The sequence below is a fragment of the Podarcis cretensis genome (assembly GCF_951804945.1).
Source record: "Podarcis cretensis genome assembly, chromosome: 8".
Lineage (NCBI taxonomy): Eukaryota > Metazoa > Chordata > Lepidosauria > Squamata > Lacertidae > Podarcis > Podarcis cretensis.
The window spans coordinates 18,481,580-18,623,472 of NC_137177.1; the positions used below are offsets into that span (position 1 = coordinate 18,481,580).

General features: G+C 43.9%; 8 protein-coding genes and 1 long non-coding RNA gene across 12 annotated transcripts in view; all 9 read right to left on the bottom strand.

The window, feature by feature from the left end:
* Window positions 1-10,469: 10,469 nt before the first annotated feature.
* LOC307223320 lies at window positions 10,470-10,791 on the bottom strand. The gene is made up of 2 exons (XR_013842074.1): window positions 10,686-10,791; window positions 10,470-10,650 (listed from the first exon to the last, which is right to left on the bottom strand). It is a non-coding gene; the product is annotated as an uncharacterized lncRNA (long non-coding RNA).
* Window positions 10,792-15,527: 4,736 nt separating this feature from the next.
* Window positions 15,528-21,251, bottom strand: LOC307221724 (protein NKG7-like). The gene is made up of 4 exons (XM_079986508.1): window positions 20,905-21,251; window positions 19,682-19,828; window positions 17,074-17,187; window positions 15,528-15,759 (listed from the first exon to the last, which is right to left on the bottom strand). The coding sequence occupies exons 1-4, from the start codon at window positions 21,068-21,070 to the stop codon at window positions 15,719-15,721; spliced, it is 468 nt and encodes a 155-aa protein (XP_079842634.1). The 5' UTR covers window positions 21,071-21,251; the 3' UTR covers window positions 15,528-15,718.
* A 4,166-nt stretch (window positions 21,252-25,417) lies between these two features.
* On the bottom strand, window positions 25,418-34,847 carry LOC307221718 (peripheral myelin protein 22-like). The gene is made up of 4 exons (XM_079986496.1): window positions 34,641-34,847; window positions 28,188-28,334; window positions 25,839-25,964; window positions 25,418-25,521 (listed from the first exon to the last, which is right to left on the bottom strand). Exons 1-4 carry the CDS (start codon window positions 34,819-34,821, stop codon window positions 25,475-25,477), a joined length of 501 nt encoding a protein of 166 aa, XP_079842622.1. The 5' UTR covers window positions 34,822-34,847; the 3' UTR covers window positions 25,418-25,474.
* Window positions 34,848-49,988: 15,141 nt separating this feature from the next.
* Window positions 49,989-70,822, bottom strand: LOC307221716 (protein NKG7-like). Of its 3 annotated transcripts, none has more exons than XM_079986493.1 (6): window positions 70,727-70,822; window positions 54,769-54,818; window positions 53,464-53,694; window positions 51,978-52,124; window positions 51,479-51,607; window positions 49,989-51,149 (listed from the first exon to the last, which is right to left on the bottom strand). In XM_079986493.1, exons 3-6 carry the CDS (start codon window positions 53,642-53,644, stop codon window positions 51,103-51,105), a joined length of 504 nt encoding a protein of 167 aa, XP_079842619.1. In that variant the 5' UTR covers window positions 53,645-53,694; window positions 54,769-54,818; window positions 70,727-70,822; the 3' UTR covers window positions 49,989-51,102. The 3 variants fall into 3 exon arrangements, with proteins under 3 accessions (XP_079842619.1, XP_079842620.1, XP_079842618.1); XM_079986494.1 differs by lacking the exon at window positions 70,727-70,822 and adding an exon at window positions 55,841-55,910; XM_079986492.1 differs by lacking the exon at window positions 70,727-70,822 and having other exon boundaries at window positions 54,769-54,845.
* A 3,997-nt stretch (window positions 70,823-74,819) lies between these two features.
* On the bottom strand, window positions 74,820-87,678 carry LOC307221725 (protein NKG7-like). Its single transcript, XM_079986509.1, has 5 exons — window positions 87,613-87,678; window positions 83,518-83,736; window positions 79,754-79,900; window positions 77,956-78,069; window positions 74,820-76,535 (listed from the first exon to the last, which is right to left on the bottom strand). The coding sequence occupies exons 2-5, from the start codon at window positions 83,684-83,686 to the stop codon at window positions 76,501-76,503; spliced, it is 465 nt and encodes a 154-aa protein (XP_079842635.1). The 5' UTR covers window positions 83,687-83,736; window positions 87,613-87,678; the 3' UTR covers window positions 74,820-76,500.
* Window positions 87,679-98,261: 10,583 nt separating this feature from the next.
* LOC307221723 (lens fiber membrane intrinsic protein-like) lies at window positions 98,262-104,401 on the bottom strand. The gene is made up of 5 exons (XM_079986507.1): window positions 104,356-104,401; window positions 101,256-101,483; window positions 100,855-101,001; window positions 99,571-99,684; window positions 98,262-98,310 (listed from the first exon to the last, which is right to left on the bottom strand). The coding sequence occupies exons 2-5, from the start codon at window positions 101,431-101,433 to the stop codon at window positions 98,270-98,272; spliced, it is 480 nt and encodes a 159-aa protein (XP_079842633.1). The 5' UTR covers window positions 101,434-101,483; window positions 104,356-104,401; the 3' UTR covers window positions 98,262-98,269.
* A 2,387-nt stretch (window positions 104,402-106,788) lies between these two features.
* On the bottom strand, window positions 106,789-130,331 carry LOC307221722 (lens fiber membrane intrinsic protein-like). Of its 2 annotated transcripts, none has more exons than XM_079986505.1 (5): window positions 130,247-130,331; window positions 110,618-110,845; window positions 110,219-110,365; window positions 109,218-109,331; window positions 106,789-108,043 (listed from the first exon to the last, which is right to left on the bottom strand). In XM_079986505.1, exons 2-5 carry the CDS (start codon window positions 110,793-110,795, stop codon window positions 108,003-108,005), a joined length of 480 nt encoding a protein of 159 aa, XP_079842631.1. In that variant the 5' UTR covers window positions 110,796-110,845; window positions 130,247-130,331; the 3' UTR covers window positions 106,789-108,002. The 2 variants fall into 2 exon arrangements, with proteins under 2 accessions (XP_079842631.1, XP_079842632.1); XM_079986506.1 differs by lacking the exon at window positions 130,247-130,331 and adding an exon at window positions 115,264-115,519.
* Window positions 121,304-128,909, bottom strand: LOC307221863 (lens fiber membrane intrinsic protein-like). Its single transcript, XM_079986578.1, has 4 exons — window positions 128,642-128,909; window positions 126,212-126,358; window positions 125,964-126,077; window positions 121,304-122,082 (listed from the first exon to the last, which is right to left on the bottom strand). The coding sequence occupies exons 1-4, from the start codon at window positions 128,817-128,819 to the stop codon at window positions 122,009-122,011; spliced, it is 513 nt and encodes a 170-aa protein (XP_079842704.1). The 5' UTR covers window positions 128,820-128,909; the 3' UTR covers window positions 121,304-122,008.
* Window positions 130,332-132,410: 2,079 nt separating the features above from the next.
* The window catches only part of LOC307221710 (lens fiber membrane intrinsic protein-like), an 11,515-nt gene continuing 2,032 nt past the window's right edge, over window positions 132,411-141,893 (bottom strand). The window contains exons 2-5 of the mRNA XM_079986485.1: window positions 141,315-141,542; window positions 136,884-137,030; window positions 135,452-135,565; window positions 132,411-133,021 (exon numbers count right to left, since the gene is read on the bottom strand). Of these exons, the coding sequence (XP_079842611.1) occupies window positions 132,981-133,021; window positions 135,452-135,565; window positions 136,884-137,030; window positions 141,315-141,513 (501 nt within the window). The 5' untranslated portion in view covers window positions 141,514-141,542 and the 3' untranslated portion in view covers window positions 132,411-132,980. The remainder of the gene's footprint in view (window positions 133,022-135,451; window positions 135,566-136,883; window positions 137,031-141,314; window positions 141,543-141,893) is intronic.

The window sequence follows — 141,893 nt, forward strand, 5'->3', positions numbered from 1 at the left end:
TCACGATTGCTGTGGGAGAGAAAGAGAGGACAAATGAACGAAGAGAAGCAGAATCCGAGGGAGATTGGACACTGTCCCCAAACATAGGAAAGCATTTACACCAGAGATGGGAGACCCCCAAGCCACTGGCTAAATAATAATAATAATAATAATAATAATAATAATAATAATAATTTATTACATGTACCCAGCCCATCTGACTTGGTTGCCCCAGCCACTCTGGGAGGCTTCTAACAGAATATGACAGAACACAGCAAAACATCGGACAAACTTCCTTATACAGGGCTGCCTTCAGATGTCTATGGAAAGCTGTATAATTGTTTCTCTCTTTAATGTCTGATGGGAGGGTGTTCCACAGGACAAGGAGCCACTACTGAGAAGGCCCCTTTAATTCCCCCCCTCAATATTTTTTTATACTTCTGTCAAAGTTACCCCCCGCCCCCAAAAATGTGTTTTGGCTACATAAGCAACAGCATTTGCACCTCAAAATTATATAAAGGGAATGCGGTAGTTGATTATGTTCAGTAAACGTCAAAGTAAGGAACTTTCTCAAGCTTTTTGTTTGCAATTTGAACTTTATACATCCATCTGACCTTAGTCCATTCACTGTGTGTGGGTCCCAGCTTGGTTTGTGGGACTACTGTCCCCAAACCTTGCCTACTTCCCCATACATAGCATCGCAGGAGAGGTCAGTTGTGGAACAGGTAGAAGAATGGCTGGATCGGTCCCTGCAGGAAGCAAGTATGAAACCACCACCCCTCCACCGGCTGTGAAGTCACCCCCTCACCACAGGGGAGTCAATCCCACAGCCAATCCTTGCAGACATCAGGTTTCCAGTCACCACCCATTGGCTGGTAGGTGGTGACTTCAAGCTTGTGGATCTCCATTCATGAAAGAACCGTGAAGGCCCCACCCATCTGTCCATTTTTTATTGCAAGGGGTTGGGGATTTCTAACCCACAACTCCAAAGTCAACAGAGGTCCAAACTCTACACAGTTCATCCTAAATTCACAAGCATCCACCCCCTTTGGTTTAAACTCACCAGCACTGAGGAAGAGTGGAAAGCTAGCCCAGGCAAAGTAGAAGGACAAACCACGGAACTCTAGAGGAACATCGCTAGTATATTTCCCTGTATACACAGACATTGCGATCATCGTAGTGAGTGCTAGGAAGAAGCATATGAAGAAGAATTAATGCCCCTTTGTTGCAGTGTGTGACTCTCCTTCTGCTCCAACCCAGCCAAGGTTCGTTCGTTCGTTCATTCATTCGTTCGTTCATTCATTAGGTTCACATCCTGCCCTTCCTTCCAAAGGAGACCAGGGTGGCAAACACTTTTGCGATTTAAAAAATACAGTTAAAATGAAATAAAACCCTATTTAAAATGTCTAAAAGCAATAAAACACAACCGAACATCGAAAACAGACAGATAATAAAGCCTTGAAAAGACCCGTGGGAGTCTTGCCTGTTTGCTCTTGAGCAACCACACCGGCACACATAACACCACCCTAAAAGTTGGAGGCAAGCTGTGTCCGAGATACCTGGAGTGAGTATTTTTTTTCTTAAACACTTATGTAGCCATTTGCTTTTTGTGCAGATGAAGAGGAGCATAAAACTTGCAGCGCAGAGGAACCCGAACATCGCCCCCACCACCAGGAATCCTACGACAAAGGTGTTGAAAACTGCAGAAGGGGAAGAAAAAGGAGATTGACAGAATCACAACGGGTTGGAAGAACCCTATCACCTGAAGTTCACCTGAAGGGGACACAGCCTCCTGTGAAACAGCACGAGGCCCTGCCTCTTCTGTACCGGCACAGCGCGTGTTCGTTGGCCGCCGCTCTCTCCTCACCATGGCACAGTGCTCATCTGCCCGCCCGCCCTCCCACCTGCTGCTGCCATTATGGGAGCTGGATCCGGCCTCCACCGTGGCCGCGCGGGGCTTCACTCAGCTTGTGGGCACCATGAAGAGTGTGCTGTGGCGAGGTGGTGCATGGCTTCAGCCGGGTCTCCAAGGAGCTGGGCATCCCCACAGGTAAGGGCGGCAGAGGCCAAGGCGGCCGCTCGCAGCCTTTTCCTGGAGGGAGCTGGGCCGGGCCTCCCTCCCTCCGGGTGGTGGGTTTCAGTTTCGTTCTGCCCACCAAAAGCCTCGCCTTGGGCTGCTGCTGCTGCTGCTGCGACGGCAGAGGCAGCAGAGGGGTGCGCGCTCTGCCCCTGGTGGTGCTTGGCAGGTGGCCAAACTCTATAATTTAACAGCAGAAGTTGGGGGTCGTCTTATACGCCCAGTCACCTAATACGCGGGAACATACAGTATTTTTCAGTGTCCAAGAAGATGTTTTTCACTTAATATTTTTAGTCCAAAATTGGGGGCCATCTTATACACAGATGTTCAATGCTTGGGGGTCACAAAACAACAGCAACACTCTAGTTACCTTCCCGTGGTTGGTGATTCAATCTCCCCCCAAAAAGCTCCACACCCTTGGTGTTGAGGCAGAGACCAAAGGGGACGCTTAGTCTGTCTGTCGGCTTGCCCGCCTGCTCACTCACTTGCTCTGGGAGGCTGGGTAAGAAGACCCCAGGTGAGCACTGGGAGAGATAGAAAGAGTCCCACCTCTCACAGGTGGTTTGTTTCCAGGCCATTGGAATCTGTCACCCTCCCTAAATTTCATTAATGAGTTTTCCAGCAGTACAAAACTGGAAATCTTTTTGACTGAAAGATTGAGTGATTATTTGATTTCTCAATGTTTTGGTTCAAAAAAATAGGTGTTGTCTTATACATGGGAAAATACAGTAGATGCTAGGCCCCAATTCATGAGAAAGAATAGAGCCAGAGATAAGGTTGTCAACTGGCAAGGAAGAAACTGACCAGGCCAACTCCTGTGCCTTTGAAAGAGTAGGAATTAGTAATACATTTTTAACAATATTTCTCATGACTGTAGACCATGCTGCTGTTTAAGACAGAAGAGCAGAAGCTGACAATTTAAAAAACATTTGGCAATCCTAGCGAAGAGTGGCAATGCACCGGGTGTTTGGATTGCTGCCGCAAAAAGAGCCACTTACCCCATCCTCGGGGCAGGAATCTGCATCCCCATGGTGCACAGACGTCCCACAGGCTTTCGTTGGAAGGGCCCAACAAAGTGGGTCTCGTGACCCAGTGATTGGTACAGATCGCAGAGATTGTCAGTGAGGAGCTGAGCAGAAAGAGAGCCATGCTGGTGAGCTTGAGGACAACAGACTGCCACGATGACAGAGGTCTTGGGCTGCAACTTAGGTACTGCTTGCACGTGGGAATGCAGAGGAAGGGGAAAAGAGGAACAGAAGGAAACCTAAATATTAATCCCCACAGTATCTGAGGAATGTGATCAATCAGCAGGAGAAGCTGCAGAGAACAAGGGCTTTAAGATTTTGGAAGGGGCGACTCTTATGGCATGGTTCCCAAAAGCGTGGCAGCTTGCTTTACATGAAAAACTTAAGACACAAGTTAAAAATAGCAAGGGGAGAAAAGAAAAAAGGCACAGTTCAATTGTACTGTTTTATTACACCTATGAACAAGATGGACAACAGGGGGCTCCACACAGTTAATAATGGTTTTTTATTATTATTATTTCTGATAGGGTGTTATTTTTCTTTTATTGTATTGGATAAGCTGCATCCACTCTTTTCTTTGGTGTGTTACATAACATGGCTATATTCTGTGCCACATCATAGTTCCTAAGTGAGGGTTTGTGTTTGTTCTTTCATTATTTATGGGTTGTCATTAAACCTCTAAGAAGAAAAACAATAAACTTTTTTTAAAAAATGGAGAGAAGACACAACTAGATTTGACCGATAGCATTGAGACAATGGACAGGAAAAATATAATGCACTATTTATTAAAAGTGCAATGGAAAATCCAAAGTGCAATGCAGGGGAAATGCACACTTTTCAATGTATTTCCAATGCACTCATCTGTAAAATATGCATTTTTGCATGCAGTTTTTATAAAATAAGCACTTTCCAAATGTTTCCCTATGCATTCATCTCTAAAATATGCTTGTTTTATTAATCTCTTTAGTTGGGGGGAAAAACCTGGAAATTTCAGAATCTGATGACATGGAGGTGGGAAAATATTCTAAGCAATTTTTTAAAAAGAGTTTGAGAATCATGTCGTCATCCGTCTGTCTTGAGAGACAATGGAGTGTGCCTCCGGGAGTGAAGTCAAACTGCTTGCGCCAGCAGCACCAAAGTGACCTCTGCAGGGCGCAAACCTGGGCAGTGCGTATGGTGGTCCTGTGCTGCCCAGATGACAAGACCACCATCCCTTTTGGCCTCGCTGATGTGGTCCAAAGGAAAGCAGAGCAATAATAATAATAATAATTTATTATTTGTACCCCACCCATCTGGCTGGGCTTCCCCAGCCACTCTGGGCAGCTTTCAACAAAGATTAAAAATACATTAAAATGTCACACATTAAAAACTTCCCTGAACAGGGATGTCTTCTAAATGTCAGGTAGTTGTTTATTTCCTTGACATCTGATGGGAGGGCGTTCCACAGGGCGGGTGCCACTACTGAGAAGGCCCTCTGCCTGGTTCCCTGTAGCTTTGCTTCTCACAGTGAGGGAACCGCCAGAAGGCCCTCGGCGCTGGACCTCATTGTCCGGGCAGAACAATGGGAGTGGAGATGCTCCTTCAGGTATACTGGGCCAAGGCCATTTAGAGCTTTAAAGGTCAACACCAACACTTTGAATTGTGCTTGGAAACGAACTGGGAGCTAATGTAGGTCTTTCAGGACCAGTGTTACGTCGTCTCGGCGGCCGCTCCCAGTCACCAGTCTTGCTGCCATATTCTGGATTAGTTGTAGTTTCCGGGTCACCTTCAAAGGTAGCCCCACGTAGAGCGCATTGCAGTAGTCCAAGCGGGAGATTACCAGAGCATGCACCACTCTGGCGAGACAGTCCATGGGCAGGTAGGGTCTCAGCCTGCGTACCAGGTGGAGTTGGTAGACAGCTGCCCTGGATACAGAATACACCTGGCACCAGCTTGGCTACAGGAGTTGCTGGAAGGAGGTGTACAAGACGCCATCCAATGTCTTAGGGACTCCACTCTGGATTTGTATAGGGTTTACTCCTTAGCCTCTCCTTCTCCCATAAGGTAGCAGAGGTTTAGGATCAGAGTTATCCTTCTCCTAAATGGGCTACCTTCCCAAGTTGACCACCCCCATCTGAATCTAACTTCCTTCTACAGTATGCGCAGAAGCCACCTTCTTGACTGTTGGACCCACATTGGTCTCAATCCACCAGGGCCTGTTTTCACATGCAGATGTCCCTGACTCACCAAGGGTTTGAGACCCATTAGCTCCACCCTACCTGCTTGAGCCGTTCCCGGAATGTGGCCACTGTCACATGCTGACAGCTTCAAGGAGCCACAGGCGAGAGCTGAGTGCAGGGAGCGGTGGGAGAAGACCAAATTTGGACAAACTACCCCAGAAATAGCACAACGTGTCCCTCGGCAGAGGTACAACCCATCCCCTAACAACCTGTACATCCCAGAGCTATGGCTTTTAAAGAAAATAATACATTGCCATCTAGTGTCCAGAATTAAAATAAAACCAAACAGAAGAAAAAAATATTTAAGCCCTACCCTGTGTACATGGGCGATTCCCCCATTTCCCATGAAAAACTTATCCCAAATGTGCACCATTTAAATGAAGACTTTTCACATGCTCTTTCCAAAAATCTGCACAAAGCGAGAGAGAATTGACCTATATAACTGAGCATCAAGCATAACTGTGAGGCCATGGAAGGCTATCACATTAATCCATTATACCATAGTATTTTGTATCACATGGCTCAAGGTAATCTCAATTAGAATATCTAGCATTTCTTTCCATAAATTTAACGACTCTTTCCCTTACCATTTCGTTGATGGGGTCTAATACACTGTCCTCCCTATTTTACTGTGTTGTTCTTTAGGATCCGTTGCTTAGCCAGTCCAGTGCTAAGCTGCAGGAAAATCAATTGCTTCAAGACTTTGAATAATCTGTAGTATTTGATTTTTGTGCAACCTTGACCAATACTAGCAGACTGTGAGGTGTGTGTGTGTGTGTATGAAAGAGTTCTCTCACTGGCCATGGTCATCTGACAGGGGAACTCCTTGTTTATATCTAATGTAAAGACTGATATCTCCTGAATACACTGCTGCCATTTCCAATTTCAATGATTTCCTGTTTGTCAAAGTTCCCATTCTCAGTTCCTGGAAAATCAAGATACGATGCCCTTCATATTTTAAGTGTTTTTTTTTTTTTTTTAATAATATTTATTAAAAATTTTCCAGAATAAAAAGGAAAGATAGCAAGAAAAAAAGAAAAAACAAATATGATTTACACTTGGTTTCAGTGGCATCTTTCCCGGACTTCCCCCCCCTCCCCCTCTTGTATTCCATTTCCCTTAAATTGATTCCACAGATTCTTACCCCAAATTTTAAAACCTTATTTGTAATTTTAAATAACCCATTTATTCCAAATTAATTTATCTTATTTATCTTAATGAACCATTTCTCCTTATATTTTATATAATTCCCTAAGATCGACCCCATTTCCCTTCCACGAATTCCCCTATTTTCAAACAACAAACATGAAAAAAGAAAAGAAAGAAATAATATATAATTTTACAGCCTTTGGATTCCAAATCTCCCCCCCCCCCCATTCCCCGGTTCCAATCCCCAAAGTTCATCCATTGTCTACTGCCAGCCTGGTGTATCCACGTCTATATCTCAACTCCACTTTGCCGTCTTTTGATAGCTTTTAATTTCAGAAAGTCCAATCTCGAAAAAACTCTCAGAAAAAGTCATTGTTCTTCCATCCAGACCTCTATGTTTAAGAGTCTAACTTAAATTCTATTTCTTGGTCCTTTTAAAGTCTGGATGTTCCAAATACTCCGGCTTCAAATTTGGTCCAGCTCTTATTCCTCAGGTTGCTTTTTCCTGTTCTGCTGCAGAAACCTTCTAATTCAGAAACTTCTTGTTCTCCACAGAGGCTTTTGTTATTCAGGAACATAACTTGCGTCAAGTCCCTTCCTTTCTTCAATAGATAAATCCATTGTCTCCTTTAGTATAGAAACCTCTGTAGACAAAATAATGCTTCGTTTTTGCAGCTTTCCCAAGAGATAACAGATCCTGCTCAAATTCATAGTATTTTTCCACTTGCTGCTACTGTTGCAATGTCCCAGCCTCCCTCTAGAGGGAATATGGTAACTTAATTTCTTTCAAAATCAGACCCAAAAGTCTAATAATTTTAAGTCATATTTTAAGTGTTTAATAACTCTGTTGTTTGTTTTTCGTTTACGCAAAAGACTTTTGTTGTCTTGTTGGGGGATGGCATTTTAGGCTACCTGTTTAGGCATATTTCCCCCCAAAACTACTTGGATTAAGGGGTGGTCATGAGTTGTATATTACATAGGACCGCTCTCAATTTGAAGATATTCTCAAATTCTGTATCACTTGTGGACAGAATCTGTGGACACCCTCAGACACACATCAAGGTTCCCCAGACCTCCATTTTTAAGTTGTTGGTTTTTGTTTTGTTTTTTAAAAAGAGTTGGTTTGGTGTGTGTGTTTTTTACTTTTAGAGGTTTTTTGTGGGATTGCCTGCTTTTGGGATGTTCTCTGCTTTTTCTGCTTTGTGTTTCATTTGTTTTTGCATTTGTTTTTGCTTGCATGTAGGTGTTTCACCTGTTGTTTTGGGAGAGGGATTCTGAGCACTGCCAGTTTCGTGTCTGTGAGATGGGCATTTTGTCATGATGGCAACAGCCACTTAAGAGTTCCAGATGAGCTCCTGAGCCCAGAAAGGCAGGGGACTCTTTGCTCTGTTTGAAGGGCTGTACAGCCTTAACTTCAGTTCTCAGGTATAATACCCTAAGGAGGTGAGATGTATCTATTTAAACTGTAGTCGCCGTTTCTAAATTAGCACCCATGTATATAAGCTGCCTTATACAGAGTCAGACTACTGACCCATCTACCTCACTATTGTGTGAACTCACTGGCAGTGACTGCAGAATTTCTGGCAGTCTTATCTGGAGATTCCAGAAATTGAAACCAGGATAGCACCATATTGGCTATTCTTTATTCTTGATCTATGTCCAATTTTTAGCAGCACCTTCTCCTCCTCCTCCTCCTCCTCCTCCTCCTCCTCCTCCTCCTCCTCCTTCTTCTTCTTCTTCTTCTTCTTCTTCTTCTTCTTCTTCTTCTTCTTCTTCTTCTTCTTTGTCATCCAATCATTCTGACTTAAGAGGAAAGCCCCACCTGCTGAGGGTTTAATTGTTGAAAGTATTTGTTTAGGGAACTTATCAGAACCTGAGGCATACATGCGTCAGAATAAAATAAAGCTTCTGAATCAAAGGGAAAGTCAACAGTAATGGTGTTATGTAAGTCTGGGAAACTCGATCAGCGGAAATACATGTTTGGGCTAATTCTGGTATTTTATGCTGAAACAGTCCTGAGATGCAGCCATTAGTTCTACAAAGGTTTTAAGCCCATTTCACAGACTTCAGATATAGTACATATCCATGATGCTTTAATGATACACAAAGTGTGAATGCAACTGTTGCATGTTCAGACCCAGAGACCTCCCCCCTAAATAAAGTCACACTTAACTCAAATTTTAATTTTGGTTTTTGGCAGAATTTAGGCCACAACTTTACTGATTACAGAAGGTGAGTGTAGCGGCAGGCTCCGCAAGCAGGAGCACTCAGGGCCAAACCCCAATTTTTACATCAAATAAAGAAAGAAGGCAGATAATGAAGACAAACATATTTAGCAGCTATGTGCAGAAATGATAGACATTTATGGAATCTTGGAGAAATAAACCACCCTCATCAGCCGATATGAGATAGGCTTTGTTCTAAGGTTTGCAATGGAATCTGATAGCATGATAAATTTTTATTATCTTTGCTTCTGACTGCAGGGTTGCACATCTGGCGTTTTCTTTATTTATTTCTCATGTAACGATATTTTACTCTTCAACAGGCTCATCACAGCTATCTGCCAATCACCCATTCCCACCACCCTTCTGAGTAATACCCCTCCCCACCTTCTCACTATATAGAAGGGTCTGGAAACTTCTGTTTCAGTGTATCTGAAGAAGTGTGCATGCACACGAAAGCTCATACCAAGAACTGACTTAGTTGGTCTTTAAGGTGCTACTGGAAGGAATTTTTTTGTTTTAATTAAAAAGCCAGTTACCACATTTTTTAAAAAAAATGATCAAAAGATGATTAAAAATCAACAATAGCGAAGAAGAGATAAAATGTATGCAACTGCTAAATGTACTGTACATCTAGCAAATATTTGACATAAATGTGTGAGTCATCTGCAATATAAAGGGTGAAACTTTTTACAACATAGAGATAAGTAAGTACAAAAACCTACCAACATCTGAAGTTCAGCCTGCTGTGAGAGTCATACAGGGCATCAATAAAACCTTGATGAGGAAGTTACATTGAAATGAAGGCGATTTAAGTACAGTACCATGTTACTTCACTCTGACCCTTTATTATTAATTTTACTTTGACTTATAAAGGCCCACTTAGCTAGGCTTCTAGATTAAGCCACATTGCACTCTACGACCTACCAAAGGGCAAGCCTAGATGAGACTCTTTTTGCAGAGTTAGCAACTGCGTGGATGCTTTTTGAAAAGCGCGAGGGAGAAGGAATCTGGAAAAGGACTAGGGATGTCAGAGAGTTCACTCAGAGATGGAAACAGCAGCAAATATTGATGCAATCTGACTACTCGCCGGAGATCAGGAATGGAAATATTGCGAGAGAAGACAAGCAATGCTCGCTATCATCGTTTTCTGGGTTTGCAGTGGTTACTTAAGTAATTACATTGTTTCATGCATTGTTTTAGATGTTCTATTCCATTGAAATTGATTACATAACTAATTACATTAATCCATTATGATTCTACAATTAACCACGTCAGTTCTGGCGACAAGATAGCAAGGCGGACAGCGGAGGTTTTCTCTGAAGCCAAACTGTAGAAACAGCCCTGGTGGCAACAAACACAGAAGAGGAGGGGAAATGATTGTGGCTGAGTGGGGATTCGAACCCTGGTCTCCTAGCTCCTGGTCCGACACTCCAACCACTATGCCACACTGGCTCTCCCTTTGCTCCCCTATTTATATATTTTATGAAATCGAACTAGACTGGATAAAAAGCGTCTTTTATTGTCCTTGCCATTTCACATGAAGAAGGTTGTCAGTGGCTGCTAGTCACAATGGCCATGCACTATGATGGCAGCAGGAGCGTAGAAAAAACAGTACTGAATACTTCTAGAGATGGAAACAGAAGAACTTTTTGATGAGAAACCTTCTGCGTTGCCTCAAAATGTATTCGGAGTATTGCTGAGGCTGTAAAGAGAGATTTGCATTTATTTATTTTAACATAAACAACTAATCTAGTTTATTTTTAAACTGCAAGAATAAGCGTATGGTTTCTGTTTATTTCTCTTGACAGTTTCTTAAATCTTAGTTCCTAACAACTTCAACCTGAATTATTCCCAACTATCTATCTGACTCCACCTATCATTTCCTCTCACACTCTCACAATACAACTCTACCAACCCACACCTAAGCCTCCCTCTTCCTTCTCCAACACCCAAGCCTCAACTCCCAACTGACAAAACTCAACTCCCAAACCTCAACTGTCAACCCCCAGACCTCAACTGATTTTCAAAACCTCCCACTCTATCTTTTACTCCCCCCTTGCATTCTCACTGGCCAATCACATCACACCCATTTTAACCCTTTCATTGACACATCCTAGGGGCAAAGCCACATTCCTCCCCCCTTAAGAAGATTGACTCAGGAGGGATAACTTAACCTAGTTATTCTCCTGATCAATCAGCAGTACATCTTTATGGCCAATAAACATTTCTTAACCTGTCATTTCACCCTTCACATCACATCTAACATTTGCACATCAAATACTGTGTTCTGGTAAAATATACATATATACAAAAACCTGTTACATGTTAGGTATTCAGTTAACTTTCAACTGCAGGTCTTCTGGACGAGGCATCTGCGACGGTATTCAGGGTCCCTTTCACATTTTAATCGTAAAATTAAAGTCTTGCAGTGATAGGGCCCACCTCAACAACTTACTGTTGGTCTTCATTGACCTCAGCCACAACAAGGGTGAATGGTCAGTACATAACGTAAAAGTTCGCCCCCAGATGTACGGCTTCAGCTTCTGTAATGCCCATACGATGGCAAGGCATTCCTTCTCGATGGTCGAATAATGTCTTTCCCTTGGTAGTAGTTTCTTGCTTATGAAGGTGATGGGATGCAGGTCGTCCTTCTCTCCTTGTTGGCACAGCACGGCCCCGATCCCGGCATTAGATGCATCGGTGAAGACGGTGAACTCACAATCATAATCAGGAGCAACAAGGACTGGATTTGATGTCAAGTCGCTTTTTAAGGCATCAAACGCCTGCTGACATGCTGCTGTCCAGTTAACCTTATCTGGCTCCTTCTTCAAGCCAAAGGGCATTACTTTAAACTCAAACATCCCTAAAGGACTTCTGAATGCAGTTTTCTCCTGGTCCCTAGGGTCCTTTTCTACTTGATAGTACCCCTTTGTTAAGTCTAGTCAGGTGATGTAATGACACTGGCCTATAGCTTCGATCAGGTCATCTAAACGCGGCATTGGATATGCGTCCGCTTTAGTGACATGGTTCAACTTCCTATAATCCTGGCAAAATCTAATAGATCTATCAGGTTTATCTAATAACACTATGGGTGCTGCCCAGAGGCTTTCCGAAGGGGTTGTAATCCCTGCCTTCAGCATTGCCCTTATCTCATTGCTAACTTTCCCCACATACTCTCCAGTTATTCTATAGGGGTTGATAGCAATAGGCTTAGCATCTCCCGTGTCGATATGATGTACAATTCCCTTAGCTCTACCTGGAGTGTTACTGAAAATTTCCTTGTAATCTTGTAGGATCTGCTTAACCTCCACCTGCTGATTAAGGGTTAGTGTAGGAGCTATCTTTACTTCTTGTAGATTGCACAATTGCTCCCCTCTCCCTTCCCAGCATGTTATCTTGGCTTCGTCTGGATCTTCACATATGGCATACAGTGTCCAGCCTTCGGGTCTAAGATAAGGCTTTAACATGCTCACATGAACCACCTTATGCCCGGTACCTTGTCTTTGGCAAATTTCACATGCCTGGCAATATAGCTTGATTTGTTTCCCCATGCCTGGCCAGTAAAAGTTCTGCGCAAACCTTCGTTTAGTGCGTGTTATTCCCATGTGTGCACCAAAAATGCTATTATGGGCTTGTTGTAAAATCTTTTCTCCATAGGTATGAGGGATTACTAACTGTCTTTTCACTTCTTCCCCCCCCCCCCCCCTGTATGGTGGGTCAAGGACTTCTCGATATAAAAGGTCCTTGCTCAAACAAAACCGTTCTGGGCACTCAGGAGTTAACAGCCTCTCCGACTTGGCTGCCTCAAAGTACATTTGTAACTCTGTATCTTCTTTTTGCTTTTTGGCAAAACTTGAGGTTTGACTTTTAGTCAAAGGAAATAAAAAGGTGTCTTTTCTTTCCTCACACTGATCATTCCCTTGCTATCCTTCAGCATTGTCTGACTCTGCTACTGTGTCCACCCCCTCAGGTTCAGGTGACTGTGGGCTCCCTTTTACTCTGGTAACTATGAAAGCACGCTGCACATGTTCTAAAATGTCCCAACCAATGAGCACAAGGGCGGGAATTTCTTCCGAAAGGGCTACCTGCCACTTCCCTGCCCAGTTTTTGAATCTGACATCTATTTCTGCCACCTTTAGGATCTCTGCTTGTTTCGAAATTCCTTTTATTTTCATTACTTTTCCTGGAATTATGGCTGAGAGATTTGCATTTTGGTTCCCTGGAAGAGAATCTGGAAAATCAAGTCCCACCTTCACATACTGCCTGCATCTGTAATATGCTTGAGAAATAAAGATACCATTTGGATTGTCAGAATTCTATATATGCATAGGTTTCATTTTACTGCGGATTAGAACAAACAGGTCAGACACTCTGAAGTACGGATATACTTTCTGATTCTGATGTTATGAACCGTACAGGGAGGGAAAAATGGTTGTAAAGGCAGGCTTAATTTAATGGCACAACCTGGACTGCTGTGCCTACATTAAGTAGGTTTCATTTCATTTCTGGACTGCCCCGGGTGCCCTCACTGAGGGGGTGATATTCAGTGCACCGCCCACCCATGACTCCCAAGCCTACCCTGAGCCTTCGGGGTAAGGGGAGGAGCTGTGCCTCCTTCATTTTGACAGCTTGGGAGAGGCTTGGGTGTCGCTGGCAGGTGGCGCACCAAATGTCCGCCATGGGCTTGCTCTGCCCCTGTGGGAGGCTTACTCCGCCCCCGGCTGCAGGGCACATGTACCACTCTGGGCACCTGAGTGGCTATACCACGCCTAGGAGGGCACTCTCCATGCCACACCCCCCCTCAGGAGCATGCCCGCCCTGGTCAGTGCAGGCATATCCACCGCTGGATGGCTGTGCCCCAGAATACCAGTTGCAAGTGGGAGCAGTGCTATTTCCTGCTTGCTTTTAACGCTTCCAAGAGGCAATCCTGTTACAAAAAGGCGTGAGTTTTTTATTGCCTCCCTTTTCATCCCACGACCTATGAGGCTCACCAACTTTTTTACAAGGGCTCTCTTGTAACTGTCGCAGAAGCGTGATCTGCAAACATTAGCAGCTGCTGCTGCTGCTGCTGCTGCTTATCTCCACACTGTAAAAAGCCAGAGCCACTGTTTGCAGCTCAGCTGAAGTCACAGGAGAAAGCCAAGCTTCCCGCCTCTCTGTTTTTCACTTTTGCAGATCACAATATTGTTCTTCCAAAGCATGTGTAGGTAGCAATGGGGGAGAGATTCAGTTCAGTTCACCTTTAGTTCAATGTCTTTGTAAACGGCTTGGACGAAGGAACTGAGGGGATGCTCATCAAATTTGGAGATGGCACCAAACCAGAAGGGGTAGCCAATGACAGAATTTGGATTCAAGATGACCTTAACAGATTGGAGAACTGGGCTAAAACTTAGAAAGTGATATTCAACAGGGGCAAATGTAAGGTTCGGTACTTAGGCAACAAACAAACAAGGTTCGGTACTGATCGCCGAAGAATTGATGCTTTTAAATTATGGTCCTGGAGGAGACTCTTGAGAGTCCCATGGACTGCAAGAAGATCAAACCTTTCCATTCTTAAGGAAATCAGCCCTGAGTGCTCACTGGAAGGACAGATTGTGCAGCTGAGGCTCCAATACTTTGGCCACCTCATGAGAAGAGAAGACTCCCTGGAAAAGACCCTGATGCTGGGAAAGATTGAATGCACAAGGAGAAGGGGACGACAGAGGACGAGATGGTTGGACAGTGTTCTCGAAGCTACCAACATGAGTTTGACCAAACTGCAGGAGGCAGTGGAAGACAGGAGCTCCTGGCGTGCTCCGGTCCATGGGGTCATGAAGAGTCGGACACGACTAAATGACAAAACAACAACAACAACACTTTGCAGTTGTTGCTTGCCTCTCATTCTTCCAACCCAAGATCTCAAACCTTATAGCCTCGGCAGTGGCGAAGCTTCAAGTTCTGGGGGGGGGGGAGCAGAGAGCGGGTGGGGGCATGGCTGCCATGCATCCTGGGGGCATGGCACGCCACCCGCACCCCTGTTCCTCTGCCAGCGAGCTTCGGTTAGCTCCAGGAGGCCCAACCTGGGGTGAACCAGGGCTGCCTTAACCTGACTTCTTTGAAGCCCAGTTCTGTCCAAATTAGCCCAATTCTCTTCGAGATTCGTAGTTTAGTCAAGTCCAGTGCACAACCCTATTAGGTATTTCTTCCAAATCTGATTAAAATGACTGCAGCCTACTATCTGTATTCAAACTGGAATGCAATGGTATCCAAATATAGACCATAATCTCCTTCTTGGTCTCAGGAACAACCACACAAAATTGGGCCCTGATATCTTGAGAGGTGCCCAAGTCAGGGCAGTTTGAAACACTTTGGTCAAAAATAACATCTAACAGTATCCAAACATAAACCAAAACCCATTCTTCCATCTTAGGAACTGCCATATGAAATTGGGCGATGATATCTCCAGAGGTAAGTTTAGGGAAGTTTTTACTGTTTAATGCTATATTGTGTTTTTAATATTCAGTTGGGAGCCGCCCAGAGTGGCTGGGGAAACCCAGCCAGATGGGTGGGGTATAAATAATAAATTATTATTATAAATTATATAACCAGTGCAGTTGGGAGCATTTCAGCCTGCCATCTTGAATTAAAAATGGCAGGCGGCAGTTTCCAAACATTGACCCAAAGCAGCGCCTCATTCTTGGAAATCACTGTGGCACATCTGGCAACATCACCTTCGGTTTGGACCATTGTGTTCTACTATCTGGATTGAAAATGGTGCCCAGCGGTATCCTGACAGACAAAAGCTGGCTCCTGCTTTTTGGTAACAATATCATTAGAAGCGTTCGAACTCACAGAGGACAAAGGGACAAACCACTTTCCAAAATATATAGCAATAATATTATAATGGGGGGGGGGCAAATAATGCATTAATTCTGCCACTAAGGAAAAAATACAGCTTCTTCTTCCAGGTCCAGCTCGCTCCCAGTGCAGGCTATCTCTGCACCACACCTTATCAATGTAGCTTCAAACATCATCGGAAATGGCAGAACAGTCACATCCTCCTGCTCAGTCTAACATCGCAGTATCTAATACCAAAGCAGTCCCACCTGTCAGAAGGGAAAAGAGATTGGTTGAGGCAATAGGTGGAGCAGAATGATACACCGTCTGAGACATGTGCCTCCTTCACAAGAGGTCTGGAGGGTGGCAACAAGAGAACGGGCCTTTTCTGTGGTGGCTCTTTGATTGCGGAATGCTCTCTCCATAGAGGCTCGCCTGGCACCCTCATTACATGTCTTTAGGTGCCAGGCAAAAACATTCCTCTTTGCTTAGGCCTATGGCCATTAAATAATCTATGAAAGTGTCAGGGAGAGGCCTGTTCATATGATGGCGGGGCTGGAGGAGGGAAGCAGGGTCTTGAAGGCGGCAGAGCAGGAGGAAGCACACCTTGCTGCCCCTTCTTTGTTCTGGAGGTGCTTCTCTCTCTCCCCCCCACCCTGCAGTTGTGGGCGGGGGCTGGGCCAAGCCAGGGGGAGCAGCAAGCAGCCTGCCAGGCATGGGGCTGACTCAGCGCTGCCTGCGCAATGCTAGCCGTGGGTGCACGGCACTGGCAGTGGGGCGAGCGCTACTCCAGACTGGCTGCTCTGCAGCTGCACCTCAGGCTCGCCAAGTTGCAGCTCCTCTGGCCGCCCTCTGTGACCTGCTCCTGCTCAAGGGGGTCCCCGCTTGCTCCTGCCCCTCCCGCAACGCCGGCACCTCAGCGCGGAAGAAGGGCCTCAGCTGCGGACGGGTGCTTCTGGGAAGCACCTCCTCACAAGCCAGCGGGAGGGCCAAGGTCCCCTGGGTGCAGCCATGTGGCCACAGCCGGGCTACCGCCATCAGCGCACACCCCTCCCTGGCCCCGTCATGCCTTCACACAAGATGCCTCAAATTAATTCATAACAGGTAGACAGTTAAGAGCTTCAACGGCTTCAGCAGCGGGCACCTGGCACCCCCAGAATTTTACACTGCGGTACCGCGCACCCCTTGCACCCCTGGGTAAAAACAGCCCTGACCCTTGTGGTTCCTTCCAGCTCTACAATTCTGTTATGTACTGAGTTGAATAGGCTCCAAAATGCAGCAGTCTGATTGGTCCTAGAACAATAGGATTCAGAATGCAGCAGTCTGAATGGTCTGCAGGAACCACCCAATCCAACTCCAGGTGGAAGTGAATCTGCAACCTGATTGGCCTACAGGAGAATCCCAGAATTAGCCAATCACGTGGGCCCATTGTGTAAATAATGTATATAAAGCAGACATTTCGGGGAAACTTCCATTCCTCACTACTATGAGCTGAATAAAGAGCATGAAATCCACACTCGACTCCGAGTATATTTCAGATTCTGTGAATACATATCAGTATGTCCCATGGCACGCATACTCACCAGTTACAAGGCACAGAGGAATCGAGGCCCAGGCCACGTACAGGGACCACCCCGAATTATCAGTTGGTCGCATATGGCTGGTGAAGACGCATACAGAAATCAGAACAAATAAGCCTAGGAGCAAATAAAACTCCTTAGAGCCTCATATAGCCCAGGCTCCCCTTTCCCCCAGTGTCGATCTGATTCCTCTGAGAAACACATAAGCAGAAGCGCAGTTGATGTGTAAAGCAGAGCAACTGGTTCAATCCTGAGCTCATCCTAGCTGGAAATGTTTTCTGCCTGAATCCCTGGAGAACTGCTACCTGTCAGTGTAGACAGTACTCATACCCTCCAACAGTCCTCAGATGAAAATGGGGACACTCACAAACCCAACTGACCATCCTCAACCTCCCCATTTTTTGTTTCCCCACCCCCACTACACCACCAGGCCACAACCCTGTCAGGCTTCGAGGAAGCGGCTTCCTCTCTCCGTTTGGCCGTGGATAAGCAGAACAAAGTGAATATAGTCTCTTATCAGTTAAAGAGAATTTAAGGTTCACAATGAAAGAACAAAGACTCCATTCTCGGAAGAAAGGTGCTCCCAATTAAAGTTTCCACCCACTCCCCCCCCCCAAGCCACCCCCATCACTTCCTCATCTGGCAACCTGATCTCGCAACCATTTGACTTTCTGTGTAGCTACCTTATCTGCTTTCCTCGACCTTGGACTGAGCACTTGGACACTTTGCAACGAAAGGGAGTCTGTTAATTCTCTCTCCCCCTGTTCTTCTTCTCCTAGCTGTTCCCCACTGAGTTGTGCCCAGCTGATGTCTTCCAAACTAGTTCCCTCTGCAAGCCACTGCTCCAAATATATAATGCTCCACTGCTCCTGGGCATCTGCATCCTGGGCACCGTTCCTCATCAGAGTAGTTCTCCTCAGCCTGGTCTCTGACACACCCTCTGCTGTCCTGAGAAAACTCCTTAATCCCAAGTTTACTGTATTCTTTGGCACATACCAGTACATAACTTTTAGAAAGGGGCAAGATTAGATGTGGATGCACGAGGCATTTATAAAAACAAATTCTAGGCTCTTTGCATTCCACTCTTCCCCCTCTTTCTTCCTGCCCAGGGCAGCCCTACCCTCTGCCTGCGCCTCAGAGCTGGTGCATTAGCTGGGCCTCAGTGGCAGCAGCCTCTCCTCTTTGCCCTCTCTCCAACAGCTGCTAAGAGCTGTCAAAGGGAGGAGGTTGGTAGCCACTTTAGAGGGGAATGGGGTGCTCCCTTGCAGGTGCCACTGCAGCCGCCACTGCTGTTCAGGGCAAGCACCAGCTCATCCTCCTCCCCAAACTCAGAGGCAGCAGCACTAGGTGAGGAAATAGAGACATTCCCGGATCAAATCAGAAGTTGGGATAGCTTTCATTATTCTGGCACCGTCCCTGGGAAATAGGGACACTTGGAGGGTATGAGTTCTGGGCTGATTCAGTATAAGGCTTCCTATGTTGAGCTCAGTAATAGTGCTGGGGGTTCAAACCACAGAGCCTAGGGCTTGCTGATCAGAAGGTTGGTGGTTCGAATCCCCGCAACGGGGTGAGCTCCCGTTGCTCGGTCCCAGCTCCTGCCAACCTAGCAGTTCAAAAGCACATCTAAGTGCAAGTAGATAAATAGGTACCGCTCCGGCGGGAAGGTAAACGGCGTTTCCGTGCGCTGCTCTGGTTCGCCAGAAGCGGCTTAGTCATGCTGGCCACATGACCTGGAAGCTGTACGCCGGCTCCCTTGGCCAATAAAGCGAGATGAGCGCTGCAACCCCAGAGTCATCCACGACTGGACCTAATGGTCAGGGGTCCCTTTACCTTTACCTTTATGCTTGCTTGACAGCCAGTATGACATAGTTGTTGGAATGTTAGACTAGGACCCAGGAAGCCAGGTTTCAGATTCCCCTCCACCATGAAGCTCACTGGGTGACCTTGATCCAGTCAAAGTCTCTCAGCCCGCAGGGTTGTTGTGAGGGTGAGCCACATTGGAGAAAGAAGTTGGATAGCATAAATAAATTTCCTCTTCTTCTTTTTCCAGTCCCAATCTCGGAGGCTGCTAAACCTGTTGCAACCCTCTGATAGCCTTATTGTCCATGAATTTGCAGGATTCCCCTTTCAAGCCACCTTAGGGGTTGTAATCCTGTGCACATCTTTAAGGCCATCTAAGATTTATTTTTGGTGGATTTCGGGTGGTATCAGCCCTAATCAGAGGGGACGCCTTGTATTCAATGGACTTAAGTTTGCCATGTGTATTGATTTCAGCTTTCCATTTCAGCTCAAGCCTTCTTGGCATAGGATCTGGGGAGTGGGGGGTTATTTTGTTTTATTTTTCCAAGTCAAGGGTTGGCTTTGAGTTAGTTACCAAACATGAAGGAACGTAGAAAGCTGCCTTATGCTGAGTCCGAACCATTGGCCTATCTCACCCAGTACTGCCTAAAGTGGCAGACAGCAGCTCTGGGGGATTGGGGCCAGGGGTCTCTTCTTCATGGAGATGCTGAGGACCAAAGCTGAGACCTTCTCCCTGCAGAGCAGATGCTCTAGCCCTGAGCTACAGCTTGGCTGTCTGTGGAAGCAGATGCTTATGACACCCCCACCATACCTGCGATGGTGCTGAATATTGTTGAGATCCTTGGTTTGGAGATGCAGCCCAAGGGGCACTGGAAGAAGATGGAAGTAATGCTAAACAAAGAGAAGCTTCCAGCTAACAACGCCAACAACATCAAGGTTCGGGTAGCCTGCATGTAAGCTAGACAGAGGGAAGAGAGAACAGGAGTTAAATGTATCAATGGGACTAGACGATAGCGCAGCCGACTTCCCATGCAATATTTCTCTCCAGGGACAAAGAGGTCAGTTTTTATCTGCTCCCTCAATGTTATCCCACTAGAGCGCACTGGATAAATTATGATTCCTCCTGATTTCAGCTGCCCAGGGCCTTCACTGGGTTTAATCTGGCACTGTGTGTGTGTCTGTGTAGCATTATCCCTAGTCACTCTGAACTATCAGCAGACTGAAGGACCAAACTGCAGGAAGCATTCACAATGAAGAGGACTGAGGAAAGAAGGAACTGTCACCACCCAGCTCCCACAGAAGTATCTAAAGGACCATCTTGCTCTGAGGGGAAGGAAGAAGGAGCAGCTTTTTGCAAGCAAACAAGTTGTCTTAGCCACACTGTTGTAACATTAATATTTTGTAAAGTGATGCTTCTTGTAATAAACTTATGAAAAGCGCTTTGTAAGGACTGTCTGAAGAGCAGCACATACATAGCCTAAGTCAGGGCTTTTTTCCAGCCAGAACTCAATTCCGGCACCTCTCAGGTGGGCACCATTGACATCATAAGAGACCAAGGCAGGCATTCGTGGGGAGCTGTGGCACCTCCTCTTCTGGAAAAATAGCACTGGGGTAATAAATAATAAGGGGACGTGGGTGGCGCTGTGGGTTAAGCCACAGAGCCTAGGACTTGCCGATCAGAAGGTCGGCGGTTCGAATCCCCACGACGGGGTGAGCTCCCGTTGCTCAGTCCCAGCTCCTGCCCACCTAGCAGTTTGAAAGCACGTCAAAGTGCAAGTAGATAAATAGGTAGGAAGGTAAACGGCATTTCCATGCACTGCTCTGGTTCTCCAGAAGCGGCTTAGTCATGCTGGCCACATGACCCGGAAGCTGTACGCTGGCTCCCTCGGCCAATAAAGCGAGATGAGCGCCACAACCCCAGAGTCGGCCACGACTGGACCTAACGGTCAGGGGTCCCTTTACCTTTACTAATAAATAATAAGAACAGCTCTAAGCCGCTCCATTACTCATAGCCCAAGGCAAAGACGAACTTACGTGGAACTTGTATCCCAAACAACACACACTGTGTTCCATGGCAACCTGCCCACAGCCCCATGTGTGCATTGACGTTTGTTAGCCAGTGCTCTGAGGACAGAGCAGCGATGTGAAGAAGAAAGCAGATGAAAGCAAAAATCTCTGTGATAACCTCCAGGCTGCACATTGATGGAAACGTCGGGTCTGCGACTGCAAAGCGGATTCGGGATGATGAGCCCAGGGAAGGGAGATGTTCACGTTACTTCAGGCGTGCTGCTGACTAAGCATGGGTGTGCGCTGCCCTGCTGAAGTGCCGCTTGCCCAGCCAATGGCCAACTGCCACTGCTCCGAAGTCGCACGTGCGACGTGATGCCTTCTGAACATTGTGCTGTCACAAACAGATGATGTCATCAGGCAGTGCGCTCTGTGCTAGGCCCAGGCGCTAGACCTTCCGCTTTCCAGATGTCGTTGAACTACAGCCAGGGGCACCAACATCGAGGGGGTCCAGCGTTGTGTGACATCATACACACAACATCATGCACCAGGTGGAGGGTGCCAGGGGTCTGTTGCCTCGGGTATGCAGTGTGTGTGGGGGGGGACTCAGGCTCCCCCCCTTGCAGAAATCCCCACTGCGCCCTGACAGTGGCAGGGGCTGCAAAGCACAGAAAGTAAAGATCACCCTACATGCATCCTGCTCCTGTCTGGCGTGCCAGAACTTACCTGCCAGTGGCAGGGGACGGGGAGCGCAGAGGGTGCAGGCAAGCGGCTAATTTGTTTGGAGCCCCCTCAATACTGGGAGGGCCTCACCCCCTGCCCTCAAATATTGAAGGGGCTTCAGCCCTCAATAGTTGGCGCCCCTGACTACAGCACAGTCTCAGTGAGAGATCGTGGGAGGTGTAATTCAGATCTCAGCCTAAATGTATTTATTATTATGGTCACTTCTTCTTCTTCTTCTTGTTTGTTGTTGCTTAAAAAATTCATCCAATATTCATATACAGTCGTACCTTGGAAGTCAAATGAAATCCATTCCAGAAGTCCGTTAGACTTCCAAAACGTTTGAAAACCAAAGCGTGGCATCTGATTGGCTGCTGGAAACTCCCGCAGCCAATCCGAAGCCACGGAAGCCCTGTCGGACGTTCAGCTTCCAAAAATAGTTCACAAAACAGTCACTTCTGGGTTTGCGGCATTAACTTTGGGAGCCAAAATGTTTGGGAACTGAGTGTTTGACAACCAAGGTACAACTCTACTCTGGGTTCTCTGGATGGTTTGCAAGTGATGTACATCAAGTCAGCTGGTATGATTAATAATAATAGAATCATGGAATTGCAGAGTTGGAAGGGATCCCGAGGGTCATCTAGATCCAACCCCCTGCAATGTAGCATCCAACCTCTGCTTAAAAACCTCCAAGGAAGGAGACTCCACAACCTCCTGCGAGAGACCCTTCCATTGTCAAACAACTCTTACTGTCAGAAAGAGTTTCTGACAGTTCAGTCAGAATCTCCTTTCATGTAACCATTGGTTCGAGGCCTGCCCTCCAGAGCAGGAGAAAACAAGCTTGCTCCATCTTCCATGTGACAGCCTTTGAGATATTAGAAGATGGCTATCATATCTCCTCTCAGTCTCCTCTTTTCCAGGGGCCACACAACATTTCTCCTGTCAGAGAAATGACTGTGACAGCAGGGACCCATTTTCACTTTAGTTATGTACGGTACTAAGCATTTGTAAAAAGGCAGTTCTTAAATTTTCATGGTATCTGTGCAAGAGAGGAAGATGGGGAGATAAGCAGAACAGCTTGACCATGCCCCCACTGCCATCAAGCTCAGTATTGTCTACTAGCAGCAGTCTTCCAGAATTTGTGGCATGGGTCTTTCCCATCCCTACCTGGAGATACCTGGGACTGAACCTGAGTCCTTCTGCATGCAGAGTCGTGGTTCTGCCTCCGAGCTACAGCCCTTACCTGAATACAGTGGTACCTCGGGTTAAGAACTTAATTCATTCTAGAGGTCTGTTCTTCACCTGAAACTGTTCTTAACCTCAAGCACCACTTTAGCTAATGGGACCTCCTGCTGCTGCCACGCCGCCGGAGCACGATTTCTGTTCTCATCCTGAAGCAAAGTTCTTAATCCAAGGTACTATTTCTGGGTTAGCGGAGTCTGTAACCTGAAGCGTCTGTAACCTGAAGCATCTGTAACCCGAGGTACCACTGTATGTTGAGTAACAAGTGAGAAATGAGCTCCATGCATGTGTGATTCTAGCAGTATAGAAACCTCTGCCTTTTGCATGGGTGGAATGTGGTCTGTTCTATGAAAGTAAGAGCGACACGCCCCCCCAAAAAGGTTGCCAAAGAGGAGACTGTGGCCATGGGACTGAAGAAGCCCCAGCCCCCACCCCATTTTGGTCTACAACAGTGTTTCCCCATTCTCTTTGTATTAGGTTGGTTTCTGGTGTAACATCTAATTGATTGTCTAGTCCAATGTTTACCAAACTTGGGTCTCCAGCTGTTGCTGGACTACAATTCCCATCACCCCTGACCACTGGGTCTGCTACTTAGGGATGATGGGAGTTGTAGTCCAACAACAGCTGTAGACCAAAGTTTAGGAAACCCTGGTCTAGAGACGGATCACAATCCTGTCTCTCCACTTATCTATAATTCAGAGACTGTAAGCTTCACGGTGCCAACCCTGTGTTAAATGAAGAGTAGAATCTGCCAAACACAGGTTTCCCACCCTCATTTGAGAGCAAGTCATGAAACTCTGGGGATGCGGGTGGCGCTGTGGGTTAAACAACAGAGCCTAGGACTTGCCGATCAGAAGGTCGGCGGTTCGAATCCCCACGACGGGGTGAGCTCTGTCCCAGCTCCTGCCAACCTAGCAGTTCAAAAGTACATCAAAGTGCATGTAGATAAATAGGTACCGCTCTGGCGGGAAGGCAAACGGCATTTCCGTGCACTGCTCTGGTTTGCCAGAAGCAGCTTAGTCATGCTGGCCACATGACCCAGAAGCTGTACGCCGCCTCCCTTGGCCAGTAAAGTGAGATGAGCACCGCAACCCCGGAGTCGGTCACCACTGGACCTAATGGTCAGGGGTCCCTTTACCTTTACCATGAAACACTGAGAGTATGATGTTGTTTTTATTTCATTTATTTTTAAAACCATTTTGCACACAGCAGTCACTGAGAGAAAAAATAAGCATTTTTAAAAAACTCTATATAAAATTGGTAGCGTCAATATGCATGGTCGATATTTGTTTTTCCAAATACTTCCATCTGAGGTAAATTTAGAAAGCTTACTCAAGCTGCCTCCAGACAGTGTACCCTAAATTTGGGGTTGCACATAAATAATGTGGGTTAAAGCCATCTATTACCCTGGAACAACAAATCCATTTTTAAAAAAATATATAAAGGAATCAGGGTTATAGCCAATGTCAACCTACTAACATAGGCTCATTAATTTCGATGAATCTACTCTGAATGGAATTCAGTGGGGTACAACCCAGACTTTGTGTGATTGGGGAGGAGTGCTGGGAAATGCATTGACAAGTGAGAAATGAGTGAATTATTACTGAGAAAACATATAAACACCTGACAAACAAATCAGGGCGAAGGCAGGATGAATGCTTGTTGTAATATGACTCCCCAAGAAAGATCAGGATGGATGCTGAATGATCTAACCTCCACATAACCTTCCTGCTAGTATATTGGGAGAAATAAATAGGCTGTGTGTGGGAACCTTCTGTTAAAAAGAAAGTCACATCCAAGAAGACTGAATCAAATGCCAGAAGAACTGCTTTTCTCCCAAAACTTGCATGGGAGAGCGAAAGAGCCACATATCAAGGGATAGAGAAGAGAGAGGTTCCATTGCTTCCTATGGCTTTGCAGGGAAGTCTGCTGGGAGCAAAATTAGACCTCTTGATTCTAAATCCAAACCCAAACTTCCAGCCTTATAACCAGGCTGTCTTTTAGGCTTCAGAATCTGTGTCCTTTTATATATGGAATTTTATTTCTATATTGTATATTGATATGTTATTGTAAAATTTTAATTGAAAAAACCAAATAAATAAATTTACAAAATAATAATAACAATAATAATAATGTTCATTATCATTCTTAACTGGTAATAGCAGCATACATTAAGCTAATACAATACTTTAATCATCCTTCCCCCACCAATTGGAGAGGTTCTGTTCTACAGCATTCAGTAAATAACTTCCAGTTTCTTAACCACCTTGCTGGACTTGTTATAAAATGCCAGATTTGTCATTAAAGTTGCCATACATCCGGGATATCCCGGACATAGCGGGTATTCGGGCCATATCGGAAGTATAGATCTTGGCAAATTTCATTGAAGATGAAACCCTTAGAGATTTTGCAAAGGAAGCTCAACAACTTTGGGCAAAACTAAAAAAAACCTCAACAACCTTGACAAAAGCTCAACAACTTTTGTGTCCGGATGTTCATGTTTTCAAATATGGCAGCCCTACATTATATTCAATTCCCCCAGCTCCATCTCGCCCCGGTGCAGACTGTTTATTTGTGCCCCCACTGTATCAACTTGACTCCAGGTGTCATCTGAAGTGGAAGCACAGCTTTTTCTTCATGCTCCTGTTGACACAGCCCTATCCAAGGCGAAAGCCAGCCCACCTGTCAGGAGAGAAAAGGGACTGGTTAGGGCAACAGGGGGAGCAGAATAAAACTCCATCCAAGATATCTGGACTGCTGACCTCGCTTCCTCATCCGTGATGTCACAAACTTGCCGTTCTAGAGGGCAAAAATATATTCTCTTCCACAGAACTACAAGGTGCAATTTGAATCTTCTACCGGGAACACATACCTGCTTTCATCTGGACACACTGTAGAGCAGCCCCAGACTTAAATAATGCAGCTGACAATGCTGCACAAAGGCAAACTTTTCAATAAAGATGTGCATTTTCAGCATTTCCGATTTCACACATACTCACCAGTAATAAGGAAGAGAGGAAAGGTGGCCCAGCCCAAACCAAAAGACCATCCGTAAGACCATTCAGAACTGCTCTGTGGTGTCAAACACTCTGTGAAGGTGGCCATGGCAATCAGGACGCAACCAGCTAGGAAGAAAATATAAATCAGGTTATCAAGTTACTTGTAAATTAAATCCTTGATGCTGAGCTGGAAGCTGCAGCTAGTGCAAAATGGAGAGGATCAACTATTCACTTGGGGTGGAATATAACCAACATATTTACTACGGCTGACAGAAATGCATTGGCTGCCAATCAAACCCTGCGCTAGGTTCAAAATTAGTACAAAGCCCTATATTGCTATGGACCTGTGAGCCCTAAAACATCATCTCACTCCCTACATCCCAAACTGACTAACTGTGCGCTGCAAGAGATGGCATCCTGCAGGTCCCAGGCTATGAGGAGGTCCGCTCCACATGATGTCATGATGTCAAAATCGGGTCTTTGATGTAGTGGCACCTACACTTTGGCACTCCCTCTCAATATATATCAGTCAGGCACCTCCATTATTGTCTCTCTGGTGCATGCTAAAGATGTTCCGCATTCAACAAACCTGCTAAAGTCTTTATCCCAGCTAGTACCTGTCCTGGATTTGAAATGATTGTGCATTATGTGATGCTGTTCTAAACAGTTTTTCGTATTTATGGTTGTTATTTTTCAAATCGTTTTCATATTAAATTGTTTAACTGTTTTTATATACGTATCAGTTACATATAATAAAAAAATGTGTCATCACTCTGCAGTTCACTTGAACACAGACAGGTGGCGATGTAAAATATGGTGGTGAATGGGTGGCCCAGGTGAGATGTAGAGGGATAATGTTATGGCTTGGTCTCTCCCACAAATGTGAGACGACTCTGGCTGTTAATTATTTCAGATTTATTGCTAAAATAACAAACCAGGATGGATGTTGCCCGGACTGAGCTCCTTCCCCTTCCTCAACACTGAACCCCCCCACCTTTTTTCTGGTATCTTCCGCGCGTCTCGGCCACTTTTGTGATTCGATGAGATTTGGGAGAGAATACTTCCTGCATTCCAAGATCAGACTCACTATTTGAGCTCTCACGCAGCAGCCTTTCACTCTGGCCCTGTCTTTCTTCTCCCCTGTGTTAAGAGCTCAAATTACAGCTGCTCTCCCCCTCCTCTCTGCCTTCCACTTTTAACTGTTCTCTCTCTATGCCTGCCTCAGCTTCTCGTCAGCACTGGGGCTTCGCTGACAGATACCCAGAATGAGTGGTAGCCACTGCCCTGCTCTGCTGGCTCCTCTGCCTGCCACCTTAGTGGTTCATGCTCTCAGGATCCAGAAGCACAGATCTGCCAGCTTCTACTGGCTACTTCCCAGTGTTGCTCCTCCTGCCAGGCAAATTCTTCATCCTGCTTGGTTGTGGCAGCATGAGGTGAAAGGGAGAAGGTTTTAGAAGCAAGCCATACTCAAGGACCGCCTCTCCTGGTATGCCCCACGGAGGACCTTAAGGTCCACAAATAATAACACTTTGGAGGTCCCGAGCTGCAAGGAGGTTAGATAGGTCTCAACTAAGGCCAGGGCCTTTTCAGTACTGGCCCCGACTTGGTGGAACGCTCTGTCACAAGGGACCAGGGCCCTGTGGGATTTGACATCTTTCCACAGGGCCTGCAAGACAGAGCTGTTCTGCCTGGCCTTTGGTTTGGACTCAGTCTGACCCTTATGTTTCCTTCCCCTTATGGTTTTGATTTTTGGGCTACTACTAAAATGAGGCTGCATTTTAAATTGTATTCTAACCTATATTTTAACCCGTATTTTAATTAACAGGTGTCTTTTTTTCTATTACGTTTTATTGTAATTTTATTTGTGTTAGCAGCCCTGAGCCCGGTTCTGGCCAGGGAGGGTGGGGTATAAATAAAAATTTGTTATTATTATTATTAAGAAGGGGGATGTGGTTTTCATTCAATGGAAGCCACTGCTCCCCACAGTGTGGCTTTTGAAGGCACCCCACATGGCTGCTTTCTAACTCCAACATAGCAGGTGGAAAACAGCCTCCCTGGAAAGGCTATGAAAGCCCTTTGCATCTTCCCCCTCATCTTTTGTAACTCTGAAACTGGAGGTGGAAAGGGGGAAGGGCATTTTTCACCCTTATTCATATCCATCCATTTCAGTGGGTCTATTCTGAGTATAACTTAGTTCTGCCAATAGTGTTCTGTGAAATGAATATGTTCGATTTGAGCTCAAGTCTTCTTGGCACGGAATCTGTTTAAACACAGTCTGCAACTCTGATTTCTGGGGTTCCAGGGGCTTGGGCTTAGTGTGGACATAGATGCTCAGAACCCCCATGGTACCTGCAATGAGGCTGGCTATAGCTGAGCTCTTAGTCTTGGAGATGGAGCCAAGTTGGAAGGGAAAGAAAGTGCAACAAAGACCAATGCAAGAGATGGCTCCAGCAATCATCCCGAAGAACAAGAAGGCTCGGGTAGCATGGTACGAATCTTTCAGGAAGGAAGGAAGAGAAAGAAAAAAGGTTAAATGCATCTGTGGGATTTGGCAATAGCCTGCAGACGTCCCATGGAATATTTCCCCCCAGGGATGGATCAATCAGTTTTTATCTGACACATATCAGTTTTGCATTCACTCTGTCCTGTTTCAGAATTAATCTGTATACAGTGGTACCTCTGGATACGAATGGGATCCATTCCGGAGCCCCGTTCACATCCTGAAGTAAACGTAAGAGGCGTCTGCACATGCGTGGGTCGCATTTCACCGCTTTCCGCGCATGCGTGTGAAGTCATTTGGAGCGTCTGCGTATGCGCAGGCGGCAAAACCCGTACCTTCCGGGTCGCCACGGAGCGCAACCCGAAAATATTCATCCCGAAGCTACTTCAACCTGAGGTATGACTGTATATATAAAAATAGTTTTTATTCAGTTTTACATTCTTATATTCAACACAATCATCGTTATCACAGGGGGGAAAGGGGGGACACATATAGAAATCCCAGTCTCCACCCCCACCCCCAACTTCCCTCAACTTCCTCTTATTTGTTTCTTCTGCTTGTTTTATTCTACCTTAATTTGTAGTTTAGTATTATTACCTTTATATCATTTTTATACCATGTTTTCCAAAGAACGTCTTCCACTTTATTATTTTCCCAATTATTGCCTCCTAACCTTTATACTTGATTTCTTAAGTGTAAGTGCTTAATCAAACCCTGCAAGTGAGTCTGCTTCTTTACATTGTTTCTTTAGGTACATCATATACGGTTCCCAGTCTTTTTAAAAGTCTCTCTTGTCTTTATCTCTAAGTTTTCTGGTGAGCTGCACCATTTTAGCATATTCCATCAGTTTTACTTGCCATTCTTCTTTCGCTGGTACATTGTCATCTTTCCATTTTTGGGCTACTAATATATTAGCCACTGTTGTAGCATACATAAACAGTTTCTTCCACTCCTTTGGCAAGTCTTGACCTGTAATGCCTAGCAAAAAAGCTTCTGATCTTTTAACAAAAGTTATCTTAAACTTTTTTTTTTTTTCATTTCATTGTAAATAATTTCCCAATAGCTTTGGTTACTTTACAATTCCACCACATGTGATAAAACATGTCTTCTTTCTCTTTAAACTTTCAACACTTATTGGAGTTTGTTCTATACATTCTTCCCATTTTTACAGGAATAATATACCATCAATACATCATTTTCATCTAATTCTCTTTGAAAGCTATACAATCAGTGAATTTTAAATTCACTTTCCATAGCTTTTCCCAGTCTTCCATTTGTATGTTATGTCCTAAATCTTGAGCCCATTTAATCATCACACATTTAACCTTTTCATCTTTAGTTTCCCACTTATGTATAGCAATACACTATACATCTTCAGTGTTTTTTGTGTTATCATGTATAATTTCTCTTTGAAATCTGGATAAAGTATAGCTAAACCCTTTCTTACTATCTTCTTTAAATACCTCATTTAATTGATAATACTTTTTCATATTCTCAATGTCTTCAAGCTCTTTCAATTATAATTTCCCTTCTGTTTCTATTAAAATATCTCTGTATGTAGGCCATTTTTCTTTCCTGTTTACCTTTCTTCTTGATGTTGCTTCCAATAGGTCTTTATATCTTTCTCAAACTTTTAAAAGTGATCTCCTAATTATATGGTTATAAAATCCTTTATGTACTTTCCCTTTATCATAACACAAATACGCATGCCATCCAAATCTGTTATCTTGTCCTTCAAGATCTAACATATCCATATTGTCTAGTTTAATCCAGTCTCGGATCTAAGCAATACCAGCAGCTTCATAGTATAATTAAATTCTAGAAGAGCGAAGCCTCCTCTGTCTCTAATGTCTGTAAGTAATTTATATTTTATTCTTGGCTTCTTCCCCTTCCAAATGAATTTTGAAATATCTTTTTGCCATTTCTTGAAGCAAGCTATGTTACTTATTACTATCAAATCAAATCAAATCAAATCAAATGTTTATTCGGCTTTACGCCCATCATGAAACACAACACAACAAAACAAATCAAATAAAACAGCGGACTCGTACAAGCCACAAGTAGTATAACTGGCAATGACTTTAACAAAAACATTTTTGGCAATGCATTCATTTTAATCGCTGCAATTCTCCCTAATAATGATAATCTCATTCTATCCCATATTTCTAGATTCTTTTTTTATTTCATTCCAAATCTTTTCATAATTATCCTTAAAGATACAGTGGTACCTTGGGTTACAAACACCTCGGTTACAAACACTTTGGGTTACAGACTCCGCTAACCCAGAAGTAGTACCTCGTGTTAAGAACTTTACCTCAGGATGAGAACTGAAATTTCATGGCAGCAGCCCTGTGGAAGCGGGAGGCCCCATTAGCTAAAGTGCTACCTCAGGTTAATAACAGTTTCAGGTTAAGAACGAACCTCCAGAACGAATTAAGTTTGTAACCAGTGATACCACTGTATTTATATTCTTGCTTGTGAGCCAAATTCCTAAATATTTAACTTTTTTATGAATCTCATTTTCTACACTCTGATACTTTGTTATCCTTTTCTAATAGGTTTTTTACTAACTGTTTTGTCTTATTTTTATTTAATTTGAAGCCTGCCACCTGCCCAAATGAATAATAACGGTGTTAAAGGATATCCCTGTCTTGTTCCCTTCTGTATCTTACATTCATCTGTTACTATCTGATTTACAATTAATTTTGCTTTTTGGTCCAAATATATTGCTTGAATCCCTCTCCCAAAATTTTCTCCAAAGTCCAAATTCTTCTTCAAGATTTTTTTTCATGAATTCCCAACAGACAAGAGTCAAAGGCTTTTTCAGCATCTATAAACATCAATGCTGCCTGTTCTTCATTTCTTACTCCCAGGTATTCTATTACATCTATAATGTTTCTTATATTATCCTTCATTTGTCTCCCTGGAAGAAAACCTGCCTGATCATGATGAATGTATTCTGTAAGCTCCTTTTTTTTCCTTTTTTCTTTTTTGCAATTCATGTTTTTCACTTTTCACCATAATCTTTGTTTTTCACAATGCAAGAATCCAATATTTTATTAAACACATAGCCAAAGTAGTACAATATAAGTATAAATGTAAGTGACTTATATAGCATTGAACATGACATTATATAGCATTGAACATGACATGTATAGCATTGAAAATGACATGTATATCTATGTACAGTTGGAGGTATGCAAAAAAATGTATTCCCTTGGGATACACAGTATACTGGGGAACAATTTTTTTTTCCATTTTCTGTTGCATGAGATTTTTCAACTGTTCTTATATGGTCTTTCAATGCTGATTTCAAATCTGAAATCGATTTTCGTGTACGTGCTATGGTTATTTTTCAATTTCTGACTTTTGCCAATATGTCATATTTACACTGGGGATAAGTGGACACTGACACCACATGGTAATTATTGTTTTGCAAACTTAATTTATCATTATTTTTATAGTTTTGTAACCTAAATATTTGTATTTTTCAGATTGGACCATGGCTTCTTCAAGTAGACAAAAATGTGTATAGCATGTATTCCTGAGTATCCTTAGAAGCTTATCATTTTGAAGGAAATAAAAATAGATATAAAACTAAGAAATGTAATGAAGTACTTGGGAATAAATATAACAAGAAATTTAGAAGATTTAGATCAAGAGAACCTTAACAAATTAAAGAAGGAGATTAAAGAAAAGCTGGAGGAATATAAGAAAATTAAGCTTTCATGGTTTGGAAGACTAGTGATAATTAAAATGAAAATTTTTCTAGAGTAAATTTTTTATTTAGAATGTTACCAATTAAGATAATGGAGACAGGGATAAAGGTTTGGCAAAGTATGATTAATAAATTTTGTAATGGGGATAAAAAAAACCTAGAATTAATAAAAGAAGATGATATGATTAAGATATATCATGGATGGTATAACAAAACAAGGAGCGATAGAATGGTTAGAGAGTGGTACACAGGAAATGAGGGAGAAGTTAGTGAATATGTTTTTTATCAAACCAAATAGACAATGGTGGCAGAATATTGAAAATCCCTTATTAAGAAATATCATTGAGATATGGGAGAAATATAAAGGAAAATTGATACTAGCAAATTCCCCACTAACCCCAGTGATGATGACAGAAGACTTCCCAGTAAATTGAAAAGCGAAAGAGAAGAAAATACTTAAAATAAAGGATTGAGTGGAGAAAATGAGAAGCAAAGAACAAATAAGAGAAGCTCTAAAAGGAAGTAAAATAACTTGGTTTAATGGTATACAACTGGAGCAATGGACAAAGAAGTGGTCAAGGGAAAACAAGAACTACAAAGAATATACAAAATTTGGAAAAAAAATATATAAAAAGGAGAGATAAAGGAAAAAATACAGTTATAAAAAGGGAAATCAGTGAAATTTATAAAATATTAATAGAAATGGAGGATCAAGGAGATCAATTAAAAGAGGTGTGGGAAAAGAAAACAACAGTGCAGTTACATAGTAACAGCTGGGGGAATTATGGGAGAAACGTATGTTGAAAATGCTGTCTATAGAATAAAAGAAAATTATTATAAATTAATTAGGAGATGGCATTTAACACCAGTCAGATCAAATCAAATAAACAAGAAATATTCAGTGTTATGTTGGAGGGGATGCCAGGAAACCTGGAATTATGTTCACCTGTGGAGGTGCAAATATGTACAATTTTTTATTTTTGCAAAAGGTGTTTAAGGAGATAACAGATATCACTGGGTTAAAGCTGACCAAAAGTCCAGAGGTAGCATTATTATCAATTTATGATGGGGTGGAAGGTTCACAGGCTATAAAGGACTTGCTCACTAATTGATTGACAGCTGCACGAATTATGATAGCTAGGAAGTGGAAGGGGCAAGCAGAATATAAAATGGAAGAATGGTATAAAGAGGTGTGGGATATAGCTATTAACATTAAATTAACATGTGCCATTAGGGACGCAGGTGGCGCTGTGGGTTAAACCACGAAGCCTAGGACTTGCTGATCAGAAGGTCAGCGGTTCGAATCCCTGCGATGGGGTGAGCTCCCGTTGCTTGGTCCCAGTTCCTGCCAACCTAGCAGTTCGAAAGCATGTCAAAGTGCAAGTAGATAAATAGGTACTGCTCCGGTGGGAAGGTAAACGGTGTTTCCATGCCCTGCTCTGGTTTGCCAGAAGCGGCTTAGTCATGCTGGCCACATGACCCGGAAGCTGTACGCCGGCTCCCTCAGCCAATAAAGCGAGATGAGCGCCACAACCCCAGAGTCGGTCACGACTGGACCTAATGGTCAGGTTTCCCTTTACCTTTACTAACATGTGCCATTAATGTAAGAGGGGGAATATGCAGGAGAAATGATTTTGGGGAGAAATGGAGGGTGTTTGTGGAGTTTGTACTGTTGAAACAAAGGAGTCGGACCACCACAAGAGGTGTTGAAATTTCGGGAGGTTGGATAATTACAATGGAATGGTCTCGGTGCTGGGATGCACATGTTTATTCTTATTTAAAGAAGAAGGAGAAGAATCTTATCATAGGTTTGCCAACTTGAAGACTAGTTGTGGTAGGGAAACATCTCTTCAGAGAAACTTGCCCAACACCACCGATCTTCTTCTGCAATGCACAGCTTCGCAGAACTGAAGAAAAATAAACCCTACTCACATCGAGTGACATTGGGGCACAGCAAACCTTCCAAGAGCACAGAGCAAATGGAGTGTGCAGTCCAAAGCACTCCCAGGATCCTTTGCAGCATGTAAGGTTGTATATGGTAGGGGCTCCTTTGCATACAAAAATGGCTTCCAGACAGCATATATTAAAAATTAAAGGCAAGGGGTTTTTTGTGGAAAGTGGGGACTCATCTACACTGGTCAATTATAACGTTAAAAATGTGTTCTAAAAATGTGACACGAGAGGGCACAGTAGAGCAGTGATCCATCATCAATGGTAAATGGCATTGGGAGCTATATTTTTATAGTGTTTTTATAGCATTTTCCATATCTGTGTAGATCCAGCCTCAGTGGTAAGAACTACCATCTCCTTTTATTTTTTTTTTGCTGCCCACAGCAGCCATTTTGTGCTGGCACCCAGGACACGTTTATCAAGATATGAGTCCCAGCACCTACTATTTTACCCCCCCCCCAAAAAAGGACAGGGTAAATGTGTTATCTCTAGTCACACTGGACTTTCAGGGGTTTGAAGAAGGATCAACTGCCCCCCCCCCCACTGCTGCATGCCTTAGAAAGGAAAATCAGTTCAATCTGCTTTAGAATTCCGTACCTTAAGTAGTCCAAGCACAAGACAGAGAAGATCTCACCTGGTTCTAGATCCATCGAATATGTAAAACAAATATAGCTCGAAGCAGAAGGACGACAAAATTTCCACAGGCCACGGTTCAAATTGCCAATTAGCACCCAGTGGTCTGAGCCCAGGGCAATGAGAGTGAGAAGAAGGCTGATGAAAGCACTAACCACAGCACTGATCTGCAGTATATGCATTGTGAGAACGTTCAGATCTGTGACTGAGGCTAGATGGACCTTTGACTTGACCCAGAAGGGCAACAGTAGAGGAGGAGGAGCAGGAGGAGGAACAATCAGGCAAGATTGAATCCAGAGACTGGGCATGGGTCTCTAGTCTGGCCCTCTGTGACTGCCTAGTGACGCCAACTCTGATTAACAAGTTGGTGACTCATTAACCTGTATGATTTCTCCTAATGGGTCTCCTCTGCCTTTTGATGCTGCTTCCCTGCCATAGAGCAATAACCAAAGAAATACATTTGTGAATCAAATGCTTCTCATGAGTTGTTGATGCACTTTTATAACTTTGCATGCAGATGAAAATATGTGAGCAGCAATAGGGGCTTTTGTCAGTTATGCCTCATTCCCATAATCATTCACAAATATTTTAAGAAAAGAATTATATGCCTGCAGTGTCAAGCGCACACACACATACACACACACACACACACCTACACACAACCTGCTCTCCTTCCCTCTTTCCTCCTTCATTGCACACCCCTATTGTCTCAAACTACAATCGCCTAGTCTAACCCAGCCATGCCCCACTTTGTTGGCTGATGGAATCAAAACAGAAGAGCAAGCAAGGGGAAGAGGGAAAACACGAAGGGAACCAAATAAATTGCTATATGTTCATTCAGGAGTCATTTCTGTCCATGGTACTTGGCTCATGGCGAATAACAAAAGTGACCAACATTCACTCAGTTTTCCAGTTATTCCTGAAACAAAGGCACACATCTAGTCTGACCTAAATATTTCCTCCACTACAATCTTTTGTCTGCATAGTCACCATCTATCTTCCCCCATTTTTTTCTGCATATCATAGGAAGCTGTCTTATACGTCTCATCATTGATTCATCTAGCACAGTATTGCCTTACTCTGACTGCCAGCAAATCCCCAAGGGCTCAGACTTTTCCACTGGGATCTGCTACCTCTTCCTTCTTTTAACTAAAGATGTCATAGACTTAACTTTCAACATTCTGCATATCAAATATGTTCTTTACCTCTATTTTTTCAGTCCCATCTTTTTGCCTTTTATGGTTTCCCTGTTGCCCTGTTACTGAAAGGGCACAGGTTAGTGGCAGGCTCTAGTTTATGTGGCCACCTCCTTCTGTGTTCTGTAACTTCGTCTTTGTCTCCAGACATCAGTCAGCAATTGTGTCCTCTATGCTGAAGCTTCATCTGTTGATTTCTGAACACAGAAGCAGCATTCATGACTACTCCAGAGCTTAGGATGAGGAAACATGCTGGGAGACAATTTTAACACAAGTGGAGGAAAGACCCAAACACTGGTAAGGGCTCATTACTGAGCCTACCTAGAGGCAGTGAAGGCAGCAAAGAAGGCACACTTTGCTGCCTCCATTGCATCCTCATTATGTCGTCAGGCAGAGCTTTTCTGGGGTGTATCCTGGCCCAAAGGAAGTGATAGAACCAACGGTAGCTCTTTGTGACTTGTTTGTGAAGCATTTTGAGAAGAAAATTGCTTGTATCCACCAAAACCTTGACTCTGCTGTTATAGCTGATGAATATCATTATGAGTAGCATCTACATCTGCAGAATATGTGCAAATTGAAATCTACACTTGCTGGTTTCTGCAGATTGAACCACAGGAGGAAGCCAGGGCATTAATTCTTATCTCCCCCTGGCCAGCTGGCACTATTATAAATAGAGCTAACTGCTAGGAGCAGGGTAAGGAGTGGAGGCAGTGGATCTGATGTCTGGCCCATCAGGTTGAGGTTCCCAAACCTGCTCAGATGCTTTCCTCATTGTAGCTTCTTTATTTTAGAGTCATAGAATTGTAGAGTCATCTAGCCGCAAGGGTCATCTAGTCTAACCCTCTGTAATCTTTGGTCCAAATGGGACTCGAAAATAAGACCTTGAGATTAAGATTTTCATGCTCTACCGACTGTTCATCTGAGTCAAGATTAATCCCCATTGGCTTTGGTGGGGGGGGGGGGAGATTTTCATTAAAACTTGGGGACACAGAAAAAGCAACATACAACAGTTTCCATCAAATACAATGCATTTTTTTAAACATAACAACTAAAAGAAAGGAAATAAAGAAGGAACAGGAAAAGAAAGGGGGTGGGAAAACTTCTGGTGCTCTATCAGCTTTACAGACTTATGCAAAACCCTTCCTCCACAATAACACCCAACTCTTCTATTTTCTGTAGAACTGGGCCTGCTAGTTAGGGATTATGGGAGTTATAGCCCAACAACAGCTGGAGACCAAAGTTTAGCAAACCCTGGTCTAGAGACCCTCATTTGAGAGCAACTCATGAAACTCTGAGAGTATTTGGATGTTGTTTTTATTTCATTTATTTTTGAAATCATTTTGCACACAGCAGTCACTGAAAGAAAATAATAAGCATTTTTTTAAAAACTGTATTTATACAAAATTGGTAGCGCCAATATGTGTGGTGGATATTTGTTTTTCCAAATTTAGAAAGCTTACTCAAGGTGCCTCCAGACTGTGTACCCTAAATTTGGACATAAATTTGCACATAAATAATATGGGTTAAAGCCATCTATTACCCTAGGGCAACAAATCCATTTTTTTAAAAAATATAAAGGGTTATAGCCAATGTTAACCTACTAACATAGGCTCATTAATTTTGATGAATCTACTCTGAATCGAATTCAGTGGGGTACAACCCAGACTTTGTGTGATTGGGGAGGAGGGCCAGGAAATGCATTGACAAGTGAGAAATGAGTGAATTATTACTGGGAACACATATAAACACCTGACAAACAAATCAGGGCAAAGGCAGGATGAATGCTTATTGTAATATGACTCCCCAAGAAAGATCAGGATGGATGCTGAATGAAGACCGGATATGGTCTAACCTCTGCATAAGATTTCTGCAAGTATATCTGGAGGAATAAATAAGCTGTGTGTGGGAACCTTCTGTTAAAGAGAAAGTCACATCTAAGAAGAACTGCTTTTCTCCCAAAACTTGCATGGGGGAGATAAAGAGCCACATATCAAGGGATGGAGAAGAGAGAGGTTCCGTTACTTCCTATGACTTCCTTTGCAGGGAAGTCTGCTGGGAGCAAAATTAGACCTCTTGATTCTAAATCCAAACCCACACTTCCACCTTTATAACCAGGCTGTCTTCTAGGCTTCAGAATCTGTGTGCTTATATTCTTGCTGCCAGAAGGTAAGCAAGATAAACAGAAGAATCACAAAAGTGATTTGCTCATACAAACTATACGGAAGATAGAGACATATCATTTAATTCACAGACCTTCCTTTCAGCTTAATGAATAGAAGATGCCTAGCTTACTCATTCCTTATCTTTAACCCAGCCACTGAAGGAATAATAATATTGTTCATCATTGTGGCAGATCAAGCTGATGGACTATGCCAAAATGGCGAAAATGACTCGAAGAATCAGAAATCAGGAAGACCAAAATTGTAATAAGGAATGGGGAAAAGGTATCTTAAAAACCATTGTAAACAGCTAAAAAAATTTAGTGGGATTGGAATAACAGTTGTAGTTTAATGGTGAACTTTGGACACAATGGAGATGTAAAAAGGTTTGGATTGTTGTAGAATATGCAAGAGGAAAGGACTAACAATAGGACCCACAAATGGGAGGAGGGATGTCCAGGAAGTCCAGGAGATTCTGTGGAATCTTATTTCTATATTGTATGTTGATACGTTATTGTAAAATTTTAATTTGAAAAAACCAAATAAATAAATTTACAAAATAATAATAATAATAATGTTCATCATGATCTTAATGGGTAATAGCAGCATACATTAAGCTAATGTGATACTTTAATCATCCTTGCCCCACCAATTTGAGAAGTTCTGTTCTACAGCATTCAGTAAATAACTTCCAGTTTCTTAACCACCTTGCTGGACCTATAAAAAATGTCAGTTTTGTCATTAGAGTAGGGTTGCCATACATCCGGAATTTTCCTAGACATAGCAGGCACTTGGTTCATGTCAGAAGTGTAGATTTTGGCAAATATCTTTAAAGAACGCTCAAAAACCCTTAGAGATTTTGCAAAGAAAACTCAACACCTTTGGGCAAAACTAAAAAATAATAATGAAGAAAAGCTCAACAACTTTGGCCAAAAAAACAAACAAACAAAAAAATCTCAACTACCTTGACAAAAACTCAACAAATTTTGTGTCCTGATTTTCACTTTTTGAAATGTGGCAGCCCTACATTATATTCAATTCCCCCCAGCTCCAACTCGCCCCAATGCAGGCTGCATCTCTGTGCCCCACTGCATCAATTTGGCTCCAGGTGTCATCTGAAGTGGAAGCACAGCCTTTTCTTCATGCTGCTGTTGACACAGCCCTATCCAAGGCGAAAGCCAGCCCACCTGTCAGGAGAGAAAAGGGACTGGTTAGGGCAACAAGGGGAGCAGAATAAAACACCACCCAAGATATCTGGGGCTTTGACCCCAGTGTTACCTCTCTTGCTCATCCTCCAAGACCTGCTGTTCTCGTGGACCAAAATATATTCCCTCTCTTCCACAGAACCACACTGACTGCGCATTTTGAGACTTCTCCAAGGGACTAGTCATGGGCAGAACTGGAAGTGTCTAGGACTGGATGGATAAGCCGATCTCCCATCCGTGTCATTAATGCATAAACCTGTTCCAACCCATTTTCACATCACCCTGGCTTCAGCTCTGCCAAGGGGCAGAAACTGCACTGGTTGTGCCTCCAAATTACCTTTGACTAGGGTTGGGTATTGGGGCTGTGACGCTGTTGGTTCTTCTGGACATCTCAGTGGCATTTCATAGGAGTCCGCTTACCTTTCGGTCGCACTGTGGGTAGGCAATACCTCCTGGCACCCTCATCCGACAGGGGCCCTGGTGCTGGGGACTCCCTGATTGGCAAAGGTGGCTTCAAGCTCACCTCACCAGCTGGCATTTCGGATTCAAGCCTGCCTGCAAATTGGCCAGTGGCAGGCAGGCTTGGAGATAGGGCCTTCCCAGGGAGTGGGCTTGATGAGGCAGGTTGGCCCTAGTCCCAGCAACGAGTTTTTTGTTGGATCCCCCAGCCAGCCAGCCCTTTTTCATACTGTTTTCAGACCTAGCTGTGGCATTGGTGGTCACCATATTCGGTGCAGGAATTCGTCCATCAAGGAAATCAGCACCTGCCTGTTGGTTTTTTCCTACCTCATAGCAATTGTCACAACTTTGGCGGTCTAGGTATTGGATGCTCCTCAGTCTTGGTTGGGCAGGGGAAAGGTTGTAGTCTTGGCCTACCCCTCCCCAAATGTAGGGTATCCCATTAAAGGGGTCCAGGAGGAGTTGCTTCTGGCTGTATGCCCAGGCATGGGCTTGGACCTCAGCACTCCTGAAGGTGGTGACCCCCATGGGAGTCCCCCTATTTGACATAAGCCATAGGAACCCCTGCTGCTGTGTTAACCCTTGGTGTCACTTCCAGCAGGCAGGTTGGAAGTAAATGGTTGACCGATGCCTATGCCAAACCTCTTGCCTCTGATGTCAATAAAGTTGTGGCCTGGTTTGATCCCATTCAAACTGTGCCATGTCCTTCATACTGTTATTCGGAGAGTTTGGGGGGAGTGCAGAGCCTGGTCACGCAAGTCAGGCATTATGGAGTCCTTCTGGCATAGTGGGGAAGAGATATGTACCTTATCTTTCACACTATTCAACACCTACATATATACTAACCCCATAGGTAGCACACAAAAAAACCTGTATGGGCCTATGGCCGTAAATAAAATTACTTACTTACACAAAAAAATCAATTTTCTTAATCCACAATCGTTCATGCTCATCCTCAACCTGCTGCTTTCAATCTTAAAAAAAATTCTAGATCCTGGCATCCCACTAGGGTGGGTGTGGTGTCATAAAACCTTTCACCTAATTAGGGTATCCATATTTTTGCTTCCCTGCCCACGCCTCAGATAATTGAAGAAGGAAGCGCTCTTGGCATATACCAACCCACAACGTCATTGGGCAGGTATGGATGTGCGCACACACACCTGCTTCCATCTGTGTTCAAATGGACACACTGTAGAGCAGCCCCAGACTTAAATAATGCAGCTGACAATGCTACGCGAAGGCAAACTTTTTAATAAAGACGTGCATTTTCAGCATTTCCCATTTGACACATACTCACCAGTTATAAGGAAGAGAGGAAAGGAGGCCCAACCCAAGCCAAAAGACCATCCATAATAGGCATTTCCTCCTATCTGTCCTGTGAAGATGGCCATAGCAATCAGGACGCAACCAGCTAGGAAGAAAAAATACATCAGGATACCAAGTTACTTGTAAATTAAATCCTTGATGCTGAGCTGGAAGCTGCTCTATACAGTTCTTTTCCATCTCCAATATTGCAGTAGGAAAAGAACCATTTCTGGGGAGGCTTTGAAGATCCTTTGTGATCCTCTTCTTCTTCTTTGCACCATAATATTGGAGGTGCAAAGAGGAAGGGGGAAGCTCATGAAGGGTTTTCTGAACTGGCTCTTCTCCTTTGCACCTCTGACATTGGTGGAAATGGAAGCGGAAAGAAGTATTTAGGGAGATCACTAAGCCCTTTTCTAGTAAAGGTAAAGGATCCCTGACAGTTAAGTCTAGTCGCGGACGACTCTGGGGTTGCGGTGCTCATCTTGCTTTACAGGCCGAGGGAGCCGGTGTTTGTCCGCAGACAGTTTTTCCAGGTCATGTGGCCAGCAGGACTAAGCCGCTTCTGGCATAACGGAACACTGAAACCAGAGCAGCACAGGGAAACATTGTTTACCTTCCTGCCACAGCAGTACCTTTTAATCTACTTTTAATCTACTTTTTGGCATGCTTTCAAACTTCTAGGATGGCAGGAGCTGGGACTGAATAATGGGAGCTCATCCCGTTGTGGGGGTTCGAACAGCCGACCTTCTGATCAGCAAGCCCAAGAGGCTCAGTGATTTAGACCACAGCCCTTTTCTAGACTCCTACTTTCAACTTCTGATGTGGCAGGTGTTGCAGAAAGAAGCATCAGAAGTTCACCCTCCTGAGAGGCCTACAGCAGATTCACACCTAGCACTTCGACACACCACAACACATTATTCCAATACCTAACCTACCCACCAATACCACCAAAAAGTTGTGACGATTGCTACGAGGTAGGCAAAAAAACCAAAAAGCCTAATGCCAAATGGAAAAACTCCTACCAGCCCCCCCGGGCAACCGGGGCGACCAACCTAAGGTCCATAGCAAGGCCAATGACCTAAGCCCTAACTCAAAGGGAGTGGAGGGTGGGTGACTCACCCAGGATGACAAAGAGAAATGAGGCCGGGGGGGGGGGAGGCTGGCACTGCAGCATAAAGGCTGCTGGACACGCCCCCCATTGCACCTGGTTGGACGGCCACCGGGGGGGGGGGCGTGAGTGCCAGCCAGGTGAGCTGGAGGCAGGGGGCAACGCCCCCTGCTAGGAGCGGTGCTTGGGCTCCCGTCCACAACCACTCCCCTCTCTTTCAGGGAGGAGAGTCCTTGGAGTCCACCAATAGGATTCCGTGTGGACTTTTCCTTTCAGCTCAAGTTTTGTTGGCGTAGGATCTGTGGGATTTGTTCAGGCACAGTCTGCAGCTTTGAGTTTAGGGGCTTGAGGGGACTGTGGAATCAGATGCATATGACCCCAAGGATACCTGCAACAAAGCTGGCTATAGCTGAGGTCCTGGCCCGGGAGAGGAAGCCACACTGGAAGTCAAAAAATGTTCCACAAAGAATAATGCAAGAGACAGCTCCAGCGATCATCCCGAGGAACATGAACGCTCGGGTGGCATGGAAGAAATCTTGAAGGAAGGAAGAGAAAGGAAGAAGGGGGTTAAATGCCCATAACAGTCAGGGAGACCAACAGTAGGCACTGCCAGAGGCCATGTCAGGCACATCCAACCCCTGGCAGGTGGGGGTTGGCAGTGCCCCATTTACTCTAATGGACCAGGCTCCTAAAATAAATAAATAAATAAATAAATAAATAAATAAATAATAATAATAATAATAATAATAATAATAATAATAATAACAATTTATTTATACTCCGCCCATCTGGCTGAGTTTCCCCAGCCATTATGGGCAGCTTCCAATCGAATGTTAAAAATAATACAGCGTTAAATATTAAAATCTTCCCTAAATAGGGCTGCCTTCAGATGTCTTTTAAAGATAAGACACCTTCTTATTTCCTTCACATCTGAAGGGAGGGCATTCCACAGGGCAGGTGCCACTACTGAGAAGGCCCTCTGTCTGGTTCCCTGTAACCTCACTTCCCACAATGAGGGAACCACCAGAAGGCCCTCAGCGCTGGATCTCAGTGTCCGGGCTGAATGATGGGGGTGGAGATGCTCCTTCAGGTATACGGGACCGAGGCCGTTTAGGGCTTTACAGGTCAGCACTTTGAATTGTGCTCAGAAACGTACTGGGAACCAATGCAAATCTCTCAGGACCGGTGTTATGTGGTCCCGGCGGCCACTCCCAGTCACCAGTCTAGCTGCCACATTCTGGATTAATTGCAGTTTCCAGGTCACCTTCAAAGGTAGCCCCACGTAGAGCGCATTGCAGTAGTCCAAGCAGGAGATAACTAGAGCATGCACCACTCTGGCGAGACAGTCCATGGGCAGGTAGGGTCTCAGCCTGCGTACCAGGTGGAGCTGATAGACAGCTGCCCTGGACACAGAATTGACCTGTGCCTCCATGGACAGCTGTGAGTCCAAAATGACTCCCAGGCTGCGCACCTGGTCCTTCAGGGGCACAGTTACCCCATTCAGGGCCAGGGAGTCCCCCACACCCACCCACCCCCTGTCCCCCCAAAACAGTACTTCTGTTTTGTCAGGATTCAACCCCAATCTGTTGGCCGCCATCCATCCTCCAACCGCCTCCAGGCACTCACACAGGACCTTCACTGCCTTCACTGGTTCTGATTTAAAAGAGAGGTAGAGCTGGGTGTCATCTGCATACTGATGAACACCCAGCCCAAACCCCCTATTACTCAGCACCACAATTATTTTATTTATTTAGGAATATCCCTACCCCACCTACTAACCAAAGTTCTTGAGGCAGGTTACAATAAGTTCAAAACACTATTTTAAAAAGGCAGCGGTGCAATCATCAAAACAGCTCAGAGTCTCCCCTAACCCCTGTTCTCCAGCGTTCCAAGAAATGCCAGCCTGCAGCTGCATCGTCAATATGTCCTCACTGGGTGGCTGCTGTTGTCTCTCACAGCCCCAGCCCTCCTGGCAGATGCAGGAGTTGCTGGTTCATGTACTTGACATTTCAAGCACTGCAGCAGTTCATTTGACGGATCCATGTGCAAGGAAGGAATTTTTGACTTGAAGGAGCGGAGCAGTGTCTTTTGGCTGAATCCCAGGCAACCCCTTGGGCAGTATTCGCTCAGATGTTATACTCTAAGTCAGGGAAGGAAAACACTTCCTGGCAGAGAAACAGCTGTGTTCCAAAGGAGATGTGGGAACTCACATCCTCACGCCCTCACCAGCTCCTTGTTTACACTCCAGACATGGCCAGAAGCTCATTGCGACTGCGCCAAGTCTACCCATAACCCTCCCCATAGCAGTGAAGGCATCCTGTTGTTGGTGATGTTTCAGGTGTGACACAGCAATGCTGGTGTACTTGCAGGTGGTAGCTGCCGCAAGCAGGAAGCTACAGAAGAAGAAGCACTTTCTGTTTTGCCTCAAGTGCCGAAACCTCTCAGTCCAGCCCTACATAAATTATACAGTACCATAGTAAAGGCAGAGATGGGACTCACTGCTGCAGATTACTGTTGCCTATTTCTTTGCTTCCCGCAGCAGCCATTTTGTGCTGGCTTCCAGGGCATATTTATCAAAATATGATTCCCAGTGCCTAAGACAGAGTACATATGTTATCCCTAGTCACACTGGACTTTCAGGGAGTTGAAGAATGATCAAGTGCCCCACATACTGCTGCATGCCTTAGAAATGAAGATCAGTTAAATCATCTTTGGAATACCGCACCTTAAGTACTCCTAGCACAAGACAGAGAAGATCTTACCTGCCACAACCATCCCGATAGGTTTGCAATTAGGAGTACACATATTCCAGAGGCCACTGTTCCAGAGGCCAATGTGCAGCCAGTAGTCTGAGCCCAGGGCAATGAGGAGGAGGAGAAGGCTGATGAAAGCACAAATCACAGCACTGATCTGCAGTATATGCATTGTGAGAACGGTCAGATCTGAGACTGAGGAGCACAATAGGGATGGTGAACCTGGGGAAAGGAGACATCCACATTATTCCACATCAGTTGCAGTTTGTGTTCAGGTGTGCTTTAAAGATGCACATGTGCTCAGAGGCCTGCCGCAGATTGTGCTGTCCTGGACAGAAGAGGTTTTCAGGCTGCTCAGACTACAACAGGCCTTTGGATTTTATATGTTCTGGGTTCTGAGGGCAGTTTGCAAATGTAAAAAAACCCTGGGACCTCCTTCTCCACCCTGTTCTCATAAAGGGTATATATTATACACAATGTGTATTGCTTAGTGCAATAAACTTTATGTATAATATGTAAAGTACACATCCTTCTTGCCCGCTTTCCAGAAACAGCTACAAGCTGCTGAAGGGTAGAGGCAGGCAGCGGCAGATACCAGGAGGCAACGGGGTGCTCCCTCACCGCTGCCGCGATCACTCAGGACAAGCACCAGCTCATACTCCTTCCTGAGCTCAGTGGTGGCAGCACTGGCAGGGGAAATAGGGACATTGTGGGATCAAATCAGAAGCCAGGCAAGGCAAGAAGCCACAAATTAAATATAAATTATTAACAGATATAAAGGAAAGAGGGGGCTTCGCCTTGCCGGATCTGAAACTCTATTATGAAGCCTCATTTTTATGTTGACTAAAAGAATGGTTGACATTGAAAAACACAGATATATTGGACATAGAAGGATGAGACAACAGATACGGATGGCATGTTGGATGGCACACATATCTAGGTTACGATAAAGTACATAGGGGTTTTTTAAACCATATACCGTATTTTTCGCTCTATAAGACGCACTTTTCCCCCTCCAAAAATTAAGTGGAAATGTGTGTGCCTCTTATGGAGCGCATACAGGCTCCATGGTTTCAGTGAAAGCAATGCGAAACCTTCGGAGCGCAGCAGGAGCACTCCCGCTGCGCTCCGGAGGCTTCTGGCGGCTATCCCTCAAGCCAGGAGAGCAAGAAGGGTCATGCGCACCAACCCCTCTTGCTCTCCTGGCTTCGCTTCACTGGAGAGGTGCTGTGCAGCTTTCCCTCTCTGCGCAGCGCCCCTTCAGCGAAGCAGGAGGAGAAATGGAAGGTGCTCCGTTTCTCCTGCCGCTATGCTGAAGGGGCGCTGTGCAGAGAGGCAGAGATTTTTTTTTTTCTTGTTCTCCTCCTCTAAAACTAGGTGCGTCTTATGGTCGGGTGCGTCGTATAGAGCGAAAAATACGGTAATTCCAAAATATCTACACGTAGTATGGGTCAGATATAAAGACTTTGCATATATAAAGACACCATGGTGGCTTTCACCGATGGAGGCCTTTATGGTAAAGAGGAAAAATATGGAACCAAATTGGGCAACATATAGAAAAACTCTAAAAGAAGAACAAAGCCAATTTTAAAAAAAATTGAAACAATTAGACATTATTGTACAGATTGGTTACAATAACATCAATTAAATGATGTGTTTAAATTAGATAAGAAAACTGGATTTGAAAACGAGAGGTATCAAAATTAGAAAAGGAATTATCACAGAACAAAAAGAAAATATCATCAAAAACATATAGATTATTGCTGGATTGGGAGGTAGAGGACGAGGTAATCAAAAAAGTGATGATCAAATGGACAAAAGATTTTGGATATCCTATCCAGATGGAGGTTTGGGAAAGATTGTGGTAAAAAGACTAAAAATTCACAGCCTGCTATACAATAAAGGAAAATTTCATGAAAATGCTGTATAGGTGTTCAGGGAAGTTTTTAATCTGTGATATTTTAGTGTATTTTTGGTTTTTATGGAAGCCGCCCAGAGTGGCTGGGGAAACCCAGCCAGATGGGCGGGGTACAAATAATAAATTATTATTATTATTATTATTATTATTATTATTATTATTATTAGGTGGTACATGACCGCCAGAAAATTGGCTAAAATATATAAATCAAAATCAAATGTTTGCTGGATGTGTAATCAAGGGGAAGGAACAATGTACCACATGTACATGCTTGGGATAAAATATTTTGGAATACTGTCTATGATGAATTTTTAAAAATGTTTAGACAAACATTTTTTTTGGGGGGGTGTCCCTGAAGCCTTTCTCCTAGCGATTATGCGAATCAATATCCCAAAGCATAAGAAAAAGGTGTTCTTGTATGCTACAACCGCAGCAAGAATGTTAATGGCAAAGAATTGGAAAGGGGAGACTACACCAACAAAGGGAGAATAGCAAAATAAACTGTGTGAATATTTGGAATTGGCAAAAATTAAAGCGGCAATAGGGTATCAAACCTACCAAAATCTTTAAAAGGAATGGGAATGTGTAAATAGCTATTTGGGAAAACATTGTTCCCAACACAACACAATTTCACCACTGAAACTATATTAGCATTTCAGCTTTCCCCAAGGTCTGGGGGTAGGGGGAAACTGAAATTCTTTAATCTGGATTCCACCCTGCCAGGTTCCTATCCAGGAACTGTGCTGGAAATGCATAATTTCAAAGTTTTAAGTTTTAGGTCTCCTTCCAGATCAAGACAAAGCATTTAGTAGATCGCTGAAACAAGGGAAAAGAAAAGAAAGTCTAAATGAAGTACCTAAATGAAATAATGTGTCGCCTAACAACTTTGTGCTGCTACCGCCAGGGGTGAACGAAGGCTAACCGACACCCAGGGTGGAGAAACCACCGGGTGCACACGCATTGCGCCGCTACGTGAAAAGCATGTGTGGCGTCGCTATGTAGGGTGCATGTGTGGTGCCACTGTGTACAGCGCATGTGTGCAACACCGTGCATGCATTGTACGTAGCAGTTTGCTGCTGGCGCCGCTCAAACGCCAAATGGGTGGTGGCGGGATCCTCTGCTCGTGCCTGCAGCTGTGAATGGAGAATCTTCCACATGCGGCGATATGGCTGCTCGCACTGCTGAGCCCAGGGGAGGCAGGGTGAGCAGCCCAACGGGTACCTTCTTGTCACCCTCCCCCAGACATGGCACCTGCCCCCCTTGTGATGCCACTGGCTACCACCACCTCCCACCCCCACCCCGTCTGTAGGTTTGTTCAGCCTGATGGTACACCAACGTTTGCTGGTGCACAGATCCAGAGGTTGGGAATGGGTCTCTAGATGTGGCACTCTGTTACTGCCTAGTGACGCCAACTCTGGTTGACGAGCTGGTGAATGATTTCTCCAAATGGGTCTCCTTTGCCTTTTGATGCTGTTTGGCTTCCATAGAGCAATAATAGAGGTCCAATCTGCGTACAAATCCAGGACTGCTTCACTTTAAAAAGTGGATCGAACAAATGCATCAGCAAAGTAGGCATTGTCGAAATTAGAACAAAGAAGTTTATATGTAAAGGTAAAGGTAAAGGTACCCCTGCCCGTACGGGCCAGTCTTGCCAGACTCTGGGGTTGTGCGCCCATCTCACTTAAGAGGCCAGGGGCCAGCGCTGTCCGGAGACACTTCCGGGTCACGTGGCCAGCGTGACATCGCTGCTCTGGCGAGCCAGAGCCGCACACGGAAACGCCGTTTACCTTCCCGCTGGTAAGCGGTCCCTATTTATCTACTTGCACCCGGAGGTGCTTTCGAACTGCTAGGTTGGCAGGCGCTGGGACCGAGCAGCGGGAGCGCACCCCGCCGCAGGGATTCGAACCGCCGACCTTTCGATCGGCAAGCCCTAGGCACTGAGGCTTTAACCCACAGCGCCACCTGCGTCCTTGTCGAAATTAGAACAAAGAAGTTTATATGTAGTCCAGTGCAAAAAATAAATAAATCGCTTTTAGTCCCTGTCATTTGTTCCCTGTATCAAAATTCAGCTACTGAAAAATTTCCATTTCCCTCCCGCATAAATCTAGAGAAGTTTAATCCCACCTGGCTCAGAATGCCTTCCTCTTTTCTTCAGGTGAAGTCTTCACTCTGGAACAAGGGCTAGGCATGCTCTGACTCCACCACCCATGGGAGTGCACTTTTTCCCTCTGCAGAGGCAGGGGAAACCTATTCGGAAGGTCCGCCCCCAGAGGCTGATGGATCCAGTGGGATTCCAAACGGTTCTGGGAGGTTTTCTGGCTGATATGACTGGCGCCCCTATCAAAGCTCTGGCTGACCTCTGGAACACCTGAATGGCTTGGGCTATTGATATGATCACTCTGAAAGCCCTCTCCCACTTTGTGGAGCCGGAAACTGATTTACATCACAATTTTATTTCTTATTTATTTAAGACGTTCCTACACCGCTTAATCATTTACCTTTTCAAGCAGTGGGCATTTTTAAAAAACCAACTTACGGGATACAGGAACATCAAACAATAAAGATGTATCATAAAACCAGCCACTACCTTAAAATGCACAATGAAACAGTACTCCAGAGCTTAGGACGAGGAAACAAGCTGTGAAATGGCTTGAACAAGTGGAGGAAAGATCCATATGAATGCAACCAAACACTGGTAAGGTGTCCTCTATGCTGAAGCTTCATCTGTTGATTTCTGAACACAGAGGCAGCATTCATGACTACTCCAGAGCTTAAGATGAGGAAACAAGCTGGGAGACAGTGTGAGCACAAGCGGAGGAAAGGCCCAAACACTGGTAAGGGCTCATGATCGAGCCGACCTAGAGGCAGTGAAGGCAGCAAAGAAGGCACACTTTGCTGCCTCCACTGCATCCTCATTATGTCACCAGGCAGAGCTTTTCTGGGGTGTATCCTGGCTCCAAGGAGGTGATAGAACCAACGGTAGCTCTTTGTGACTTGTTTGTGAAGCATTTTGAGAATAAAATCACTTGCATCCACCCAAATCTTGGCTCTGCTGTTATTGCAGATGAATCTCATTGTGAATGGCATATACATCTGCAGACATGTCCAGAGCGAAATCTACACTTGCTGGTTTCTGCAGATCAAACCACAGCTAAAGACACAGGAGGAAGCCAGGGCATTAATTCTTATCTCCCCCTGGCCAGCTGGCACTACTATAATTAGATCTAACTGCTAGGAGCAGGGTAAGGAGTGGAGGCAGTGGACCAGATGTCTGGCCCATCAGCTTGAGGTTCCCAAACTGCTCAGATGCTTTCCTCATTGTAGCTTCTTTATTATAAAATCATAGAATTGTAGAGTCATCTAGCCGCAAGGGTCATCTAGTCCAGCCCCTGTAATCTTTGGCCCAAATGGGACTCGAACCCAAGACCTTGAGATTAAGAATCTCATGCTCTACCAACTCTTCCGCTGAGTCAACATCAATACCCATTGGCTTGGGGGGGGGAGAGAGATTTTCATTAAAGCTTCGGGGGGGGGACATAGAAAAAGCAATATACAACAGTTTCCATCAAATAGGTTTTTTGCAAAAATATTTGGAGGAATAAATAGGCTGTGTGTAGGAACCTTCTGTTAAAGAGAAAGTCACATCCAAGAAGACTGATTCAAATGCCAGAAGTACTGTGAATTTCGGACACAATGGAGATGAAAAGATTTGGATTATTATAGAATACACAGGAGGAAAGGACTAACAATACGATCCAGAAATGGGAGGAGGGAAGTCCAGGAGATTCTGTGGAATCTTATTTCTATATTGTATATTGATATGTTATTGTAAAATTTTAATTTGAAAAAACCAAATAAATAAATTTACAGTATAATTATAATAATGTTCATCATCATTCTTAACTGGTAATAGCAGCATACATTAAGCAAATCATATTTTCCCTGCCAATTGGAGAAGTTCTGTTCTACAGCGATCAGTAAATAACTTCCATTTTCTTAACCACTTTGCTGGACTTATAAAAATGTCAGTTTTGTCATTAAAGTGGCCATACACCCGGAATTTCCCAGACATAACAGGTATTCGGTTCATGTCAGAAGTGTAGATCTCGGCAAATTTCAGTAAAGATAGCTCATTAACCCTTAGGGGTTTGCAAAGAAAGATCAACAACTTTGGCTAAAAAGACAAACAAAAAGCCTCAACAACTTTGACAGAAGTTCAACAACTTTTGTGTCCGGATTTTCACTTTTTGAAATATGGCAGCCCTACATTATATTCAAATCCCCCAGCTCCGACTCGCCCCAGTGCAGGCTGGGTCTGTGTGCCCCAGGTGTCATCTGAAGTGGAAGCACAGCCTTTTCTTCATGCTGCTGTTGACACAGCCCTATCCAAGGCGAAAGCCAGCCCACCTGTCAGAAGAGAAAAGGGGCTGGTTAAGGCATCAGGGGGAGCAGAATAAAACACCACCCAAGATATCTGGACTGCTGACCTCGCTTCCTCATCAGTGAGGTCACAAACTTGTTGTTCTAGAGGGCAAAAATATATTCTCTTCCACAGAACTACAAGGTGCATTTTGAATCTTCTACAGGGAACACACACCTGCATTCATCTGTGTTCAAATGGACACACTGTAGAGCAGCCCCAAACTGTTCTAAGCTAAATAACGCAGCAGACTACTCTACACAAAGGTAAACCTTTAAATAAAGATGTACATTTCCAGCATTCGACAAATACTCACCAGTTATGAGGAAGAGAGGAAATGTCGCCCAGCCCAAGCCAAAAGACCATCCATAATACGAGGTAGAACTGCTGATTGCTGCCGCTGTACGCCCTGTGAAGATGGCCATGGCAATCAGGACACAACCAGCTAGGAAGAAAAAATACGTCAGGATATCAAGTTACTTGTTAATTAAATCCTTGATGCTGAGCTGGAAGCTACAGTTAGTGCAAAATGGAGAGGATCAACTACTCACTGGGGTGGAATATGACCAACATATATACTGCAGCTGAAAGAAATGCACTGGCTGCCAATCAGCCCCTGTACAAGGTTCAAAATTAGTGTACAAAGCCCTATACAGTCGTACCTTGGTTGTCAAAGGGAATCTGTTCAACTTCCAAAAACATTGGACAACCAAGACACGGCTTCCGATTGGCTGCAGGTTTCTACAGCTCTGATTTCTGGGGTTTCAGGGGCTTGGGCTTAGTGTGGACGCAGATGCTCAGAACCCCCATGATACCTGCAACGAGGCTGGCTTTGGCAGAGTTCTTGGTCTTGGAGATGAAGCCAAGTTGGAAGGAAAAGTAGTTGCAACAAAGGCCAATGCAAGATATGGCTCCAGCAATCATCCCGAAGAACATGAAGGCTCGGGTAGCATGGTAGAAACCTTTTGGGAAGGAAGGAAGAGAAAGAAAAAAGGTTAAATGCATCTGTGGGATTTGACAATAGCCCTGTAGACATCCCATGTAATACTTTCCACCAGGGATGGGTAGATCAGTTTTTATCTGACACATACCAGTTTTGCATGCTCTCTGTCCTGTTTCTGAATTAATCTGTATTTTTTTAATAGAAAAGTCAAAATAAATATTCACATTTAAAGGAATCTACAACAACAAAAAAGTATTTAAATGCCTTGAGGGCACGATTTCCTGGTGGTGCTTCTACTCCTACCTGCTTGGTGAGTCCTGAAAGGGGGGCTGTCACCAGTGGTGGCTGATGCATAGGAGTACTGGTAGGGCAGATGGCAGGAAGACCAAAAGTAAGTGGAGCAAGAGGGAATGTCAGACACAGCCAACCCGTGGTAGGTGGGTGTTGGCTGAAAGCAGACGGACGTTGATGGGCCAATACTCTATTTCCCCTAATGGGCCGGCCTCCTATTATTCAGTACCATGGTTACAGGATTGTTGCATAACCCACTGCACTCCACAGGGGTTCATTCTTTCCCCCATGCTGGTTTATATCTCTATTAAGCTGCTGAGAGACGCCATCAGGAGAGGCAACTGGTTTAGTCTGTATTTTTCTAAGTATCCTTTGAAGTTTATCATAGATTTGCCAACTTGAAGACTACTTGCAAAGGGGAAGCATCTCTTCTGTGCAAGTTTTCCAAAGCCACCCATCTTCTCCTGCAACGCACAGCTTCACAGAACTGAAAAAAGACACACCCAATTCACACCGAATGACATCGGGGCACAGCAAACCTGCCAAGAGCACAGTGCAAATGGAGTGTGCAGTCCAAAGCACTCCCAGGATCCTTTGCAACATGCAAGGTTGTATATAAGGTAGGGGCTTCTTGACAGACAAAAAAAATGGCTTCCTGACAACATATATTAAAAATCAGAGGCAAGAGGGGGCTTTTTGTGGAAAGGGGGGCTCATCCACACTGGTCAATTATAACGTTAAAAATGTGTTCTTAAAATGTGACACGAGAGGGCACTGTAGAGCAGTGATCCATCGTCAATGGTAAACAGCATTGGGAGCTATATTCTTATAGCATTTTTATAGCATTTTTCATATCTCTGTAGATCCAGCCTCAATGGTAAGAACTACCATCGCCTTTTAATTTTTTTGCTGCCCACCCACAGCAGCCATTTTGTGCTGGCACCCAGGGTTGAGGAAGGATCAACTGGGCCCCCCACTGCTGCATACCTTAGAAATGAACATCAGTTCAATCTACTTTGGAATACTGCACCTTAAGTACTCCTAGCACAAGACAGAGAAGATCTTACCTTGTACGGTATTAATCGAAGGTGAATAACAAGTATAGATCGAAAAAACAGGGCCGCAAGCTACCCAGAGGCCACTGTTCGCATTGTCACTTTGCAGCCAGTAGTCTGAGCCCAGGGCGATGAGGAGGAGGAGAAGGCTGATGAAAGCACAAACCACAGCGCTGATCTGCAGTATAGGCATTGTGAGAACGGTCAGATCTGAGACTGAGGAGCACAATAGGGATGGTGAACCTGGGGAAAGGAGACATCCACGTTATTCCACATCAGTTGCAGTTTGTGTTCAGGTGTGCTTTAAAGATGCACATGTGCTCAGAGGCCTGCAGCAGATTGTGCTGTCCTGGACAGAAGAGGTTTTCAGGAACCAAATTGGGCAACATATGAAGAAGAACAAAGCCAATTAAAACTATTAGAACTATTGAAGCTATTAGACATTATTGTACGGATTGATTACAATATCATCAATTAAATGAGGTGTTTAAATTAGAGGAAAAAAGGATTTGAAAATTAGATATATCAAAATTAGAAAAGGAATTATTACAGAACAAAAGGAAAATATCATCAAAACATATAGATTATTGCTGGATTGGGAAGTAGAAGAGATCAAAGAAGTGATGATCAAATGGGCAAAAGATTTTGGATATCATTTTTGAAATATGGCAGCCCATATTTGGAGGATTGAGAAAGATTGTAGCAAAAAGACTAAAAATTCACAGCCTACTATAGATTAAAGGAAAATTTCATGAAAATGCTGTATAGGTGGTACATTACCCCCAGAAAATTGGCTAAAATATATAAATCAAAATCAAACGTTTGGTGAATGTGTAATCAGGGGGAAGGAACAATGTACCACATATGGTGGGGTTGTGATAAAATCAAAATATTTTGGAATACTGTACTGTCTATGACAAATTTTTAAAAATGTTTAGACAAACATTTGGGAAATCAAACAAACCCTGAACCCTTTCTCCTAGGCATTATGTGAATCAATATCCCAAAGGATAAGAAAAGGGTGTTCTTGTATGCTACAACGGAAGCAAGAATGTTAATTGCAAAGAATTGGAAAGGGGAGACTACAAAGGGAGAAGAGGGAGAAAGGGAGAAGAGCAAAATAAACTGTGTGAATATTTCCAACTGGCAAAAATGACAGCAGCAATAAAGTATCAACTCTACCAAAAACTATAAAAAGAATGGGAATGTGTAAATTGCTATTATGTGTTGAATAAATTTCACAAAGTCACAATTTAGATAGATATGTTATATATTTTGTGAACTTTCAACCATATGCATACCAAACATGTTCTTTACCTCTATTTTTTCAGTCCCCTCTTTTTGCCTTTTATGGTTTCCCTTTTGCCCTGTTATTGAAAGGACACAGATTAGTGGCAGGCTCTAGCTTATATGGCCACATCTTTCTGTGTTCTGTAACTTTGTCTTTGTCTCCAGACATCAGTGAGCAATTGTGTCCTCAATGCTGAAGCTTCATCTGTTGATTTCTGAACACAGAGGCAGCATTCATGAGTATTAGGCACTGACGGTTACAACATACATGGACTTGTGTCTGGTTCCTCTCTAAAAGCTTTATATCCTCTTCCCATGCATCTTACTGAGCAAAATATGCCTTAGGTCTGATCCAGATGGCCGTTTCTTTCCCTGTTCCTTTTCCAGGGAAAACTTGCTCTTTTGCTTTAAATCTGAGCAAAACCAAATTGCTGTTTGCTCTGTTTGAAAGCTAAAGAGTTGTTTTTCCCAGGTGAAAGCAGGAGGACAAGAGGAAGTGTGGATAAACCCTCAGTTTTGCTGGATTGAACCCCTTGATATGTAAGCTCTCTATCAACTTATCTATCTGGGAATGGTGGCTTTGCCTATTTCCAATGCATGGCAGCTTCATGGGCACTTAAGAGATCCATTCTGTTCCATTTTCTGTAGTTAACAAAAAGCAGCAACATTTCACATCTAAATTGTATGCCCTTTCCCCTAAAGTACACATTTTGTACTCATCCATCCCACCCAACCAAATACACATTCTGTATGCTCTGAAATGCATGTCTGCCATAAAATGCACATTTTTGTACTGCAACCGAGCCACAAAATTCAAAGACGTGTCTAATCCAATGGATAGCTGTGCTCCAATCCGCATACAAATCCAGGACTGCTTCACTTTAAAAAGTGGATTGAAGAAATGTATCAGCAAAGTTGGCATCTTCAAAATTAGAACAAAGAAGTTTATATGTAGCCCAGTGCAAAAAAAAAAATAAAAAAAAATAAAAAATCGCCTTTAGTCCCTCTCATTTGTTCCCTGTATCAAAATTCACCAACCTTCAGCTACTGAAAAATTTCACTTTCCCTCCCGCTTAAATCTAGAGAAGTTTAATCCCACCTGGCTCAGAATGTCTTCCTCTTTTCTTCAGGTGAAGTCTTCACTCTGGAACAAGGGCCAGGCATGCTCTGACTTCACCACCCATGGGAGTGCACTTTTCCCTCTACAGAGGCGGGGGAACCTATTCGGAAGGTCCGCCCCCAGAGGCTGATGGATCCAGTGGGATTCCAAACGGTTCTGGGAGGTTTTCTGGCTGATATGACTGGCGCCCCTATCAAAGCTCTGGGTGACCTCTGGATCGTCCAAATGGCTTGGGCTATTGACACAATCGCTCTGAGAGCCCTCTCCCACTTTGTGAAGCCCGTTTGGCCCCCTGGTATACTCCAGAGGTCAGGAGGAGGAAACAAGCTGGGAAATGGCTTGAACGCAAGTGGAGGAAAGATCCATATGAATGCAACCAAACACTGGTAAGATGTCCTCTATGCGGAAGCTTCATCTGTTGATTTCTGAACACAGAGGCAGCATTCATGACTACTCCAGAGCTTAAGATGAGGAAACAAGCTGGGAGACAGTGTGAGCACAAGTGGAGGAAAGACCCAAACACTGGTAAGGGCTCATTATCGAGCCGACCTAGAGGCAGCGAAGGCAGCAAAGAAGGCACACATTGCTCCCTCCACTGCATCCTCATTATGTCACCAGGCAGAGCTTTTCTGGGGTGTACGGGGCCTTTTACATCCTGGCCCAAAGGAGGTGATAGAACCAACAGTAGCTCTTTGTGACTTCTTTGTGAAGCATTTTGAGAATAAAATCGCTTGCATCCACCCAAATCTTGGCTCTGCTGTTATTGCAGATGAATCTCATTGTGAATGGCATATACATCTGCAGACATGTCCAGAGCGAAATCTACACTTGCTGGTTTCTGCAGATCAAACCACAGCTAAAGACACAGGAGGAAGCCAGGGCATTAATTCTTATCTCCCCCTGGCCAGCTGGCACTACTATAATTAGATCTAACTGCTAGGAGCAGGGTAAGGAGTGGAGGCAGTGGACCAGATGTCTGGCCCATCAGCTTGAGGTTCCCAAACCTGCTCAGATGCTTTCCTCATTGTAGCTTCTTTATTATAAAATCATAGAATTGTAGAGTCATCTAGCCGCAAGGGTCATCTAGTCCAGCCCCTGTAATCTTTGGCCCAAATGGGACTCGAACCCAAGACCTTGAGATTAAGAATCTCATGCTCTACCGACTCTTCCACTGAGTCAACATCAATACCCATTGGCTTTTGCGGGGGGGGGGGAGGGAGATTTTCATTAAGCATGTGTGGTGGATATTTGTTTTTCCCAAATACTTCCATTTGAGGTAAATTTAGAAAGCTTACTCAAGGTGCCTCCAGACAGTGTACCCTAAATTTGAGGTTGCATATAAATAATGTGGGTTAAAGCCATCTATTACCCTGGGACAACAAATCCATTTTTTAAAAATATATAAAGGAATCAGGGTTATAGCCAATGTCAACCTACTAACATAGGCTCATTAATTCCAATGAATCTACTCTGAATGGAATTCAGTGGGGTACAACCCAGACTTTGTGTGATTGGGGAGGAGTGCTGGGAAATGTGCATTGACAAGTGAGAAATGAGTGAGTTATTACTGGGAACACATATAAACACTTGACAAACAAATCAGGGCGAAGGCAGGATGAATGCTTATTGTAATATGACTCCCCAAGAAAGATCAGGATAGATGCTGAATGATCTAACCTTCACATAAGTTTTCTGCAAGTATATTGGGAGGAATAAATAGGCTGTGTGTGGGAACCTTCTGCTAAAGAGAAAGTCACATCCAAGAAGACTGATTCAAATGCCAGAAGAACTGCTTTTCTCGCAAAACTTGCATGGGAAAGAGAAAGAGCCGCATATCAAGGGATGGAGAAGAGAGAGGTTCCATTGCTTCCTATGATTTGCAGGGAAGTCTGCTGGGAGCAAAATTAGACCTCTTGATTCTAAATCCAAACCCATGCTTCCACCCTCATAACCAGGCTATACGAAACATAGAGGCATATCATTTAATTCATAGACCTTCTTTTCAGCTTGATGAATAGAAGATGCCTGGCTTAGGTAAAGGTAAAGGTACCCCTGCCCGTACGGGCCAGTCTTGACAGACTCTGGGGTTGTGCGCCCATCTCACTTAAGAGGCCAGGGGCCAGCGCTGTCCGGAGACACTTCCGGGTCACGTGGCCAGCGTGACATCGCTGCTCTGGCCAGAGCCAGAGCCGCACATGGAAACGCCGTTTACCTTCCCGCTGGTAAGCGGTCCCTATTTATCTACTTGCACCTGGAGGTGCTTTCGAACTGCTAGGTTGGCAGGCGCTGGGACCGAGCAGCGGGAGCGCACCCCGCCGCAGGGATTCGAACCGCCGACCTTTCGATCGGCAAGTCCTAGGCGCTGAGGCTTTAACCCACAGCGCCACCTGCGTCCCAATTCCTTATCTTTAACCCAGCTACTGAAGGAATAATAATATTGTTCATCATTATGGCAGATCAAGTTGATGGACTATGCCAAAATGGCAAAAATTACAGGAAGGATCAGAAATCAGGAAGACCAAAATTGTAATAAGGAATGGGGAAAATTTATAATCTATATTGGATTGATTGGATTGATCTTTATTACGGCCATTGGCCCGTTAGACGACAGTTTCCCATACCAACATGTTATACTTAGACCTCCAGATTTAAAATCGCCTAAACTTACAAAAGACAAACAGGAAGCGAAGCAAAACAAAAACAAGGACGACCATCATACATTACAATAAATTTGTAACCTATACATTGCCCTCTGCTCATAAATTAATCACGGATATCAATGGTGATATCGCTTAAAACATAGATCATGGTTTAAAACAATGGTGATATCACCTAAAACATAGATCATGGTTTAAAAGGATTATCCGAGCCACCCAGGAGACCATTTCTCTTCTTTAGGGATAGGACGCTGATCAAGAATCTGGCAACCATGAGTGATCTTAGGGGGTCATCGTCAATTAGTAGATATCTCAGTTTGGCTTCAATCGTATCATCGGCAATTCCCTTAAGATATTGAGCAAGAAACTTGCTGCCGGTAAGTGAAGAGCACAGTCAAAAATTATGTGATGTAATGATTCCAGTGCCCCACAATTACAATCACATAAGAGCGATATCTATCCATTGGAGAATCGATTTCTCAGCACGTTCGATGGGAAAGTGTTGAATCTTGCCTTTACAAAGGCATATCTATGAGCTGAGGAAGTTAAGGAATTCAAATAGTTTGGGAGCCTTAAGAGGGGTAATAAACCAAGATTTAGAGGTGAGCAGGTACCATTGCCCAAGACCATTTTCTGCTGTAAGTCCATCTCCTCTAGCTTACAGGTTACTGATCTTTTAGCTGGGACCATGTCCTGCTCTAGTAATTTGGATGGGGAGATTCCCATCCAATTTTTTACCCATGGGCTCTGGAAATCATCTCTCCACATACATTGTATCAAGTACAAGTTTGGGAGATTGTGCCATAGAGATAACCAGTGACAAAGTATGTGCTTCTACAGAGCATTTTCCAGGGATACAATATTAAGTTCCATGCGTAACGCTGTATTACTTACACAGTTGGGCAGTTTCAATATCCCTCTTAAAAACTGATTTTGAATGATCTCCAGGTGAGATAGGTTGACAAAAGTCCCCCAAATAGAGATGGCATAAGCAATTGTCGGGATCACCTTGGCCTTGAAGACTTTCAGCGCCGATGGGATATGAAGGGCCCCATCAGTGAAGAAGAATCGCAAGATCGCCAAGGAGATAGCTTTGGCTCTATTTGTAACATAGGCTACATGGGCCTTCCATCTGAGGTTATGTTGTGACCAAACTCCCAAATATTGGAATCTGTAGACTTGTTCAATGACTCTCCCATCAATTCTCCAATTATGGAGTTTCCGGCTCTTTGAGAAAATCAGGATCTTAGATTTTCCATAAGTAATTGTAAGGGAATTTGCGTTACAGTATGATCCAAAAATTTTTAAGGCCCTCCTGAGACCTACTCTAGAAAAAGAAAGAATGACTGTGTCATCCGCATATAGTAACAAGGGGCAGCGATAAAGTGCTAGGCGGGGTGCATGAATCCTTTCTTGGGCCTCTATTAGGGGAGTCCTCATGTCGCTTATGAACAAATTGAACAGGAGTGGAGCCAATATACAACCCTGTCGGACACCTCTGTTACTGGGAATTGAATTGGTGAGATCACCCTCGGGGGTGAATCTCACTCTAGCCACTGAGTTCTCATGGAGTTTGATTATTAGCCAGAGAAGCCTTCTGTCAATGCCCCAGCGGGTGAGTTTTTCCCAGAGGATGCTCCTGGGGATACTATTGAATGCTGCCTTTAGGTCAATGAATGCCGCACAGAGTTGGCCACCCTTTGGGGTGGAATATTTCCAGGCAAGATGTTGTAAAATTAGAATATGATTGATTGTTGACTGTTTTGGGCGGAATCCAGCTTGTTCGGGCCCAATTAATTTTTTCTCTTCGGCCCATTGGATAAGTCAGTTCAACAGGCAGCGGGCATACAGTTTCCCCACTATTGAGAGCAGACTGATGTTTCTGTAATTCCCCGGGTCATCTGGTGAGCCCTTTTTGTGGATTGGAACGATAACAGCGTCCTTCCATACTTCCGGGATCATTCCAGAGTTGTTAACTGCATCAAAGATGGTCGCCAGGACCTTGGCCCACCAGTCCGTGTGGTATTTTATAGCTTCTGCCAGGATCAGGTCTGGCCCAGGCGCTTTCCCTGTTTTGAGTTTGACGATCAAGTCATGGATGTCTTCCGGATCGGTGGGGGGCCAGAGGGGAAGCTGATCTTGAAATCCGTCTCTTGTGTTAACGATACAGTCAGTTGTGGCAAAGTAATTTTTTAAATAAGATTCCCAAACCGGGGCAGGAATAATAGTTAAAGGGTATCTTTTAGTTCTTTTATTTACCAGGAGCCAAAATTATCTGGAGTTCCGTGATGATGAGGCTTCTATAATTGCCTGCCATTGATTCACTTGCCATTCCAGTCTGGCACATCTATATTAAAAACCATTGTAAACAGCTAAAAATAATAATTAGTGGGATTGGAATAACAGTTGTAGTTTAATGCTGAATTGTGGACACAAGGAAGATGCAAAACATTTGGATTATTATAGAATACGCAGGAGGAAAGGACTAACAATAGGACCCACAAATGGGTGGAGGGAACTCCAGGAGATTCTGTGGAATCTTATTTCTATATTGTATATTTATATGTTACTGTAAATTTTTAATTTGAAAAAAACAAAATAAATAAATTTACATAATAATTATAATAATGTTCATCATCATTCTTAACTGGTAATAGCAGCATACATTAATCTAATATGATACTTTAATCATCCTTCCCCCACCAATTGGAGTTTCTTAACCACCTTGCCAGACTTATAACAATATCAGTTTTGTCATTAAAGTTGCCATACATCTGGAATTTCCCAGACATAGCAGGTATTTGGTTCATGTCAGAAGTGTAGATCTCAGCAAATTTCAGTAAAGATAGCTCAAATTTCAGTAAAGATAGCTCAAAAACCCTTAGGGATTTTGCAAAGAAAGATCAACAACTTTGGCCAAAAAAGACAAAACATAGGTTCAACAACTTTTGTGTCCGGATGTTCACTTTTTGAAATATGGCAGCCCTACATTATATTCAAATCCCCCAGCTCCGACTCGCCCCAGTGCAGGCTGGGTCTGTGTGCCCCAGGTGTCATCTGAAGTGGAAGCACAGCCTTTTCTTCATGCTGCTGTTGACACAGCCCTATCCAAGGCGAAAGCCAGCCCACCTGTCAGGAGAGAAAAGGGACTGGTTAGGGCAACAGGGGGAGCAGAATAAAACACCACCCAAGATATCTGGACTGCTGACCTCGCTTCCTCATCAGTGAGGTCACAAACTTGTTGTTCTAGAGGGCAAAAATATATTCTCTTACACAGAACTACAAGGTGCATTTTGAATCTTCTACAGGGAACACACACCTGCATTCATCTGTGTTCAAATGGACACACTGTAGAGCAGCCCCAAACTGTTCTGAGCTAAATAACGCAGCAGACTACTCTACACAAAGGTAAACCTTTAAATAAAGATGTACATTTCCAGCATTCGACAAATACTCACCAGTCATGAGGAAGAGAGGAAAGGAGGCCCAGCCCAAGCCAAAAGCCCACCCATAAGGGGAAATTCCTCCTGTCTGCCCTGTGAAGATGGCCATGCCAATCATGACACAAAGAGCTAGGAAGAAAAAATACATCAGGATATCAAGTTACTTGTTAGTTAAATCCTTGATGCTGAGCTGGAAGCTACAGTTAGTGCAAAATGAAGAAGATCAACTGCTCATTGGAGTGGAATATGACTGACTTATATACTGCGGCTGAAAGAAATGCACTGGCTGCCAATCAGCCCCTGTGCAAGGTTCAAAATTAGTGTACAAAGCCCTATGCAGTTGTTTGGCTATCCTTTTACAGTATGTGTAACATATAATAAAAAGGTAGATGTGCCATCACTCTGCAGTTCACTTGAACAGAGACAAGTGGCGATCTAATATAGAGTGTGATGAGAGGTGGTAGATGGGTGGTCTAGGTGAAATGTAGAGGGACAGCTGGAACAGGTGGCAGCCACTGCCCTGCTCTGCTGGCTCCTCTGCCAACCACCTGAGTGGCTCATACTCCCAGGATCCAGAGGCACAGATCTACCAGCAGTCCAACTGGACATCTCCCAGTGTTGTTATTCCTGCCAGTCAATTTCCTCAGCCCACTTGGCTGAGGCAGCATAAGATGAAAGGGGGAAGGTTTTAGAAGCATGCCATACTCAAGAAGGGGTGTGTGGTTTTCATTCAATGGAAGCCACTGCTTCCCACAGTGTGGCTTTTGAAGCAACCCCACACGGCTGCTTTCTAACTCCAACATAGCAAGCGAAAAGCAGCTGCCCTGGAAGGGCTATGAAAACCCTTGCATCCCCCTCCCTATCTTTTGTAACTCTGAAACTGGAGGTGTGGAGTGGGGAGGGCATTGCTATGCACCATATCCATTGATTTCAGTGGGTCTATTCTGAGTATAACTTAGTTCTGCCAATAGTGTTTTGTGAAATCGCGTTCTCCTCCCAGAGAGCATGTGTTGCAGTGAAGTCACCACAACTGACTCTGTTTCTGGGCTGGCTATGTTTGGATTGCCACAGCTACCCAACTGGTCCCTCGGAAGCATGGGACCTGTTCCGGCCAATGGGGTTGCAGAAATTGCTTCCAAGGGATAGATATATACCACTGCACATTGCGTTTTGAGATTCTTCTGTTTCGTTTCGTCCACCGGACCAAACGCCCACCCTCCCAATACAGTGGTACCTCGGGTTAAGTACTTAATTCGTTCCAGAGGTCCATACTTAACCTGAAACTGTTCTTAACCTGAAGCATCACTTTAGCTAATGGGGCCTCCTGCTGCCACCGCGCCGCCACCACACGATTTCTGTTCTTATTCTGAAGCAAAGTTCTTAACCCGGGGTACTATTTCTGGGTTAGCTGATTTCTGGGGTTTCAGGGGCTTGGGCTTAGTGTGGACGCAGATGTTCAGAACCCCCATGATACCTGCAACGAGGCTGGCTATAGCTGAGCTCTTGGTCTTGGAGATGGAGCGAAGTTGGAAGGAAAAGAAGTTGCCACAAAGGCAAATGCAAGAGATGACTCCAGCGATCACCGCGAAAAACATGAAGGTTCGGGTAGCATCGATGAAAGCTTTCAGGAAAGAAGGAAGAGAAAGAAACAAGGTTAAATGCATCTGTGGGATTTGACAAGACATCCCATGTAATACTTTCCACCAGGGATGGGTAGATCCGTTTTTATCTGACACATATCAGTTTTGCATGCTCTCTGTCCTGTTTCAGAATTAATCTGTATTTTTTAATAGAAAAGTCCAAATAAATATTCACATTTAAAGGAATCTTGAACAACAAAAAAGTAATTAAAAACATTGAGGGCACGATTTCCTGGTGGTGCTTCTACTCCTACCTGCTTGGTCAGTCCTGAAAGGGGGGGGGGGTGTCATCAGTGGTGGCTGATGCATAGGAGTACTGGTAGGGCAGATGGCAGGAAGACCAAAAGTAAGTGGAACAAGAAGGAATGTGAGACACAGCCAACCTGTGGTAGGTGGGCGTTCGCTGAAAGCAGACGGACGTTGGTGGACCAGTGCTCCATTTCCCCTAATGGGCCGGCCTCCTATTACTCAGCGCCATGGTTAGTGGCCTGTTGCATAACCCACTGCACTCCACAGGGGTTCATTCTTTCCCCCATGCTGGTTTATATCTCTATTAAGCTGCTGAGAGACGCCATCAGGAGAGGCAACTGGTTTAGTCTGTATTCTTCTAAATATCCTTTGAAGCTTATCATAGGTTTGCCAACTTGAAGACTGGTTGTGGCGAAGAAGCATCTCTTCTGTGCAACTTGCCCAAAGCCACCCATCTTCTCCTGCAATGTACAGCTTCACAGAACTGAAGAAAGACATACCCAACTCACACCGAGTGACTTCGGGGCACAGTAAACCTGCCAAGAGCACAGTGCAAATGGAGTGTGCATGTGCTGGTCCCGTGGGTTACCCGAGAGGCATGGTCCAAGTCCGGTCCGTGCTCAAAGGTGCAACATGGAGGCAGTCTGTAGTAGCTGAAGCTGGGTGTAGGGCAGTGAGTCAAGTGAAGTCAGGAACAGGCATACAAGCAGGGAACCAGAGTGGGTCAGGAGCTCAGGCAGGACAGCAGGACAGGATTCAGGCAGGAACTAGCAACCAACAATGTTGCTCCCACAACTTGGGACTGGGGCTGGCTGGCTTTTATCTGCAGCTCAGGAGAGGCTGGAGGTTTACCGGACCCAGAGGCAACCTCAGCTTCCTCTGACAGGGCTGAGAGTGGAGCACCTGCAGACAATGGGTCCTCCATCACCTCAGGAGCCAGAGCAAACTCAGCTGATGCCTGCAGCTGAGGATCCAGCACAGGTGAGGACCCTTCAGGCTCATGCCCCAGCCCTTGCTCAGCTGGTTCTGGAGGCGGGGAATCCTGTGCAGTCTGGGATCCCTCAGGTTCAGCATCCGATTCCGAATCCCAGGCCATCACAGTGCAATCCAAAGCACTCCCAGGATCCTTTGCAACATGCAAGGTTGTATATAAGGTAGGGGCTTCTTGGCAGACGAAAAAAAATGGCTTCCTGACAAGATATATTAAAAATCAGAGGCAAGTGGGGTTTTTTTGTGGAAAGGGGGGCTCATCTACACTGGTCAATTATAACGTTAAAAATGTGTTCTTTAAATGTGCCACGAGAGGGCACAGTAGAGCAGTGTTCCGTCATCAATGGTAAACATCATTGGGAGCTATATTTTTTATAGTGTTTTTATAGCATTTTTCATATCTGTGTAGATCCAGCCTCAGTGGTAAGAACTACCATCTCCTTTTAATTTTTTTGCTGCCCACCCACAGCAGCCATTTTGTGCTGGCACCCAGGGTTGAGGAAGGATCAACTGGGCCACCCACTGCTGCATACCTTAGAAATGAACATCAGTTCAATCTACTTTGGAATACTGCACCTTAAGTACTCCTAGCACAAGACAGAGAAGAACTTACCTGGTACTCCAAGAAAAAAATATGGAACACAAATATTCTTAATACTGCAAACTGCCCAGAGGCCACTGTTCTCATTGACACTTTGCAGCCAGTAGTCTGAGCCTACGGCGATGAGGAGGAGGAGAAGGCTGATGAAAGCACAAATCACAGCGCTGATCTGCAGTATAAGCATTGTGAGAACGGTCAGATCGGAGACTGAGGAGCACAATAGGGATGGTGAACCTGGGCAAAGGAGAAATTCACATTATTCCACATCAGTTGCAGTTTGTGTTCAGGTGTGCTTTAAAGATGCACATGTGCTCAGAGGCTTGCTGCAGAATGTGCTGTCCTGGACAGAAGAGGTTTTCAGGCTGCATGGACTATGACAGGTGTTTAGAATATATATGTTCTGGGTTCTGAGGGCAGTTTGCAAATTAAAATAAACCTGGGACCTCCTTCCCCAGCCTGTTCCCCACCCTGCAGCGGCAGACACAGAGAGGCAACAGGGTGCTCCCTGACCGCTGCCGCTATCACTCGGAACAAGTGCCAGCTCATTCTCCTTCCTGAGATCAGTGGTGGCAGCACTGGCAGGGGAAATAGGGAACAATGTGGGATCAAATCAGTAGCCAGGCAAGGGAAGAAACCATGAATTAAATATAAATTATTAACAGATATAAAGGAAAGAGGGGGCTTCGCCTTGCCAGATCTGAAACTCTATTATGAAGCCTCATGTTTATGTTGACTAAAAGAATGTATGGCATTGAAAAATACAGATATATTGGATATAGAAGGATGGGACAACAGATACAGATGGCTTGTTGGATGGCACGCATATCTAGGTTACGATAAAGCAAAAGTACATAGGGGGATCTTAAACCATGTAATTCGAAAATCTCTGTACACAATATGGGTCAGATATAACGACTTTGTATATATAAAGACACCTTGGTGGCTTTCACCAATGGAGGTCTTTTCAGTAAAGAGAAAAAATATGGAACCAATTTGGGCAACATATAAAGAAGAACAATGGCAATTAAAACTGAAAAAAAATTGAAGCAATTAGACATTATTGTACGGATTGGTTACAATAGCATGAATTAAATGATGTGTTTAAATTAAATAAGAAAATTGTATTTGAAAAGCAAATATCAAAATTAGAAAAGGAATTATTACAAAAATTTTTTTATCAAAAACATATAGATTATTGCTGGATTGGGAGGTAGAGGACGAGGAGATCAAAGAAGTGATGATCAAATGGGGAAAAGATTTTGGATATCCTATCCAGATGGAGAATTGGGAAAGATTGTGGCAAAAAGACTAAAAATTCACGGCCTGCTATACAATAAAGGAAAATTTCATGAAAATGCTGTATAGGTGGTACATGACCCCCCAGCAAATTGGCTAAAATATATAAATCATAATCAAATGTTTGCTGGATGTGTAATCAGGGGGAAGGAACAATGTACCACATGTGGTGGAGTTGTGATAAAATAAAAAATATTTTGGAATACTTTCTATGACGAATTTTAAAAAATGTTTAGACAAACATTTGGGGGGAAGACCCTGAAGCCTTTCTCCTAGCCATTATGCAAATCAATATCCCAAAGGAGAAGAAAAAGGTGTTCTTGTATGCTACAGCCGCAGCAAGAATGTTAATTGCCAAGAAAAGGAAAGGGTAGACTACACCAACAATGAGAGAATAGCAAAAAAAACCTGTGTGAATATTTGGAATTGGCAAGAATGACAGTGGCAATAAGGTATCAACCCTGCCAAAAACTTTAAAAAGAATGGGAATATGTAAATTGCTATTTGGGAAAGCATTGTTCTCAAATCAAACCTTTGATATGTGTTGAATAAATTTCACAAAGTCACAATTTAGATAGATAAGTTATATATTTTGTAACATAAAGATAATAAAGATAAACAACACAATTGAAAAGAAAAAGAAGATAGAAGATGCTGTAATGAGGTGGCGGGAAGTCACTGGGGAAGAATTATGAAAAAGATCTGGTTTATAAATATGTATAGTATATGTTAAAAATAAGAATTTGACTATGTATATGACTAACAATGGAAAAATCTAATAAAAAGCATTTTAAAAACAAAAGAAACAAATCAGTAGCCATGATTCCAGGATTCATGATTCCAGGATTGTCCCTGGACAATTGGGGCACTTGGGGCACATGGAAGGTATGGTGGTTCTAGAAAAGAGCCGGGAAAACCTTTGCCCATCAGTGTAGACCAGGGGTAGTCAACCTTTTTATACCTACCAGCCACTAATGCATCTTTCTTGATGGTAAAATTTTCTTACCGCCCACTAGTGCTCGATGGAAGGAGGATTCAGCTTGTGTCATAGAACCCCCTACCTCCCACCTAGAATCCTGAAATGCCCACTAGTGGCACCGCTTGAATGCCACATGGGTGGTGGCGGGGTCCTCTGCTCGCATCTGCAGTTGTGAACGGAAGATCCTCCACATGCGGTGGCAGCACGATGTCTGCTTGCACCGCCGAACTCGGGGGTGGCGGGGCAAGCTCCCCACCGGGTGCCTTCTTGTCACCCCCCCCCCAGACATGGCACCCAGGGTGCTCCATCCCCCCGCCCCCATGCGACGCCACTGGCTACCACCACCTCCCTCCCTTCCGCACCCCCTCTGTAGGTTTGTTCTGCCTGATGGCACACCAACGTTTGCTGGTGCACGGATCCAGAGGTTGGGCATGGGTCTCTAGGTGTGGCCCTCTGTTACTGCCTAGTAACTCCAGCTCTGGTTGACAAGCTGGTGACTAATTAACCTATACGATTTCTCCAAATGGGTCTCCTTCGCTTTTTGATGCTGCTTGCCTGCCATAGAGCAATAACCGAAGAAATACATTTGTGAGTTTTTGAAGCACTTTTATAACTTTGCATGCAGCTGAATGAGCAATGATAGGGGCTGTTGGCGGTTTTGTATGCCTCGTTCCCATAATCATTCACAGATATTTTAAGAAAAGAATTCTATGTCTGTATGCAACAACGGCAGCAAGGATACTTATCGCTAAGAATTGGAAAACTCAAGATCTACCCACACTGGAAGAGTGGCAGATGATGGACTATATGCAACTGGCCGAGATGACTGGTAGAATCCGTGACCTGGGAGAGGAGAGGGTTGAGGAGGACTGGAGGAAATTCAAGATTTATTTACAGAAATATTGTAATCTGGTTGAATGTTAAGAAGGATGCTAGATCATAAATAACTGCCCACCACTGAATTAGATCTGAATTTGACGATAAGTGAGATTAAGGAAAATATAAACTTTTTGGAAAATTGCTAGATTTTACTTAAATGAACAGAGATAAGATTGTAAACAAGTGGGTAATTTGCTTGGAAAAATTTTTTTTTGTAACGATGTAAGTGGGAGCGGGAGATGTGAGGGAGTCCAAAGAAGTGACGAAATTATGTTATGTAATAAGTAATGTTGTTTATTATTTTATGCATTTGTATTCAAAAAAGTTTAATAAATATGTATTAAAAAAAAAAGAATTATATGTCTGGTTTGGTCTGGGGAGTTGCAGTGTCAATCTCTCTCACACTCACCCTCACACCCACCCACCCACCTACACACCCTGCTCTCCTTCCCTCTTTCCTCCTTCATTGCACACCCCTATTGCCTCAAACTACAATTGCCTAGCCTAACCTAGCCATGCCCCACTTTGTTGGCTGATGGAATCAAAACAGAAGAGCAAGCAAGGGGAAGAGGGAAAACATGAAGGGAACCAAATAAATTGTTGTCTGTTCATTCAGGAGTCATTTCTGTCCATGGTGCTTGGCTCATGGCGAATAATAAAAGTGACCAACATTCACTCAGTTTTCCAGTTCTTCCTGAAACAAAGGCACACATCTAGTCTGGCCTAAATATTTCCTCCACTACAATCTTTTGTCTGCATAGTCACCATCTATCTTCCCCCATTTTTTTCTGCGTAACATAGGAAGCAGTCTTATACGTCTCACCATTGCTTCATCTGGCACAGTATTGCCTTACTCTGACTGCCAGCAAATCTCCAAGGGCTCAGACTTTTCCACGGGAATATGCTACCTCTTCCGTCTTTGTCTCCAGATGTCAGAGACTGAACTTTCAACCTTCTGCATACCAAACAAGTTCTTTACCTCTATTTTTTCAGTCCCCTCTTTTTGCCTTTTATGGTTTCCCTTTTGCCATGTTATTGAAAGGGCACAGCTTAGTGGCAGGCTCTAGCTTATATGGCCGCCTCCTCCTGTGTTCTGTAACTTTGTCTTTGTCTCCAGACATAAGTGAGCAATTGTGTTCTCCATGCTGAAGCTTCATCTGTTGATTTCTGAACACAGAGGCAGCATTCATGAGTATTAGGCGCTGACGGTTACAAACTCCACAGACTTGTGTCTGGTTCCTCTCTAAAAGCTTTATATCCTCTGCCCATTACTGCATCTTAGTGAGCGAAATATGCCTTAAGTCTGATCCAGATGGCCGTTTCTATGAAGTCACCAAGACTTTTTCTTGTCCCATGCATAGAAGGCACAGGTCTGAGCCCTTTCCCCCATTTTCTGCTCCTTTTCCAGGGAAAACTTGCTCTTTTGCTTTAAATCTGAGCAAATGGCAAAACGGCAATCCAAAGAAAACCCAAATTGCTGTTTGCTCTGTTTGAAGGCTAAAGAGTTGTTTTTCCCAGGTGAAAGCAGGAGGACAAGAGGAAGTGTGGATAAACCCTCAGTTTTGCTGGATTGAACCCCTTGGTATGTAAGCTCTCTATCAACCTATCCATCTGGGAATGGTGGCTTTGCCTATTTCCAATGCATGGCAGCTTCATGGGCACTTAAGAGATCCATTCTGTCCCATTTTCTGTAGATAACAAAAAGCAGCAAGATTTCACATCTAAATTGTATGCCCTTTCTCCTAAAGTACACATTTTGTACCCATCCATCCCACCCAACCAAATATACATTCTGTATGCTCAGAAATGCATGTCTGCCATAAAATGCACATTTTTGTACAGGAACCGAGCCACAAAATTCAAAGACATGTCTAATCCAATGGCTAGCTGTGCTCCAATCTGCATACAAATCCAGAACTGCTTCACTTTCAAAAGTGGATCGAAGAAATGTATCAGCAAAGTTGGCATCGTCGAAATTAGAACAAAAAAGTTTATATGTAGTCCAGTGCAAAAATAAAATAAATTGTTTTTAGTCTCTCTCATTTGTTCCCTGTTTCAAAATTCACCAACCTTCAGCTACTGAAAAATTTCCCTTTCCCTCCCGCTTAAATCTAGAGATGTTTAATCCCACCTGGCTCAGAATGCCTTCCTCTTTTCTTCAGGTGAAGTCTTCACTCTGGAACAAGGGCCAGGCATGCTCTGACTCCACCACCCATGGGAGTGCACTTTTCCCTCTACAGAGGCGGGGGAACCTATTCGGAAGGTCCGCCCCCAGAGGCTGATGGATCCAGTGGGATTCCAAATGGTTCTGGGAGGTTTTCTGGCTGATATGACTGGCACCCATGTCGAAGCTCTGGGTGACCTCTGGAACACCTGAATGGCTAAGGCTATTGACACAATCGCTCTGAGAGCCCTCTCCCACTTTGTGAAGCCCGTTTGGCCCCCTGGTATACTCCAGAGGTCAGGATGAGGAAACAAGCTGGGAAATGGCTTGAACGCAAGTGGAGGAAAGATCCATATGAATGCAACCAAACACTGGGACGCGGGTGGCACTGTGGGTTAAACCACAGAGCCTAGGACTTGCTGATCAAAAGGTTGGCGGTTTGAATCCCCGCAACAGGGTGAGCTCCCGTTACTTGGTCCCTGCTTCTGCCAACCTAGCAGTTTGAAAGCACATCAAAGTGCAAGTAAATAAATAGGTACCGCTCTGGCGGGAAGGTAATCGCCATTTCCGTGCACTGCTCTGGTCACCAGAAGCGGCTTAGTCATGCTGGCCACATGACCCGGAAGCTGTATGCCAGCTCCCTCGGCCAATAAAGCCAGATGAGCACCGCAACCCCAGAGTCAGTCACAACTGGACCTAATGGTCAGGGGTCCCTTTACCTTTACCTTAGAGGCAGTGAAGGCAGCAAAGAAGGCATACTTTGCTGCCTCCATTGCATCCTCATTATGTCATCCAGCAGAGCTTTTCTGGGGTGTACGGGGCCTTTTACATCCTGGCCCAAAGGAGGTGATAGAACCAACAGTAGCTCTTTGTGACTTGTTTGTGAAGCATTTTGAGAATAAAATCGCTTGCATCCACCCAAATCTTGGCTCTGCTGTTATAGCAGATGAATCTCATTGTGAGCGGCATCTGCATCTGCAGACATGTCCAGAGCGAAATCTACACTTGCTGTTTTCTGCAAATCAAACCACAGCTAAAGACACAGGAGGAAGCCAGGGCATTAATTCTTATCTCCCCCTGGCCAGCTGGCACTACTATAATTAGATCTAACTGCTAGGAGCAGGGTAAGGAGTGGAGGCAGTGGACCAGATGTCTGGCCCATCAGCTTGAGGTTCCCAAAGCTGCTCAGATGCTTTCCTCATTGTAGCTTCTTTATTATAAAATCATAGAATTGTAGAGTCATCTAGCCGCAAGGGTCATCTAGTCCAGCCCCTGTAATCTTTGGCCCAAATGGGACTCGAACCCAAGACCTTGAGATTAAGATTCTCATGCTCTACCGGCTGTTCAGCTGAGTCAAGATTAATCCCTTTTCTTTTTTTGAAAGGTTTTCATTAAAGCTTGCGGGGGGGGGCATGGAAAAAGTAATATAAAACAGTTTCCATCAAATATGAAGCATCTTTTTTAAACATAACAATGAAAAGAAAGATAAGATAGAAGAAACAAGAAAAGAAAGGGGTGGGAAGACTTTTGGTGCTCAGTCTATCAGCTTTACAGGCTTATGCAAAACTCTTGCTCCACAACAACGCTCAACTCTTCTACTTTCCGTACTTTTTAGTCGTCAAATCCAGATATCACAAGTTCATTTTCCTTTTCATGCAAAAAGTCCATAAGGGTTTTCCAATCATGAGATTATTCCCCCTTGCTGAGGAACAAGTAAGCCACCCCAACCTCTGCCACCTCCAATTGCTAAATATTGTTGTTACTGTTTGTCAGAATAATTAGGCTCTGCTAATTGTATCCTTTTAAGAAATGGAAAACAGCACACTTGAACATGACTAATGAGTGAGTCATCGAGGCTTGATCCATAGCTGTAATGGAAAAAAACTGACAAAAGAAGGCAGAAAGAATGAAAAAACAAATTCTAGTGACTCATTCCATGAACACTGGAAAAGAAACCCAGCCAGATGGGCGGGGTAGAAATTAAATTAAATTAAATTAAATTAAGTTGAATTGAATTGAATTGAATTAAAACTTATTTCATATTCATCTCAGAAAGGACGTAACTAGAGCCCACTCTCAACACTCAGAACATTACAGAGGGATCTCCTGGGATAAATGTTATACCATGTTTATTGCCGTATGGACCTGTACGAAACTGATTTACATCACAATTTTATTTCTTATTTAAGACGTTTCTACCCCGCTTAATTATCTACCTTTTCAAGCAGTGGGCATTTAAAAAAAACAACTTACGGGATACAGGTATATCAAACAATAAAAGATGTATCATAAAACCAGCCACTACCTTAAAATGCCTAACAAAACAATAAAGTTCAAGGAAGTGCCTGCATATGTAATCTTGGCTGGGGGGAGAGCTTCACTTCCCTGGGCCCACTACAATGAATGTGCCGCTTATAGAAGCTGTGCTGACACTCCATTTTACAAATCTGCACTCTAATGAAACAAAACAGGGAGTGAGAGGGGTCACTCTTTTATAGGGGTCCTGTGCCTTTGCTCCCATGTCATTCACAAGTATTTTGAGATATTTCAGATTGATGGACATTTTGGCTGGGTGGGGGGTGGAGGACACACATTCCTGAGTATGGGGACTTGCACCCAACTGCTCTCTTCCCTTCCCTCCCTTCCCTCCTTCTCTCATTGTACATCTGCGTTGTCTTGAGCTGCAACTATCCTACACCCAACTTTGGTTTGCCTAGGAATTGCAACCTAACCTGATCGTGTCCCCCTTTGCTGGCATATGGAATCAAAACAGAAAGGCAGGATAATAGGAGAGGAAGATATTTTTTAAAACCCTGTAAACAGTGACAGATTTATGTATAAGCTGAACAAGCTATAGCTTAGGGCTCCACACTTTTGGAGGCCCCCCAAAAAATTCAAAGGAAAAAAACCTGGATGTACATTTCCAAAATATAAGATAAAAAACAAATAAAATAAAACCTACATACAGCAACAGTGCTTTGTGTTGTGTAGGCTCCTATGATGTAAGTAATGGGCCCCGCCTGCTAGCCTGCTCCCTAAAATATCACTGGTTTGCTCATTTCTATATATAGGGTGCCTACATTCTGCAGGGGCTGTTATGTGCAAATGGCTTTACATACCTCTTAGGTCCATAAATTACCATATAGCATATATTCAACACAAAAAACAGTGACACTGTGTTGTTGACGAAGGACAGCTGGACATATAAAGGGCCCCATTACCTTCAGTTGCTAAGGGCCTCATCAAACCTAAATCTGGCCCTGCCTGTAAAAGAACCTGCTGTTCTCTCTTTCAGGAATTGTTTCTCTCAATGATGTTCAGCTCCTGTCATAGGAAGTTGACTTAAATCAAATCAGACCATTGTTCCACGTTGCTCTGCATTTTCTACACTGAGTGCCTGATCTGCCTCTTTAAACACCATCAGCCTGCATCATACATTTGTATAACGGCACTATAATACCTGCAGTTTTATTTTCAATTCTTTTCATAATGGTCCCTAGCATAGAATTTGCATTTTTCACAGCTGCCGCATACCAGGCTGACATTTTCGTTGAGCTATCCACTACCAACCCAAGGTCTCATTCCTGGTGCATCCCTGCCACTTCAGTGAACCTCATGAGCATATGTGTGAAATTAAGGTTTTCTTCCCCCGACATACATCGCTTTACATAAGTATATATTGAATGGCACTTGCCATTTTATCGCCTTTTCACTCAGTTTTGAGGAGTCCATAAATGGATGTTCATTTTATTGCGGGGAAGGGGAGATTTTGCACACAGCAGTTACTAAGAGAAAAATAAAGCATTTCATTTCATTTTATTTTAGAATCTCTTTTTGTGAGATTGGTGATGTCAACATGGTTCAGGGTCACATATTTCTTTTTCCGAATAATTTCACTGGAGGTAAATTTAACAATGCTCAGTTGGGATGCCTCCAGATTGTCACTGTTTCGTGGGAAGGAGTAAAGTACAGGATGCAAATTTAAGTCTGCGCAAATGAAGTGGAAGAAAGGGCTTGATAGCCCTGACACTACAAATTCACTTTAAAAACAGTAGATAAACATAGTAAAGAAATGAAAGATTAACAATAATAAAAACAAACAAAAAAGAAAAGAAAAAGAGAAAAAAAGATACATACAACATATTACCACTTAATTATTAAAATTAAGTACCATCCATTTTCATAAACATAGTATTTGACTTCCTCAAATCTCTTCCATTCGAATTTCTTAGTAATTATATGTAGCAGTTTCCAATAGCAGTGTTTCAAAAGACCATATCACAGTCCTATTCATGTTACATAGCTTTCCTTATCGTACATTTTCTTATTTATAAATTTAATTCCATTTTAATCCTAGGCCTAATTGTTTCTTTCACCGGGAGAATCTGCGACCAGAAAGAAGAGGAACATCAAGAAGACTGGAAGAAATTTAAAGACTATTTGAATAAATATTGTAATATTAAAGATATGTAACCACTTGACAGAAACAGAGAGTTCTAGTCAATGCTACTCCTTTAGTGTAGATCCACTGAAATTAATGGCTGTGACTAACCTAGGTCATGGGTCTACTCTGATTAGAAATTAGTTGGCTACAACCCTTAGGTTGATGAGGGGGGATGCATGGACAAGTGGTGTGTTTGTGTGTGTGGAGAAGTGATTAACGGGAAGACATATAAACATCCAACAGTGATGAAGGCAGGATGACTGCTGATTGTTGCATGACTGCCCCATAAGCAAATCAGAATGGATGCTCAAGAAAGATCAGACACAGTCTAATCTTTGCCTAACCCATTTTCTGCAAGCACACCTGGATGAATGCTCAACAAGTAGGTTGTCTAGGGGAACATTCTGTTAAAGAAAAAGTCACATTCAGGTCTAATTAAAATGCCCCGAAGGAGCTTGGCAAGAAGAACCATTTTTCTCAAAGAACTTGCATGTTTGAGGGACAGAGGAAGGCCTATTAAGAGATGGAGAAGAGAGGTTTGATTGCTTCTAATGACTTTGCAGGGCTGTCTTCTGGCTGCAGAACCTGACCTGATTCTGAATCGAACACCATGTTTCTGTTGTCATATGGAGGCTGCCTTTTAGGCATGGGAATCTTTGGGTCCATTTTTAAATATATTATTCATCATTAAAACCACAAGATATAGGAGAAAAACAGGTGAATCACAAAGGTCATGTGCTCATACAAAATGTGAAGGCAATACCACAAAGCATATAATTTACTGCATAGCCATAGGCTATTCCTTTCTGCTGGATGCATAGAAGATGTCTGGTCTATTCATTCCTTATTCATTCCACTGACTACTGTTCATCACTATTCTTCATTAATAATAGTTGCATATGCTAAGCAAACAATATCTTGGATATACTCTTTAATCTCTTTTTTAAAAAAAACAATGTCACCATTTGAGCAAGGAATGATTTCCTTCTAATCCAAAGTTAGCCTGTCTTTTGCTTTCCTAAGTCAGAAAGGCCAGTGGTATGAGATGCTGGGAGTTGTGTCTTTTGTTGGTAGTTCTGTTCCACAGTACTGAGTTAATAGATTGCAATTTGTGGTGAAGGGACTGCGTTGCTGTTTCTTAACCCTATTGTTATTATATAATGCATCAGTTTCGTCATGAAAGTATAGTTATTTCCTCCAGGTCCAGCTTGTCTTGGTGGAGGCTGTGTTTGCATCCCACGTGATCAACATAGCTCCAGGTGTCATCTGAAATGGTAGCAGAGTCTTTCCCTCATGTTCATGCTGACCCATCCAAGAGGAAAGCCAGTGCACCTGTCAGGAGAGAGAAGGAGCTGAATCGGGCAATTGGCAGAGGAGAATAAAACATCACACAAGATATCCTGATCATTGACCCCAAGATTACTTCTCTTGCTCAAAGATGGGCTGGACTAGATGACCCTTGGGGTCTTTTCCAATTCTAAGATTCTACGATTTCATGTGACATATCAGCCAGAAGTCCACTTGAGTATCCCAATTCAGTTTCTGCTCTCCCACACTACGGAAGGAAAGGATGGCAAAGCCATTAGTAAAGATGTCCACCCTGAACACACATGATCCTGGAAATACTCAGACAGTGTTGACTTTGATCATAAGAAGCTGCCTAATGCAGATATTTTCCTTGGTCCATATATAAGTCATTGGGCAGAAGTAGATGCTCCTCCCCACCCCACCTACACTTGTTTTTATAAGTTTTCAAAGGGTTGCACTGTGGGGTAAGGCAAAATCAATTTGCAATGAGCTGCTATTTTTGGAATGAAAACAGTTTATCAAGGAGCGGTTTACTGGGTCAAAAAAATAGATCTAGATTGCCTGTGGACTTCTTAGGGGGTGGGGAAAGTACTCGGTATCTAGAAGAAGAAGAAGAAGAAGAAGAAGAAGAAGAAGAAGAAGAAGAAGAAGAAGAAGAGTTTGGATTTAATATCCCGCCTTTCACTCCCCTTCAGGAGTCTCAAAGCGGTTAACAATCTCCTTTCCCTTCCTCCCCCACAACAAACACTCTGTGAGGTGAGTGGGGCTGAGAGACTTCAGAGAAGTGTGACTAGCCCAGCAGCTGCATGTGGAGGAGCGGAGACGCGAACCCGGTTCCCCAGATTACATGACTACCGCTCTTAACCACTACACCACACTGGGTCTCTAGAATAATGAATATACAGCTAAAGTCTCTGGAGGAGTTTGTAAGGAATAAGGCCAATGAATTCCAAATTGCTGAAGTTTTATACAAATGCACTTCTGTAGTCTGGAAATCCTGTCTACCTACTCAGGTCAAACTTGATTCAGATGGTTTTTCCTGCCCTTCAAGCTGAATCTGGGGGAACCTGATTCCTTCAGAGGGTAGGTAAGAAGGTAGAATGACATTTCTGAATTGTTTTCAATGTAAAACATACAGAAGTAATCCATGCTTTCAGAAAAGCAGCACACCCAGGGGATTGGTCCACATTCCACCCTCTTCCTCTTTCACTGAGAGTGGAATCAAGTGTATGGCATGTCACACCCGGAAACTGTCCAATATGTGAACCTCTACCCACAGCCCATGTGGCACGCTGCCAGGGGCACGACTACATGGTGATGCTAAATGTGTAGATCAGCCCCAGATTGTTCTGTAATGAAAGAATGCAGCTGGGAACTCTGTGTGAAGGTAAACCTTGAAATGAAGAAGCACATTTTCAGCATTTCCCATTCGACAAATACTCACCAGTCATAAGGAAGAGAGGAAAGGAGGCCCAGCCCAAGCCAAAAGACCATCCGTAAGAGCCTTTTCCTTCTGTCTGCCCTGTGAAGGTGGCCATGGCAATCATGACGCAAAGAGCTATTAAGGGGGGGAAATGCATTAGGATATTAGATTATTTATAAATCAAATCCTGGAAGATGACCAGGAAAATTCAGCTTGTACAAAATGGAGAGACTCAGTTGCTCACCAAAGCCAAACATCACCATCAAATTACGCTGCTGCTGAAAGATGTGCGCTGGCTGCCAATTAGCTGCCAGGGTAGGCTCAGGGTGCGGTTATTGGTGTACAAAGTCCTAAGCAGTTAGGAACCAGCATGTTTAAAGGATTAACTCACCCCCTACATCGCAAGCTGACCACTGTGTTCTGCAGGAGACGGCATCCAGCCGGCCCCAACCTATAAGGAGGTTCGTTCCACATTATGTCAAAATTGGGCCTTTGGTGTGGTGACCCTTGGAAATGCCTCCCACTACATATCCTCAAGCACCTTCTCTCTTGTCTTTTTAGTGCATGGTAAAGATGTTCCTCTTTCAACAAGCCTACTAAAATCTTTATCTCAGCTGGTATCTGTACTGGATCTGAATGGATCGATATGCAGATGCTGTTGTTTTAAACAGATTTTTATATTTACGGTTGTTATTTTTCAAATTGTTTTCATATGCCGTTGTTTAACTGTCTTTATATGTGTAACATGCAATAAAAAGATAAGTGTGCCATCACTCTGCAGTTCACTTGAACACAGACAGGTGGCGATGTAATGTACAGTGTGATGAGAAGTGGTGGGTGGGTGGCCCAGGTGAGATGTAGAGGGACAGCTGGAACAGGTGGCAGCCACTGCCCTGCTCTGCTGCCCTCCTCTGCCTACCAGCCCAGTGGTTTATTCTCCCAGGACCCAGAGAACCAGGCTGGTCAGCACAGCTAGTGGCCACCTTCCTGTGCTGTTCCTCTTCCCAAGCAAATTCTTCATCCCGCTTGGTTGTGGCAGCATGAGGTTAAAAGGGGAAAGTCTTAGAAGCATGCTATACTCAAGAAGGGGGATGTGGTTTTCATTCAATGGAAGCCACTTCTCCTTGCAGTGTGCCTTTTGAAGCCAACCCACATGGCTGATTTCCAACTCCAACATAGCAAGTGGAAAGCAGTTGCTCTGGGGAGGCTTTGAAAGCCCTTTGCACTCCCACTTCTCCTTTGTAACTCCGAAACCAGGGATGGAAAGGGCTGGGGTTGCATTGCACCTTTTAACCAGATCCATCAATTTGAGTGGGTCTACTCTGAGCATTTGCCTGTTGTCTTTGTCCATGGAGGAGACTCTTGAGAGTCCCATGGACTGCAAGAAGATCTTTCCATTCTTAAGGAAATCAGCCCTGAGTGCTCACTGGAAGGACAGATCCTGAAGCTGAGGCTCCAATACTTTGGCCACCTCATGAGAAGAGAAGTCTCCCTGGAAAAGACCCTGATGTTGGGAAAGATGGAGGGCACAAGGAAAAGGAGACGACAGAGGACGAGATAGCTGGACAGTATTCTCGAAGCTACCAGCATGAGTTTGACCAAACTGCGGGAGGCAGTGGAAGACAGAAGTGCCTGGCGTGCTCTGGTCCACGGGGTCACGAAGAGTCGGACACGACTAAACGACTAAACAACAACAGAAACAACTCTGAGTATAATTTAGTTCCGCTAATAATAGTTTGTCAGGTATATACATCCGAGTTCTGGGGTTTGAGGAGCTTGAACTGACTGTGGAATCAGATGGTTATGATGCCCAGGTTACCTGCAACAAGGCTGGCTACAGCTGCGGTCTTGGTCTTGGAGAGGGAGCCAAATTGAAAGTCAAAAAATTTGCCAATAAGCGTAAGGCAAGAGACGGCTCCAGCAATCATCCCGAAGAACATGAAGGCTCGGGTAGCATGGTAGTAATCTTTCAGGAAGGAAGGAAGAGGAAAGAAAGAAAGAAAAGGATTAAATATATCTATGGGATTGAACAATAGGACTCATTCATGTATTAAAAATAGTAAAGACAGTACAGAATACTGTCAACTGTTCTTTTTGTTGTTGCCCATGGCATCCATTTTATGGCGGTACCGACATAAACTTTACCAAGATATGCGTACCAGCATACACACCCACACCCACAAACACACAGAGTAAAGGTCTTAACTCTAGTCACACTGGGCTCTCAGGCAGTTGAAGAACCATGAACTGCCTCACACACTGCTGTGTACCTTAGAAATGAAAGTCTCTTCCTGTTTTGAATACCATACATTGAGTCCTCCTAGCATGGGGTGTTGTGGGAGGACTAGAACCTCTGGTGGCAGACACACTGTGCTCTTTTTGGGATAGTCTGTCCACTTTTAATAATAAATAAGAATAATAATAAGACAGCCAAGCTCTCCTTGGTGCCCCACACTAGGCCAACACATTCAATGCCGGAGATTGATGGTGATGGCAGATCCCTGAAAGAGCAACCCTCCCAGATTAACAATGCTACAAACAGTCCGCGATTGGTGGAGGATGGAGAAACCTGGAGGTGTCATCTCATGCAAGGTGACTACTTCGCCTTCGCGCACCCAGGTCTCCGTCACACAAACCAGGTCAACCCTCTTCAAGATAAAGAAGTCTCGCAAGGTGGTGGTTTTATTGCCTAAGGACCTGGCATTGCACAGCACCAATGATGGAGGTGGGTAATCCCTGCTCACCCTACCCATGTCCCTTGGGATGGGGCGTAGATTGGAAGGGGTTCAAGCATCACCGCATCTCAAAACCCTTCACCGATAATATCTACCCCCACCACCGTTCCTCCCTTGTCCTTCGATGGTGGCAATCCCAGACCCCACACTAGCCTCCCCTATAAAGGAATGATATACCCTCACTAACATAACATCCCTGGGCCAAGTCTCCCGAATTGAAAAGGTATAATATTGAGATGAAAAATCAGCAGGACAAACATCTCCTGTAGGTAAAACCTATCCAGCCACACCCCAGGTAGCGAGGGGAGCCCAACACTGGTCCGCTGTCAATCCCTCTCTCCCTCATAAGGTAGCCAGGGGGGGTATTAACTCTTTCTGTGCCTTTGGGAGTATTAAAGAGGCATGTGCTGTAAAATGGGGGTCACTAGCCAGCAGAGAGCCAGTTTCATGTTCAGAGACTCTGTCCGTCCTATCTCGCCAAAGATGCAGTAGGGAAAGTCAGTCGTTCTCGTAAGTTTTAGGAGTATTAGGCAAAGGCCCTGGTATAGCCTGGGTGCTTGGTTCAGCAATCTATCCATGGCATGAAGTTCTTTAGAAGTTGTTGCCATGAGAGTGTCAGGGTTGCTGGGGTTAATCTTCTCCATCGCTTGGGAAAATATCAGGAAATTGCACAGGTGTCTTTCTTCAAGATGAAGAGCTATTGGGCATATTTCGATATTGTGTTCCGGGCTCTAATGTCCTTATGTTTTGAATTGAAATCTCTGTCTTTATACTCAATAATCTCCTCTTCAGTTCTTCTAATTTTGAACTCACGGGTTTATCTTCCTCCATGCAGGTAGTGTTTCCATTGTTTAATTTAGCTTCCCTTATCGGCATTTGCTTTGGTTCTCTGCCAGGGACCAGCTGCCTCATTGTCTCATCCTTGAAAACCCTTATCGGGTGAAGAAGGTGAGACCACCATAAGATGTTTTTCATCTTCATAAGTTGAGATGGAAGAGCTGGAGTTCTAAAAGTCATAAACAGGCGTGTGATATTTCTTATGCTGGGCAGGAAATGTAATTTTTTCAGATCGACTTTTTGGTAATGGCAGTTCAAAAGCTGAGATAAGGACGCCGTAATTAACCTACGAATCATCCACCTGTACTCATTTCGATGAATCTCAAGCATTATCTGGTTTGCTTAGAGGACTTGGCAAGGCCTTATTTTATCTGTGACTCGTATTGACAGGTCACTGGCATAGTTGTATCTAATCCTCCTTTTAGCCCTTTGGGCATTTATAGAGGGAGGACAATTATCCAAGTATTCCTCTATATTAGCTATTTTGGTGAAAATTTCATTCAGTCTTTGAAGAACTAAGACCACAGTTTCTGCCGACATCATGCAAATCTCTTGGTAAGGGTATAAATCTGGAATCTTCTGGAAACAAGTTCCTCTATTGTCTTGTTCTAAAGACATGGGTGGGTCAACATTTGGGATAGGGGGAATCCCTCCTACTCCTGTTTTCTGGGTCAGATCATCTCCTTCCCTCCTTGAAAGGGGGGGGGGGTCGGATCATCTCCTTCCTTCTTAGAATGGGGGAGGGTTCCCTCAGCACAGTTTGCTCTGTTTCTGAGCTAGGAATGAAGGTGTTTGCTTTCCGCCTCTTCTCTGCGTTGGCGGAATTGTGAGTCCCAATTATGCTGTTTTGGCTCTTAATGCCTCGTTTTTTCCTTCTAGCAGGCATTCCAGATAATTAGAAGCATTCTATCAGGTCAAGGCCAGGTCTTATGTTCAATGGATGAAAACTGTGCGTTAGTCGCAAAGGCTGCAATCTATCTTCTTTAGTGTTCCTTGTTACGCTAAATCGAGTTGAGCCATAAAACAATAGGTAATAAAACAATAAAACAATAAACCAGTAGGCTAAAAGCAAAGAAAACAAAATGACAACTCAAAATATAAACATAGGGTCTGAAAATGGCTAAAACCTAATTAAAAGCTTATTTGGGGGCAGGAGGTTCTGGCTAGGCTGCTACCTCCGTTGCCATTTTGGCTGTATACCCACCCTGCAATCAGCTCTCACCTGTGGCTCCTAGTCAGCATGTGGCAATGGCCACTTCCCAGGAATGACTTTGACTGGCTGGCGTGAAGGCAGCCAATGGGTCTCAGACCCTCGGTGAGCTAGGGACTTCCCCTGTGTGCAAAGAGAGGCTCTGGTGGATTGTGCAGATGAGATCAATAGTGGGTCCAATGATCAAGAGGGTGGTTTCTGCACATGCTGAAGATGGAAGGGAGGGGCAGATAGGGCTCATCAACCTGGGAAGACATCTGTAGCATAGGTGGCAACTTCCTGGGTGCTCAAGCACCCTCAAAATTCCCCATGGAGGGGCCGGGCACCCACAAATTTTGGTGCCAGGGCCATGCATGCTGCATGGCACCCTCAGCCCCAGGCACCCTCAGTTGCAGGGCCAAGTTGGCACTCCTGATCTGTAGGACATCTAGGAGAAGGAAGGAAACCTCTGCTGCTTTGTGGAATATCTACAGGAGAAGAAAAGGCTAGGGAGTAAACCCTACACAAATCCAGAGTGGAGTCCCTAAAACGGTTGGATGACACCTTATACGTCTCCTTCCAGCAACTTCTGCAGCTAAGCTGGTACTCTGCTTTCCTTTGGACCACACCAGCAAGGCCAAGAGCACAGTCTTCTCACCTGAGCACCCCAGGACCTCCATAAACACTGCTCAGGCTTGCACCCTGGGGAGGTCACTTCAATGCTGCTAACGCAGTGGTTTGACTTCGCTCCCGGAGGCACACTCAATTCTCACACTCACACTCAACAACAATACTCAGAGCTGAAGACAGAGAAGTTCTTACCTGGCACATCCATCCCATATGAATGACAATCACCTTGGGAAGAACAACCTACCCACAGGCCAGTGTTGGAAACATTGTTTTGCAACCAGTAATCTGAGCCCAGGGCAATGAGGAGGAACAGGAGGCTGATGAAAGCGCAAGCCACAGTGCTAAACTGTAGGACATTCATTGCAAGAATGCTCAGCTATGTAACAGAGGCGAGAAATAGGGATGATGAACCTGGGGAAAGGAGATATTCATGTTATTATTTATCAGTTGCATTCCCTCCAACCTTCCTCAGATGAAAATAGGGACATCTCTCTGTCTAATTTTTATTAAATTTTACAATTTAAAGTACTGATGTTTACATCCTTAAGATATCAATGACTTCCCTTCTTCTCTTCCCATGGTTCATTTTACATATCATCGATCCCTGCATATTTTACAGAGACTATACCATTCAGTATTCCATTATTACATCCATCATAACTTATTTACACTGCTGAATTTATCTTAATGCTGCCAGCGTTTTCAGCTGTACACAGTTATTTCCTATATATTCAATAAACATTTTCCAATCTTCTCTAAACATATGCTCTTCTTGTTCTCTTATTCTATATGGAAAAGAAGAACATTTGTCACTAACCTCAACTGACCCTCCTTGACCCTCCATTTGTTGTCCATCTCCCGAGCATTTTCTATCAGAAGAGGGGCAAGTGTAGGGCTGACACATTTAAAAAAGTGAAAATCCAGTTCTTTTTTTTTTTTTTTTGCAAAGTTGCTGAACTTTTTAGGCAAAATCTCAAAAATAAATATTTTTTTGAGCTATTCACATGGGAAATCGCCAAAATCCTGACGTCCGACATTGGTTGCCATACGACAGGATTTTCCCGGACATTTCCTGCCAAGACGCTGCTTCCGACTACTGTAGTATTCCAGCTATGTTTTTATTATTATTATTATTATTATTATTATTATTATTATTATTATTATTATTAGTGTCCGGGAAATTCCTGACGTATGGCAATCCTAGGCAAATGCCACCTCCATCACAACCAACAGGACATAGAGCACATGCCCTCCACTGCCCTGAGAAAAATCCCTTAATCCCATTTTTTATCCTGTTTTATTCGTTGGTAGATTTACAAAAAGAAGGAGGAGGAGGAGGAGGAGAGTTTGGACTTGATATCCCGTCTTTAACTCACTTTAAGGAGTCTCAAAGCAGCTAACATTCTCCTTTCCCTTCCTCCCCTACAACAAACACTCTGTGAGGTGAGTGGGGCTGAGAGACTTCAGAGAAGTGTGACTGGCCCAAGGTCACCCAGCAGCTACATGTGGAGGAGCGGGGAAGCGAACCTAGTTCACCAGATTATGAGTCCACCGCTATTAACCACTATACCTCTTTCTCCCTGCCCATCGTGGCCCTGTCCTCTGCCTGCCCCTCAGAGCTGGTGGGTCACATGGGGGAGGGCCTTGGTGGTGGCAGCCTCTCATCCTTCTCGGCCGCTCTCCAGCAGCCGCTAGGAACTTCCCAAAGGGAAGAGGCCAGCAGTCATGGCCATGGAAAGGCAACAGGGTACTTTCCTTGCAGCTGCTATAGCCACAGCCACTGCTCAGGACAAGCACTGGCTCACCTTGCAGCAGCAGCAGCAGCAGCAGTAGTAGTAGTAGTAGTAGTAGTAGTAGTAGTAATAATAATAATAATAATAATAATAATAATAATAATAATAATATATTATTTATACCCCGCCCATCTGGCTGGGTTTCCCCAGCTACTCTGGGCAGCTCCCAACAGATTAAAAACACAGAATAAAACATCAGTCATTTAAAACTTCCCTAAACAGGGCTGTCTTCAGATGTCTTCTAACAGTCAGATGGTTGTTTATTTCCTTGACATCTGACGGGAGGGCGTTGCACACTACCGAGAAGGGCCTCTGCCTGGTTCCCTGTAACCTCACTTCTCACAGGGAAGGAACAGCCAGAAGGCTCTCGGAGTTGGACCTCAGTGCTCGGGCTGAACGATGGGGGTGGAAACTGTACTGGCAGGGGAAATAGGGACATTCCAGGATGAAATCAGAAGCAAGGGTGGCTTTTGTAATTCCGAGACTGTCCCTGGAAAATCAGGGCACTTAGAGGGTATGCAGTTGCAGACTATGTTTAGATTTTTCTTTAAAAAGGTCTACAGCAGATTGTGCTGTTGTGAACAGAAGATTTCCTCAAACTCAGCAGACTGTGACAGGCATTTAGCATTTCTATACTGCAGGTCCTCAGGGTGCTTTGCAAGTAAAAAACTGTTCCCTCCTTCCCCGTTCTGCTCTCACAAGGAATATCTTATGCAAGAGGGGTAGTGTTTACTGTAGTGGCCCCCAAGTTTTACTTTCCCTGAACCACCTGAAAATCACTGAGAATCTCAGACCCTCCAAGTGTCCCTATTTTCCAGGGATGTCCCTGATTTAGAGAAGCCATCCTGGCTTTTTATTTGATCCTAGAATATCCAGCTTTTCCATAGAAAGCCCCTGTTTTCAATGGAGAAACGTTGGAGGGTATGGAGTTATCCAACCCCCGAGTTGTCTGAAGGCAATCCTGTATAGGGAGGTTTTTAAAAATGTTTTATTATGTTTTTATATATGTTGGAGGCTGCCCAGAGTCCTGGGGCAACCCAATAAGATGTGTATTACTATTAATAGTTAAATTATCATTATGGGATGGGATGCCCCTATTTTCATTGGAGAAATGTTGGAGGGTGTAGAACAGGCATCCCCAACCTGCGAACCTCCAGATGTTTTGCCTACAACTCCCATGATCCCTAGCTAACAGGACCAGTGGTCAGGGATGATGGGAATTGTAGTCCAAGACATCTGGAGGGCCGAAGGTTGGGGATGCCTGGTGTAGAATCTTGGTGGCACTTGGTGGAACCTAATGATTTCTCTGCCTGTTTAGCAATTGCAATGTGCTCTGCTTGTGGTTGTGGCTGATGTTTATCTTTCCAAAAAATATGGAATTCCAATTTTGATACAATAAAATATAACCCTTCACAGAGCTATAACCCCAGAGTACTAAACTGTCAATCGCTCTTCCCATGGAATTCTGGGAATCGTAGCTCTGTCAGGGAAAGGGAGTTGCCAGAAAGCTCTCAGCACCCTTTACAATTCCTGGGATTCTTTGGGTGAGTTCATGACTGTTTAAAGTAGTATAATAGTGATTTTAATGTATGGTGCTCATGTGCCTAGGTCTACCAGATCAAATAATCAGATTGGCAGATTAAAGCAGCCTGGGTTGAATTTAAAAGGTGTCCTCAATTAACTAAGCAACAGGGTTGTTGTTGTTTTTTTAAAAAAATAAAGCTCGCTTTAACACAACTTCCCACAACTGTTGGAGGTGGCATATGCCCATTTAAAAGCATCATTCATAATATAGGATATGCCTCTTCAAAGCAATTACTATTACTATATGTGAAATGAAGAATCTAGAAATAAAATATGCTTTCCTTCAGAGCTACTGCTAATTGATATGCAGATTGATTGATGTGCATATAACCAACCAACCATTCAATTATATTAACCATAAAGCTATATATATATATATATATATATATATATATATATATATAGCAAACTAATACCCTATTTCCACTGCATTCCAGTTTCACATGCACTTAGAGATCCATTCTTCCCTGTTTAGTGTTGTAACAAAAAAGCAACAAAATTCCGCATCAAAATTGTATGCACTTTGCCCTAAAGTACACATTTCTATATCCGTCCTCTCCCATAACCAAATATACATTTTGTATGCTTTTCAGCACATTTGAGACATGCCTATCTGAACTGGAATTGCTCCACAAAATTCAAGGATGGTTCTAATCCACTTGATACCTGTGTTCCAATCTTCCAATCTTTAAAATGTGGACCGAACATACTTCTCAACAAAATAAGCATCATAGAAATTAGAACTAAGAACTTGACTGTGTGTGTGTCTGTTTAGTACTTCACTGCATGACACTAGTGCAAAGCAACAGATTTTAGTCCCTCTCACTAGTATCCAAATTAGCTAACCAGCTTGGGGGGGGGGGAGGATTCCCTTTCCCTCCAGCATAAATCTAGAGATGTTTCATCTCACCTGGCTCAGAATCGGTTCCTCTTTTCTTCAGGTGAAGTCAGCACTCTGCAACAAGTACCAGGCATGCTCTGACTCCACCACCCATGGGATTTGTATTTTAACAGGGACGGGCAGGATCAGCTCCTCCTCTTCGAGGGCACAGCCCTTCTGTGAAAGGCCCCCATCTCATTTGCTTCCTTCTTGTATCTAATTTTTATTAATTTTTGCATTTTACAATTTAAAATACTCATTAAAATATCAGTGGCTTCCCTCCCTCTCTTTCCATGATCCATTTTACACATCACAAATCATTGTATCTTTTACAAAAACTATACCATTCAGTGTTCCACTATTGCATCCATCAAAACTTATTTACACTGTTGAATTTATCTTAATGCTGCCAGCGTTTTCAGCTGTACACAGTTATTTCCCATATATTCGACAAACATTTTCCAGTCCTCTCTAAACATATGTTCTTCTTGTTCTCTTATTCTATCTGTTAAGTCTGCAAGCTGCGCATATTCTGTCAGCTTGAGTTGCCACTCTTCTTTGGTTGGGACCTCTTTCCTTTTCCCATTTTTGGCAAACAAAACCCAGGCTGCGGTAGTAGCATACATAAATAACCTTTTTTGACACCTGGGAATTTCAGTCTGAATCATCCCCAACAGAAAGGACTCTGATTTTGGGGGGAAAGTACTTTTAAACATTTTTTTCAGTTCATTATGGATCATTTCCCAATACTCTTTTACCCTTTTAAAAGTCCATGTCGATTCACTTCGTTTCTTCTCTGAATGGTTGAGCTGGCTTGTACAGTGGATCAGTACACTTTTTGCTCAGGTGTGAGGATCATTTCAGACTCCCCACCTGTTCTATGGACACATCCTCCCATAGCTTTAATAGCAGCTGCTACATCTGCAGACATCTGCAGCTGCAGCCGGGGGTACCAACTTGAGTAAAATATTGAGGGGGGGGGAGCAGGTAAGCTCCACCCCACATAATCAATCACTTGATGCAGTGCACAGACACCATTTGAATGGCAATGGCCATCAAATTTGGGGGCTCCCAAACACCTCAAATAATTTACTGGGGGCCCAAAGACCCCACAGCCCCTAGGAGTTGGCTTCCAGGGCTGCAGCTGAAGATCAAACCACTACGAAATACACAAGAGGAAGACAGGGTATTAATGATTCTCCCCTGTCCTCCACCAGTCAGGTGGCACTACTAAAGTTACAGTAGGTTGTTTCCAGGTATAATTGCACACAGAGGGCCAAGAAGTGGAAGCAGTGGACCAGATGTGGATGCCTCATGGTCCATGTTTGGCCCACAAGTTTGAGGCTCCGCAGCCTGCTCAGGTGTGTTCCTCATTGTAGCCTCTTTTCTATGTTCAGCTGAGTCGGGATGAATCCCCATTGCTGATGATCAGAGAAGCCTCTCACACCTCTGCCACCACCTGATTGCAAAATTAAGGAGGCTCTTCACTGCAGATGGTGACAGCAGTCATGAAATTAAAAGACGCCTGCTTCTTGGGAGAAAAGCAATGACAAACCTAGACAGCAATGACAAACCTAAAAAGCAGAGACATTCCCTTGCCAACAAAGGTCTGTATAGTTAAAGCTGTGGTTTTCCCAGTAGTGATGTATGGAAGTGAGAGTTGGACCATAAAGAAGGCTGATGGCCAAAGAATCGATGCTTTTGAATTATGGTGCTGGAGGAGACTCTTGAGAGTCCCATGGACTGCAAGAAGATCAAACCTCTCCATTCTGAAGGAAATCAGCTCACTGGAAGGACAGATCGTGAAGCTGAGGCTCCAATACTTTGGCCACCTCATGAGAAGAGAAGACTCCCTGGAAAAGACCCTGATGTTGGGAATGATGGAGGGCACAAGGAGAAGGGGACAACAAAGGACGAGATGGTTGGACAGTGTTCTCGAAGCTACCAGCATGAGTTTGACCAAACTGTGGGAGGCAGTGGAAGACAGGAGTGCCTGGCATGCTCTGGTCCGTGGGGTCACGAAGAGTTGGACACAACTAAACAACAACAACAATGAGGCTCTGCTTATGGCGTCCCCTCCAAGTGCCCCTCAGTCTCGTAACATTAGGGAAGGGAGTCCTGGGACAAATTTTATACTATGTTTATAGGAACCTGTACTGAAGTTATTTATATCACAATGTTATTTTATTTTTATTAAGGCATTTTTTAGGACTTAATCATGCACGTTTGTAAGCCGTGTGCATTAAGAAAACCAAAAACCTACAGGAAACAGGAAAATCAAACAATACAATATACATCATACACGAACCACTACCTTGAAATGCCTGCTGGAACAAGAAAGCTTTAGTCATGCATCTCAAGTGCAGGGAGGAGGTTGCTTTTGTAATCTTGGTTTGGAGGGAGTTCCACTAGGTTAGTCCCACTACAATGAATGCACGGCTTATAGAAGTTATGCTGAGCGTGAGTTATGGTGACACTCCCTTTGACAAATCTGCATTCACAGTTACCACACAATGGGTCAACATCTTCAGAGAGCTGTCCTGGTCCATCAATGCCACTTCAGACTTCATGAGAATACGTGAAATTTAAATATATAGTCATAATCCGTTCCGGAAGTCCATTTGACTTCCAGTATGTTTGGAAACCAAAGTGTGGCTTCTGATCAAAAGCTGCGGAAGCCACATCGGACGTCCAGCTTCCAAAAATTGTTCGCAAACTGGAACACTCACTTCCAGGTTTGCGGTGTTCAGGAGTCAAAACATTCAAGAACTAAGCTGTTCAAAAACCAAGGTATGACTGTATATGTATTTGTCCCCGACATGCATGCTTCGTGTCTGTAAATGTTGAGTAAGAGCAGCCATTTTATTGCCAATTCACTCAGTTATGCGATGTCCCTTCAATAGGATCTCATCAAACTCTGAAAGTATCTTTGCACACAGGGAGATACAGCATTTCATTAAAAAAACAACACACCTCTCCATACAAAATTGTTAATGTCAATGTGGCCTGTTTGTTTTTCCAGATAGCTTTATGTTTCACTGGTGTTAAATTTAGAAAGCTCACTCAGGATGCCTCCAGATTGTCAGTTTAGCAGGAGAGGTTAAAGGACATGCTGTAACTTTATGTTTGCACAAATAAAGTAGATTAAAGTGCTCTGTCACCCTGGCACAACAAATCCACTTTTCAGAATGAAACAGAACGTGCCATTCAATTCTAGTCCTATTCATTAGTTTCAATGGGTCTACTCTGAGCAGGATTTAGTTGGCTAGAATTTAGACTATTTGTGGTTAGAGAGGTGATGGGGGTGGATTGACAAGTAGTTTGTATGTGTATTTGTGAAGAAATAATGAGAAGTCAAGTAAACACCTGACAAGCAGATCAGGATGAAGACAGGATGAGTGATATTTGTATAACTGCTCCACAAGCAAATCAGAATGGCTGCTCAATAAAGACTGGACATAGTCTAAACTCCTCCTAACCTTTTTATTTTTTGCAAACATAACAGGATGAATAAACAGGTTGTCTGTCACATTCAGTCACATTCAGGTCTGATTAAAATGCCAGAAATGAATTCAGGAAGAACTTGCATGTGAGATGATAGATAGAACAGTTGTGTTGCACCAGTTGAGTTTTCAAGGATGTCTGCTGGGTACAGAACTTGATCTCCTGATTCTACAGGCAATTCCCCACCTATGCAGGGGTGATGTTCTGAGGCACCATGCGCTGAAGTGAAATCAGGTATATTGGGAACACCATTGGAAAAGCCTGCAAACACTCTCTAAACCTCTGGAAAGCCTTGAAAGACCCTTTAAAGTCCACCACAATCGCACTCTCCAAACATCCTTTCTCAAACTCAAATTCTCTGCAGGCCTCAAGGCTCAGTGCAAAGGCTCCTGGGATTGGGAGACACCGTTTTTGAACAATTTTTGTCATTTCCATGCTCTTTTAGGGCCACCCCCCTTTTCCATGCCACTTCTGGGTTCGCGATGATGCGTGCATGCACAGTCGTGTATGCCTTGAACATGCGTAAATGGAAGGTTGCCTGTAAATCCAAAGGCATATTTCTGTCTTTGTAATGAGGTTGCCTTTTTTGGCTTGGGAATCTGTGTACTTGTGTTAAAAATATTCTTTATTAAAACCACAAGCTGTGAGACAAACAGAAGAATAACAATAGTTATTTGCACTATACAGAAACTGAAGGCCAAAACTCAAAACAAACAATGTAATCCATAGATAATTTCATTCTGTTTGATTCATACAAGATACCTGTCTTTCTCGTTCCTTACATTAACTGAAAGAATAATATTGCTTAGCATCATTCTTAACTCGTAATAGTAGCATGTGTTAGGCCAATACTATACTGTAAATATTGTGTAACTTCTAAAATGAAATGTTTTAAAATGGTCACAGTTTAGGGGAATGAAAAAGGTTTCTTTCAGAACGGGGAGTAGCCTATCTGTTGCTCTCCAGATGTTGGTGAACTCCAGCTCCATTCTGCCCCAGCTAGCCTGGTCAATGGCCCTATGGAAGACGATGAAGAGAGTTGTAACTAGGGTTGACATACGTTTAGTTTTTCCAGGACATATCTGGTATTTAAAGGGTGAAAACATCATCTGGTGGGATTTTTTTTTAATTGCCAAAATGTCCAGGGTTTTTTGGTTTTAGACAAAGTACACGTGTGCTTGGGAACTGCCTTCCAGAAGCATGAACAGCTGTGCCCTGCAAGCGCAAGCAGCATCCGTCAGGGCTCCTTTGCGTGGCTCTGCTGGGGCACGGCAGAGCTCCCAATCCCCAGCTGAGCCAGCCCCAGTGCACCCCCTGCTCGCAGGCAAAACAGTGCCAGACTGGAGGCTCCTTTAACTGCTCAGCTAAGCAGTTTCATAGAGCCCACCCTCCCCCATTTAATTTAATTTAAAATAATAAATAAATAATTTAAATATGTTCTCTCTTTTGCTTTTGAAGATATGGCAACCCTAATTTATAACACAACAGCATTTGGAGGACACTAAATTGGCTATTTCAGTAGTCAGTTGACAGATTCCAATGTGTTGTGAATTTGTCATTCCTTAACACTATTGCTATTGTTATCAGCTTCATCACGAAAATATAGTCATTTCCTCCAGGCTCAACTTGTCCCAGTGCAGACAGTGTCTGTGTCTGTAAAATCAACATAGCTCATCTGAAAATGTAGCACAAACTTTGCCTCATTATGTTCAAGCAGCATTAATATGGAAAGCCAGCCCACCTATCAGGAGAGAAAAAGGGCTGGTGAGGGCATAGCCAGCGGAGAATAAAACACTATCTGAGATATCCAGATCACTGATCCCAGCATGACCTTCCTTTCTCATCGGGGGAATCATGCCCTGATCCTCAAAGCCCTGCCATTCTAACAGACCCAGTTCTCTCTCACAGAACTACATTGTTTGTGCATTTTGAGACTTCTACAAGGGACTCCTCTTGCCAGGCTCCATCTGTTTTCATAGGTTTTCAAATAGATGTATTGTGGGATAATGCAAAATCTATCTGCAAAGAGCATTTACTTCTGGAATAAAACCCATTTATCAAGAAGTGCTTTTCGGGACCAAAAAATATATCTAGATTCTCTGTGAATAAAAGAAGTGCTCTGTCTCCAATCATTCTAGAATATAATATCATTTGTACTCAGCCGGTCTGCTAGTGAATTACGAATTGCAGAAGTTTGGCACATATGCATTTCACTAGTCCGGAAATCCTACTGACATACTCAGGTCATACTTGATTCAGATGCTTTTCCTGGGGAAACCTGATTCATTCATAGTGTTGGCATGAAGGGAGAATGACATTTCTGAATGCTTTTCAAGGCCAAAAAAATCCAGAAGTAATCCATGCTTGCGGTAAAGAAGCACACCCAGGGGATTGGTTCACATTCCACCCTCTACCTCTTTTGCTGATAGTGGTATTCTGTGTTACACCAGGAAATTGATCAACATATGAGCCTCCGTCTGCAGCCAATGTGGCACGCTGTCAGGGGCATGACCACATGATGATGCTAAACTTGCAGATCAGTCCCACACTATTCCGTAATGAAAGAATGCAGCTGCCAACTCCATGCGAAAGCAAAACTTTAAATAAAGACGCACATTTTCAGCATTTCCCATTTGACACATACTCACCAGTTATAAGGAAGAGAGGAAATAGTCTGTCTCCATTCATTCTAGAATATAATATCATTTGTACTCAGCCAAAGCCTCTGGGAGCATTTGTAAGGAATAAGGCTAGTGAATTCCTGAAGTTTGGCACAAATGCATTTCCGTAGTCCAGAAATCCTACTGACACACTTAGATCAAGCTTAATTCAGATGTTTTTCCTGCCCTTCGAGCTGAATCTCGGGAAACCTGATTCCTTCAGGGTTTTGGTAAGAAGGGAGAAAGACATTTCTGAATGCTTTTCAAGGCCTAAAAACCCAGAATTAATCCATGCTTGCAGTAGAGAAGCACACCCAGGGGATTGTGTCACGTTCCACCCTCTTCCTCTTTTGCTGATAGTGGAATTGTGTGCACAGCATGTCACACCAGGAAATTGATCAATATATGAGCCTCCATCCGCAGCCAAAGTGGCACACTGCCAGGGGCACAACCATGTGATGATGCTAAATGTGTACCTCAGCCCCAGACTGTTCTGTAATGAAATAAACAGCTACCAACTCCATGCGAAGTCAAACCTCTAAATAAAGATGCACATTTTCAGCATTTCCCATTTGACACATACTCACCAGTTATAAGGAAGAGAAGAAAGGTGGCCCAGCCCAAGCCAAAAGAAAAGCCGTAAGAGGCTTTTCCTCTTGTCTCCCCTGTGCCATGGCAATCATGACGCAAAGAGCTATTAAGAAAAAATACATTAAGATATAAAGTTGCGTGTACATTAAATATTCCAGATGGCTACAGGGCTGGGGTCAAGGATCAAGTGGAACTGATTGTATTTAAGTGTTGCTGTTTTAAACTTTTTTTCCAATTTATAATTATTTTTTAAAAAACTGTTTTCACATTTTATTTATTTGTAATGTCTGATGCCTTACCATGTTGTCATTTGTTGGAAGCCACCCAGAGTAGCTGTAGCAACTCAGTCAGATGGGCAGTCTATGAATATATAACTTATTATAGTAGTTGTTGTAGTAGTAGTAGACTATATTTACATTTGTTTTTAAAATTGTGTTCATATTTTTTTATTTATTTTTAACAATACTTATATGCTCCTGTATCCTGAAGATATGTTACAGAGGGTGACTAGAACAGCAAAAGGTAGCAGAGCTAGCTCACTAGTTCCTGCTGCCCCCTCTTGGATGTTTGCTCATCTAGAGCAACCTCCAACTTTGATCTGTCTTCAGTCTCCCACCATCATTCCCCTGGCTCTGAGCCTTCCTCCTCTGAGGCTTCCCTAGAGGGCTTTCTGGCTGGTACCTCCCACCGCTCCTCTTCCTCTTGCCAGTGCCTGGCATCTGCTGGCAGAGTTACCAGCCACTGTCAAGGGCAGACCCTCCAAGTGTCCCTATTTTCCAGGGACAGTCCTGGATTTACAGAAGCCATCCTGGTTTCTGATTTTATCCCAGAATGTCCTGCATTTCCTCAGGTCGTCCCTATTTTCATTGGAGAAATGTTGGAGGGTGTGGAGTTATGTGACACGCCCCACCCCGAACCAAGGAGATAAATAACTATACAACCTAAGGTGATTTGGACATTTAAGCTGGCACATTCTACCTGAGAAACCCCTGCTATTCTATCGTAAGCAACAAATAATTTTTAGGAGATGTGGTTGTGGTTTATTGTATCTGCTGTGCCTGATGTTTTTATAGCTATTATTGCTTTTCTTTTTGTTCCCTTTGTGAATGATGCCATGGCCTTTGGCTGGTGCAATAAAGTTTATGATGAAAAACTATACAACCTTTAGAAGACATCTGAAGGTAACCCTGTTCCATGTTGGAGGGTATGCAATGGAATGATGTGTGTGTCACACTGGCAACACCAAACTCCCACTTCTGTTCACCAAACATGCAAGTTTGCAAACATGTTTGCAAACATGCAAACAGGCACAATGGTAAGGCCAGCAGAAATCCGCTGAGCAGGGTGCTTCCAAGGCAAGGGGGAAGCAGGGCTGAACCAGTCCCACCACTAGCATGCTGTAGCATTGAGCTTGATCTGAACCTGACTGAAGCACCAGCCAGGAATTGGATCTGATCATCCTGCTTCCCCCAGGCCCCGCCACCTGCAACATATCCATTGGATGTGTGGTGGGTGGCTCCACCACTTGCAAAACCCTGGAGGTGGACAGAGGAGGATTCGATAGCACCTTTCATCATTGATTTCAGTGGCTCTGCTCAGAGTATAACTTCACTGGATTCAAGCAAGAACATTTTGTGTGTAGATAATAATAGTAATGTAGATAATGGTTTTCCCAGTAGTGATGTATGGAAGTGAGAGCTGGACCATAAAGAAGGCTAATCGCCAAAGAATTCATGCTTTTGAATTATGGTGCTGGAGGAGACTCTTGAGAGTCCCATGGACTGCAAGAAGATCAAACCTCTCCATTCTTCAGGAAATCAGCCCTAAGTGCTCACTGGAAGGACAGATCCTGAAGCTGAGGCTCCAATACTTTGGCCACCTAATGAGAAGAGAAGACTCCCTGGAAAAAGACCCTGATGTTGGGAAAGATGGAGGGCACAAGGAGAAGGGGACGACAGAAGACAAGATGGTTGGACAGTGTTGTCGAAGATACCAGCATGAGTTTGATCAAACTGCGGGAGGCAGTGGAAGACAGGAGTGCCTGGCGTGCTCTGGTCCAGGGGATCACAAAGAGTCAGACACGACTAAACGACTAAACAACAACAATGTAGATAATAGTTGTGCTGCATCAGTTGTCTTTGCAGGGATGTTTGCAAGAGCAGAAAACCATTGAAAAAGCATGCAAGCACTCTCTAAACCTCAGGAAACCCTTGAAAAACCCTTTTGGTAACCCAAAACTCCACCAAACTCCACCACAATTGCTCCCTCCAAATCTCCTTTCTCAAACTTAAACTCTCTGCAGGCCTCAAATTTCAGTGCAAACTGCTCCTGGGATTGCAAGACAATGTTTTTGCACCGTTTTAGGGCTGTTCCCCTCCCCTTCTGTGCCACGTCTGGGTTCACAGTGATGCATGCATGCACAGTTGTGTATGCCTTGAACATGTGTAAATAGAAGGTTGCCTGTAAATCCAAAAACATATTTCTGTCTTTGTAATGAGGTTTCCTTTTAGGCTTGGGAATCTGTGTGCTTGCCTTAAAAATATTCTTTATTAAAATCACAAGCTGTGAGAGAAACAGAGGAATCACAATAGACATTTGCACTATACAGAATTTGAAGGCCAAAACTCAAAACAAACAATGCCATCCATAGATAATTTTGTTCTGCTTGATTCATACAAGATGCCTGTCTTTCTCATTCCTTACTTTAACCCAGCCACTGAATGAATAATAATATTGCTTAGCATCATTCTTAATTTGTAATACAGTCATACCTCAGGTTGAAGTAGCTTCGGGATAAGTATTTTCGGGTTGCGCATTACTTCCGGGTTTTGCAGCTCGCGCATGCGCAGACAGTCAGAATGATGTCACGTGCATGCTCAGAAGCAGCGAATCGTGACTCATGCACGCGCAGACATGAGTTGCGTTCACTTCTGGATGCGAACGGGGCTCTGGAACGGATCCCGTTCACATCCAGAGGTACCACTGTACTAGCATGTGTTTAGCCAATACTATACTGTAAATATTTTGTAACCTCTAGAAAGAAATATTTTTAAGGGAATGAAAAGGGTTTCCTTCTGAATTGAGAGTAGCCTATCTGTTTGCTCTCCAGATGTTGGTGAACTCCAGCTCCATTAAGCCCTAGCTAGCATTGTCAATGGCCAACAGACAATGGACAAGGATGATGGGAGATGTAACTAGGGTTGCCATATGTCAAGTTTTTCCGGGACATATCTGGTATTTAAAGAGTTAAAACACCGTCCGGGGGGATTTTTTTTAAATTGCCAAAATGTCCAGGGTTTTGTGGTTTTAGACAAAGCACACGTGTGCTCGGGAACTGCCTTCCAGGAGCATGAACAGCTGTGCCCTGCAAGCGCAAGCAGCATGCCTCAGAGTGGGAGGAGCGTCGGGGCTCCTTTGCGTGGTTCAGCTGGGGCACAGGAGAGCTCCCAATCCCCAGCTGAGCCAGCCCCAGTGCACCCTCTGCTCGCGGGCAAACCAGTGCCGGGCTGCGGACTCCTTTAACTGCTCAGCTGCAGGAAGCGGCAACCGCGCTCCCTACAGCCAGACAGTTTTACAGAGTCCCCAGCCCAGCATGTTAACTGCTCAGCTGAGCAGTTTAATAAAGCCTACCATCCCCCTTATTATTATCATTATTTATTTATTATGATTTTTTTTTATGTCCTCTTTTTTGGTTTAGAAGATTTGGCAGCCCTAATTTGTAACAAAACAACATTTGGAGCGCACCAAGTTGGCTGGTTTCAGTATTCAGTTAATGGATTGCAGTGTGCTGTGAATTTGCCATTCCTTAACACCATTGCTATTGTATAATGTGTCATCTTCATCATGAAAGTATAGTCATTTCCTCCAGGTCCAACTTGATCCATTGTAGACTGTGTTTGTGACATCAACATAGCTCATCTGAAATCTTTTCCTCATTCTGTTGCGGCAGCATTCAGGCGGAAAGCCAGCCCACCTATCAGGAGAGAAAAAGGGCTGGTGAGGGCATAGCCAGCGGAAAATAAAACACTATCTGGGATATGCAGATCACTGATCCCAGCATGAACTTCCTTTCTCATCAGGGGAATCATGCCCTGATCCTCAAAGCCCTGCCATTCTAACAGGCCCAGTTCTCTCTCACAGAACTACATTGTTCATTTTGAGACTTCTACAAGGGACTCTTCTTGCCAGGCATGCCTCCATCTGTTTTCATAAGTATTCAAATAGATGCATTGTGGGACAATGCAAAACCTATCTGCAATGAGCTTTTTTACTTCTCAGTTGTGGCGCCCGCCCTGTGGCACACCCTCCCAAGAGGTCAAGGAAATAAAAAACTATCTGACTTTTAGAAGACATCTGAAGGCAGCCCTGTGTAGGGAAGTTTTTAATGCCTGGTGTTTTATTGTATTTTAAATATTTTGTTGGAAGCCATCCAGAGTGGCAGGGTATTACTAATAATTATAATAAAATAATAAGAAATAAGAAAAATAAAAACAACTCATTTATCAAGAAGTGTTTTTCGGGATCAAAAAATAGATGAAAATTGTCTGTGAATGAAATAAGTAGTCTGTCTGCATTCATTCTAGAATATAATATCATTTGTACTCAGGCAAAGTCTCTAGGAGCGTTTGTAAGGAATAAGGCTAGTGAATTCCTGAAGTTTGGCACAAATGCATTTCCGTAGTCCGGAAATCCTGCCGAAACACTTAAATCAAAATTGTTTTAGATGTTTTTCCTACCCTTCAAGCTGAATCTGGGGAAACCTGATTCTGTCAGAGTGTTGGTATAATAATAATAATAATAATAATAATAATAATAATAATAATAATAAATTTATATCCTGCCCTCCCCAGCCGAAGCCAGGCTCAGAGCGGCTAACAACAGTATGAAGGGAGAATGACATTTCTGAATGCTTTTCAAGGCCAAAAAACACAGAGGTAATCCATGCTTGCAGTAAAGTTGCACACCCAGGGGATTGGTTCAAATTCCACCCTCTTCCTCTTTTGCTGATAGTGGAATTGTGTGCACAGCATGTCACACCAGGAAATTGATCAATATATGAGCCTCCATCCGCAGCCAAAGTGGCACACTGCCAGGGGCACAACCACATGATGATGCTAAATGTGTAGCTCAGCCCCAGACTGTTCTGTAATGAAATAAACAGCTGCCAACTCCATGCGAAGGCAAACCTTTAAATAAAGACGCAAATTTTCAGCATTTCCCATTTGACACATACCAGTTACAAGGAAGAAAGGAAAGGAGGCCCAGCCGAAGCCAAAAGACCATCCATAAGAGGCATTTCCTCTTGTCTCCCCTGTGTAGACGGACATGGCAATCATGACGCAAAGAGCTATTAAGAAAAAATACATTAAGATATTAAGTTGCTTGTACATTAAATATTCCAGGCTGACCCTGAAGCTGCAGCTTGTGAAATGCAGTGGCTGAAAGATGTGCCCTGGTTGCCAGATGGCTATGGGGATAGGGACAAAGGATCAAGTGGAACTGATTGTATTTAAGAGTTGTTGTTTTAACTATTTTTTTATTTATAATTGGGGGGTTTTAAATTGTTTTCACATTTTAGTTATTTATAATGTTTGTTGCCTTACAGTGTTGTCATTTGTTGGAAGCCACCCAGAGTGGCTGTAGCAACCCAGTCAGATGGGCAGCCTATAAATATATAACTTGGTAGTAGTAGTACAGTGGTACCTCAGGTTAAGTACTTAATTTGTTCCGGAGGTCCGTACTTAACCTGAAACTGTTCTTAACTTGAGGTACCACTTTAGCTAATGGGGCCTCCTGCTTCCGCCGCGCCGCTGCTGCACAATTTCTGTTCTCATCCTGAAGCAAAGGTCTTTACTCGAGGTAATATTTCTGGGTTAGCGGAGTCTGTAACCTGAAGCGTATGTAACCTGAGGTACCACTGTAGTAGTAGAAGAAGGAGGAGGAGGAGGAGGAAGAGGAGGAGGAGGAGGAGGAGGAGGAGAAGGTGAAGGAGAAGGAGGAGGAGGAGGAGAAGAAGAAGAAGAAGAAGAAGAAGAAGAAGAAGAAGAAGAAGAAGAAGAAGAAGAAGAAGTATACTATACAGTTGTATCTTGGAAGTCGAAAGGAATCCATTCCGGAACTTGTTTGAATTCCAAAAAGTTCTGAAACCAAAGCGTGGCTTCTGATTGGCTGCAGGGAGCTCCTACTTCCGCCCTTGCAACATATCTATTGGATGTGCTTCCAGGGCAAGGAGAAAGCAGGGCTGAGCTGGCCCAGCATCCATCGGATCTGGAACCAGTCTCACCGCCCACATGCCATAGCATTGGGCTTGAGCTAAACCTGACTGAAGCACCAGCCAGGAATTGGGCCTGATCATCCTGCTGCCCTCCCCTTCCCAGCTACATATCCATTGGAGACGTGGTAGGTGGCTCCACCACTCACAAAACCCTGGAGGTGGAGAGAGGACTATTGGATAGGTCCTTCCATCATTGATTTAAGCGGGTCTGCTCAGAGTATAACTTCACTGGATCCATAATACCTGCAACAATGCTGGCTATGGCTGCGGTTCTGGCCTTGGAGATGGAGCCAAATTGCACGCTACAAAAGGTGCCACAAAGACCAATGCAAGAGATGGCTCCAGCGATCATCCCAAAGAACATGAAGGCTCGGGTAACATGGATGAAATCTTTCAGGAAGGAAGGAAGAGAAAGGAAGAAGGAGGTTAAATTCCCACAACAGCCATTTTGTCCTGGAACCCACTTCACTTTAATCAAAACATTAATTCCCCCCCCCCCAAAAAAAAAGCATGGAGTAAATGTGTTATCCCTAGTCACACTGGATTTTCAGGGAGTTGGGGAACTGTCAACTGCCCCCCCCCACGCACAATTTACGGTTGAATACTACACCACTAGTACTCCGAGCGGAAGACAAAATGCTTACCTTTCACATCCATCCCAAGTGAACCACAAGTATAACTTGCCAGAACTTTAGCACAAGCTTTCCAGAGGCCAATGTTGCCCGAGGCATTTGCCAGCCAGTAGTCTGAGCCCAGGGCAATGAGGAGCAGCAGAAGGCTGATGAAAGCACAAACCACGGCGCCAATCTGCAGGGCCTGCATGGTACGAATGCTCAGATCTGTGACTGCTCAGCGTAACTGGGATGCCAAACCTGGGGTAGGGAGACACGCACATTATTCCACATAAGTTGCAGTTTATGTTTGGGTGTGCTTAAAATTTACGTATCTGCCGAGAGGCCTACTGCAGATTGTGCTGTCGTGAAGATGTCCTCAGGCTGTACGTGTACTAATTCTCTGTTCCAGGTTCTCAGGGCGCAAGATAAACAAAAAATAAACAAACTGTGCTGCCTTTCACCACCCTGTTCTCATAAGTGATCCCTCCTCCCAAAATAATTCCCACCTTGATCTTCTGAAAACTGCTGAGCGCCTTGGTGGACCACTTACTAATTTTACCTGCCTGTTGCTTAGCGCCTACAAAGCTGCCCTGACATCTGTTAACTCAGTCAGGCAACAAGCCTATCTCTCCGCACGTGCCTTAAAAAAAGAATATAAAGCCCTGATAACCTGTCAAAAGAACGTCTACAGCAGAAAATGCTGGTCAGAACTAATTATTTGTAGCAAATGTAATATGCTTTGCCATCTTGGTTTTTTCCACCTCCTTCAAAAGCTTGATGGATAATGGCTTCGGAGATGGCCCTAAAGCTGTGGCACTCCCTCCTGACAGGTGTGAGTCTTGCACCATCATTATATAGCTTTTGGTGAATGCTGAAGACATACCTCTTTACCCTGGTCTTTGACACTGGAGATGTAAAAACCATTTTTAAATTTTTTTTTTTTACAAAGTACATCAATACTTTACTGGGTCTCCTCCATCTTTTGACACCATTTGCCTGCGATATAGCTGTAGCTGAACAAATACATTTGTGCACTGGATTATAATTATAATTATTTTTAGTTATTGAAAATACTGTATTTTTCCATTTATAAGAGGCCCCCTTGTATAAGAAACTCCTATTTTTTAAACCCAATATTAAGAAATTCAGTTGTTTAGCCTCTTTGGGGGGTGGGGGGAAACACTTCCGCCAATCGCTCGCCCACCTGCCCGCCACTGCCAATCGCTTGCCACAGCCATTGCCGAATGCACACCTCACTGCATTCACCAATTGTCTGCCCGCTCACTGCCACCAGCAGCCCACCTGCCCACTTGCCACAGCCGCCAATTGCCTGCCCAGTTACCACTGCCAATCTTCTTCTTGCTGCTACCATTAATCACACGTCCCACCTGCATTCATTCTCCGTGTATAAGACGACACCCAATTTTTGCCTTTTTTGTCTTATACACGGAGAAATATGGTATATGCCGCCATACAGCTGCAGGTCTCTGAATCCTTCTTATGAACTGTTGACACTCATTTGTAGCTCTGCATTCCAATATGTGGAAAGTGATAAGGATCTTTGTGGGGTTTGTATGCCTCACTTCTATATCTTTTAAGATCTATCAGATTGATGGACACTTTGGCTAGAAAAATTATATTCCTGAGCTGAAGAATGGTGGCTAGCAGTGTCAATTGCGGGCAAACAACTGCTCTCCCCACCCTCCCCACACAACTCCATTTCCTCAAGCTGCAACCGCCCCAGAACTACTTCTGCTTTGTGCCTATTTGTGCCCCAGTTAGTAAGTTAATGGAATTGAAACAGAAGGGTTGGGTGGGAGAGGAGGAAGACATGAAGAGAACCAAACAAACTGCCATCCATTCACTCAGGAGTGATTTCTGTGAATGGTGTTTGGCTCAGGACAAATAACCGAATGGCATATATCTGCTCTCCTTCCCTCCCTCCCTTCTTCTCTCATCACTTACCTTCATTGATTCGACCTCAGCCTTTGACAGAAAAGAAGACTTTTTATGGAGAAAACTGGGGACTAAGATGGACAGGTGCCTCTGCTGAGTTTAAATTAAGAACTTCAAGCTTCAAGTCAGAGTAGACTGAGAAGGCCAGTTGTCAGGGCCAATAGACTCAGCCAGTGGTTAGACAAGGTTGTTTGCCAGCTCCCATTGTAACTATCCAGCCTCCCAAAATTTCAACACCTCTTGTGATGGTTTGACCCCTTTCCGTTTGAACAGTACAAATTCCACAAATACTTTCCATATCTCCTTAAAATCATTTCTCCTACATATTCCCCATTTTACCTTAATAGCACATGTTAATTTATCATTAGTAGCTATATCCCACACCTCTTTATACCATTCTTCTATTTTATATTCACCTTGCCCCTTCCACTTCCTAGCTATAAAAACTCATACAGCTGTCAATAAATTTGTGAGCAAGCCCTTCATAGCCTGCAAACCTTCCACCTCATCATAAATTGATAACAATGCTACCTCTGGAATTTCAGACAGCTTTAACCCAATTTTTTTCAAATGTTCCTCTATTACCTGCATATTTTCCAATGGATTTTTGATTGTTAGCAAGGCGTCATGTGCAAATAAACTTATTTTCTCTTTTCCATCATTGCTTATTCCTTATATTCCTTATATATTTCTAACTTCTCAAATTACATTGGCCAGAGTTTCAATGATCAATACAAATAAAATAGGGGAAAGGGGGCATCCTTGTCTTGTAGCTCGAACTAGTGTTCGTTCTGTTATACCATTGTTCACGATGACATATGCCTTGTTCCTCAAATATAATTGATTTATTAATCCCTTAAATCGTTTTCCAAATCCTAAGGTTTCTATAATCATTTTTAATGCCAACCATTCTACATAGTCAAATGCCTTACAAATATCCAGTGCTACTATACCAACTTTCAGTTTATTTCTTCTTATTATATCCTTTGCTGGGATTGCTGAGCTTCCAGGTCCTGCTGCTGCTCCTTCAGACCATTAACTATCCACTGGCCTTTTCTGAGTCTGCCTCCCTTCAAGAGGAGAGATCACTGATGGCATTTCCTAACATGAGTAGGCTAAGCATAGGTGAAGGCAACCAGTATAAGCCCCTCTTCCAGGCAACAGATTTGCTTACCGCACGTCAGATCTCCAGAGAGATGTTTCTGCACACCAAAAGCCTCAGTTCACAGCTCAGTCCTTCTCTCTATTTCTCCTTTGCTCTGTCTTCAAAGGTTACAACACACAACAACTTGCAAAAGGCCTTCAGCATTAGCAAGAGGAAATGGTGCAACCCACCTAGGTTGCCACTGTGTTCCAGAAATGATCAAGAAGCCAACTGCCAACAGCAAGGCAAAAAGTGGGCAGAGCAACAAAGATTAACTTCTCTGAAGTCTTATCCTGTGTTGGGGAGACCATTCCATCCAATCTCCCATAAGGCACCAATTCTCATATGGAAAATCCACTATTCTATTCATACATTCTTTGTAAAGAGATAAGTGTGAATTTTGAAAGATGTTTTGGTTTGCATATTGTTACAGAAAGTGTGATTCAAATGCAGACAAAATCAAATCCCCACCCCTAGGGCTAACTTGGTTGTCTCAATCGCCATCTTTCTACTCTCTGGCGAAGTTGGACTTGTACCCTAGGAGTTGTGTTTTGTTAGGGGACATACTGGAGCTTATGCAATTTGTAGCTCACTTTACTTTGCATCTGTTCTTGTTCGTTTATTTCTTCAATTTATATCTCACCCTTCTTCCCAAAGGATTTGCTCCCAAAACTTTGCCCCCCCCCCCGACTTCTGGTCTGATCGCCATCGCGTTTGGCTGCTTTCCCATGGCACTGGACTCCAGCTGTGCAGGAATTCAGGGGTAATATGGGAGTAATTATCCCTGCCCCCCCAGGTAGGGGGGGACTGGCCGTCACCTGCAGATCATCTGATAACTTCCGCTCACTACAGAATGTGGGGGCAGGGACGCTGGGTGCTGAGCACTGCAAAAATTGGAAACTCTCCAGAGCCATCGCCATGAGCATCCCTGTTCTTTAAAAATTAATTAAATCTGAACTTACAAACAGGCATGTTCTGGAAGAAGGAGACAAAAAAAGACCTGCAAAGTAATTCAGTCACTGAGTGCCAAGCTTTGAACTGAGAAGGACTTTCAGCGTTTTCTACGGTTTATGTGAGGTGAGTGGCTGTTTCCTTTCTATACTTGCTATTTCACGATTTGAATTTGATTTGGATTTGATATCTTGCTTTATCACTACCCGAAGGAGTCTCAAAGCGGCTAACATTCTCCCTTCCCTTCCTCCCCCACAACAAACACTCTGTGAGGTGAGTGAGGCTGAGAGACTTCAGAGAAGTGTGACTAGCCCGAGGTCACCCAGCAGCTGCATGTGGAGGAGCAGAGACGCGAACCCAGTTCACCAGATTACAAGTCTACCTCTCTTAACCACTACACCACACTGGCTCTTTTGGCAATTTGGCAAGTCTCATTAAGAAAGATCTAATTAATCAAATGGAATGCAGGAGGAACTGTATAAAAACTTGAGAATTTTATGCTTCATGGCGCGGTCATCTGTGGAGGGCTCTAATTAGAACTGGCAAAAACTAGATTGATATGCTTTCAGCTTGGCATGATAAAATGCCGAACTGTGGTGCAGTTAGCTGATGGATTACAACTGGGGTATATCTCACACAAAAACTGCATCTGCTTGTATGGATTTTCATCGTATATCAGTTATTAAAGTGAAGGTGAATCTTTGGTCTTAGCGAGCTTTCCCTAGGGCTCAGAGAGAGCAAGCTTGGATTTTAGAGGAATCAAAAAATTATTAATTGTGGGATATATGCGATGGCATTGCTGTCTACAGAATATCTTTAATTGTACTCGGGGAACATCTGCTCGTTAAGAGACTCGAAAAATTACACTGAATTTCATTAAACAAAGGAAAGTTGGAAGACAGCCCAGAACTTTAGAGATAAGAGCTTGGAATGAAGAATGAACTCTTTGAGGGAGTACAGTGCTGAAAATGACTGACAACAACAACAGTAAAATTCCTGTTGCATGTCAACATATTTATGGATTTGTTAAACACCATTGAAAGTCACATAACAGTGACTGTGATAACGATAAAATGCAGGAACATGTGAGAAATGTAGATAATAGTTGTGCTGCATCTGATGTCTTTGCAGGGATGTTTGCAGGTGCAGAAAACAATTGAGAAAGCATGCAAGCACTCTCTAAACCTCAGGAAACCCTTGAAAAATCCTTTTGGTAACCCAAAACTCAACCAAACTCCACCACAATTGCTCCCTCCAAATCTCCTTTCTCAAACTCAAACTCTCTGCAGGCCTCAAACCTCAGTGCAAAAGCCTCCTGGGATTGCGAGACACCATTTTCGCACCATTTTTGTCATTTCCATGCTCTTTTAGGGCCGTTTCCCCCCTTTCCGTGCCACTTCTGGGTTCGCGGTGATGCATGCATGCACAGTCGTGTATGCCTTGAACATGCGTAAATGGAAGGTTGCCTGTAAATCCAAAAACATATTTCTGTCTTTGTAATGAGGTTTCCTTTTAGGCTTGGGAATCTGTGTGCTTGCCTTAAAAATATTATTTAATAAAACCACAAGCTATGAGACAAAGAGAGGAATCACAATAGTCATTTGCACATACACAATATTTAGAATTTGAAGGCCAAAACTCAAAACAAACAATGTCATCCATAGATAATTTTGTTCTTCTTGATTCATACAAGATACCCGTCTTTCTCATTCCTTACTTTAACCCAGGCAGTGAATGAATAATAATATTGCTTAGCATCATTCTTAATTCGTAATACTAGCATGTGTTTAGCCAATACTGTACTGTAAATATTTTATAACCTCTAAAAAGAAATGTTTTTAGGGGAACAAAAAGGGTTTCTTTCTGAATTGGGAGTAGCCTATCTGTTGCTCTCCAGATGTTGGTGAACTCCAGCTCCATTCTGCCCCAGCTAGCATGGTCAAAGGCCAATGAACAAGGTTGATGGGAGTTGTAACTAGGGTTGCCATACGTCCAGTTTTTCCGGGACATATCTGGTATTTAAAGGGTGAAAACACCGTCCGGGGGGGATTTTTTTTAAATTGCCAAAATGTCCAGGGTTTTTTGGTTTTAGACAAAGCACACGTGTGCTCGGGAACTGCCTTCCAGGAGCATGAACAGCTGTGCCCTGCTAAGCGCAAGCAGCATGCCTCAGAGTGGGAGGAGCGTCGGGGCTCCTTTGCGTGGTTCAGCTGGGGCACAGGAGAGCTCCCAATCCCCAGCTGAGCCAGCCCCAGTGCTCCCCCTTGCTCGCATTGGCAAACCAGTGCCAGGCTGGGGACTCCTTTAAGTGCTCAGCTGCGGGGAGTGGCAACCACACTCCCCACAGCCAAACAGTTTTACAGAGCCCCCAGCCCAGCAATATAACTGCTCAGCTGAGCAGTTTCACAAAGCCTACCGTCCCCCTTATTATTATCATTATTTATTAATCATGTATTTTTTAAGTCCTCTTCTTTGGTTTAGAAGATTTGGCAGCCCTACTTTGTAACACAACAGCATTTGGAGGGCACAATGTTGGCTGGTTCAGTATTCAGTTAACAGATTGCAGTGTGCTGTGAATTTGCCATTCCTTAACGCCATTGCTATTGTATAATGTGTCATCTTCATCACGAAAGTATAGTCATTTCCTCTAGGTCCAACTTGTTCCATTGTAGACTGTGTTTGTGACATCAACATAGCTCATCTGAAATTGTAGCACACTCTTTTCCTCATTCTGTTGCAGCAGGATTCACGCGGAAAGCCAGCCCACCTATCAGGAGAGAAAAAGGGCTGGTGAGGGCATAGCCAGCGGAAAATAAAACACTATCTGGGATATGCAGATCACTGATCCCAGCATGAACTTCCTTTCTCATCAGGGGAATCATGCCCTGATCCCCAAAGCCCTGCCATTCTAACAGCCCCAGTTCTCTCCCACAGAATACATTATTCATTTTGAGACTTCTACAAGGGACTCTTCTTGCCAGGGTTGCCTCCGTTTTCATAAGTATTCAAATAGATGCATTGTGGGACAATGCTCATCTGCAATGAGCTTTTTTACTTGTAGATTGTGGCACCAGCCCTGTGGAATGCCCTCCCATCAGAGGTCAAGGAAATAAACAACTATCTGACTCTTAGAAGATATCTGAAGGCAGCCCTGTTTAGAGAAGTTATTAATGTTGTGTTTTATTGTATTTTTAATATTTTGTTGGAAGCTGCCCAGAGTGGCTGGGGAAACACAGCCAGATGGGCAGGTGTTAGTTAGTTAGTTAGTTAGTTAGTTAGTTAGTTAGTTAGTTATAAATCCATTTATCAAGAAATTCTTTTCGGGATCAAAAAATAAATGCAGATTGTCTGTGAATGAAATAAATAGTCTGTCTCCATTCATTCTAGAATATAATATCATTTGTACTCAGCCAAAGCCTCTGGGAGCATTTGTAAGGAATAAGGCTAGTGAATTCCTGAAGTTTGGCACAAATGCATTTCCGTAGTCCAGAAATCCTACTGACACACTTAGATCAAGCTTAATTCAGATGTTTTTCCTGCCCTTCGAGCTGAATCTTGGGAAACCTGATTCCTTCAGAGTTTTGGTAAGAAGGGAGAAAGACATTTCTGAATGCTTTTCAAGGCCTAAAAACCCAGAAGTAATCCATGCTTGCAGTAGAGAAGCACACCCAGGGGATTGTGTCACGTTCCACCCTCTTCCTCTTTTGCTGATAGTGGAATTGTGTGCACAGCATGTCACACCAGGAAATTGATCAATATATGAGCCTCCATCCGCAGCCAAAGTGGCACACTGCCAGGGGCACAACCACGTGATGATGCTAAATGTGTACCTCAGCCCCAGACTGTTCTGTAATGAAATAAACAGCTACCAACTCCATGCGAAGTCAAACCTCTAAATAAAGATGCACATTTTCAGCATTTCCCATTTGACACATACTCACCAGTTATAAGGAAGAGAGGAAAGGAGGCCCAGCCCAAGCCAAAAGACCATCCATAACTGAACTGTGTTCCCGCACACCCTGTGAAGGTGGCCATGGCAATCATGACGCAAAGAGCTATTAAGAAAAAATACATTAAGATATAAAGTTGCGTGTACATTAAATATTCCAGGATGACCTGGAACTTGTAGCTTGTGAAATGCAGTGGCTGAAAGATGTGCCCTGGTTGCCAGATGGCTACAGGGATGGAGTCAGGGACCAAGTGGAACTTATTGTATTTAAGCATTGTTGTTTTAAACTATTTTTTATTTATAGTTTTTTCTAAAAAAAATGTTTTCACATTTTAGTTATTTATAATTTTTGATGTCTTATAGTGTTGTCATTTGTTGGAAGCCACCCAGAGTGGCTGTAGCAACCCAGTCAGATGGGCAGCCTATAAATATATAACTTAGTAGTAGTAGTAGTAGTCATATATTGGAAGTCGAAAGGAATCCGTTCCAGAAGTCGTTTTGAATTCCAAAAAGTTCTGAAACCAAAGCGTGGCTTCTGATTGGCTGCAGGAAGTTCCTGATTCCACCTTTGAAACATATCCACTGGATGTGCTTCCAGGGCAAGGAGAAAGCAGAACTGAGCTGGCCAAGCATCCCTTGGATCTGGAACCAGTCTCACCGCCCACATGCCATAGCATTGGGCTTGAGCTAAACCTGACTGAAGCACCAACCAGGAATCGGGCCTGATCATCCTGCTTCCCCACACCCCCACTACATATCCAGTGGAGATGCGGTAGGTGGATCACAAAACCCTGGAGGTGGACAGAGGACTATTGGATAGCACCTTTCATTATTGATTTCAGTGGGTCTGCTCAGAGTGTAACTTCATTGGATTCAAGTAAGAACACATTGGGTGGACATTTCAGCTTGGCACGGTCTACAGCTTTGTGTTCAGGGGCTTGAGGGGCTGGAACTGACTGGAAGCAGATACTTATGACCCCCCCCCCATAATACCTGCAACAATGCTGGCTATGGCTGCGGTCTTGGTCTTGGAGATGGAGCCAAATTTCACGCTACAAAAGGTGCCACAAAGACCAATGCAAGAGATGGCTCCAGCGATCATCCCAAAGAACATGAAGGCTCGGGTAGCATGGACGTAATCTTTCAGGAAGGAAGGAAGAGAAAGGAAGAAGGAGGTTAAATGTCAACAGCCATTTTGTGCTTGAACCCACTGCACTTGAATCAAAACATTAATTCCTCCCCCCGCCCCCCCCCCCCCAAAAGCATGGAGTGAATGTGTTATCCCTAGTCACACTGAATTTTCAGGGAGTTGGGGAACTGTCAGCTGCCCCCCCCCAAGTTACGGTTGAATACTACACCACTAGTACTCTGAGCAGAAGACAAAAAGCTTACCTCTCACATCCATCCCAAATGAACTGCAAGTTTCAACTATTCCAATATTAACACAAGATATCCAGAGGCCAGTGTAGCTCACTTCATTTTCCAGCCAGTAGTCTGAGCCCAGGGCAATGAGGAGCAGCAGAAGGCTGACGAAAGCACAAACCACGGCGCCAATCTGCAGGGCCTGCATGGTGCAAATGGTCAGATCTGTGACTGCTCAGCGTAACTGGGATGCCAAACCTGGGGAAGGGAGACACGCACATTATTCCACATAGGTTGCAGTTTATGTTTGGGTGTGCTTAGAATTTGCATAAGTGACAAGAGGCCTACCACAGATTGTGCTGTTGTGAAGATGTCCTCAGGCTGTACGTTTAATACTTCTCTGTTTCAGGTTCTCAGGGTGCAAGGTAAACAGAAAACAAACAAACTGTGCTGCCTTTCACCACCCTGTTCTCATAAGTGGTCCCTCCTCCCAAAATAATTCCCACCTTGATCCTCTGAAAACCACTGAGCACCTTGGTGGACCACTTACTAATTTTACCTGCCTGTTGCTTAGCAACTGTAATATGCTTTGCCCTCTTGGTTTTTCCCAGCTGCTTCAAAAACTTGATGGATAATGGCTTTGGAGATGGCATTCTCGTGGACTGCTCTAAAGCTGTGGCACTCCCTCCTGACAGGTGTGAGTCTTGCACCATCATTATATGGCTTTTGGTGAATGCTGAAGACTCTTTACCTTGGTCTTTGACACTGGAGGTGTATAAACGATTTTTAAATCATTTTTTTACAAAGAACATCAATACTTTACTGGGTCTCCTCCATCTTTTGACACCGTTTGCCTGCAATATAGCAGTAGCTGAATAAATACATTTATAATTATAATTTTTATTTATTTATTGAAATTATATACCACCCTATATCCACAGCTCTCTGAATCCTTCCCATGAACTGTTGACACTCTTTTGTAGCTCTACATTCAGATAAAAATATGTGGATAGTTATAGAGACCTTTGTAGGGTTTTGTATGCCTCACTTCTATATCTTTTGTAAGTATATTAGGATCTATCAGATTGACACTTTGGCTAGAAAAATTATATGTCTGAGCTGAGGGTTGCAGTGTCAATCACAGGCACACACCTGTTTCCCCCCTCCCTCCCCACACAACTCCATTGTCTCATGCTGCAACCACCCCAGAACTACTTTTGCTTTGTACCTGTTTGTGCCCCACTTAGTGGGTTAATGAAAATGAAACAGAAGGGTAGGATGGGAGAGGAGGAAGACATGAAGGGAACCAAACAAATTGCCATCCATTCACTCAGGAGTTATTTCTGTGAATGGTGTTTGGCTCAGGACAATTAACCAAATGGCATATATCTGCTCTCCTTCCCTCCCTCCCTTCTTCTCTCATCGCTTACCTTCATTGACTCGACCTTAGCCTTTGACAGAAAAGAAAACTTTTTATGGAGAAAACTGGAGACTTGGACAGACAGGTGCCTCTGCTGAGTTTAAATTAAGAACTTCAAGCTTCAAGTCAGAGTAGACCAAGAAAGCCAGTTGTCAGGGCCAATAGACTCAGCCAGAGGGGTTAGACAAGGTTGTTTGCCAGCTCCCTTTTTTGTTCAACATGCAGTGATACCTCTGGTTATGAACTTAATTATTAACCTGAAACCGTTCTTAACCTGAGGTACCACTTTAGCTAATGGGGCCTCCCGTTGCTTCCACGCCACCACCGCATGATTTCTGTTCTCATCCTGAGGTAAAGTTCTTAACCCGAGGTACTACTACCGGGTTAGCGGAGTCTGTAACCCGAAGTGTTTGTAACCCAAGGTACCACTGTATATGTAAATAACACCATTGACCAACTTGCTAAAATTAAATATGCTGCTATAAGAAGATGACATGCTCCTATTATCCCAGACTTTAAATTGCATAAGGAGATGGTTGAAATTGTTTGGGGATGTATGTAATAAAGAAACGCTATTTGCTGATAATTGCAAGACCAAATGATGGTATTTGACAAGCAGTTAAGCACAAATGGCAATTTGATGGCAATCTAATAGAATTACTGCCTCCTTTCTTTAGGTGAAAGTCAGCACTGTGGAACAAGTCCCTGGCATGCTTTGATTATGCCACCTACTCAGTAGGGGTGGGCGGTATGCCCACCTCCTATCAAAGGGTACCACCTCTCTGTGGATGGTCCTCATCTCTTTTCCCCGACCCTCTGCTTTCTTTTTATTTCTGAATTGTTGGATTGCGGGGTGGTAGGCTCTTTCTGGATACTGGTTCCATTAGAGAGATTAGAATGAGGCACATATGCAATACCCTTTGGTTGTGCCACTGTATATAGGCATCGATGGAAACGTGCTCAGGCCCACAACCTTTGCTAGGTTCACTGAACTTCCTGCCCCTGCTCTGCTCCTTAAACCATTAAGTATCCACTGGCCCTTTCTGAGTCTGCCTTCCTTCTAGAGGAGAGATCACTTATTTATTTATTTTATTTTTTTGACAAAGTAATAATAAGAAATAAATAAAAATAGAAATGTGCACCCTGCCACTCAGACCATTCCATTGTAACTATCCAACCTCCCAAAATTTCTACACCTCTTGCGATGGTTTGACCCCTTTCCGTTTTAACAGTACAAATTCCACAAATACTTTCCATATCTCCTCAAAATCATTTACACATGTTCATTTATCATTAATAGCTACTATATATCCCACACCTCTTTATACCAATAAATTTGTGAGCAAGTCCTTCATAGCCTGTGAACCTTCCACCTCATCATAAATTGATAACAAGGCTACCTTTGGACTTTCAGTCAGCTTTAACCCAGGTTTTTTTTTTTTTCAAATGTGCCTCTATTACCTGTACATTTCCCAACGAATTTTTTATTGTTAGCAAGGTGTCATCTGCAAATAAACTTATTTTCTCTTTTCCATTATTGCTTATTCCTTTTTTATTTCTATCTTCTCAAATTACATTGGCCAGAGTTTCAATGATCAATACAAATAAAATACAAAAATTGTCTTGTACCTTGGGCTAGTGTTATTTGTTCCGTTATACCATTGTTCACTACGAGATATGCCTTGTTCCTCAAGTATAAATGATTTATTAATCCCTTAAATCATTCTCCAAATCCTAAACTTTCTATAATCATTTTACCACAGGTTATTCTACACAGTCAAATGCCTTACAAATACCCAATGCTACTGTACCAGCTTTCAATTTATTTCTTATTATATCTATTTTTTTCAGCACTCTTCCTATTAAACTAGACATCTGTCTTCTTGCTACAAAGCCATATTGGTTTTTATTTATATATTTATACATAACATTATTCATCCTTTTTGCCATTATTGTGATCAATATTTTAGCATTTTAATTTATTAGGGAAATCGGTCTATACAATCCTGGGTCCTTCATATCTTTTCCTGGTTTTGGAATTAAGATAATTATTGATTGTTCCCACGATGGAGGGATCCTGTCACTCTCTATCACTGAATTATTTCATATTTTTATTTTAGGAACCAATATATTTTTAAATACCTTATAATATTCTGTTCCCAATCCATCTGCTCTTGGGGCTTCCTCCCCTTTTAGTTTACCTATAACTTCCTCTATTTCTTTTTCTGAAATTGGTTGTTCCATAACCTCTCTATCTCTACTTTCTAGGTTTATCTTCCATTTTCCATATTTGTTATTTTTAGGTATTAAGTTTTTTTAAACAAATATATAATCAATCCTTGAATAGATCTTATGCATTGGTAAGAAGAAAGAAAATTTCTTCTTGTCCCCCCCCCCCCCCATCACTCTCCAAACATCTTTCATACCTTTTCACCATAATTTTAGATAATCCTGTATCGTTATTACATCTTTCCTCTGGGGTAGGATTTTACTTATCTAATACCATATTGAAATCTCCTGCTATAATCACATAGCTTTTTTGAATGTCCTCCATTTCCTTAAACACTTTATCAAAAAATTCCACCTGATTTTCATTAGGAGTTTAAATATTAATCATAGTGTATTCTTCCACTGCCACTGTTCCCTGGATTATAACGTATCTTCCCTCAGGATCTTTCTTCATCTTTACTATACTAAAACCACATCTCTTTGAAATTATAGTTGCTGCCCCTCTTGATTTTGAAGTACCATATGCTTTCTCATAATTATTTATACCTCTCAGTTTGAGTTCATTAACCCCTTCTTTTGTATGATGCGTGTCATGTAAAAATATTATATCTGCTTTATCTTTATTCAGTAATGTTTCTATCCTCCTTTTCATACTCTACCCCAGTCCTTTAACGCTTAAAGTTGAAATCCTTATTTCATTATCCAAGAGTTAAATGTAGTTCTTAATTTCTGGTCTCGTGTCTTAGGATACTTATCTAACCCATTCCCCATCTTAATCAACCCGCTCTCCACCCCTTCCATACCCATACATTCCAAATTATCTTTCCCGCTATTTTTCTGAGGTATTTCACCTCTCCCATTGTCCTAATTGTCCTCTCGGGGGGGGGGGAGGTTCCTCTGATCACAGAGCCACAGCAGACCTTCTCAGTGATCAGAGATCACTGATGGCATTTTCTAACATGAGTAGGCTAAGCATAGGTGAAGGCAACCAGGATAAGCCCCCCTTCCAGGCAACACATCTACTTACCCCACGTCAGATCTCCGGAGAGATATTCCTGCACACTGAAAGATCACAGATCAGCCCTTCAGCATTAGCAAGTGGAGATGAAGTAACCTGCCTGGATGACTGTTACATTCATAGTTCAACGTCAAGGCAAAAAGAGGGGAAACGAACAAAGGTTAATTGTACCTTCAGATAAGCAGACTACTTTTCAAATACACTCACGTTACTTCCCTGTGCAGGCAAGCAAAGAGCATGATGGGAGAAATGTGGCTTAGAAAGAGTCCTGAGTGCCAAAGAGATGCCTCTGCCTGTTCCTGCTTTGTGCAGTGAATTAAGGTAAAGGTAAAGGGACCCCTGACCATTAGGTCCAGTCGTGGCCGACTCTGGGGTTGCGGCGCTCATCTCGCTTTACTGGCCGAGGGAGCCGGCGTACAGCTCCCGGATCATGTGGCCAGCAATGACTAAGCCGCTTCTGGCAAACCAGAGCAGCGCACGGAAACGGCATTTACCTTCCTGCCGGAGCGGTACCTATTTATCTACTTGCACTTTGACGTGCTTTCGAACTGCTAGGTTGGCAGGAGCAGGGACCGAACAACAGGAGCTCACCCCATCATGGGGATTCGAACCGCCGACCTTCTGTTCAGCAAGTCCTAGGCTCTGTGGTTTAACCCACAGTGCCACCCACGTCCCATGCAGTGAATTAGGGACAATTCTGCGAGGGATTCCCACAGGGTGGTACTGATGTTGAGAACCTTATACCAACCGCCCTCTATGCAAGCATGCACGGTCGTTCATGCCTTCAATGTATGGAAATGGAGCGCTGCCTGTAAATCCAAAGGCACATTTCTGTCTTTGTAATGAGGTTGCCTTTTAGACTTGGGAATCTGTGTGCTTGTGTTAAAAATATTCTTTATTAAAACCACAAGCTGTGAGACAAACAGAAGAATCACAATAGTCATGTGCACATACAGAACATACAGCATTTGAAGGCCAAAGACTCGAAGCAAATAATGCAATTCATAGATAATCCCTTTCTGCTTGATTCATAAAAGGTGCCCATCTTACTCATTCCTTACCTTTTTTATTATAATTTTATCTGCATCCTTACAAACAATTCAAAAGGAACATGTAAAAAAAGCAAAAGGAGTAGAAAAAGAAATTACAAATGACTGATAACAAACAACAACAACAAAACCACCCCCACATATAGGTTTCCCTTCCCCTCCTTCCCTGGTTTCTTTTGTTTTCCACTTCTGCATATTCTAAGTTGCCAAAATCTACTCTTCATCTCCTGCTTTCTCTTACACCGCTGAATTTATTCAAGACCTGGTAATCTGTTCGCATATACCGTATTTCTCGCTCTATAAGACGCACCAGACCATAACACAGACCTAGTTTTTGGAGAAGGAAAACAAGAAAAAAAATATTCTGAATCCCAGAAGCCAGAACAGCAAGAGGGATCGCTGCGCACCAATCCCTCTTGTTGTTCTGGCTTCTGGGATAGCTGCGTGAAGCCTCTTCAGGGCAGAAGAAGAAGAAGAGTTTGGATTTGATATCCCACCTTTCACTCCATTTAAGGAGTCTCAAAGCAGCTAACATTCTCCTTTCCCTTCCTCCCCCACAACAAACACTCTGTGAGGTGAGTGGGGCTGAGAGACTTCAAAGAAGTGTGACTGGCCCAAGGTCACCCAGCAGCTGCATGTGGAGGAGCGGAGACGCAAACCCGGTTCCCCAGATTACGAGACTACCGCTCTTAACCACTACACCACACTGGATGAAGGCTCCCCCTGCCCTGAAGAGGCTTGGCACAGCTAAGCCAGAAGGTAAAACAGCAAGAGGGAGCACTGCACAGCGATCCCTCTTGCTGTTCTGGTTTCTGGGATAGCTGCACAGCCTGCATTTGATCCATAAAACGCACATTCCCCTTACTTTTTAGGAGGGAAAAGGTGCGTCTTATAGAATGAAAAATACGGTATATAGTGATTTTTAAAAAAATACTCAACATTTCCCAGTCCTTTTTATATTCCTGACCATCTTGTTCTCGTATCTTACTAGTCAGACCCACTAACTCTGCATATTCCAGCATCTTGAAATGTCATTTCTAGTCGGTACATCGTTTGTTCTTCATTTTTGTGCAAGCAAAATTCGAGCTGCTGTAGTGGCATATGAACAGATTTTTTTTTGGGGGGGGGGAGCCCTTCTGTTGCTACCATTCCCAAAAAAAGGCTTCTGGTTTCTTGGGAAATGTTCTTTTATTTTTATTTTTTTAATTCGTTATACATCATTTCCCAGAATTCCTTAATAACTTTGCACAGCCAACCCATGTGGTAATATGACCCTTCTACCTCTTTATACACCCAGCTCCAAACATTTTCACTAATCTGCTTGGCATTAAATACCATCTGTGGATCATTTTCATGAGGTTTTCCTTCAGTAAATAACATGCAGTGTACTTCAGGTGTGTTTCCCATAATTTCTCCCAGAATGCAAATTCAATTATTTTGTCCCACATCCCTTGCCCAATTAATCGTACTGGGTTTCACAAATTCACTTTTCTTTTCCCATTCTAGCAGCAGCCTGTACATTTTATGCAATGTTTTCTCTTTAGTTCATAAAAGTTCCCTTTCAAACTGGGAGCTCTGGTCTGCAAACACAATTTTTTGTCCATCTTAAACAGTTCATTAAGTTGGTGAATCTGGTCAACCCACCACTTGATTCTTTATCTCTTCCAATTTTTTTCATTCTGCACTCCTGTTCTCTTAAATCTAAGAGATCTCTGTAGGTTATTCACTGATGGTCCATGTTCATTCTGTTCCTTGCTATCACATCCATTGGGGATAGCCACAATGGTGATTTTCTTTATAATCAGTTTTTTATGTTTTTTCCCAAACTCTGTGCAGTTTTTTTCTAATCACATGGTTTGAAAAGTTTTTACATATTTTCACTTTCTCATACCAGAGACTGGTATGCCATCCATACTTAATATCATGCCCTTCTAAGTCTAATAGTTGAATATCTTTGAGTTAAATCCATTCCTTTAGCCAGCACATTCATTTAACCCAACCACTGAAGAAATAATATAATAATAATAATATAATTTATTATTTGTACCCTGCCCATCTGGCTGTGTTTCCCCAGCCACTCTGGGCGGCTTCCACAGAAACCAAAAGTACACTAAAATGTCACACATTAAAAACTTCCCTGAACAGGGCTGCCTTAAGATGTCTTCTGAATGTCAGATAGTTGTTTATCACTTTGACATCTGATGGGAGGGCATTCCACAGGGCGGGCGCCACTACCGAGAAGGCCCTCTGCCTGGTTCCCTGTAGCTTTGCTTCTCGCAATGAGGGAACCGCCAGAAGGCCCTTGGCGCTGGACCTCAGCGTCCGGGCAGAACGATGGGGGTGGAAACGCTCCTTCAGGTATACTGGGCCAAGGCCGTTTAGGGCTTTAAAGGTCAACACCAACACTTTGAATTGTGCTCGGAAACGTACTGGGAGCCAATGTAGGTCTTTCAAGACCAGTGTTATGTGGTCTTGGCGGCTGCCCCCAGTCATGTAGAGCGCATTGCAGTAGTCCAAGCAGGAGATAACTAGAGCATGCACCACTCTGGCAAGACAGTCCGCGGGCAGGTAGGGTCTCAGCCTGCGTACCAGGTGGAGTTGGTAGACAGCTGCCCTGGATACAGAATTAACCTGCACCTCCATGGACAGCTGTGAGTCCAAAATGACTCCCAGGCTGCGCACCTGGTCCTTCAGGGGCACAGTTACCCCATTCAAGACCAGGGAGTCCTCCACACCCGCCCGCCCCCTGTCCCCCAAAAACATAATACAAAAACAAATAATAATAATATTGCTTGGCCAATGGACAAGGATGATGGGAGTTGTAGCTGTTAACGGAGAAATCTGAGGGCTCCCTTGGACAAAAAACAAGGACACCAGCCAGGAATACCAGAGCAAAACAGCAGCCACTAGTCTTAGTCTTTATTGAAGACTGTCGTGACAGGACTCCCACCTGCCACAAGGTGGAACAAGAAGGAAGCCCTGAACAAAAGAGCCCCCAAACTTTTATTAGCTGCTAATCCCCATGTTACAGCCCCCCAAACTACATCACTCATACATCACGGTTACATCATGAAAGGGGATGTCTGGTGGCAGTAATCCTGGACCCTGCCCCATGGTTCTCCTTGCCCTCCACCAAACACCCATCAAGTGTAACAACAAAAGATATTTACATTTCCCTGTTTCCCAGCCAAGTTAATCACACCCTTTTGTCTTCATCTGGGTTTGTTATTTCTGGAATGGCTACCTGTCTGGCACTCAGGTATCAGGATGCCAGGGATTATCACTCAGGCAGAGGGGCTGCTGACTAACTGAGCTCACATGTCTATGTGAATTTCTGAAGTTTTCCCAGGTATCGTGCAGCAAAGGCCCTTTGAATAGATAGGAAGAAACTGTGATGAAGTGTTTTGTGGGGACAAATCACAAAAGTCACAAAAGCGATTGTGCTGATTTTGGTAGTGGGCTGCATGTGCATGATATCTGCTGGAGGGGCAACCCCCCCAACCTATACATAAATTCCTGCCACATAGCACAACAACATTTGGAGGGCATTAAGTCTCCGCTCCTCCACATGCAGCTGCTGGGTGACCTTGGGCCAGTCACACTTCTTTGAAGTCTCTCAGCCCCACTCACCTCACAGAGTGTTTGGGACGCAGGTGGCGCTGTGGGTTAAAGCCTCAGCGCCTAGGGCTTGCTGATCGAAAGGTCGGCGGTTCGAATCCCTGCGGCGGGGTGCGCTCCCGCTGCTCGGTCCCAGCGCCTGCCAACCTAGCAGTTCGAAAGCACCTCTGGGTGCAAGTAGATAAATAGGGACCGTTTACCAGCGGGAAGGTAAACGGCGTTTCCGTGTGCGGCTCTGGCCCTGGTCAGAGCAGCGATGTCACGCTGGCCACGTGACCCGGAAGTGTCTCCGGACAGCGCTGGCCCCTGGCCTCTGGCGCACAACCCCAGAGTCTGTCAAGACTGGCCCGTACGGGCAGGGGTACCTTTACCTTTACCTTAAGTTGGCAAGTTCAGTATTTAGTTAACAGTTTCCAATTTGTTGTGAATTTGCTATTCCTTAACCCCATTGCTATTGTATAATGTATTAGCTTCATCACAAAAGTATAGTCATTTCCTCCAGGTCCAGCTTGCCCCAGTGTAAACTGTGTCTGTGACCCAGTACATTGACATAGCTCCTCTGAAATTGTAGCACACCCTTTTTCTCATGCTGACCTAGCAGTATGCGTCAGTTTGCATTTCTTGGTACAGAAAGTGTTGATCTGATCTTTCCTATTCCAATTCATTCAAGAGGGTTCTCAAAGCTTCTCTGTGTGAAAGAAACTGGTGTAAGCTAGAAATTTCTAGCTTTCATGTAAGTTTCTATTCTGCCTAGAAGCAAGCAGAAGGTTTATGATATTTGAGTCATTCCTTCAGAGAAGCTGAGTACAGCTGGCTTAAAGTGGTTTTGTTCTCTCTTTTTCTCAAGGTCATGCTGGCTATAATCATAAGGCCAGAAGGAGCCTGGGTTTCACTTTCTGTCTCTCTTTCCTTTTGGTGTAAATAGGTAAAGGTAAAGGACCCCTGGCAGTTAAGTCCAGTCGCAGATGACTCTGGGGTTGCGGCTCTCATCTCGCTTTACAGGCCGAGGGAGCCAGCATTTATCTGCAGACTGTTTTTCCGGGTCATGTGGCCAGCATGACTAAGCCACTTCTGGTGCAACGGAACACCAAAACCAGAACAGAGCATGGAAACGCAGTTTACCTTCCTGCCGGAGTGGTACCTATTTATCTACTTGCACTTTTTGATGTGCTTTTGAACTGCTAGGTTGGCAGGAGCTGGGACTGAACAATGGGAGCTCACCCCGTCGCGGGGATTCAAACCGCTGACCTTCTGATCGGCAAGCCCAAGAGGCTCAGGGGTTTAGACCACAGTGCCACCCACATCCTTTTGGTGTAGTGTTCTGTATATAGTATGCTTAGTGTTACAGTTCTAGTTTTATTATAAGTTATTGTAAATTTAAATTAAGTCTGCTGCAACTGGATTTCTTATGGACAGTGCCAATCCTGAATGTATTGGATTTGTGACCATTATGCTCATTTGCCTTCTGTAGCAGTAAAGCTCTGCTGGATGAAATCTTAATTGCCTCTGGTCTCTTTATCGAGAATCCTGCAATGTGTTTAAGTTTTTACTCTGCTACGTATACATTGGAATGTGCTCTGGATAAATATTAGCAGAATGCATGTCAGTATGTCAGGGTTTGTGCTCAAATGACCCCAGCCATGCCTGTTTGGTTGGTAGCAGAGTAGAATAGCTTGCAAGATGATGTGTAATTCAAAACAACAACAACAACAACCTCAGACTCAGTAAACTCTATTAGTAAAGGTTTACTGACGAGATAACATGAGCTTGGTGGTACAATTCCGGCTCCCTGGAAGGTAAAAGTCTCTCAAAAATCCGGTTGCTGCACAATTTAACAGAAAAAATGAAACTTAAACGTCTATGTACACTTAGCAAGTAAAAATCAGCACAGAATGAGAGGAAAAGAACAGGAAAGAGTAGAATAACACAAGACTCCTTTCGGACATCCCTGAAAGCACTTTGTCTTTGGGTAAGAGATAACACACTGAGATTGTCTCAGCAGCATGTCTCTGTTCCCTTGATAACTTTCCTCATGCACAGAACACCCTAGAAACTTCTGTTTAATTATATAAGCACACTAGAAACGTCTATAGCTTCTGTGCCTTAGAAACGCCATCAAACCTGGTCCCTTGCACAGTATTCAGGCGAAAAGCCAGCCCACCTGTCAGGAGAGAAAAGGAGCTGGTTAGGGCAGAGCTTCGAGGAGAATAAAACACTATCTGAAATATCCAAATCACTGACCCCAGCATTACCTCCCTAGCACATCAGTGGGATCATGCCTGGATCGTCAAAGCCCTGCCATTCTAACGGGCACAGATGTTTTCTGTTCCACAGAACTACATTGTGCATTTTGGATTGACATCCAATACCCCTTTTTAATGTGTTGTGGGGAGGGGAGATATTGGGTTGTTTTATTTCTCATTTTGATTATGTACTCTGTGTTTTTATATTGTGATTTTATCTTGTGAAGCACCCTGAGACCCGCAGGTATAGGGCAGTGTGGCGATCACACAGGGCCCCCAGACATTTCACGGTCTATTGACCCTGTGCCACCACTGCGTTAGCGTTCTTCGCTGCCACCACCCCACTTCTCACGGGGACACACGGAGTCCAGACAGTTGTTAACATAAACAAATAATCAAGTTTATTTTTAAATGCAGGAACAAGCGTATGGTTTCCGTTTATTTCTCTTGACAGTTTCTTAAATCTTAGTTCCTAACAACTTCAAACTGAATTATTCCCAACTATCTATCTGACTCCACCTAACAATTCCTCTCACTCTCTCACAATACAACTCTACCAACCCACTCCTAATCCACCCTCTTCCTTCTCCAACACCCAAGCCTCAACTCCCAACTGACAAACCTCAACTGCTTTTCAAAACCTCCCTCTCTATCTTTTACTCCCCCCCTTGCATTCCCACTGGCCAATCACATCACATCCATTTTAACCCTTTCCTTGACCCATCCTAGGAGGCAAACGCCACAGGCAGCATACAAATTTTATTATTGTTACTATTATTATTATTCATAATAATAATAATTTTGAAACTTCTACAAGGGACTCCTCTTCCAAGACATGCCTCCATCTTTTTTCATAGGTTTTCAAATAGATGCACTGTGGGGTAATGCAAAACCAATCTGGAATGAGCTTTTAGTTTTGGAATGAAACCAATTTATCAAGAAGTGCTTTGGAGTAAAAGAATAGATTGAGATTGCCTGTGGATAAACCAAGTACTCTGCCTCCATGCATTCTAGAATATAATATCATTTGTACTCAGCCAAAGCCTCTGGGACAGTTTGTAAGGAATAAGGGCAGTGAATTCCAAATTGCTGAAGTTTGGTACAAATGTATTTCTGTAGTCCGGGACTTCCGGGTTAGCGCCATCGGCAATGGTGGAGCTCCTCTGACAGAGAGGAACCCGCTCCTCGAAAATCGGGTCTTGCCGCCGTGGCGAAGGTGGAGACCCTTTAAAAATCCCAGGCGGAGGAAGCCTGGGAATGTGGGATTCGGCTGACACCAGGAGTGCCTCCCCTACTCGCAGGGAAACCCTTTTTCGGGGATCCGAAGCGACGTGGGGTGAGCGGCGCAGTGTTTTGAATCGACCACTATTTTTACGGAGTGAAGCCGCACAGCCGTTGCCGGAGAGCGCTGACTTTTTCCTGTGGACAATTGGATTTTAAACAACAACCCGTGAGTAGAACGGAAAATTGGACCTTTAAATAAGTTAATTTGGCACCGAACGGGGAAGGCTCAAATAGGAAGTCCACCTTCCCTTTCTGTAAATAGACTGAAGCAAAGTAGTTGCTAACTAAGGTCTTGGAAAGTCTTATGTGAAGGACCAAAACTCCACTGATTGAAATTATTTAATCCCCCCTGGAAGCGGGGGGAGAATCCGTAGGAGAAGGTGAAAATTTAAAATTGAAGTACCACGTCTCTGAACCTGGGAGCGGTTTGCAAAAAGCCCATTGACGGTGAACAGGATAAATTTGGCAGCTAGTCTAAAAGAAGGACATTGTTTCCATTGTCCGCTTCTGCGCTTAAAAAGAAGAAAAAGTAACTAAAAATTGTTACTAAATTTACTTTTGGAATTGTGCTGGAACGGATTGATACAAGTGAAGTCTGGCTTCCTCTAGAGCAGTGTTTCCCAACCTTGGGCCTCCAGCTGTTTTTGAACTACAATTCCCATCATCCCTGACCACTGGTCTTGCTAGCTAGGGATGATGGGAGTTGTAGTCCAAAAACAGCTGGAGGCCCAAGGTTGGGAAACACTGCTCTAGAGGGAGCCTTGGGACATTGTTACAAGAGTGCAGCTGCTAAGATAAAGACTGTGGGAAACCAGCTTTGACCTTGAACATCTCAAGAATGTCGGCTAAGGAAGAAGTAGTCTCTGTACTGAATAGGACATTCTATTTGTTGGGAAAGTTGCATAAACAGATAGATGTCGTGGCTACCAATATTGATATCTTGGGAACAAAAGTGGGCAGCAGTACAGAAGTTGACAAAAATCTGGCACAGGAATCTATTTTAATTGAACAAATTGATGAATTGGAGAAGGAGAAAGTCGCTCTTGCTGAATATAATGCAATACAAGGGGGAGCCTTAACCTTACAGAGGCAAATGGAGGATTATAAGTTGAAGCCCGATATGACTGTAACTAGGAAAAGCCAGATTGTAAAGATGGGAGCCTGGCCTGGTTTGGAAAAGGAAAGTGGGAGAGATCCCCTTATGCAGGGATCAATTGACTTTTGGGATATGGATTTGGGCCTGGAGGAACTTGGAGCTTTTGGGGCCTTTGGACTTGGAGGAATTGTGAAACAAGATTTGGAATACTTTGTGGGCCCTAGCCTCAACTATGGAAATCTGGCGGACTTGTTAAGAAGGAATCTAAGCATCGTTGGGTTGGAGCTCCCCCGAGATCTGCTTTTTAGCATTAAAGATTATCAAGAAGATCGGCAGAAGGGACGTCAAGAAGAGTTAAGAGCCTCGGATATAAGATCTCTAGGTTGATGGACTGTTGGAGATTGATGGAACTGGCGGCAGGGGCCGAGACCGGGGAGGGGAGATGGTGGAAGAAAATTGGGAATTTGAAGTGTATATTTTTTAAAAGGAAAAAAAAAATTAATGAGAGATGGAAAAATCGTGGAATGAAATTTTTATGACCCTAGGGGAAATGTCTTAAGAGATCAAGTTCAAATATATTAGTTTTAATGAGAAATAAGATTAAATAAAGTAAAAATGGATGGTTAATTGGTGAAAGAAGAGAATGTAAAATTACAGTATATTAAGATAAATTATTAGGATAAAAACAAGGATGAAGGATTTGCTGAAATATTTAATTGAACTAGAATACATAGAGGGGAGGTGTGAGGAGGTCAAGGAAATAAGCTAAAGAAAGAAAGTTATATAAAGATTTGATTTGTTCTTTTTTATTGTATGTATTTTTTTCATTTTTTATCTATTTTTCTTTTTTATTTTTTCTTTGATGTGACTTGTTTTTATCTATTGTTTTCTTTTCTTTTTTTGTTTCTCTTTGTAACCTTTAAAATTTGAATAAATATCATTTTTTTTTTTAAAAAAAAAAGATGTATTTCTGTAGTCTGGAAGTCCTGCCGACACACTTAGGTCAAACTTGATTTAGATGTTTTTCCTGCCCTTCGAGCTGAATCTGGGAAAACCTGATTTCTTCAGAGTGATGGTAAGAAGGAAGAAAGACATTTCCGAATGTGTTTCAATGCAAAACATACAGAAGTAATCCATGCTTTCAGAAAAGAAGCACACCCAGGGGATTGGTCCACATTCCGCCCTCTTCCTCTTTGCTGAGAGTGGAATTGTGAGTATGGCATGTCACATTCAGAAACTGTCCAATATGTGAACATCCACCTGCAGCCAAAGTGGCACACTGCCAGGGACACAAGTACATGATGGTGCTAAACATGTAGATCAGCCCCAAACTGTTCGCTAATGAAAGAATGCAGCTGGCAACTCCATGCGAAGGTAAAGACACACGTTTTCAGCATTTCCCATTTGACACATACTCACCAGTTATAAGGAAGAGAGGAAAGGAGGCCCAGCCCAAGCCAAAAGACCATCTGTAACTGGCCAGTGATCCCACATGCCCTGTGTAGCTGGCCATGGCAATCAGGACACAAACAGCTAGGAAGAAAAAAATACGTTAGGATATAAAGTTACTTGTAAATTAAATTCTGGAAGCTGCCACTAGTGAAATGCAGTGGCTGGAAGAAGTGCTCTGGTAGCCAGAAGCAGGTGCTTATGACCCCCCATAATACCTGCAAGAATGCTGGCTATAGCTGAGGTCTTGGCCCTGGAGATGAAGCCAAACTGGAAGTCAAAATATTTGCCACAAAGACCAAGGCAAGAGATGGCCCCAGCAGTCATCGCAAGCAGCATGAAGACTCTGGTACTATGGACAAAATCTGGAAGGGAGAGAGGGAGAGAGGGAGGGAGGGAGGGAGGGAGGGAGAGGGAGAGGGAGAGGGAGAGGGAGAGAGAGAGAGAGAGAGAGAGAGAGAGAGAAAGAAAGAAAGAAAGAAAGAAAGAAAGAAAGAAAGAAAGAAAGAAGAAAGAAGGGTTAAATGCATCCATGGGATTGGACAATTGCATTGCAGACACCTCATGCCTGGGATGGATAGATCATTCCTTATCTGATCCACGTCCGTTTTGCAAGTATGCTGTTCCATTTCAGAATTAATCTGTATTTTTCAAGAGAACACCCAACTTAAATAAATAAAATTAATTTAGACACAGTGGGGCACCATTTTGTGATGGTGTTCCTAATCCTACCTGTGGGGGTCAGTTCCTGAATGGAGCAAAGTGGGGCTGTTAACATTGGTGGCTGATGCTTATGGGGGGGGGGTGGTGGCAGGAAGTCCAACAGTAAGTGTCTTATTATAAGTAAGGAGGCTGGCAGGTGGGGGCTGGCTGAGAACAGACTGAGGTTGGTGGGGCAATGCCGCATTTGCCCTGAGAGACTAGCCTCCTATTACCCAGCACAATGGTTACTGAGCTGTTGCAACACCTGCCACGTTCCACAGGTGTTCATTCTGCCCCCCTCTCCCCTCAATGCTGTTTAACATCTCTACAGTGGTACCTCAGGTTACATACAATTCAGGTTACAGACTCCACAAACCCAGAAATAGTGCTTCAGGTTAAGAACTTTGCTTCAGGATGAGAACAGAAATTGTGCTCCGGCGGCGCAGCGGCAGCAGGAGGCCCCATTAGCTAAAGTGATCTTCAGGTTAAGAACAGTTTCAGGTTAAGAACGGACCTCCGGAATGAATTAAATACTTAACCCGAGCTACCACTGTATTAAGATGCTGAGAGATGCCATCAGGAGAGGTAGCTGAGGTAACATTTTGTTTTCATTTCATTTATTAGACTTATCAGTTGCTTGTCACCCGAAGGTCTCCAAGCGACTTACAGCGAAAAAAGGAAAAAAAGTAATGCATAATACCATAGAGTGAAAAGGGAGGGGGGGGAGAGATCATATAATACCTTAATATTTCATGTAACATAAATTGCATTGGGGGGCACATACACAGCAATGTTCTGACCCACTTATTAGCAAATAAACAAAACCTCCACCTCCGCCTAATCCTAAAGTCATTGCCATTGAACCAACATTTCCCCCCAGTTAACCTCTCCACCCCACCCAGAAGTCTCAAGGCCAGCTGTTGCAAATCAGTGGTAGGTGGGTCCAGTGTCCTGCAGGATGGTCCAGCGTCTCTCTTCTCCTTTCATCAGGGAGCAGTAGCAAAGCAGGAAGATGGTAATGGAAGTTTTAGCTGCTTTGCAGTTGACCAGACTACTGCTCCTCCTGCTGCTGGTTCAGGTGCCACTAAGATGCAATTTGTGGAGCCCTGGGTATTGTTACAAGCTTATCAGATGTTCCTCAGTGTGAAGCTAGTCACGGTGGGACAACGTCCATTAAAAAACCCACCAAAAAATAGTCCCAAACTGCCAATCTCCCTCTGCAGTACACACACACACACACACGTGTCACATGAAGCGGCAGTGGGACACAGCAAGCCTGCCAAGAACACAGTGTGAATTAAGTTTGCAGTCATCGAAGGATCCTTTGCAGCATGCAGAAAGGTTGTGGTTGATAGTGATGGACAGGGACTCCCAGGGGCGCCAACTTGGGCCCCAGATTATGAGTGCCCAGTGGCACACCGTGATGTAACGTGATGTCATGATATCACGTTATGTTGCGCATGCTGCGGCAATTACCTGGGAGTCCTGGAAGTCACGTCTGAGGCCTTGAACGCAACCAGCAAGGCCTCTGACCTGACTTCCTTGAGAAACTGGAAGTCACATGAGAGGCCCTGAAACGCTTCGAACGCAATTTCTGAGGCCCTGTGAGGCCTCCAATGCACTTTTTGGGGCCTTGCGAAGCTCTAGAAGTCACACTGGAGGCCCCACAGTGTGGGTGCCAAGCACCCAGGCGCCCAGGGCCCCCTGTAGTTGGTGCCAGTGGGGACTCCTCAGCAAACAAAAGTGGTGTCCTGATGGATCACCTGTTGCATATATTATACCACGAAGTCCGTGATTTTTGGAGATCAGATGGGAATCAGCGATATGAAGTACCATCACCATTTTTATGCTGCCCATAGCAGCCATTTTGTGCTGGAACCCACTGCACTCAAGTTAGTGCTGAATACCACACCACTAGGACTCTTAGCAGAAGACAAAAATCTTACTATTCACATCTGTCCCCAGTGACCTACAACCAGAATTGACTCCATAATAAACACAAAATTTCCAGAGGCCAATGGTTCTATTGCTATCTGCTACCCAGTGGTCTGATCCCAGGGCAATGAGGAAGAGCAGAAGACTGATGAAACTGCAAAACATGGCGCCGATCTGCAGGGCCTGCATTGTGAGAATGGTCAGATCTTGTGACTGCTCAGATGACGAACCTGAGGAAGGGAGACATGCACATTATTCCACATAAATTGCAGTCTGCGTTTGGGTGTGTTTAAAATTTGCATATGTGCCAAGAGCCTACAGCACATTGTGTTGTCATGAAGATGTCCTCAGGTGTGCAGACTATGATAGGCAATTAATACTGCTCCATTTCAGGTTAATAATAATCAGTGCTTTTTTTCTAAAAAAATGTTTAGGGGTACTGTCACTTTCCTACTCATATCGAAATTCTGCCCCTCAATGAGGTCAAACTTAGATTCACAACATGTTTAGGGGTATACGTACCCCTGCATCCCCCCAGAAAAAGCAGCAGCAGCAACAACAACAACAACAACAACAACAATAATACTACAGTGGTACCTCTGGATGCGAACGGGATCCGTTCCGGAGCCCCACTCGCATCCTGAGCAGAACGCAAACCGCGTCTGCGCACACGTGGGTCGCAATTCGCCACTTCTGCACATGCGCGTTACGTCATTTTGAGCATTTGCACATGCACGAGCGACAAAACCTGGAAGTAACCCGTTCCGTTACTTCCGGGTCGCCACGGAACACAACCTGAAAACGCTCAACCTGAAGCTACTTTAACTCGAGGTATGACAGTAATAATAATAATAATTTATTATTTCTATTCTGCCCATCTGGGTGGCTCCCAACAGAATATTAAAAACACTATAAAACATCTCAGAAGTTGATAGTTTTAATATATATTTTAAAAACTATTTTACTGCAAAAATCTGGTTCAAAACAATTGCTTTTAGTCTATTTCCTCGGCTTCAGTTATGCGAAGTACCAAAGTCCGCCAGCATTCAGCTACTGAAAAATATTCCTTTCTCCTAGAGAAATCAAGAGGTTATTGTCTCACCAGGCTCAGAATCTCCACCTCCTTTCTCTAGATGAAAGGAACCCTGGAACAAGCCCCTGGCATGCTTTTACTCCGCAACTCACTCACCAGGGGTGGGCAGTATACCCACCTCTGATCAAAGGGTACCACCTATCTGTGGATGATCCTCATCTCTTTTCCCTGACCCTCTGCATCATTGTGCTTTCTTTTGACTTCTGAACTGCTGGGTTGCGGGGTTGTAGGCTCTTTCTGGATACTGGTTCCACCAGAGATTAGAATGATGCACATATGCAATACCCTTTGGTTGTGCCATTGGAGAAAGGCAGCATTGGACACCTGCTCAGGCCCACACCTTTGCTGAGATTGCAGAGCTTCCTGGTCCTGCTGCTGCTCCTTCAAACTATCCATTGGCCTTTTGTGAGTCTGCCTCCCTTCTAAAGGAGAGATCACTGATGGCATTTCCTACCATGAGTAGGCTAAGCATAGGTGAAGGCAACCAGTATAAGCCCCTCTTCCAGGCAACATATTTACTTACCCCACGTCAGATCTCCAGAGAGATGTTCCTGCACACCAAAAGCCTCCAGCTCACAGCTCAGTCCTTCTCTCTGCTTCTCCTTTGCTCTGTCTTCAAAGGTTACAACACACAAACAACTTGCAATAGGCCTTCAGCATTAGGCAAGAGAAAATGGTGCAACTCACCTGGATTGCCACTGTGTTCCAGAAATGATCAAGAAGCCATTGGCAACAGCAAGGCAAAAAGTGGGCAGAGCAACAAAGGTTAACTTCTCTGAAGTCTTATCCTGTGTTGGGGAGACCACCCCATCCCAATCTCCCATAAGGCACCAATTCTCATATGGAAACTCCACCAGTCTATTCACAAGTCCTTTGTAAACAGATAAGTGTGAATTTTGAAAGAGGTTTTGGATTGCGTATTGTTACAGAAAGTGTGATTCAAATGCAGACTGAATCAAATCCCCACCCCTAGGGCTACCTTGGCTGCCTCAATCCCCATCTTTCCACTCTCTGGCAAAGTTTGACACGTACCCTAGGAGTTGTGTTTTGTTAGGGCATGTCCTGGAGCTTATGCAATTTGTAGCTCACTTTATTTTGCATCTGTTCTTGTTTGATTATCCATTCAAAGACAGTGGGGTTTTTGGGTACAGTACATATGTGTGCATGACGGGCGGAGGCGCGGCACAGCATGGAAGGTCAACAGAACCCACTGCGCCACACCAGTCCTCACCACCAATGCCGCCTGGCATGTGCACAAGCTGAGGAGAGTTCGAGGAGCCCATGCACCAGCTCAGTCCTGGCTACCAGAGCCCAGCAGGGCTGTACTGAGCCCTTTCCTGCCCATGCAGGGAGGACCCAGGTTGGCCAATGCGGCCCTTCACTGGCAAGTCCAGCTCCCCTCCAACACTGGCCACCATTCAGTGAGGGGGGCTGGGGACACAGTGACTAGACTAGGCTGGGCTCTGGGACCCAGAGACACCCAGTTGCAGGCAGGGTGGGATGGGGATTCCTGGGGGGGGGGGGGTGTCTAGCTTGTGCCCCCTAAAAACCATGCACCCAGGGCTACAGCCACCTGCCCCTGCACACTACGCCTGCCTCCTGGGTCTGAAGTTCCCAATTTCTTCTTTATGCAGTGGATGATGAGGAGGAGACATGGACTGCTCCCCTCCCCCCGCTGCCCACAGATTGGACCTCCATCTCCAAACAGCCCCAGTTTTACTACTACTATTACTACTAACAATAATAATTTATTATTTATACCCCGCCCATCTGGCTGAGTTTCCCCAGCCACTCTGGGCGGCTCCCAATCAAATGTTAAAAATAGTTCAGCATTAAATATTAAAAACTTCCCTAAACAGGGCTGCCTTCAGATGTCTTTTAAAGATAGGATAGCTGCTTATTTCCTTCACATCTGAAGGGAGGGCGTTCCACAGGGCGGGGGCCACTACCGAGAAGGCCCTCTGTCTGGTTCCCTGTAACCTCACTTCTCGCAGGGAGGGAACCGCCAGAAGGCCCTCGGACCTGGACCTCAGTGTCTGGGCAGAACGATGGGGGTGGAGACACTCCTTCAAGTATACATCAGCCTGAGAGGGATCACTGGCAGTTTTTAATCCTCATCTATACTCACTAGTTAACATAATCTATTGCTAAAGCATTTGAAAATTCCAGAAGTGGCCTTATCCAGGGCTCATTACCTTTTAAGGAGAGAGTGCTGGATGCTTGCAAAACTTTTTGCAAAGTTTGGATAGTTTCCATATACCAGTACGTTTTGTGACTAGGGATGGGTGAAGCGACAAATTTCGGTGTATATCTGTTTCTTGTTTGTCCAATCTTCAGTTCGGTTCAGCTGGAGGGGAGTTTGTCCAGTTTATAGCTCACTTCACTTTGTACCCTTGTAACCCGTTTTTATGCATTTACTTATTCAGTTTATATCCTGTCCTTTCTCCCAAAGGAGCATGGCAAGCCCATCGACAACCACATAACCCCTTCTCTTACAATCGGTAAAAAATGCTTTATCATTTTAGCCTAGTCTTTTCCTTTCTTATTGTCACCCACTAAAGGTTTGCAAAGTTTGTTTTGAGCCGGCATCCTTAATCATTTGAGCCAGGTAGAGCCTCGCTGAGAAAGACTTCCTTCCTCAGCAAACCCACATCCTCATGAAAACAACAGAATATGAAGGCAAGAACTCAAAGCATATAATTTAATCCATAGACCATTCTTTTCTGCTGGATGCACTGAAAAAGCTTGGTTTACTCATTCCTTGACTTTCACCCAGCCATTGAAGGAATAATATCGTTCATAATTATTCTTAATTTTTAGATTATCATACGTTGGGCAGATACTAAACTGTAGATATTCTTTAACCTCATATTTTTTTAAAATAAAAATAAAAATTAAAGTCTGTGTTTGGGGAAGGAATGATTTGCTTCTCATGCCGGGCTAGGCACTCTGCTGCCCTCCAGATGTTGTTGGACTTCAGCTCCCATCAACCTCAGCTAGCAAGGTCATTGGTCAGGAATGGAAATCGTAGTCCACAAAAGTTTGGAGGCACCTCACTGGGTAGTCCTGTTCTACAGTATTCAGGAAAGGGATTCCAATTTATTACAAAGAGACCTTGTTTCTGTTTCTTCTCACTAAAGTACATTCATTTGCCTTCAGCTCGAACTTGCCCCAGTGCAGGCTACGTCTCTGTGCCCCACTGTATCACCTTGGCTCCAGGTGTCATCTGAAGTGGAAGCACAGCCTTTTCTTCATGCTCATGCTGACCCAGCAGTATCCAAGGGGAAAGCCAGCCCACCTGTCAGGAGAGAAAAGGGACTGGTTAGGGCAACAGGGGGAGCAGAATAAAACACCACCCAAGATATCTGGGGCTCTGACCCCAGCGTTACCTCTCTTGCTCATCCTCCAAGACCTGCTGTTCTCATGGACCAAAATATATTCCCTTCCACAGAACCACACTGACTGCGCATTTTGAGACTTCTCCAAGGGACTAGTCATGGGCAGAACTGGAAGTGTCTAGGACTGGATGGATAAGCCTATCTCCCATCTGTGTCATTAATGCATAAACCTGTTCCAACCCATTTTCACATCACACTGTAAATTATCTATTTTAAAATAAAACGTAACAAGAACTAATGTGTATCCACAACATACATATATAAACACATATCTTAGGTCAACATATGCATTGCTAAAATACATATTTTGATGTATATGTGCTGATTTTTAAAACAAGAGGCTTCTATCTGTGTCCTCCATGGGCACATGGGATCCTAGAACTATTGGGGTAGTATTGGATTGGATCGTAGGAAGCAGCCATGCAGATCACCTTGCCAACAAAGGTCCATATAGTTAAAGCTATGGTTTTCTCAGTAGTGATGTATGGAAGTGAGAGCTGGACCATAAAGAAAGCTGATTGTCGGAATAATTGATGCTTTTGAATTATGGTGCTGGAGGTGACTCTTGAGAGTCCCATGGACTGCAAGAAGAAGAAGATGAAGATGAAGATGAAGAAGAAGAAGAAGAAGAAGAAGAAGAAGAAGAAGAAGAAGAAGTAGTTTGGATTTGATATCCTGCTTTATCACTACCCGAAGGAGTCTCAAAGCGGCTAACATTCTCCTTTCCCTTCCTCCCCCACAACAAACACTCTGTGAGGTGAGTGGGGCTGAGAGACTTCAGAGAAGTATGACTGGCCCAAGGTCACCCAGCAGCTGCATGTGGAGGAGCGGAGATGCGAACCCAGTTCCCCAGATTACGAGTCTATCGCTCTTAACCACTACACCACACTGGCTCTCTCCATTCCAAAGGAAATCAGCCCTAAGTGCTCACTGGAAAGACAGATCCTGAAGCTGAGGCTACAATACTTTGGCCACCTCGTGATAAGAAAAGACTCCTGTTGGTTTTTTCCTACCTCATAGCAATCATCACAACTTTAGTGGTCTAGGCCAGGGGTAGGCAACCTAAGGCTCATGGACCACAAGCAGCCCTCGGGGTCATTTAACTGGCCCATGAGCCACCCCCGAACTGTGCAAAACTGGCACAGCACGGCGTGGGGACTCACTTCCGCGGTGCCAGAAATTGTGTCTGCACGGGCTCAGATGCTGAAAATCACCCGAAATTGCGGCCGCACACACTCATACATGCACCTAATCTGACCCACAGATGGATCTCCACTGGAATGAACCAGCCCAAGCGAGTTAAACCTTGCCAACCCCTGGTCTAGGTATTGGATGCTCCTCAGTCTTGGTTGGGCAGGGGAAAGGTTGTAGTCTTGGCCTACCCCTCCCCAAATGTAGGGTATCCCATTAAAGGGGTCCAGAAGGAGTTGCTTCTGGCTGTATGCCCAGGCATGGGCTTGGACCTCAGCACTCCTCAAGGTGGTGAACCCCATAGGAGTCCCCCTATTTGATGTATGCCATAGGAACCCCTGCTGCTGTGTTAACCCTTGGTGTCACTTCCGGCAGGCGGGTTGGAAGTAAATGGTTGACCGATGCCTATGCCAAACCTCTTGCCTCTGATGTCAATAAAGTTGTGGCCTGGTTTAATCCCATTCAAGCTGTGCCATGTCCTTCATACTGTTATTTGGAGAGTTTGGGGGGAGTGCAGAGCCTGGTCACGCAAGTCAGGCATTATGGAGTCCTTCTGGCATGGTGGGGAAGAGAGGGTGCTGATTTGCAACAGGTCCTTTCATTGCTGTTAAGGGAGATGCAGGATGTGGTCCTATGAGATAAGTGTTCTACCCCACGGAGATTGATTTTGGACCCCCTCAGATATGGGGGGTCCTTATCCTTCATGCTATTTAACACCTATGTATATACTAATCCCATAGGGAGCACACACAAAAAAAAACATTTTTCTTAATCCACAATCATTTGTGCTCATCCTCAACATGCTGCTTTCAATCTAAATTAATCCTAGATCCTGGCATCCCACCCACAACGGTGGGTGTGGTGTCATAAAACCTTTCACCTAATTAGGGTATCCATATTTTTGCTTCCCTGCCCACGCCTCAGATAATTGAAGAAGGAAGCGCTCTTGGTATATACCAACCCACAACGTCATTGGGCAGGTGTGGATGCACGCACACACACCTGCTTCCATCTGTGTTCAAATGGACACACTGTAGAGCAGCCCCAGACATAAATAATGCAGCTGACAATGCTACGCGAAGGGAAACTTTTTAATAAAGACGTGCATTTTCAGCATTTCCCATTTGACACATACTCACCAGTAATAAGGAAGAGAGGAAAGGAGGCCCAAGCCAAGCCAAAAGACCATCCATAAGAGGCATTTCCTCCTATCTGTCCTGTGAAGATGGCCATGGCAATCAGGACGCAACCAGCTAGGAAGAAAATATAAATCAGGTTATCAAGTTACTTGTAAATTAAATCCTTGATGCTGAGCTGGAAGCTGCAGCTAGTGCAAAATGGCGAGGATCAACTACTCACTGAGGTGGAATATGACCAACATATATACTTCTGCTGAAAGAAATACATTGGCTGCCAATCCGCTGCTGTGCAAGGTTCAAAATTAGTGTCCAAAGCCCTATATAGCTATGGACCAGTGTGCCTAAAACATAATCTCACCCCCTACATCCCAAGCTGACCACTGTGCACTGCAAGAGATGGCATCCTGCAGGTCCCAGCCTATGTGGAGGTCCGCTCCACATGATGTCAAAATCGGGTCTTTGATGTAGTGGCACCTACACTTTGGCACTCCCTCTCAATATATATCAGCCAGGCACCTCCCTTATTGTCTCTCTGGTGCATGCTAAAGATGTTCCGCATTCGACAAACCTGCTAAAGTCATTATCCCAGCTAGTACCTGTCCTGGATTTGAATTGATTGTGCATTATGTGATGCTGTTCTAAACAGTTTTTCGTATTTATGGTTGTTATAATTCACATCATTTTCATATTAAATTGTTTAACTTTTTTATATACGTATCAGTTACATATAATAAAAAGTGTGTCATCACTCAAACACAGACAGGTGGCAATGTGAAATAAAGTGTGATGAGCAATGGTGGATGGGTGGCTCAGGTGAGGGACTGCCACAACATGTTGCAGCCGTTTCTGAGCAGCAGCCCAGCTCTGCTGGCCACCATTCAGCCTTGCTCCTCCTGCCAGCCAAGCTGTTCATTCTACTGACTGGTGGAGGCAAAGGTAGAAAAAGGAAGGTTTTAGGAGCATGCCTTGCCGAAGAAGGGGGACGTAGTTTTCGTTGGGTGAACTCCACTTTTCCTTGCAGTGATGCTTCTGAAGCTGCTCTATACAGCTTTTTTCCATCTCCAACATTGCAGTTGAATAAGAGCCACTTCTGGGGAGGCTTTGAAGATCATTTGTGATCCTCTTCTTCTCCTTTGCATCATAATATTGGAAGTGCAAATAAGAAGGGGGAGGATCATGAGGGGTTTTATGAACTGGCTCTTCTCCTTTGCATTGATGGAAATGGAATCAGATGCATATGACCCCAGGATACCTGCAACAAGGCTGGCTATGGCTGAGGTCCTGGCCCAGGAGAGGAAGCCAAACTGGATTCAAGCAACAGCATTTTGCATGGATATTTCAGCTTGGCACAGTCTTCAGCTTTGTGATCTGGGGCTTAAGGGGCTTGAACTGACGGGAAGCAGATGCTTATGACACCCACCCCCCATAATACCTGCAACAATGCTGGCTATGGCTGCACTCTTGGCCTTGGAGATGGAGCCAAATTGCAAGCTAAAAAATGTTCCACAAAGAATAATGCAAGAGACAGCTCCAGCGATCATCCCAAAGAACATGAACGCTCGGGTGGCATGGAAGAAACCTTGAAGGAAGGAAGAGAAAGGAAGAAGGGGGTTAAATGCCCACAACAGTCAGGGAGACAAATAGTAGGCAGTGCCAGAGGCCATGTCAGGCAGAGCCAACCCCTGGCAGGTGGGGGTCGGCAGTGCCCCATTTGCCCTAATGGATCAGGCTCCAATAATAATAATAATAATAATAATAATAATAATAATAATTTATTATTTATACACCGCCCATCTGGCTGAGTTTTCCCAGCCACTCTGGGCAGCTTCCAATCGAATGTTAAAAACAATACAGCATTAAATATTAAAAACTTCCCTAAACAGGGCTGCCTTCAAATGTCTTTTATTTCCTTCACATCTGAAGGGAGGGCATTCCACAGGGCAGGCACCACTACTGAGAAGGCCCTCTGTCTGGTTCCCTGTAACCTCACTTCTTGCAATGAGGGAACCACCAGAAGGCCCTTGGCGCTGGATCTCAGTGTCCGGGCTGAACGATGGGGGTGGAGACGCTCCTTCAGGTATACAGGACCAAGGCCGTTTAGGGCTTTAAAGGTCAGCACCAACACTTAGAATTGTGCTCAGAAACGTACTGGGAGCCAATGCAGATCTCTCAGGACCGGTGTTATATGGTCCCGGCGGCCGCTCCCAGTCACCAGTCTAGCTGCCACATTCTGGATTAATTGCAGTTTCTGGTTCACCTTCAAAGGTAGCCCCACGTAGAGCGCATTGCAGTAGTCCAAGCGGGAGATAATTAGAGCATGCACCACTCTGGCAAAACAGTGTGCGGGCAGGTAGGGTATCAGCCTGCGTACCAGGTGGAACTGGTAGACAGCTGCCCTGGACACAGAATTAACCTGCGCCTCCATGGACAGCTGTGAGTCCAAAATGACTCCCAGGCTGCGCGCCTGGTCCTTTAGGGGCATAGTTACCCCATTCAGGACCAGGGAATCCCCCACACCCGCCCGCCCCCTGTCCCCCAAAAACAGTACTTCTGTCTTGTCAGGATTCAACCCCAATCTGTTGGCCACCATCCATCCAACCGCCTCCAGGCACTCACACAGGACCTTCACCGCCTTCACTGGTTCTGATTTAAAGAAGAGGTAGAGCTGGGTGTCATCTGCATACTGATGAACACCCAGCCCAAACCCCCTATTACTCAGCACCATGATTATTTTATTTATTTAGGAATATCCCTACCCCACCTACTAACCAAAGTTATTGAGGCAGGTTACAATAAGTTCAAAACACTATTTTAAAAAGGCAGTGGTGCAATCATCAAAACAGCTCAGAGTCTCCCCTAACCCCTGTTCTCCAGCGTTCCAAGAAATGCCAGCCTGCAGCTGCATCGTCAATATGTCCTCACTGGGTGGCTGCTGTTGTCTCTCACAGCCCCAGCCCTCCTGACAGATGCAGGAGTTGCTGGTTCATGTACTTGACATTTCAAGCACTGCAGCGGTTCATTTGACGGATCCATGTGCAAGGAAGGAATTTTTGACTTGAAGGAGTGGAGCAGTGTCTTTTGGCTGAATCCCAGGCAACCCCTTGGGCAGTATTCGCTCAGATGTTATACTCTAAGTCAGGGAAGGAAAACACTTCCTGGCAGAGAAACAGCTGTGTTCCAAAGGAGACGTGGGAACTTGCATCCTCACGCCCTCGCCAGCTCCTTGTTTACACTCCAAACATGGCCAGAAGCTCATTGCCACTGCGCCAAGTCTCTCCATAACCCTCCCCATTGCAGTGAAGGCATCCTGTCATTGGTGATGTTTCAGGCATGACGCTGCAGTGCTGGTGTACTTGCAGGTGTCAGCTACCGCAAGCAGGAAGCTACAGAAGAAGAACCACTTTCTGTTTTGCCTCAAGTGCCAAAACCTCTCTTTTTTAATTTTTTTAATTCAAAGTTATAACAAAACATATTTTCCAAAAACATATCCTTATTCTCCCCCATTTTTCTTCCCCCCACCCCCCACAAAACCCATCCCACCACCACACACCCCGACATCCCTCAGTTCCTGTCTTTGGTTTCTCCAATAATGCTATTTTCTGCATGTTACAAAGTTGTATAGATCCTCCAACTGTTTAGCTAATTATTATCAGTAAAAAATTGTGGATGTTTATTCAAAACCTGCCAAGGAATCCAGTTCACTTTGTTGCATCTTCAAATACTTTGTGAAAGGTTCCCATTCATCCTTAAAGTCACAGTTATCCTTGTCCCGTAGCTTATGTGTCAATTTTGCCAGTTCTGCATAATCCATCAATTTTTCTTGCCATGATTCTTTAGTTGGGATTTCTTCAGTCTTCCATCGTTGTGCTACCAGAATTCTCATCATACATGAAGATGTTTTTCAACTTTTTTGGCAGGTCTTTCCCTACAATCCCCAACAAAAATGCCTCGGGTTTTTTAAACAAATGTTAAATGGAACATTTTCTTCAGTTCATTGTATATCATTTCCCAAAAATTTTTAATTACTTTACAATCCCACCACATATGATAAAATGTTCCCTCCTTTTCCTTACACTTCCAACATATGTTTGAGCTAGTTTTGTACATTTTCCCTAACTGCACTGGTGTTGTGTACCATCTGTACATCATCTTCATGTAGTTCTCCTTCAATAGTGAACAATCTGTAAATTTTAAGTCAGTTTTCCATAATTTAACCCAATCCTCCATCATAATATTGTGACCTACATCTTGTGCCCATTTAATCATAACTGATTTTACCTCTTCATCTTTCGTCTCCCATTCTAATAGTATGCTATATGCGGCCTTCAGTAATTTCACTTTCCCTTCCATCACTTCCGTTTGAAACCTAGATCTAGTATAACTAAATCCTTTCTTACAGTCTTCTTTATATGTTTCATGTAATTGTCGATAATGCAACCAACTCTGAAAGTGGTCTTTGATCGCATCATAATCTCTTAATTTCCATTTCCCATCATGTTCCTTTAATAAATCAGCATATGTAAGCCATTTTCCTTTCTTTCCAAGTGGTTTGAGCAGTAATGCTTCATGTGGTGAAAGCCACCATGGAGTCTTTTGTTCCAATAAGTCTTTATATCTCTCCCATACTCTCATTAATGATTTCCTGATTATATGGTTGTAAAAGCTTCTATGAATCTTCCCTTTCCCGTACCCTAAGTATGCATCCCAACCAAATCTGTTGTCATGTCCATCTAGTTCTAGTGCCTCTTGCTTGTCCAATCTCATCCAGTCCCTGATCCATACCAAACAAGCAGATTCGTAATACAATTTAAGGTCTGGGAGGGCAAACCTGCCTCTATCTTTTACATCTGTAAGTATTTTATGTTTTATCCTTGGCCTTTTGCCCCCCCCCCCCCCGATAAATCTTAAAATCTCTTTCTGCCATTGTTTAAAGCATTCATCTTTCAGGATGACTGGTATTGATTGAAACCTGAGTGCCAAAACCTCTCAGTCCAGCCCTACATGTATTGTACGCAGTGCTTTTTTTCTGGGAGTACGCAGGGGTATGCATACCCCTAAATATTTTGTGAATCTTTGTACTTTTGTCCATTTACTGTATTTATTTTCCCCATTTGAACTATAAATGGTGATTTTCTTGAGTCAAAATGAGAGCACCCCTAAGCATTTTTTAAAATAAAAAAAGGAATGATTGTACCATAGTAAAGGCAGCAATGCGACTCACTGCTGCAGATTACTGTCACTTATTTCTTTACTTCCCACAGCAGCCATGTTTTGCTGGACCGCATGGCACCGTTATCAAAATATGATTCCCAGCACCTAATTTTTTAATTAAAAAAAAAAACCCACCCCCAAACAGAGTAAATATGTTATCCCTAGTCACACCGGACTTTCAGGGAGTTGAAGAATGATCAAGGGCCCCACATACTGCCTCATGCCTTAGAAATGAAGATCAGTTCAGTCTGCTTTTGAAAACCTAAGTACTCCTAGGAGAAGACAGAGAAGATCTTACCTGACGCAACCATCCTCAAAAGTTGGCAATTAGGTATCCACATATTCCAGAGGCCCAAGGTGTAATTGTTGGTGACCACCCAATAGTCTGAACACAGGGCAATGAACTACCATCACCTTAAAAAAAAATTGCTGCCCTCAGCAGCCATTTTGTGCTGGCACCCAGAGCACCTTTATCAAAATATGAGCACTTAATATTTTACCCCCCCCCCCCCAAAAAAAGGACATGGTAAATGTGTTATCTCTAGTCACACTGGATTTTCAGGGAGTTGGGGAACTGTCAGCTGCCCCCCCCCCCAAAGTTACGGTTGAATATTACACCACTAGTACTCCAAGCAGAAGACAAAAAGCTTACCTCTCACATCCATCCCATGTAAACTGCAAATATTAATTGCCCCAGTATTAACACAATATTTCCAGAGGCCAGTGTGGTTCAAGGCATTTGCCAGCCAGTAGTCTGAGCCCAGGGCAATGAGGAGCAGCAGAAGGCTGATGAAAGCACAAACCACGGCGCTGATCTGCAGTATACGCATTGTGAGAACGGTCAGATCCATGACTGAGGAGCACAATAGGGATGATGAACCTGGGGAAAGGAGACATTCACATTATTCCACATCAGTTGCAGGCTATGATTAGTTTTTTCTGTAAAGTTGCACATGTCCTGAGAGGCCTACAGCAGATTCATATCTTCCAACATTTCTCCAATGAAAATGGGGATGTCATATGCAATACTACTACTATTATTACTACTACCACTACTAATAATATTTATACCTAGCCCATTTGACTGTTTTCTCCCAGTAACTCTGTGTGGCTTCCAACATATATACAGGGCTACCTTCAGATGTCTTATAAAGGTTATAGTTACTTATCTCCTCGGCTCGGGTTCATACCCTCCAACATCTCTCCAGTGAAAATAGAACATCCTACCATA

Bases quoted from the DNA above. Each gene is read 5' to 3' on its own strand.
- LOC307221724 (XM_079986508.1), bottom strand. From the start codon at position 21,070: ATGTGCAGCCTGGAGGTTATCACAGAGATTTTTGCTTTCATCTGCTTT. The intron at 19,829-20,904 runs GTAAGTTCGTCT...CCCTCTGTCTAG, and splicing joins GTTTGGGATACAAGTTCCAC to CTTACATGCAGGCTACCCGA. The intron at 15,760-17,073 runs GTGAGTATGCGT...CCCTTCTGACAG, and splicing joins TCCTCTGTGCCTTGTAACTG to GTGGGACTGCTTTGGTATTA.
- LOC307221718 (XM_079986496.1), bottom strand. From the start codon at position 34,821: ATGCATATACTGCAGATCAGTGCTGTGGTTAGTGCTTTCATCAGCCTT. The intron at 28,335-34,640 runs GTGAGATCTTCT...CCTTCCTGAAAG, and splicing joins TTCGATGGATCTAGAACCAG to ATTCGTACCATGCTACCCGA. The intron at 25,522-25,838 runs GTGAGTATGTGT...CTCTCCTGACAG, and splicing joins TCCTCTCTTCCTTATTACTG to GTGGGCTGGCTTTCGCCTTG.
- LOC307221716 (XM_079986493.1), bottom strand. From the start codon at position 53,644: ATGCCTATACTGCAGATCAGCGCTGTGGTTTGTGCTTTCATCAGCCTT. The intron at 51,608-51,977 runs GTATCATGGGGG...TTTTCTTCCTAG, and splicing joins CAAAGCCAGCCTCGTTGCAG to CTGGTTGTGTCCTGATTGCC. The intron at 51,150-51,478 runs GTGAGTATTTGT...CTCTTCTGACAG, and splicing joins TCCTCTCTTCCTCATAACTG to GTGGGCTGGCTTTCGCCTTG.
- LOC307221725 (XM_079986509.1), bottom strand. From the start codon at position 83,686: ATGAATGTCCTACAGTTTAGCACTGTGGCTTGCGCTTTCATCAGCCTC. The intron at 79,901-83,517 runs GTAAGAACTTCT...CCTTCCTGAAAG, and splicing joins ATATGGGATGGATGTGCCAG to ATTACTACCATGCTACCCGA. The intron at 76,536-77,955 runs GTGAGTATTTGT...CTCTCCTGACAG, and splicing joins TCCTCTCTTCCTTATGACTG to GTGCACTGGCTTTCCTCTTG.
- LOC307221723 (XM_079986507.1), bottom strand. From the start codon at position 101,433: ATGCAGGCCCTGCAGATTGGCGCCGTGGTTTGTGCTTTCATCAGCCTT. The intron at 99,685-100,854 runs GTATTATGGATC...TTTTCTTAATAG, and splicing joins CATAGCCAGCATTGTTGCAG to CTCTTTGCGTCATGATTGCC. The intron at 98,311-99,570 runs GTATGTGTCAAA...CTCTCCTGATAG, and splicing joins TCCTTTCTTCCTTGTAACTG to GTGGGCTGGCTTTCCGCCTG.
- LOC307221722 (XM_079986505.1), bottom strand. From the start codon at position 110,795: ATGCAGGCCCTGCAGATTGGCGCCGTGGTTTGTGCTTTCGTCAGCCTT. The intron at 110,366-110,617 runs GTAAGCTTTTTG...CCTTCCTGAAAG, and splicing joins ATTTGGGATGGATGTGAGAG to ATTACGTCCATGCTACCCGA. The intron at 109,332-110,218 runs GTATTATGGGGG...TTTTCTTAATAG, and splicing joins CATAGCCAGCATTGTTGCAG to CTCTTTGCGTCATGATTGCC.
- LOC307221863 (XM_079986578.1), bottom strand. From the start codon at position 128,819: ATGCAGGCCCTGCAGATCGGCGCCATGTTTTGCAGTTTCATCAGTCTT. The intron at 126,078-126,211 runs GTATTATGGGGG...TTTTCTTCCTAG, and splicing joins TATAGCCAGCATTCTTGCAG to CTGTTTGTGTCCTGATTGCC. The intron at 122,083-125,963 runs GTGAGTATGTGT...CTCTCCTGACAG, and splicing joins TCCTCTCTTCCTTATAACTG to GTGGGCTGGCTTTTCGCCTG.